Here is a 138,126-nt window from a genome sequence, read left to right as displayed (position 1 = left end):
ATGGAAGTCTATGAGGTAACCCATGATCCTCCCAGGATGCTTGTGTTTCTACTTTAGCATTTCTGCAGATGCTGACAAATATAAAGCCTAATGGATAAATACAGAGAACGCCAAAATGTGGGAAAATTTCAGTGATGAAATTATTTGAACATTCAGCATTTACATGACAGAATATTAAAAAGATATCATGGACTGTCTGTTTTAAGTAGTTCTTTTTCTATCCACATTTTTACATTTTCTATGGTAGATTATTGCATAGTTAGAAACTACGGTTCTTTTAACACAAAAACAAACCAAGCGTTTGCACTAGTAGCTTTACTGCTAGTGATGAAAAGTAATATTGAAAAATGTGGATAAGTGAAAATATATATGTGCATCTGTAAAACATTTAATCAAAGCCACAGAACGCCTTCCTTGTGTGAGTCTTCATGGTATAATTAAACCAAAGCTGTGTGTTCATATAATTCGCCAGAAATCTCCCCTAGTCTCTCCTTCACAGTTTATCTCTCAGTGTTTAGAACAACACACACTTTATAATTACTGCAGTTACGCCAAATCACCCAAGAACCACAAACTGGTGAAAAAGCAGAGGTGGGAGGATTAGTGACACCTCCTTTCCCTTCCTCATTTAAAAGGAATTACAAGAGATCAGAGGCAAGGAGATCAGTAATACTGTTCCTGGAGTGACATTTTACCACACACAAACATGAAATTTATGGATGTTACTGAACCCAAATGAGAGTTTGACAAATATCCACAAGTCAAGCTGCTAATTTTAGCTGAGAGGGTATTGGTTATGGCGGACCCCTTGCAACAGGGTCACGGTGTTAAAACTCAACACTGAAACTGAGCTCTCATCAGCAGCTCAAGTGATCCACCTCAGTCCTCACAGATGACACTGTGGGATCACACTCGATCACTGCTAACTACATACAAGTGGAGTTGGGGCTAGTTTATAGATATTATGTCCTGTCAACCTGCTAATTAATGCATAATACTTAATAAAAAATCCCAAATAGGAAAAAATGTGGAGTAAGATATATAAGTAAATAATCAACTAAAAATAGCAACAATTAACATAACTTTACATGACTCATTTGAGTCAAATTTCAAACAAAAATGGCTACAATTTTCCGGTTCCAGCATTTCAAATGTAAAGATTATCTCCACGCTTTTGTTTGTCTTGAAAGATAGAGACCCCAATATCTGTGTATTTTGGACTGATAGACCCAAAAAAAAAGATATTTTAAATACATGACTTTTGACTTTGGGATATTGTGATTTGTTAAATGCATTTTTCAAAATTCAGACATTTTACGCACAAAATGATTAATCAAGAAAACAATTGGTAGCTTAATCGTTAGTAAAAAGTAACTTGTCCTCATACCAAAATGACACATTAGGTCTATTTCCAATGGCTCCCAAAACAACGTATAACGTAAGTGTTTTCAGTGTCCACCATAGGACTAATGGGGACCAGACCATATATATGCCACTTTCCAAAGCCATGGCAAATCATTGTTAAAAAATAATGATGTTTTATGGTGTGACAATGCTGTGGTTGAGGTCTGGTAGGCACAAAAACCACTTGGTTAGGGTTAGGGAAAGATCATGGTTTGGGTTAAAATGCGGTTTATACTTCCCTACAGTTACACAGCCTTCGTTGTCTTGGCAACAGTAAACACTATTACTATAACACATTACGGTTTTTAAAAAAATGTCGCGGTTGGAAACATGACACTCACGGTTGGAAACGGGAAGCCAACAGTGGTCTACTGCAGCAAAGTCCACTTATTGCCATCTGACTAACCCGCCTCCTCCTAACAAGGCAAAAATCATCTTATCACGTCACCTTATATTGACGTCAACTGAACTTCGTCACTTCCCCTGGTCATATTTACTACAGCCACTAGATGGCATAAAGATAGCTATAGGTTGGTTTAGCTGGCCTGAAATTTAGGCCTATGCTGTTGTTTTTTCTTGTTAATAATAATTGATTGCAGACCTAAAGAAAAGTTAATTACATTTTGAATTTAAAAAGAAAATAAAACACACACATTATACATAGGTCTCAACATGTATGGTAGCGTGTTGTGCCATTATTTTAGTCTTGCTGTCAGCAGCTCGTATGTTGGTACAAATTAAAACTAGAAGCTTTGAAGGCACAAAGAGCCACTGGCATCAAACTGTGTAACCTTTAAGTACACATTTCTGTCTAAGCCTCAAGTACAGCATATGCCATTTGTGTGGTCTGGTGTGTGGTGTGGTCAGGCAGCCCAAAGTATTTCATTAATGAATGCACAGGTGCTGTGGGGCAACAGCTTCAGTAAAGCCAGGGCAATAATCAAAGACTGGTGGCATAGTGAAGGAGGGAGGGAGGGAGGGGCGGCCACTCTATTGTTTATCTCCAATTATAGCAGAGAAAACACTGCAACCCTCCTCCGCACTGCGAGCTGTGAAGAGCAACAAAACGCTGCTCAGTGTAAAGTGCCGATCTGACGACCTCGATGGAGCTCTGAGAGCTCCCAACAGTGTGTTCAAGTGAGGTGCTGCGAAAGAGAGGCTCTTCACCGAGAGAGGGGCCTGAATTCCAGACATGTCCTTATTAAGAAAGGGCTGCGAGTGCTCACTGTTTCTCCTCCTGCCTCCCTTGTGTCAACCCAACGCCCTCCCTCTCCCCCTCTCCCCCTCTGCCTCCCCCACTCCACCCAGCGCTCAGAACGTCTCTACCCAAATAAGGACAGGAGACCAGGGGATGCGTGTATGGGAGGAGTGGGTGGTGGTTGGGTTGGTTGGTTGGTTGGAGAGCTGAGGGGGAAAGGGGGTGTGTATGGTGTAGGAAGGGAAGGGGGTATTTGGGGGTTGGGGGGGGGGGGGGGGGGGGTGTTGTCCAATTTAGGCGTCCACTTTGGGGTCTGGAAAACAGTGGGATTGTTCCAGCTGGAATGCAACATCAGCACTGAACACGCTCTCGCTTCATGACGCTCAGGGCACTGACTAGAGGGAGGGCATTGTCAGCAGAGCCATTTTTCAATACATCCTCTAGTGGAGTCAGAGGATTTAAACCAGGACAATAGTCATGACTTCATGATGAAAGTGAGTGATATATAAAGTGACAGAGACAGTTTTACAGTCGTAGAAAGTTCCACTAAGAGGATTCAGATGGAGATCTTTGGGATTCTGTTTTCTAACATGATCTACTGCCAGCTCGTCATTTGAAATATAAATCTGTTGTGATGAACATATTGATTATATTAGAACAGCTGTTACCAACACACTGTAACATCACTTTGAGCCAAGTTTGGGTGAGAAACTGCACAACAGTAATGATTCGCACAACTAAATAAACTTCTAACACTGACCTCGCTAAGATGAACACATACAACACAATACTGAGCATAAAACAAGTTACAGATAACTTAAAACAGTCTCAAGCACTAACCTGTGTGTTTGTCTGTGTGAGACTCCCTCAGGCAGTTGCCAGATTGTAGTGTTTATTAGAGAAGAGATCTTGATTGAATGACACACTGCGCTCACATTTTAACACAAAAATCATGAACACACCTCCCCTCCCACTTTCTGGGAGTCAGGCCATGGGACTCTGAGACCAACATGCTACAGAATTCCAATGTGCAGCAGGAATGTAAATAACGCTGCTAAGCTATGCGCCTCGCACGTTCATTCAAACGGCACCATTCATGCACCAGAATCCTTTTTCCCATTTTCTCAGCCCTGAACGGAGCGATCACATTGCAGTCTGTTTTCAGCAATCGGCTTATCTCTGCTCCGGCTCCGGCTCCATCTACGAACCAACGAGAGTTTATTGGCACTGCACTGTGTTTCCTTTCTTCTTTCTAGACTGGATTGTGTGCGGTGAAATGTCCCAATGAATTCCAGTAATTCTACTGAGTCACTCTCAGGCTGCTGGGTCACACGGAGGAAAGCTGTCGGCACAGCCTAAATTAGGCAAAGGGATTCCATCACAGACGTTTTGTTTAAGTGTGCCACAGAATGTAAGAAATAACTTACAAACACCCACAGCCAGGAAAACAAACAGAGCTTGTGTGTTTCAGTGATAACAAATGGACGGCCTGACATTTAGGAGTCGACATAATAACACTTATTCAATCAGAGAAAGCAAAGCTAACTGATTTTTTTTTTTTTCTATTGCCGGTTTTTATCCCTCAATTTTATCTTCCACTGAACATGAGATCATCTTGATGGTCTCAGATGTACCAACCAGATGGATTTCTACTTACGCGGTGGAATTCAAAGTCGACACTGAGACAAGACCTTGAGTCAAAATTATTCTGTCATGTCTCCAATTTTTATGGCCTGTTGGCAACATCTCTTCTTCTGACCGCTGGTGGGAAAAGAACATTTGTCTGACTCTTAACACCAAATAGGACGGATCACAGAAATACATTTTAACAGAGACTAAACATCCCGCCATGAGAGCTATGCAGTCACAATGAACTAGGACTGTAGTGTATTTACTGTAGTGTATGTAATGTATTAAAAAGCATCTGCTGTTAATTTCAAATACACACATTACTTATTTGATCCTGAAGTTCTGCTAAAAAGCTCACCCACTTCAACTGAAGTTCAACAGAAACTCCCAAAAACATACAGCCAGTGAAACGTTATTTTTATGATGCCAAGGTCGCCTGAGTTAGATGTATAAAGACATGATTTTTTTGATATTACTCATTAAAAGTTAATACTGTAAATACCAGAAGGCTTTTGCACTTTCTGTAGGGATGCACTAATCTAATACTGATATCAGAAATCAATCCGATACTGAGTCAAATAGCTGGATTGATCTTCCTAGAAAGGAACAAGCACCGGTGGGGCATGTGGTCCTGTTAGAGGCTGTTGTTTAAGCATTGTGGAGCACAATACTTACTACATTGTGTACGCAACTTAACACTAATACCACCCAATATGAAATTGTTTTGGATGCTATATTTAATAAAGACCAGCTATCTTTAATATCAGCTAAGTATTTTTACATTGTGATATTGATACTTTTACTTTATGTTTACTTTAAAGGATCTGAGTACCTTTTCCAATACTACATGTCACAGAATCTGTTGGGTCACCAAATACAGTGTAACACTGGTAAAATCATATAAGGCCTGGCATTACTGTCAGTTTGCCTTAGAATGGTAGATTTGTTCAGACTGAGAACCTGCTGCTGCCCGGCAACACCACCTCTCAACAGGTTAACTTGTCTCAACCCAGAAAATCCCATTTGTTTATGTTTTTGTTTAGTACAGATTAGCATCGACACAAACACACACACTCTCTGCTTAGTGAGTCTATGTAGCTGTTCTCTTTTCAAAACAGCAACACCGAGTGTCCTCGTGTGTGCATGCACGTACACATATGGCACCGCACGCACTTTAAATGTTAGCCTATGCATATAAAATAAATCTTGATAATGTCATATATCTGAATTGCTGTAAAAGATCAATGTAGTAATGTAGCTAAATGTTAGCAACCCGAATTAGCTGTGTATTTGCTTTCCAACCCATTCCTCCTGTGAAGAATGAGTGAGTGTATGACTGTGAGCAAATGACTTAAATCACTTATTCATGATTATATTATATAATTTCTGACTAATAAATACATAGATATTATCTATGTGGTGGCGCTGCCTTTTCACCCACCGCAGCAGGCTTCTACTGTTGTTTCAGCATTGTAGAGCACGAGGCTTAGACAGTAATGGTATCAGGATTCAAAAAGTCCAATCGGTACATCCCTTCTTTGGTGTGGCACTAGATACTCTGAATGTTAACCGTTAAGGAGGTCAACATCTATACACACCTGGTCCATCGGACTGAAGAGACAAAAAGATACTTTGAGCTCGGTCATGAACCATAAACTGAAGTGAAACAGGTGTGCACATCCACAAAATCTCAGTGGGATACTTGCTGGATACACAAAACATAGGAGACAACCTGTAGGTGGTCGACACATTGCAAATCAAAGTAAAGGGAGCTCTGATTCAGTGTGCTGGTGCTCTTTGTATTGTAGTACAAACTTTAGAAGTCAAAGACCAAATTGTTGTGTCAGCACAATAAATGTGTCAGTATAATAAAATCACAATTATCTTTTTTAAGCCTAAAAACATTGTTTGACTTAAGATAAAAAGTGTGAAGTAATAAAATAAAAAGGTTTTACGTTGTGATTGAGGTATATGCATATTTTTATATTATTTATTCTTATCAGAGTAAGATCATATCGCAACAAAAACCCAAATTCAGCCTCCTACTCCTGTCGGTAAGTGCGTACACCCCCATCACCATGACTCAATTCTACTGACTCACGTCCTGAAGCAGATTGTTAACAGATTTCCTTAAAATCTGTCTCTTCCACTTTCGATCCATCAAGCCAGTTCTGTTTAAGTCCTTCCATATATACCTCCATCTGCTGAGTAACTAATACACTACAAGATTTGTTCATGTCTTCAAAAAATGCAGCCTTTGTTAAGTTGCTGCTAGAGCTGGGACACTTATTGGCAAAGAACAGCCCCCCGCTGGCAGTGAAAAAGCCCCCCTGCTTGGCTGAGAGTTACGTGCACCTCCACCAAACTTGCATTTAAACACAACAAATCCACAGCCTCAAACCTCCTCCACATGAAACCCACAAGTCTTGTTAAGTTTGAAGGGTGCTCACAGATGCAGAGTGTGCGTTTCTCTGTCGCAGTGAGACACCCCCCCCCCCCCCCCCCCCCCCCCCCTCCACACACACCAACAGCCACACAAACACACACTTGACAGGGGAAACAACAGGACTTGGCGGCAGAAGGAGCAGCTGCTCTCTAAGGTCAGATTACAGATAAAGAAAACATTTTAGGTTCCAGGCCAGGAAAGCTGCTCTGACAAGAACTGGAAATGCTGCCTTTATTCCTCCTGACACACAGATGCACGCACGACAAATGCACATGTTGAAGTGTGTTACTTATTTCTCTGCTTAGGGATAAATCGAAGGCAAAGCTTAAGTGTCAGCCTGTCTGCTCCACATTCACCACCGACACTGCTGCCTTCCTCAGTCTCATGAAAGCACAATCCCCATCTCTAAAAAATCAGAGTCACCACCCTCCCCTTGCCCTCCTCTACTGTGTCTGTGTTTGGCCCTAATAAATTCTCTCCAGCTCCTCCAATAACTTCCTCCTACTTCCTATCTGGCACGGGGCTCAGGAAACAATCAGAGCTGAGAGTGAGAGGAGGGCAGGACAGCCAACAGCTCACACGGCAAGAGGCAGAAAGAGAGGCAGAGGGAAAAGTTGAGACAAATACACACACACACACACACACACACACACATACACACACACACACACCACCACATGCACCCTTTGTCAAGTCAAACATTTGCAGTTTGATACCAGCTGCATGCCCAAGAAAAACAGTTATGTCCACAGCAACGTCTTGCACGCAAGAATGAATAACCGCGTTTTCAGTGTGAAAATGATCCGAGCCGGAGGAGTCAGACATACATTTTTTAAAACATTTACACCGTAAAAATTCACCGCAACTGATTCTTATTTGTTGTGTTCTTGTAAACAAATCACACAACATGGAAACAGACTAACTCACTCTGAGGTAAGAAGAGGTTATTGGTTTCCTGAATGAGTCACAGAGAGACTCAGGCGGATAAATGAGTATCACACGTTGGGGCCAAGAGCATGAACACAAGATAAGGCCTGATTCATTCATTCATTGTTCTATTTTAACACTGGATGCTGCCGGCTATGTGGTCTACCTTGAATTGTCACACTTTCAGAGAATTAAGCCTTAATCCAGTTGAAGAAGGAAAGACTGACAAAGTGGGGCGAGTGCGCCAGAGTGTTTTTTTTTTCTTTTATAGCCTGAATCAGCATTTTAATCGGAAATTTTCCAGAGAACGTAGCGGAGAAGCCATTCTAGCCTGAATTGGTCATTTTGTGGTGAGGGGAGCGGTTTGAAGCCATAATCTGTGAAACCTTTAAGACATGCATAACTTTGCAGCAGAATGCACCAGCCAATAACTCATCTAAACCATATAAATTGTGGAATAAGGCATTAAAAGCAGCCATGGCTTTGATCAGGGCCATATAGAGGGGATTTTCACAAGGAAAAACTATGATTAGACATAAATAACTCAACCGAAGATGAAGCTTGTTGCACTGGCGCACACGTAATGTATGCATATAAAGACCTGATCAGGCTCAAACTGAACTGGACACCTGTGTACTGTTATAATAAGAGCAACAAAAAATAATAATAATAACAATAATAACTGTGCTGTATAAGGAGATCATCCCCCAACCCAAAACACCCTGAGCACAGGGATTAAAGGGGTTTCACATGAGTGCCCTTGGGTCACTAGAGCTTCAGTGCTGCACACAGGCCACACACACACACACACATCTATGTAACACCAGACGGGCCCAGTGTGAGCGAGACACTCCTGTTATCTATAATGGAGGCTGGAGTAGCCGCAGACACTGGCCCACATACCCTCACAGTCATTTCTTCCCCCCCTGAGCTCTTCCCTTTGGAGTACATTTATGTGGAACATCACTCGTAACAGTTGGTTGCCGGAGAAAGAACAACTAAAACGTTAAGCAACTTGGGGACAACTGACACAAAGACTATACTGTTCTAGGCCACTCCCCGGCTCCTCCCCTGAGTGGTCCGAACAGGAGGCCAGAAAGCTTATCTGTTAAAACCTCATGGTTTGGAGGATATGTAAACATGAGCAGTGCATTAACAGGAATACAATCATGATAAATTGTATAACTGGGGGAGTTTGAGAGTGTAGGAGCTGGTATATATTTTTGTTGTATATTTTTAAGATATATTTGGTTAGCGGTAGATAGGAGCATGCAGTTTGAAATTGTATTTATTTTTCTCTCTGTGGCTGTAATAGATAGCTCATACTGTAGCACAATATGCTCTTCATCAACACACTCTTTAACCCAACCACTGCAAGTGAGCATCAGACTGCATATTGTATTACAGATTGTCATTAATGCCCTTCTGCTGAGAGCTGCAAGCTTTTCTCTGAGGCCCTCTGTGTGCTCACCACGCAGACATAAGTGGTATTTGTTCCAATCTGGGTTGACAGAGGGGTAAGTGTCCACCATTTGGACGACTACTTCTGGGGATGGTGCTAAAAAAGCGGCCAACGTCTGCACAAATGGGCAAAAGCTCATTAGCCGCTCTGCTGTGGGTTTAACACAAACGGGTGAAGCCGCTGCTGACCAACGGTCAACAGACCTGCATCCAATGTAAACACTCTGCAGCACAAAGAAAAGGATGCACTTCAACACTGGAGTCAGCAGCACAAAACTCATTATTTGAAATATGTACAGTGTTTTAACAATGTCTGATTAAACATATGCTTTAAAAAAAATCAAAAACATCAGAGGATTACAGTTGGTTTTTTTTTCGCCCTCATGAAGAGAACACATGCTCATTAACTCTTCCCTCTGATAATCGGCCTAAAGGAACACAGCTGGGGAGTAAAAGGAAAGAAAACGGCCACTTTAAGGGGATATTACTCCAAGTAATCTAATTGACCTCCATGACATGGGTGAAGTTGTAAAACTTTCCCCTCACATTTAAACGCTCACACAAGTACATGCTAAATCCACAACGGCTGAGAAATATAAAGTACATTCAAGGCAAAAAATACCACATTGTACGTTTGAAAGCCTGATGCATTCATGCTGCTTAAAAACAATGAAGGGAATCTGTCGGAACAGCAGAATGCTTAATCCTTTCCAGATTTACCCATCAGCATTGAAATCTATTATTAGGCATCTTGGCGTGTCTCATTTACCAAGGACACATTGTTTGGTCGTACTGGTTGGTCGTTTTATTTCAGAACATCATTCCCACATGTTAATAGAAAATGGTAGAAAGTAACTCGTAGGAAGGGCTCAACCTGTAGATTTAAGCTCTCAGCCATGACCTGACATACACACAGTGAACCTGATCATCCTCTATGTCAGTGCTGCATCAAAAGATTGTAGCTCACACAGACACTGCCTGGCTTCAAGGATCTCACCAAAAGCCTGTCGTATTTTTTAAAATAACAGCCATATGGATTAAAGACGGAGCAGTAAACGCCAAGCACAGATTTCGTGCTTCACAAGTTTGGTGAAAACATTTAAAATGAAAATTTAAATTAACAACACATTATATTTTATGTTTAAGGATTCTTGGAGGGGTAAAAACAGTAAAAGACAGATAGTAGCTAACAGGTTATTCTGCTCGCTGTGACTAACCAGACAAACTGCATTCTGTTGTTTAGTCAAACCTGTTGACTGGCAGTGATTTAACGCTGCGCCACAGCTCCTATGACTGCACTAATTTAGGATGAAGGAGGTGCTAACAAGCCATTTTTAAATTTTCTAATCAGCTTAAACATTTGGCTGAGCGGAGAAAAAAAAAATCCTGTTTACCCAGTTTGAACTAACAGCACAGACTGAGAGCAGGTGTAGCCTGAGGTGGCACTCATATAATTATACAATTAGCTAGCATACATATCCATGCATCTCAAATCCTCACCTATGAATTATGTACTTAGTAGGGACTTTGCAGAGTATCATCAACACATACCAGGTTTGTTGGCAAGATAGAGACACGTGAAAAGAAAAATAAAGTTCAATTGTATCTTAAAAAGATAAGATAGATCGATTCAAATAAAGATAGGATAATATGAAGTAATTAAAGGTCAAGTGAAAGTTTATAAAGTACTAGATATTTGAAAAAGAAGCTTATTCTCAACACATTACGCATCCTTTGTGCTTTAATTTTGAGAGGAACACTCACAAAGCTTCACTTCTGTTTACATACATTATGTTTAATATCAATAACAGGCATTTATTTAATGTGAGATTTCTTCTGAATTCACCAAAGTAGGAATTTTAAAAAAATGTTTACATGTAGTTTTTTTTGTGAGCACCTAACAAAGGAATCTTGGTATTTATAAAAATGTAAATGATGCAATAGAAAATATTTTTGGAATGCAGACAGTAGTCCCAGATTTTTTTAATAAAAAGAAGAAAATCATTTAAAATGTTAAAATTAAGATTTTAGTGTGTCTTTATAAACATACTTTAGATACTTGAACCAAAAAAATGCCATGAAAATGGCTACCTAAAGTGTTATTATGACCGGCAAACAGAAACTAAAATAGAAAGTATGTGCAGCCAATCAATCTTTTGTGAAAGAAGGATTATTATTTCACAAATGTGTAGGCTTACATATATCTTGGTGTTAACATGTCTACATTGTCTGACAAAAGCAGAACTTGTCTTACCTTTGGGATGCAGAGGTCCACAGCAGACTTAAGTAGTGTATTCCTCCAAATGGTTTTTGTTTGTCTGTCTGTGCCTGTAGGTATAACTGTTGAATTCCTCTGAGGAACAAGGCTGGAAGTGTTGGATCCAGGTATGAACTGTGCGAGAAAGGAAACAAACATATTGGCCCCACTTCTCTGCTGTCAAAAGAGACGTTTTTTTCCCCCTTTTGTGTAATAGTATGTGTCAATGAGCGGGCTCCCGGTGGAAATATTATTGTTTCAGAGTCTGTCAAAGATATCCCTGCACACTGGCAAACTCAAACACTATAGACTATCAATCTGCAAATGTTTCCTTCCCTCCCAACGCAGGGAGCTCCGCGGAAAAATGTAAAAAATGACAATGATCTGAAAACTTCACCGAGACAAGCGGCATGAAAAAACTCCCCAGAAAAAAGCGCTCTTAACAGAAAGAGGGAACATTTGTGGAGAACTTACCTTTTTTTTTTTAAATTCTTGCAGTCACCTTCTTCTCCTCAATGAGAACAGCTGCTCAATTTAGTAAGTTTGTTGTAATTTGGCGCCTTGTTGTTTTCCGTAATATTTCTCAGAGGTTTGACAGTATAAGTGGAATGTTAAGTATGACTTTGGTATGAAATCAACGCACTACACTGGAAAACGAAGGGGGAGGGAAGAAAAGACTTTCAAGGAGGAGCCATTGGTGAGCGTCAATCAACAAGCTTGGGGGGGCAGTGACTTCACTAAAAGCTCCGCCCCCTCCCCCCTATCACCAGTCCCCCTGCACACTGGTGCTGCTTCCTGCCCCCAAAACCAGTCTGACACCACTGTTATAACATGTTATAAGTTACAGATTTGTAGTTACATTAGTTATTATATTTTAAACAGGGTAACTACTTCATTTACATGAAGCTAAAGTAGTTTATTACTATTTGATTATTTTTTTGACAAATGTTTTAAACTGGACAACAAAGCTGAAAAATCCTATGTATATATATTTACATATATAAATGTAAACCAGGCAGTGTGAACCTCAAACATACGGATTACTATCAAACTTTTATTTAAAAAAATGTATCAAATATAATCCAAATTGAGAATGTTTTGATTTTAAGGCACAACCAACACAAATCATATGACTGTATGCAAATCACAAACAACAACCTCTGACTGCAGTAAAAGGAAAACAGGTTTAACCTTAACCTCAAAACCACTGCGTCCTCATTAGGTTGACTCCAAGCTGAATGAACAGAACTAACAACAGGGCTGGGTACTGTTCACGATTTTTTGACAGTTCCTGAATAACTCTTTAAAAACCTCTTTTTATATATACAGAAAATCCTGACGTCATGTAAACTACAATCTTTACATATTTTCTAAATACTGATTTTAACAAAAAAGAAAATCACAAGAAAAGAACCAAAGCAAAAGAATGAATGTTATATTCTACATGTAAGCTTTTTGCCAAAAAGGATATATTCAGATGTAACCCCTTTGTACTGTAATTGAATTACATATTTCTTCTCAGTAACTAACAGATGACAGTTACATTCATTTTGTAATGTAATAACATAATGCTGTTACATGTAAGTAGTTACTTGCTAACACTGTCTTACATTCAACATTCAGAGTTAGGATAAAACAAAATGCCTTTAATACAGCAGATTTGAAATACTGATACTTTACTCCTTATTTTCTTTTTAAACTATTTCTATTGAAGGGCTAAGATGATAAAAAATGTGTTTACTGTAAAGAAAAGTGTAAATTCCTTTTTAAAGAAAGCAGTGAGAGAGGACATAGCAAAAAATGTTAAGAACAGAAATTAGAAAAAGTTAAAAAAAAAAAAAAAAAAAAAAAAAAAAGTGCATTTAGTTGTGCTGTGTTGCAAAATACAAAGCAAACCACCCAAATAATACTGTATCTAGTTAAATAAGGTGATACGGTGTGTACCTGGGAAGGTGCACAAATGCAGACAAACACAAAAAAAACCAATAAATAGATAAAACTGAATAAAGATTATTATATCTATCTCTATGCGGCCTCTCTAACTGTCAACCCAAGATTTGTCCAAATGCTAAAACCAAACGTCAAACTCTAAAATCCCACGTCATAAAAAAATGCACTGCGCTGATCTGCAGCCGCATCCTCATGTTAGGTGACTCTTTACTCTCCCACATAGCAAACACTTTTTGGCAGATCAAGGCCATGTCATGGATTGGGCTAACATGATCTGGAGTCTCTGACATATTAACTTCTAAATAACATCTTATATGCTATAAAGATACTAGACTCAATTTTAGAGCAAAGCAGGTAACTATGAATAACGGTGGCCTCTTCTGCCTTATCTGAGATGTTGTGGGAAAAATATTTTGCAGGGAAGATTTGGAAAAATGCAATCTATAATTAATTTTAAATCTTATAAGGCTATGTCTATAGCATAAACTAAACTTGTGTATTTGCTGAAGATTTAGGTTCCACTAATCCTCAGTCAGTAAATTTAAATCTTATCCCCAGCAGATCTCATGAGGGGAATGTCAGGCCCCTAGAAATATGCTACATTTCTACTTTTTTCCCCTTTGAGACTTCTTCACTTTTATTACACTGTGCAGCCGATCATTGTTCAAGAGTCCCCAAAGTTTTCCAAGCGTACCAAACAGGCATTATGTCTGTTACTGTGGTGAAAATTTGTATAAAATACTGCAAAAGACATCTAGAATATTTACATTTGATGAAATGTGCAGCCACAAAAAAACAAGCCACCAAGCCATTTCATTCAGCGTTAACATCAAGCTTCAATGAGTGGGGACACGCTGATACAGAATACATGTAGCAGTGTCAGTCAGAGTGAAATAACTTATGACTTTTCCAGTCTTAAAGCTACTCAAGGGGAATTACAGGAATCAAGACTTGATGTTGAGTTATAGTTTAGTTTGCAGATTAAGATTGTTCTTGTTAAATGGAATAAAACATTTGTGATTTAAAAAAAGTTGGTGCATTGCTGCAGCTCGAACTCAGAGCTGGTTAAGAAGTCAAATACAACAAACAACTGTATTAATAATTTAGCCCTCTAACAGACAGAATACTTACATTTACATATCTTCTAATTATAAGTACTATACTTAAATCAGTGCAGTAATTTCACTTGTAAAGGAGTATTGTGTTATTACAGCAATAATACCTTTAAGTAATTTGTAAACTTCACTATGTTACAACTATGTACATACAGTTTAACTCCATGCTGAGTTTACATAGACTTGTAATAGTGTTAGTGCCATTTTTACTGTAGGACATTATACTGTATTTAGTTTATGGTTTGCTGTGGAATTTTTATAATCTCTCTGTAAAATGTAGATAAAGCCAGATATAATTATACACTATGTTTGTTTTTGAGGGGGGAAAAGCAACAGGCAGTTATTTGCCAGCTAAGGTCACAAAGGTGACAACCAATCAGATAGTTTTGCTCTTATATTGTCGCTACTACACTTTAATACACCATATGTGCAAAGTTAATAGTTCAAAAGGACAAATATAGAGGCAAATTCTGCTTTTGCATTCTTTTAAACTTAATTTACTGAAATAAAGCTTTAATCCATAGAAATAGGAATATCACTGAAAAGTAAATGTACACCCAGAACACATTTCCATCTAGCAACAGCTCCTCCTGTTGGTCAACAACATAGTTGCAACTTTTTTTTTTATTAGTAGGTATTTATCCATCCCTGGGACACAAAAGCAGAGCTACTTGATGTACACAAGATATGAATTTACTTATAGCTACATTATTTGTAGCTTAGAATGATAACAGCAAGTTTAGCAGTTATTTAGCTGGAAGTCACGTAACAATAGAAGAAGACCTCACCTAAGAGCATCTGTCCAGAGGAGTTGGCAGCTTCAGGCCTCATTTAATCTGCAAGTTTGCCTGCCTGAGCAGGTTCAGGCAGAATACACACCTCTCACTTACTCTCAAGGCTGCCGGCTTCAAACAGGTTTTTCATCCTGAGTGAAGCTCCTCTCAACATGTCAAGCAACTACTGGAAAACGGCGTGGGTGTCTCACAAACCTTGCAACTGGAAGGAAACTTTTTGATTATCTGCCAGCTACCTGCTCACAGCAGAAGATATAGTCGCAGAACATATTTTATGACAGATTACAAAAACATACATTACATGGCTTTAAACAAGAAGTGGACTTACTCTTAGTATATAAGTCTGTCATCTGTTAAATCCAAGAAACGTTATTATATCTTTAGTGGTATTGTAGCATATTGTAACTGAGAAACAAGGAAAGATTGATAGATGCATGTTATACAATAAATGTCGACTTTGACAAAATTCAATTGACATGCTTTATTAAATAACATTATTATAATAAGCCTAGAAATGAAACAAAGGCAGTGTTCAGAAAAAATAAACACATTTTACAAAATGCAGGACCCAGAAAACACATTAATAGAAAAATCTACAGGAGCTCATATGAGACCCACTCACCAGAGAAATCTGCAGAGTGATAAAACTTAAACAGATTGAATACTTTGTTGAAACACTACAGGTTAAATATAGAAACCGAGAACTAAAGACACTCCTATTCCAAAATGCTATGTAATTTGACAGTAATAATCCCTGATACCTGGAACTGATGCTCCGTAGTCACTAAAACACAGGCAGTCCATTGTGTAAGACAGCTGTTAAAATAAACGTAATAATAAAATTAATTGTATTGTTTTAAAGCTTGTTTTAAATCAGTTTTTGTCAGAGTAACAGTGTGTCACTTGTTCAGATTGTTGATATGTCAACAAATTGTCTTCTAATTAAATGTTGCCTTGAAGTAAATAAACATTCTCGTCATGACCTGATTTTTTGGTGTTGTCAGTCACATCTGACACAAGACACTGGTGACATTTTGATATTTGAAATACAGCCCAATCCAGCAGTACAATACAATACAGCACAAGATAATCAAAACACAACACAGTTCAACATCCTTTAATGATGTAAGTAACAATTCAACACCTTCATCCTTGAGGTGTACCATCATGTCTCTAAAAAGCCTCCAGTGAATGGAGTCTATCAAAGTTTTATGTGTCTTTCTGTGATTCACAGAAAATGTGTACGTTTCCACTGAATATAAAGACAAAAGCACAACTCTCCTGTTGCAATGCCATGCAAGATCAGATGATAATGTGAGACCAATTTTGTGTCTCACTCCTGGAATGAAATCACACACCCATAAAGGTGACAGCGCGTCATCAGGTTTTTTCATCAAGCGTTATCAATACCTATCGCAGGAAGCGTTGTAGGCGAGTTCAAAGAAGTAGGATGGTCTGATGTGGGTGTGTTGCACACTGGTTTCAGTGTAAGAAGACGACAGGGGATGCTTCTGTTATTCACAGGCAATTTTGCCGTCGAAACTGGAAAGTGCGATGGCAAAGGCCTGCACAGCACACATCGGGTAGTTGAAGTCCAGTGTGAAAATGTCATCGGCTATTCGTCCAAACTGCATCACAATGTAGTCCACTGCAAAAGACAAGACTTAGTTTATAATAGATAGATAGATGGATAGATAGATAGATAGATAGATAGATAGATAGATAGATAGATAGATAGATAGATAGATAGATAGATAGATAGATAGATAGATAGATAGATAGATAGATAGATAGATAGATAGACTCACAGTCTTTGTTATGGACTATCTGGAAGTTCTTGATGGAGGCCTGGGTGACCCTGCCGTTAAAGTTGAGCACATGAGACGCTGATTCTTCGTTCCACACAGGCGTCTTGTTGTGAAGCTCGATCAGATTTTCCATCCTCCTATTCTGGTGCCTTATCAACAAGCCGTCACAATCCTGCCAAGAATTGGCAAAACATAAGTCAGGAAAACACCAATAAAGACTAATACGATTCTGCACATCTGCCATGTTTTGCTCTCATTATAAACAGACATATAATAAATCAGGCTGTCGGCAGTGTAGATGTAATTTGTTGACACTGTGCAGAGCAGGGGGATTCTGGGATGCCTGATTTTGCTAATTAGTCATCTGACGGTTTTAAACACATGAATCAACAAGTCAAAATGTCCATGGTTTGAGGTGCCAGCCTGATAACCATAATTACATACACTTTCTCCAGCCATCATAGTTTTAAATTAGAATCCTTAAAACCCATTTTTTATATTGTTTATGGTCTGCCTTTTTTCTGCAGCATCTCTGTACAGTAGCTCTTATTGGTAGTGGAGTCTGGCTGGATTCAGAATCCCTGCCAAAAAACGAGGGACTAACAAAACGATGCATTTGTGTAATTCAGCTCAATTTGATCTCAAAGATCAGCAAGGTTTGGTGTCCTGTTGTGTGGAAAACTAGTCACACTATGTGCAGCATGAAATCAGGTCATGGTTACAATTACTTTTTATTAACTTCTTTATCAAAACAATAGGAGTTTGTTTGGCTGCACTGTAAACAGATACAGCAACTGCTCTCCTGTTGTATTTAATGACTATTACTATGACTGAGTGGCATTTTTTTGTCATTTGGGTGAACTGACCCTTTAACAGGAACGGCAATTCAGTAGTAAGAATTGTGTACAACTGAAGTTTTAAACACCGCGCTTACATTTCGTGGTCGGAGGGGGACTCGATCATTGTCTTTGTCCATTCCCGGGATGATGACCGACATCCTTCGGGGCCCTTTCATCCCCAACACATTTGTTTCCTGCAATGAGAAAGATAAGGATTTGTTTTTACAGCAAACGTCCCTTGACACAGTATTTATAAAATGCAAAGTTGATCATTCATGTGATTCATTAAGTTTTCTAATGACTTACATAGATGATACCTGCTAGCTCCTGCCGTGCATTCGACAGGTCTGGAAGAGCTCTTTCTGGATTCAGAGCATTGTCAAATACGGTGAACTTAGTCCCCATTAAATTTGACCTAGACAACATGTAAAAGGTTTTAAATTAAAAACTCACAGCAGATGAATTCTTGGCTGATTTTACACATGCTGTGTGCTGCTTTTGAATGAATGGATTCATTTTGAAGTGCGATATACCTCAGCTTCCCAACAAAATTCTCTCCTCCTCTCGATAAATCTGTGGCATCTATTGAGATGAGATAATTTGAAGTTGCACTTTTCTTTCTTTTCCTCCCAGCCAACAGGAATGTCTAAAAAGGAAAAAAAGATTACAATTATAGTAATTAATAAACAAAAAAATTACATTTAGCACTAATTCAACTGATTAAATTAAAGAATTCACTGACAGGAGCACTGTTTTACTCATCTTGTTAAACATTTAGTCAGTTTTTGCTTTGGTGCTCCGAATGTTGCTGACTTTTTAACATGTTGATGCTCTTATTGTGAGTGATTTGAATAAAAACACCTGCTAATTCCCAGTTTAAACTGTCAAACTTCAGTAATGATGAATCTCTGACCTTTTTGTCATTGTCAAGATGAAGATAATAAAGAGGATAAAGGCTCTTGTCCATCCCCCGCTGGTCTCGAGTCACTCTGCATTTGACTGTCACGCCCTGCGGAGCCGGATCCATCACAAATTTCTCCAAGTTGTCAAACTCAATCTCAGGTGATGGAGCTCTCTCCTGATCACAACGCATAAATACATATTATCTGATTAAAATAATGTTTGCTGTATGCATAAAATCTCTTGCACTGATATAAAATCTTCAAGGGGCTTTTTTTAGATTAATTTCGGTTGGATTATTGTTATTTGAATTACCTTTTTCTTCTTCCCTTTGCCCTTTTTCTTCTTGGATTTTTCCTCTTTTTCCGAGTCAGAATCATCACTCTCTTCTGCCTTTCCTGATAGAAACGATAGGTTTATTAAAAACCTTCCAGAGACTCAAAGAGAGAGGACAAAGAGAAAACTTGGTAAACTTGCCTTTCTTCTTTGTCTTCTTGTCTTTGTCTTTGTCCTTGTCCTTGTCCTTGTTCTTGTCTTTGTCCTTGTCCTTGTCTCCAGATGCTTGAAACATGGATGATGCGCCGGCAGTGGATTTCTTCTTTGACTTGCTTGACTTTGTCTCCTCTTCACTGTCATCACTGTCTGATTTGGCAGCTGTTCAAGAAACAGGTGTAAAGGTTTCCAAGGTTTCATTTCATAAACTTGTAAGAGGATACTTGAGTCTTGCTTTTCATTAATAATAACACAATGTATCGTCTAAAATAAAGTCTAAATTTTATTATTCAAGTAACTATTTTAGTATCATGATGCATGCTGAACCATGAAGTCACCTATCATCTTTTGCAGGTTCAGTGGTTTACAAAAAAGTAAAGGTTTGAGAATATAATCACCTTTCTTCTTGCTTTTAGAGTCTTTATCTCCATTTATCTGGAACATTGAGGATGGTTCCTTCTTCTTATCCTTCTCTTTCTCTTTATCCTTTGACTTGGACTTTTTTTCTTTTCCATCAGAATCTTTCTCATCTGCAAATGAGAAACACGTAAAAAGTCAATTGAATGTGATACCAAACTGGAGAATGTCAGTGAGCGCACACTGAGGAATTTAATCTTTTTTTCCCTTCTTTTTTTAAAGGGAAAATAATGTAAATCTCACTGTTTTATGAGTTATAAGCAATAGCAGACTAGTAGAAAATGATTGAGAAATTGCAAAACCAACCAAAACTGTCATTTGGGTTTGTTTTGTAATTGGTTTCTAATAACTCTTGAAGGAAATATCTGCCTCTTAAGCTACTAAATGCAGCATGTTAACTGTGTCTGTTGTGTGGTGCTGGATAGGTCGTGTACACTGGGTATTTTAGCTGAAAGTTAAAAGAAGTGGAAAAGCTATCAGAGTGGTGAGAGTGAACCTAACAGTAAAGTCTCAGACTGTAAAACCAAAACAATGAGCTAAAATATCACATAAAATTCTGCAGAAGTGAGGGGGAGCTGCAAATTCTCTGGCATCACATGAGTTTAAAATATTGATTATAACCACTTTAACACAAGTTGTTTTGGTTAATCATATTCATGTCTAATGCATCACTTGTGAAAAATGATTTCTTATAGTAAATATAATAAGTGCACATGAGTTAATTCATGGACACTGTAACTGACTTTTGATGGTTGTGATTCCGAAACAGCTGTAATATAAAATATTCAAATAGCCAGGACAGTGTAAAAAGTATAGCATATTGTGTTAAATATATAAATATTATTTTCACTGCTGATAGTAATCCCCTTGGAAATCAAATGTTGTTTGATTGTTGTTTGTCACACACAAAAATATCTGTCTGACTACTAAATGTTTAGGATGAAGCATATGCAGACCTATATAGGTTTGGAGAAAACTTCAATCTTCATTGAACAATATCATACTACATGATTGACTACTACTGAAATGTACTGAAATAAATTAAAATAATGAAACTACAATATGAAAATGTAGATATTATACAACATAATAAGATAGCTACAGTGGTATATTGCGAGCAAAAAGTAGGTTACTGATATAAAGGAGTTAATTTCTATAGTTACAACAAAAAGAGCACTTGGTATTCCCATATTAAACAGAAGGAGGCAGGGAGCCAAAAACACAAGTTAGTGCAGGTATTCCTGAAATTACTTACGGCTGACCTGAAGTGAAGGACGGTTAAGCTAATCTCAGTGGCAAGAGTTATGGAAACGGTCCAAGAAAAGGGCAGCAACACGCAGTAAATCAACACTGTAGTGTTAAATAGATACATTCTATTCCTGCACTGATGGTCACTTGACTCTAGCTCATGTAAAAGGAATAATGAGTTACACACAAGAAAAGTTGTAACTCTGCACAAATGTGTCAGACACCTATTTTTTGTCCCAAAGATAAAATGAGTAACATAAGTGCTAACACATGCTTAAAGCTACTGCAACTGTTTGACTGCTGAAGCCCTGTAGAGGAAAATACAGCAAAGTGTAAACCTCCAGGAACAAGACTGGCAGTTTGTGAGGCTATACTATTTATGTTGTGTTCACGTCGTACTGGAGTTATCTTAATTACACGATTCTGACTCATATATAGCATTCACACCAACTTACAAGACATAATTACAAACTGGGAAATTCAGACTTTTCTGAATATTTCTGCTGATGTATCCAACTCGGTGCTTCATAATGTGGAATTACTTGAAAATGTTGCAAATAGGGACACCTCACATCAGCCATTTGTCATTCATCATGATAAAACCCAAATTTCAAGAACATAGTGTTATGTTGTAAGTACACAGTGTTTTTTTTAACCAACTGTGTAATCATGCAATCATCCTGAGTTGTCTGATGACAACATGGGAATCTTTCTCATCTTAAGGCAAAAGTCAGAGAAAGCTCTGCTCTCCCAGTAAACTTTATTTAAAAGAGCTACTTTTCAAACTGAGCTCTTCATCAGGCATTGTCAAAAACACACAAAGTGTCAACACCTGAAATGCACTGATAATAAGTAATATAAAATCATGCATTCTGTCTTTTGATCCAGCACCTGTACAAGTGTTCTGGATGTGCCCCGCACTCCATTAATCATTCTCATCAATGCCATACGATTTGAACGCAACATAAGGCAGACCGGTGTTTTAAATGAAATACTAACATGTTAATATTTAGTAGCTGTGATGTTTACCATGTTCATTGTCTTAATTGTCTAGCGTATTAGCATGCTAGCATTAGCTTTGGCTAAAACACGAAACGAAGTACTGGACAAATTGAAATTTTGACATGATGATGGAGCTGGATGAAATTTATCTTGAGGGAAACATGAATGTCTGTACCAGACTTCATGTAAATCAATCCAACAGTTGCTAAGGGATTTCACTCAAAACCAAAACCTCATGGTGGTGCTAGAGAAAAAAAGAAAAGAAAAAAAAAATCACTCATCTTTAGATATGACTAACAAAAAGTGTCAAAAATGCCTCAGAGACCTGAGAAACAACAATGCTCTGTACACATATGTGCAATTTATTACAAAATAGATACTAAGTAGTGCTAAAGTGGACAAACTCTTAGGAACTATATGATATATATATCAAGCTGGAAAAAGACTTGTTTAAAAAACATTTTTTTACAGTGCTTAGTGAGTTAGCCAGCTAGTTGGCTAATCAGTGTTTTCCAAGTAGGATTACACACATTCAGGATTCATTTGACAGTTTGGAAAAAAGTGTCTCATCATTTTCTCCAGACTTCTTCTAAAGTAGAAGTGCTTCACAAAGCTTCAGAGGAGTCTGGCTAAACAGCTAAATGACACCATTTTTAACCAAAAATGTTAAGTACAATTTACAAAGAAAACTGCCAGGATTTGGCTGTTACTATATTTTAATGACATTTTCCACATCTGATTACTTAAAGGCAAGCAACAATGTAATTGCTGTGTTTTGTGTTACGAAGTCAGTGTTTCCACTCACTCACCATTACACAATAAAATCATCTAATCCTCTTAGTCTGGTCTTAAACTGTTGTTTTGAGGACACAGTTAATGCCTTTGGAAAACAGTTTGCCAGTGTGTTATATTTACCTTTACCTTTAGATTTAGATTTCTTCTCTTTGCCAGAACTTGCAGATGGAGAGCTGTCCTTTGTTGTTTTTTTCTTTGTTTTTTTTTTGGGGGTATCCTCATCATCGTCGTCATCATTGTCGTCATCTGAGCCTGAATCTGCAGACATGAAGCAGTAAACATCCTCACCAAAATAATTGCGGATTTACACAGTTGATTTTACAAATACTTTAAGTTCTTCACACTGCCCATAAAAGTCATCAGCGACTTACCTTTCTTCTTTTTTGGAGCACTTTTGGTTTTCTTTTTCGGCTCTTTCTCTTTGTCTTTCTCCTTTTCTTTTACTGGTTCGTCGTTACTCTTTTCTGGTTTCTTTTTCTTTACCTTCTTTCCATCTGTAATATATGAGCAGGAAACAGCAGTATGGTTACATTACAGATTGAGAAACACTCAAAACATCAGTTTGTCATTTGCTTTCTTTGATGGAAAAGCTTAAAATATCAAAGCTTCTTTGTTCAAAGTTACTCACTTTGAATGGCAGGGCTTTCCTCTTCTGATGCATCTTCACTCTTCTTGGTCTTTGTTTTTTTGGGTTTGGCCTCAGATCCATTCAACTTGGCTTCTGTGGTGCCATTGGCCTCCTCTTTCTTCTTTTTTGGCTTCTGGGGATTTTCTTTAAAGATGTAAAAAAAAAAAATGAGGGATGAAACTCATGGAAGAAAGAGAGGGAAAAAAACTGAAAACTAAAACGTATATGAAGACTGAAAATAGCAGCGTCTTTATTCGTAATAACTCACCATTATAAAGTCAGAAGTGTGGGAAGCAAAGAGCAGGAAGGCATAAAAACAAGTTAATAATGATATTGTTACTACTTCCATTATAAAATACAACTTATTAATATCATGTTCAAAGATTCACATTTTATGAGGAACATCCTCACACAAGTGCAGTATGACAGTCATACTGTAATAGCAGATACAAAGGCAGTAATAAATACATAGAGCTTCTTCAAACTGCATATTAAGTTGCTGCTAATACCTTGTATTTATGATTTAAGATCTCAGATTAAGTTACAGGAAGTGAATGAAGCAACAGGGCATGATGCAATAACAGTGATACTATGCACGTAAATGAAAGAAAACACGTTGCTCAGGTCTCCTCTTGAGTACTAGGAAACCTAAAAGCCCAATGATTGCGGTAAATCACAAGCACACTTTACATCACATGTATTAGAGGACACAACATAACAAGTCAATTACTTCACTAAACCCACAAAAATGACTAAACAGCAAGTTGAGCCTGCTGAGATGCCACATAGGCTGATTTAACCACTGAAGACAGAATAATGAGAGACAGGAAATGTAGCAGATTATGGGAAAGTATTTGAAAGTCAGTTAAGTATATATCATTGACATCTCCTAGGTTGTTGCTGAAATTTAATATATACTACATTTCGTGCATATTCATATTATTCACAACTCTCCAATTGAAGAAAAAACAGCACGTTTTTCTTCATTGCCTATCATAACAGTTGTAAAATTGTCGAGACACGAGCTGACATTCAGTCCTCACACATTACATCCATGTGTTTTTACATGTATTTGTCTATTTGATAATCTTATACAATATTCAAATAAAATAGTCCAATATATCCATGAACTCTGTGCTGTGTTGTTAATAAACCTTTCATAACTAAGGACTAAACCTTTGCACAGTGACAGGAACAGCATGTCACTGTCCCATGTCACAGAGGAGGTCAGTGTGATTGTGACCAGCGGAGACACTAAAGGTAATCCTATTAGATGTAGATCCTGCATCGATGGAGGCCTATTTGTGTCCTCTGACAATCCACAACTCAGAGTAATGGCAGACAGAGTCAGAGTTGACATTTGTCATGTTGTGATGAAGTGTACAAGACAGACGTCATCATCACACTTTAGCCAAATACTCATACCTGTCTATTATATTTAAATACATTGAAGTAGCATTTTAACTGTTGAAAAAGGCCAAATTAAAACATTCTTTTGGTAAAGTTTCACTGCTTTACCTTCAATCTGTGTGTTAACGTTGTTCATTTCTGTCCTCTGAACTCAAAACTGTTAAATAACTATTTAAAAAAGAACCTCATTTTACCTTGCTACTGCCACACAATATTTTAAAATGCTTGTTTGGTTAATATAATAAAAGGCTATGGTTTAAATAAATGTATTTGAAATCCTGCTTGTAACCTTTTTATGCATTTCTTTGTAAATATTGGACAACTGAGACATATATTAGTTTATTATTGCAATTCACTGAGAGGTTTGGCACTCCTGCACAGGAAGAGGATGACATTTAGAACAACAATGCTTTTTCCCCCTCCTTTTCTTTGATGTAATAAAAACATGATTGACTTGAAACTATGATCCAATAATCACCCTCAATATTGTGTAAACATAAACACAGATTTGGCCTAGATTTTGCAACTGATCCTGCATCACAGCTAGACAAACAAATGGTGACTAATTATTAAAATATGAGGTATTAATATTTAAAGTTGTTTTAAGGCACATGGGCCTTTAAAGGCATAAAGAAGGATTACTGGATCCCTCAATCCATTTTGTGTATTTTTGCAGATGCATTGCTTGGCAGATGAGCTCTATAAATTTGAACATCCATCAAGATGCAAGTTATGACCAAGTATAAAGGCCATCCATGTTTTAGCTGCCAACAGGAAAAACTTCCAGCTCTGAAGTCATGTCTGAATACTGCCTCTGTTGGATAACCTGTTTTACTTTAATTGAATACTTCCCATGCTGGCATTAAAGAACAGTTACCTCATATATGGGTCACAGATTACTTTCTATTTAAACATTCCTCTAAATTTCTTTCATCTAAATACATATAACTACATCTCAAACTGAAACTTGAGGCACATAAAGATTTAAAACTGTCACATAAATTAATTGCACACAAACTCTGAACTTTGTATGAGCAGGCCATCTGTAAATATTGTTGTATTGCAACACCAAACATGTTATTTTTATCTTGTTAAAATCATTTCTGTGGTCCCGTTAGTCTTCGTTGTCCAAACACCATTATGTGTCATCGCTAAGCAGCTGGATGAACACTGAGAAGTAATCTAATTTGAAAGTAAATTTTAAAAAATCCACAAAACCACAACCCCACCCTGTTACCTTCTCTGCAGACATGGCGTGGCCTCTGACTTCAGCTCTCCCACTGCTTCGTTTTAGAGGTTAGAAAATAAAAAAAACTAGCTTCTCAGTGGAGATAATGAAAGAGTGAGAAAGCCCTGTACTCACTGCGTCTCCATCAGCAGAAAGTTGTTAATAGGATTTATGTGTAAAGCCATCTGCTCTGTAGAAACACGTCAACGGGAGAAACCAACAAAGGCTCGGGTGAAGGGAGAGGGATGATTTGTCATATGTGTCCACTATCCAGCCTCCAACTCACTAAGAGTTTTTACGTCTGTAATATTCATGCAGCTATCAAAAGATGTTTGTCCTCTTCTTTTACTTGAAACCTTTTGTACTTCATAGGACAGACTGTCAGCTTCATCTGTGACTAAAAATGTTTTCCTTCTTTTTTTTGCTGCTTCTAGTGACAGATAAGTGAAAATTGATTTTTGTTTCTGAAAGTTACGTTTACCTGAACTCGCAGCTGCGGGGGCGAAGCAGAATCCTCATCCTCTTGATTCCTGGGCAAAGATAATGAGTAACAGGTTATTAACATAATATGATACTACTAACTCTCTTTTTTATTTATTATCATTATTAATTCTATAAATTCTTATGATGAAATTAATCATGATGTTTGTCTGTGTGTTTAAAAAAAAAATTGTTATGTAATTATCTGAATGATTATTTTCATCATTGATTATTCTGGTGATTTTTTTTATCACTTAATTAAGTGTTTGGTCCATAAATTGTAAGAAAAAAACAAAAAAATCTATCTTAATTTCCCCAATCACAAGTTGACAGTCACATTTTTTGTTTTGTTCAAACAATGGTACAAAACCTAAAAGATATTAAATTTCAGTTTATTAATCTAATTGATTATTCCAATTTCCAATGATTTGTTCAGCTCTAAACTGAACACTGGCCTGGTTAAGAAAAATAAGGTTCAAATGACACTTTAAATAACACTATATGTATACTAACTAGTTAAGTATAGTAGCCACTTCTGGCAGCAGAGAGACATGACAAAAGCTCCTCATCTATAGCCAGTGAGCTCTGTGGCAGTCTCATTCTTAAATTAACAGGTCACAAAGGGTATGGGAGTTGGGCCCAAAAAGGGTTGCCTAACAGCAACAAGTAAAGCTTACTGTTGACACTTATTGGTTTAGCACAACTTTGCTAGTACCTGTGGAAAGTGGGTGTGGTAAAGCAGTAATAACCATAGAGAAAACCATAATGTTTCAGGTATAACTAATGAAAGGCACGAGGAGGATGTCGTGAAAAATGCTTAAAAATACAAAACATGTTCTCTATTGTTGTGTGGTGTTGCTCACATACCTGTTCTGTGTCCAGGCCTCTTTCACAATGTGATTATGGAGAGGCATGGTTGAGGTGGAAAGATGCTACATCCAGATTTGATAAACTTAGTTCACTGACAGCATGACATCCAATGGAAATCACTCAATTTTAGCCTGTATGTAAAGGCCTATCAGTATGAATATGTAGAAAATATGCACACAGTCTCTCACCAGGTAGTGGTTTAGTTAGGCAGCACAGTGCTTACTAGTCTCCATCCAGCTTGTGAATGCCCACAAGTCACCATACACATCCTGTAACCCACACAGGGGTCACATGACCCGACCTCTAAGAGGATTGTAAACAAAGCAACAGGTCCCCCCCATCGAATACCACACAACCAGGATGCCCTGACCCTTCAACTGAGATTACTATAATCAGCTACTCACCATCTGTGAGCATTTCTAGGGTTTTCATGGAAAAGTAAGGAGATTACAAAGGACAAAGAAATCTTACTTGTGTGTAAATTCATTTTACTTGGGGGAAGTGAAATAGATAGGTGTCTTTGTAGTTAAGGTGTGTATAACTGCACCAGGATGGAATTGAGGAATTGAGCATGCAAGCAAGAGCCTAGAAATTGGGGAAGGTGGTTATGACCAGAGAGACTCTAGTTTGAAATCCAGACAAGCTGTGCAGGCAAGAGAAAGTCAAATAGAAATGTTCTCTCTACTTCAACAAATACAGGGAATCTGTCTTTGATAATGTAATCTCCTTTTGTGTCAATGGAACAGCTGTATTTGGCTAAGAGGGCTACAGGAGCTGGTTTGTGAAGCAGTATGGTCTTGACAGTCTCCTGTTCTCCTTTCTTAAAGCAATAAACAATGAAAAAGAAGTGTCAGTTTATTAAAAACAAAGTGTGATTTCCTCAGTCAACCACCAGATGCTGCTGTACCCCAAGAGACAAAAAAAAACAATGGAAGAAGCAGCTTCGAGGCACCAGGGGGCACATGGAGGTACTGTAATTTAATTTGTGAAAAAAAAGGGGGAAAAAAGAAAATGAAGGTTAAATAAAATAATTCATCATTCAATCATTAAAAGTTTTCCATAACATCAAATCCCATCTGAGTGCGATCTGGCTGCTGTCTCAGAGTTCAGAGGAGGAGATGGGAGGAGAGCATTTACAGCTCAAGTAAACAATAACAGACAGGAAAGTTTTGTATTTTTATAACGCCAGACCCTTTGTCTCTCTGCATCACCGTACTGCTCACACTGTCCAGTCTGCTGACTGTTGAAAAGGGTCTAGACTAATGGTTTTGCTGGCATTTCTGCAAACGCTTGACAGTAACATGGCAGTTGGCAGGCGGCCTAAGGAAGGCCAGCGACCTCAGGGGAGCAGCGGAGAGCCATCAAGATCTTAAAGAGACAGAGACTACAGTGTGTTTCTGACTATATACTGTGTTTCGAATCCCTGTTCATGTCATTTGTGTTTTATTACTGTGAACAAGATGGTAAACAGTGTTATGGCAATGTGAAGCAGCACAAGTGAGTAGACCAGAGAGCCTGTAAAACCAGCTCTTACTATACCAACAACTGTGACAACAAGCCTGAATGAAATGAAAACACATGAATCAAAGTTATGGTGAAATGGGGACCATTCAGAGCAGTTGTGCAAACACTAAGTCAGGAAGAATTGTGTTAAATACATAAAGGTAGAGCTTCCAGTGGCAGTGACCTGTGTTTGAGGAGAGGGGGTATGATGATGATATTTTAGTTCACCCATGGGTTTAGTGCTGAAACAGCACGTTGGTGAGGACGTGAACCTGGTGGCACTGTAAAGCCTGGTGAATCATCAACTCAGAGAGGGCTCGTATCTCAGGAAGGACAAACAATAAAGATGAAACAGGAAAATCTGGGTTATATGAATCTATTCCCAAAAGGGGGATTGTTCAAGGTAGGTGGAGGGTTTAGAAAATAAGACAATGGTAGGAGGTCTCTTCCATGCTATTCAGGAGGAAAAAATAGTCTCTTGGGTTGTAGATAGAATGAAACTCTCAAACTCACACTGTTGAGTCAACAAGGTCACATCCTGTTTCATAGCCAAACTTGGAACACTACCTGAGTGAGGTTATACAAGGTTAAATAAAGTATGGTTAATCAACACGAGTGGCCCTGTGAGACTGAAATGCTCATTTACAAACCAGAAAAACAAAATCTCTGCATGGATACAATTTAGTTTTCCTTTCTTCAAGCACTTTACGCAGTAATTTGCCAGGTGTGCAATGGCAGACATCCCAACCTGAAAAATGTCATTTCAGGGAGGTCCGTTCCGGGCCAGGGGTTACATTTGGTGTCAGTTTGGGGGGGGGGGGGGGGGGGGGGGGGGGGGTGATCTGATCAGCTGCAACAAATATAAAGCTTTGCTATCACACGCGCTGCATTTATAGTCACACAAACATACACACACATGCGCAGTCACTCTCTACAGGAGGTCAGACAACAACTCTTTTCAAATACACCCCAGCTTTAGACTTTGCTTGTTAGGCTTGGCTTTAAAGTTACATTGTTAGACTCAGCAGAGTTAGCATTAACTGCATTGTAGCCTACTTGGCAGCCTCAGCTATAACTAGGCTCAGTTGTGCATTCAATAATCTAAACAATTCCTCACATTTTTAAACATGCTAATTAGCCCCATTATGTAGGGTCATTAACATAAAAATATTAGCATAGTAACGTTAGCATGTTAGAACATTGTATTGGCAGTTTTCTGTTTTCCAAAATATGTCACTACTAAATTAAAGCAGCTGTAGTGTATATTTTTATAATTACATGTAAGATGTGAGAGATGTCCTTATAGTGATTTTCAGCTTATTATTAAATGCTAGCTGTCCACAACTTTACCATTTCAGTTCACTCTCACCGCTCTCATTGCATTGTTTTGGGATGCAGTGGGCAGCTCTTTACAGCAAAAAGCGTATTTCAATCAGGAGAGACAAGTGAATATAAAGATATTTATTGTGAATATATGATGAACAAAATCTTAGTAAATTACAAAGTCTTTGGCGCTTGAACTCCATGAGGAATCATCCCTGAACGGCTGCATATATATATATATATATATATATATAGGACACGTGAACATCACAGATGACACTGTTACCATGATGGATTTGCGGTGATTTTTTAAAGGTTTAAAAAGAGTGGCGTTTTGCTATTGGTTGTCGAGATTGACAGGTGACTGGCAACAATTAAGATCACGCCCTTAAACATAGAAAACTAGGTAATAGAGGAGCATGCTTGAAGAAGGCAGGAAAGTTACCAATGGATGCCTGTATGTTTTAGAGTCTTCCTGACTGAACTTTCGCTAAGCTTCATAAAACCTGCTGTACACTCCCAACTCAGCATCAAACAGTGAACATAGTGGATGATTAGAATAAGAAACTGTTAGCTAACAAGTTCAACATATCAACTTAAAAAAGGTGATATGTCAGTGGTGTGTTTACAACTTGTTTCTGCTGCCCCCAAGTGACAGAAAAAACACTTCTTGCAGACTTAAAGTCAAAGCAATGGGCTTGACTTGCAGTAAAACTCAAGTTTACTGCATTTACTTTATGTCATTTAAAAGGCTTAAGAAAAAAATAAAAGTTATCTCTGGAATCCCCTTCTAGTATCAATAGTGTCATCAGTGACATTGCTAAAAAAAAAGACTGATACTAGGACAGGGATATTTTTTCCTCCTCATTTACACAGAAAAGGCCACAGAACTCCATTTGATGAGTGTTAGTTTGCTTAGGTGAGAGGTTAAGTATGTAACGAGAACTTTTGAACTGTCTCAGAAGCTGAGGTATCATTTTTCTATTTCTCTTAACACTAAATGATCTCATTATTTGTACTCATGAGGTCTTCATTGGATCATCAGTGTTGGCTTGGCAAGACAATAAGAGACAATACTGAAACAAAAGTTTTCCCATGAAGGCTGAGGAAGCAATGTGCCAAATCTAATAAAGTCAACAAATTGAGAACACCCCTTCACTTACAAGCCTCCCTTACATCTCTTCCTTGTTAATAAAATCCCAGCAGATACAGTAATAGCAGATCATATTATGGCTATTCAACACAGAGTGCATTACTTGCCCTTATTGACCCATAAGAGAAAAAAGATGGGAGGGGAGGCCATGTAAATACAATTCACGGTCAAGTGGGTGATGACATTACTGCTATTGCTGTGTTGAAAGCCGATTCTCAAATGGATGGTCCCAGTGGAGCGAGAGCCTCCTCAGACACTGGCGCCATAAAGAGCATTAACACAAACTAAATCCTGAAATATAAACAAACATGAAGGCAGATGCACACATTTACAGGTGAATGTACTGCACATGCACACTCTCACACATGCAATGAAGTTTAGCTGACTGTAAATAATAATGTAATGCATGGACTGTTTTTCATATTAGTTGAGACAAAGTTGGTTGTATAAAACAACTGGAAGAGCATGTTTTTGCATGACACTTAATGTTTCTTAGGCAGTCGCCTGGAGGTACTGTCGGCTGCTTACTGTAAATTCCAAAGACAACTGTGTTTTTATAACCTCAGGAGAGAGGCAGTTGTTTCAACACAATTTTTACAGCTTGCATTAGGTTATATGATCTTTAACACCCTCCCCATTGCACAGATAGCTGTGTTAATAGGTCATTGTGTTTCTGCAGGAAAGGCAACAGAAGTTTACTATTTTGCGAGGAGACTAAAAATACTCTTTTTTCAGAATGTTTCAATCCTTTTTAAAACATTATTTCTGGTTTGTGTATGGCAAAATGTCCAACTATGAGTCCTGTTATGGTTTAAGTTTTGTGCTAAGAAGAGTAAGAAAAAAAATACAAAGTGTTGCCAAACACTTCTTTACTAAGGTCCTCTCCCTGCATGCCCCTGGCAGTATGAATATCAATATGACACCTGCATGGAAAGGCTTTACAATAAAGCAAGAGAGCTCCCCCTTTGGCAAATAAAAATAACACAAAGGATATAACTTGTTTTTCTCATCTTCAGCATAAACCTACTTCTGTGCACTCTCTTTCTCTTAGTGTGCTATTCTTCACAATTATTTAAAGTAAAAGTTGTAGCGAAAATATGACAAAAGAGAAAAATCAGAGTTGCTATAAAGTGTCAAGAAGGAAGCAACGTGGAAGTTTTGATGAGAAACTCTGAGCCACTCAGAGCAGAAATAAAAAGGCCAAGCAGCCAGAACCTTGTGTGAACTGTAACACAACCAGCACTGAGCCTCGTGAGAGCTTGACACACATCTGAAATGGAGGACAAAGTATCCAGGAAATAGTGCTGTAGCTTGCATTTCCTATTCTCTGGGTGTCTGTGATAGAGACCAGCCTCTCCAGAGCGATTCAGACTACCGTGGATCCCTTAACAGATGCCTTAATATCTGAGCTGGTACGCTTTGCAATACGCAGAGAGCAGAGGGAAGAAGTCCTGAGAGTGGTCACTGCCCTGAGTCCCCGACAGAGAGAGAGAGAAAGAGAGACAGAGAGAGGGTGGTGGTGGTGGTGGGAGAGAGTGCAAAGAGCCAGCGCTCCCTTCGCAGACTTGTCCCCACCGTTTTTCTGAAACAAGCAGTGTGCTTTTGAAACGGTGCCAATGGAGGCTGGCCCAAGCCCTCGCAGCTGAACTTTTACAAGCTCAGTGTTCTCGAGCAGGAAGAGAAAGACACAGAGTAAAGGGATTTTGCAGCTCCTCTACTCTTCTCTCCTCTTCTTCGACCTGCCTGATATGTCAGCTAATTGATTCATGCTTGCATCTCTTTGTTCATTTAAACTGCAAATTCGTCAAGAATGTGCACAAAAAATATTCTGAAAGGAAGACTGCATGGGGAGAGGAAGGATTTATAAGTAAGGAGGTAATTGCTTTTAAAAAATGAACAGTCAGTGACGTCACACAGGAAGCCGTCTTGGATATTGCCTGAGGAAAGACACTGATCAGTGTCTGTGGTGTGGACACACTTAAAATGAAAGCGCCTATTCAAGACTCATTGGATTATCTCAGTGATTTTCATTCTTGGGGATGATCCACACGAAACAATATCTTTGGATGTGTTTGTTCCCAGATATTGACCCTTCCCTCTGCCCTTATTTTCCTTTCAGAGCTCCATGACAAGATTTTGTTACTTGAGGATGTATTGTGGTAAACATCCCAAACCACTCGTTCGGGCTGTTATGTTGACTGTAAACATTAGTTTCCATTCATTGTTATAATCAAATTAAATCAGAAATCTCAGTGGTTACCCTTCTCCTCTGTCGACTCTGCAACGAATCCAAATAAAAACACAGGCAGGTGCAGAACAACTAAAGACGTCCGGAGTGACTACCGAAAATGGGATCTGTGAGGCATGTATGTACTACCTGGGAATGATGCCAAGTGCTGACAAAAGACTTTACTGCACGGCTGTGAGAGAAGGCTTTAACTCATTTTGCTCTGAAACGCTTCAGGAATATCTGGCACTGATTTGTTTGGCCAACTGTAGATAAATCTGTCAAACCTTTTGCCTTTGTTACAAGACAGCGTGTAAGTACTCACTTCTGATTCCTTTACCCGAGCTTATTTCTCTGTCTGTCTCTTTCTGTCTGTCTTTCTCCCCTCCCAGCCCCTAATCCTACAGTTAAGTGAGATGTCTATTTGATGACCCATAATCTACAGTTCGTGTGACTGCTCCCCTTTAATGTGGTGAATTTACTCTGTGAACTCTGTGACTTAACCATGAAGGCAAAACCCAAGCCTACTGTACGCATATTCTGCACAAATTGCGTACCTTTAGTGGGAGCAACATTTTGTGACTTCATGATTTCTTTTCTGCCTCCCTTTCTCCTTGCTGTCTCTCCCTCTTGGCAGCGGGGCAAAAGTGGGCAGGGAGAGAGGAGGGCATGGCCCAGAAACTGCTCTCAAGCCCCAGCCCCTGTTCGAGTGGGGTTGCTTGCTGGTACACTACTCAGCCTTTCCCTCGTCTTGCAGGCGAAAGAGAGGGATGTGGAAATGCATTCTTGTCTCTTTTCTAACCCGCCTTTTTTTTTTTATTTCGCCGCCACCATGGCCTAATTCTTTGCGGGTGAACAGTAGCCTGACCTGTACAAAAAACTCACCTCCAGGTATTTCTGATTTTTGATTCTGCTTCTGTTAGGGCCTTGATATATTCGTCTTTGTAGATAAGACTCCCTTTATTCATTTCTGTTGCACTTTTACACGTCTTTTACTATCACCTTCCACACTGTACACGTGACTGCTTTGCTTGCACCGAACACAATGTCTGAATCTCCACCATTTCTGTTCGACTGAGACACACTTTGTTTTAAATAATGTTGTTTTTCGGGTTAGATGCATTTAGAAATACTGACCAAAGCATTTGTATATAGTTACTGTAATGAGCAGTCTGTTTACGATGCGATGTTCGATGAAAACACATGCCCCCTTAAGTTAAAAAATATTTTAGTGGTTGTGTTACTGCCTCCTAAAATACAAGACTGTAGTAAAAAGCAACATTTAGGTATAATTTACAGCACGTCGGAGCCGGAAGACACTACAACTCTATTGGCTAGAACAAGCAAATTTCACCCCATCGAAAAGTGATAATTACCTCTAAGTTTCAAACAGGAAACTCTGTTAGATAAAATTTTTGCCTCTTTTATTAAACATTTTGGTTTCTGTGTTGCAGGATTTCTATGTAAGGGTGCGAGAAATCTGCAAACCGTGGCTACTGTTCGTCATGTATTTTACCTCAAAATTTAAAAGTATCCCAAACGATGGAATAAGCATCTTGAAAATTATGTCATTATCGTATCATACAGGCAAAATGAATCATTGCTGAAGTGTTCTCTGAATGCTGCTGTTTGATAGACCTCGTCACAAACCAGTATGAACCAGATCCCTTTGATGAAAGCATTGTTCTATACATGAAGGGGCTTGTATTGTAAGATTGCATGGTCTTGGTTTCAGATGAACCTCTTTCACTTTGTTTAGGATGTCTGACATAGAAAAACACAAATGCTATGAATTTAGTTATATCTACAAACCTCTGTTTTACTTTCCGGATTAAACTAATTTATGAAGCAGATTTATTGCGACTGTGTAAACATTTGTGTGTGGTTTTGTTTGCATACAGTCGAGTCAGCTTTTAGGTTTGTGTTTGAGTGTGATAAAGACTGATTATAGCATACTGTACTGTACGGAAAGGGTGAATGAAGAAAAAAAGGGGGAGGGCCCAGGGAGGATGGGCAGAGAGAGAGAAAATGAACTAATTTCCTCCTCCCCCCAGCTCTCCTCAGATGAACTTGCTCTGCTGCTTGATGATATGTTGTTTGGAAAGCCATATCCTCCGCTATTTGCGTTTCTCTCCTCCCCGTGGTTAGAGTGACTGTGTGGTTACCAGGATCAAAGTCTCATTTTTATGGCTGTTGCTTTTATCAGGACATACTGCATACACATATTCAGCTCTTCCTGTTTGTTAGCACAACCGATTCACAGCCTATAAACGGCAAACAGCACTAACTCTTTTGACTACGGCCATTTCACGCAGCCAAAACTGCTTCAGAAGTGAGCAACTAATTAACAGATGTCAAATAATGTGCTCTCTGTAAAAGCCATGATAAGTCCATCTTGGAAATAACATCTGGAGCATCCATGTTCTTCTAGTGTCTCAACATTTGTCTTAACCTGCGTGGAATATAAGACAGACAGGTTTACTGTAACAGGATAGAGCCACGTAGGACAATAGTTGAGTGGACAAACCTTCAAACAGTTTTTTGAGCATCTAAACTTTCAGGCACTCACTAGATCATCATACATCTAGCAACTAACTTAAACTAAAACAAACCATAAAAATAAGACCTTTTTTTCAGCAATGTCTCTTGAGAAATTCAGTGTGTCTAAAGAGCCATCTGTCATAGTTCACTGGTATTACAACAGAATTTGGATATGATTCACAACAAACTTCCTCAGCCCAAAACAAAAAATATGTCTATCCAAACAACAGTCTTCTAGGCTCATCCCTTTAATAAAACAACAAGGAATTAACGGACCAATAATAGAGCACTTAAAGACGCAAGTATAAGTCTTCAGCCCCAGTTTTCACATACAAGGATTTTTGTCCGTACCTTCAATGGTTTCTTGAAGCCACATTCATGTTAACACGTCTGACACATAAGTAATGCAAACATTTTTGATAATAAATTTGAAGACCAGTTTTTGTCAGTTGTTTCATCGTCATACATGACATTTGTTAGCAGTAATACACTGTGACAAAACTTTTTTGCACAGGGAAGTTTTATTTTGATGGTCCATTTTAGCTGTAAATTACCATTTATTCAACAAGCATTGAGTACAATTGGACCACACAGCAGTACTTCACCTGGTCTCTAACACCGGAGTTTTGATCTAAAACTTGCTGTTGCAATTCAGGTGTACATAAATGTAATTTTGAAGACACAGTATTGATGTAAGGCATTAAAACCAAAGCCAGTCCAACCAATCACACCCTGACATACTGTAGGGTTTGAGTCCACCCCACATTTTAAAGGTGTGTAGGATTTAGTGCCTTTTAAGCGTGTAGGATGACCTACAGTGGCTGCAAGACGAACAATGCAATAGGCCCTCTCTAGGGACAATGTTTGGTTTGTCCATTCTGGGCTACTGTAGAAACATGACAGTGCAACATGGCGCCCTCTGAGTAAGGGGACCCATAAGGGGTCTTATTCTAAAGTAATGAAAACACAATTCTTTTATTAGGTGAATATTCACAATTGAAAACATATAAATATTATATTCAATTTCTTCCACACTGCACCTTTAAGACACAATACTGAATTGTCCAGACCAATGATTCACAAATCGGTTGCGAGGTGATCACTGGGATATATAAATAAGGAAAAACTAAATTCAGCATCACAAAACGTTTTTCTTCTTTAACCTTTCTTCTAAAGGAATATTATTTTACCTCATCAGGCCCTTCATTGTTTCCTATCAAACAATTTGATCAGGGAAAATCACTCTGAGTGAACTGCTCACAGCTCAAGAATTTATATTTCTTTGTATTAAAAGGGTTAGGGTTAGGGTTGGGGTTAGAAGGGGAAAAGATGTTGCTAGCCAGACCTTTAAAAAATAGAGATATAATATTTATAATACTTTCCATGAATAACAAATAGGTTTTAATGTTTATTATTTAATATAACCCCAAACTCTTGTTGTTTGTATGTTGGGTATGTTGGGTTTTTTAACGTGCTGATCTGATACTTAAAGGGAGTAGTTTGGTAGTTTCAGAAAGAAATGCAGAAAAAAGAGAACAGAGAGTAAGAACGGGAACGGGGACATAGCAAAAGAAAAGAAGGAACTTAAAACTGAAGATATGGTTTTGTTGGGAGGAGTGTGATACAATAGTAAACTTCCCACAATACCATATATCTCAAAAAAATTAAAACTGAAATTTTCAATCATCAACCAATTCTACAGTTGAAACACCTGAATCCATAAGCTACGATGCATGAGAAAAACATTGTTACAGTCAGTTATGGCTCCAGAATATTAATCTTTCCTCTCTAATTTAAAGTTTGTGCAACTATGCTGATTGGCGTATGTGCTCTATGGCAGTCATTGTGTAAACATACTGTACAGGCAGACTGTACACATTTACTCTTCTGGATTCAAATGGCAAGTCATTTTTGTAAGGGGAAAAGATAATAGCTCGGTTATTTGATGCACCATTAAAATTACAATGAATTTGGAACTTATGTTCTAAATTAAGCCATCAAGACAGATACAGCAAGTGAAGAGTATGGCCTGCCAGATGGATGTAAACTCCTGCTGGCTTCAGTTTATTAAACAGGATGCATCACAGATTATGACATTTACTGAAACCTCAGATTCATACAAAACATACAAAATGACTTGTCCAACATATGGACAAAGTCTGTTTATGGAACAATGGACCTTTCTCTTGATGTATGAACACCTAGCTCATATAGCACAGACAATACATTGAGCATCTGGCAGCGAGCTATGCCATCATACCTTATGTGTGTGCTTTCATACCCCCTTTCTGACATGGCATCCTCTCATTGCTTGGCTGTCGATACTCTCCTCCCCCCTCGGTGGTGGGCTCTGCCATACTGCATCCACGACATCACCCCCTTTTTGTCTCATTGAGATTCGGCTTGGCACGCAGACAATGCCCATTTCTTGGCACCAAATATTGGAGGGAGCCGCATAAGAGAACCAACCTCAGTCTTTTCCCTCACAAGTCGTCCCCCATATTCCGGCGATCATCATGGACCAACGTCAACTTGTTAAGGGTATTTTTTGTGCGTTTATCTACTAAATACTCAGTTTGTTTGGCACCTGAGTAATTCGACAGCATGGATTGAAGTTGAATATTTACCACTATGAGACGAGGAGGGCTGCTGTGGGCTGCATCTCCATCTGAAGCAACACTGAATGACCGTGTTATCGATATATGTTGATTGCAATATGGATTGTTCTGATTCGCTTAGATTTGGCAAAGGTTATGCATTCATAACAGTTTTCCTTCATTATACTCTACAAAGGGGCAGCCATTTTCCTGTCATCAATAGCTTGGGGATACGCTGTGAAAGTCAAACCATCACTTCTGGGTGCAAAAAAAGGAAAGTGAGAGAAACATTTGGTTTAGTCTTGGCTACACTTTAACACCCACCCATATGGACTCTTATTGGAACTGCCAATTGCTGTGTTAAAAGGGTTGTTGCACTGTCACAAATATGACGATTGGAAACCATAAAGGGGCATTTAAAATAATGTCACAAGGTAAGAAGAACTAAAAAATGTAAGTGTTAAGAAGTTTGCATGCCTCACTGGCCTGTGGTAGATGTATTATCCTCATAAATCACAACTTTTGTCGAAGGTTATGATGGCAGTTTAGTAATCTTCAAATCAACTGAGGTACAGTAGAACAGATGTTAGAAATCAGATTGGCTGCTGATAATTTAATTAAACTGAAAACAATTCATTTTAAGATGAGATTATTTATGAGAAATAGAGATGAGTCGTATCATGTTAGATGAAGCAATGTGATGGTGACTTTTACTTATAATATCTAGCTTTTACAGTAAGATACTAAAAAAGCAACATTTGAGTTGTATTGCTTATGTTCATATTGTAGTTTAAGCTTCAAGTAGGTTTAATTATAAGCAGGTGTCAATCCAAGTGATAATTTATATACATTATTGATTTTTCATGTTGTAATAACCCATCACCACAACAAATGTTTGTAGCCCACACAACTTTTCTTGTATGAAAAGTTTAATCCATTCCTGCTTTCACTCCTCCCTCTCTATATTGGCCAGCCATTTAGAAGAGTTTAATACCATTTACCTTCTAATTAATTCAACATCTCAATTAAGGCCTCCCACTCCCTGATGTCCTTGTGCCTTTTTATTCTGCCCCAATGAGCATGCCCTGGCACCACAGTCACACAGCCTGCCAAAACATTTCAATCACTGTCGGCATTAATTAGGCCAAAGAGGAATTCAGAATGTTAATGAACTGCCCAGCCGCTTTTCAGCGATCATGCTTCACATGCTAATTTATGCAAAGAGTCCCAGCCTTTGCATGGGTTGACCATCGTCTACCATAACAGTGTCTGCTCAGTCAGCTCTGCCAAAGTATGGCTCTGTCGGGGCCCAGACAGCTCTGCCCAGCTTGTGTCCCAGACTCTAGCTGCACAGTAAACAGACTCCTTTTTCAATGGACTTGAAGTGGCTTTCACACTGAGTGAAAAGGGCAATTTTCTGAAGTCAAACCTTCAGCTTCTCCATTAAAACATCTTCAACAGGAATCTTTATGCAGGATTGGGTTTTTTTGCATTCTTTCATAGCATGCATCTGCAAATCAGTAAAAAACAAACTCTCAGAAATAATTTATGAGCAAGCAACTCCTCAAATCAATCTTTGTATTCCCTACGCCCTTATTTGGGGAAAAATAACCAGTTTATCTTATGCATAGGGATTTAAGGGAGGAGGCAGAAGTTAACAGGTTGCACCACAGATGTTTGGTACGGGTGCCAAACAACTCCCTAAAATGGCCGAGGTACTGCCATTTTCCATTTCTCTTCCTTTGCTTTGCATTGCTTTCTGGTTGCAGGGATTGAACTGGGGGAAGATGTGCTTAAACTGAGCGATGGAAGAAGAAACAAGCCAAGTTTTAAAGTAAAATAGGCACTAATTATTGGCACAGCTGGCCTTCATTTAATGCCAGTCAGTGTTTTTTGTACAATTTAATTTAAACACTTGACACTGACAGAATAAAAACACAATCTGAAAAAAGAAGGGATTTTTACCTTTCAGGGTTTAATACACTAGTAAACCATCAATGGTTAGTGTATTTCATTTGTAATGTGCAGGTCTTAAAGAAATCAGCATTTCTTGCACATGTTTGAGTGTATACTGTACAGACTGTGTCACCTGTTTTTCAGGCCATTGTTCATACATTTGTGCTTATAAATGCAAAGGTCAGATACTGTATATGACTTACTGTACATAAGTAGTAGTACTGATTGTAAACCTGGTGAACCAAGTCTTGATTTTCAACAACACAGCCTACTATGTGGCAAGAGGAAACTGTTCCTAGAAAGTAGATCCAGATAAAACTGTTAACAAACTACCTCATTCAGTGACAGAGGGCATCATTTGAATAATGTTGTGTGTAGGTGTGCTTACACTAAATGTGAAACTGTATTAGAAATTCCGATGAATGTCAAAATGTTTAACGAATCACAGGAAATTATTTAAAAGTCTGTTTGGTATATGTTTTTGATGATTTGCAACAAAATACAATCTGAAATGACCAGATGTGGTAAAACCCACACATCTGGAATTTCTAAACAGGTTCAAAACTATTGCAAACAGCCTGTAACTTATTTTCCTCTTAATTTTTGTCTCACAGATCGACAGACAGATTTCATCTGCTCTCTGCAAAGGTATCTGTCCTTGAGGCTGAGGTAGTAGATTGAATAGTTGTGGGGTGTGTGTCCTCCCTCTGAGATAACTATACAATCTACTGTCTTTCCTAAGGAGACAGGTTGATCTGCTGTGATGCCGACAAGATGAAGGGAAGCTTCATGGATAAAATAACTCATGGATTGAATACATTTCAAGAGATAACCCATCCTTCACCTCTAAGGAAGAAACTGCAAGCACAAGAAAAACGATATATATTTACCAGATGTAGCAGTGAAACCGGCTTATTTAAACATTTCTAAAGGAGACTTTTTTTTAGGAATTTGTATGTATTTGTGCTTGAAGTTGAGCCTAGCAAGGTGAGGTAGTAGGTTGTATAGTTTGTGGGATGGAGTGAATCCTACTCAGGTGATAACTATACAGTCTATTACCTTTCTTGAGAGGTACAATGAGTGCTTGGATTGAGCTCACTCACACAGACTGAGTGGTGAAGGAGCCACTTTGATGCCATCTTGTGGCCAAAGACTAACATCACTGGAACATTTTCTGGGCCTCTGAACCTGTATTGTGTGTATCTGGTGATTTGAATTGTGAAAAAAATGGTCATAAATGAGGTATATGTGATAATAATTTGTGATCTAAGAGTTGGCTACACAGCATTATATTAAAAGGGATGCTTCATGCACATTTCATGGTCTGTATTTATATTCTGGGCCTCTACTGGAATATCTGATCATGATGAATATGAATGTGAATATCATGATTTGTAGATCCACAAGGCCATAAATGTAAGAATTCACTCGTGTTTCGGTGTAAAGTCCTGTTGACAATAAAATGTCAAAAGTCTTCTCCCTGGCAGATGTGTTCATCTGGCATTACGGCTGCAAGCTTTTTCAGTTCTGTGTAGAGCCTCCTTTCAACCTAGTCAATGAATACATAACATAGTAAGATAAAACACAACATATGAATCATAAAGCATATATGTGGTTAATATGCTCTCCTGAAAACAAACTGGAGTTAATTTAGGTTGTTATTCCATGTCCTCACATTGTTCTGTAGTTACAGAGTAAATTACATATGCGTTCCTTCCTTGTTAGATGTAGTTAAAGGGTAAGTACAGGGTATGCAGACTGTAATCTAAAGCATTTAGCTCTCCACTTGTAACATGTAGTAACAGGGTAACTACAGGATATGCCAGCTGTAATCTTAAGTGTACATTGTACACCTTGTATCATATTAAAAACTTAACTTAAAACCTTTATTTTACATACTTATTTCAAAATAAACAGATTGCATTCAATTTCCTTGTTTTGTTCTTCTTTTTCATCTTCCTTCCACTTTTGATGAAGATAACAGGGTTGCTGGTTCGCTGTGGCCATATGTTGACCCTATAGAAAAACACTGTTAGTGTCAGTGTCTTGACTTAATTTATAGTCTGAGATGTCTGGATTTTTGACAGCTATGACGTCTCCCACTTAGTGAGCAGCCACTAGAATCGAACTGTTGGCCACACTGCTGTGACGCCATCATCGCTGTCATTGTATATTTGAATAAATAAAACACTATTGTCCTTCATAAGGCTATACAAGAAATATAGCTAACTAAAATCAGAGTCTTGAGAATAAACATTACAAATATGAGGCACAATAATAATGAAAAAGTTGAAGCTAATTTCCATTTATCTGGTGGGACAAGCTTGCAATCAATAAGGTACTACATCACAGGCATGGGTGAATTTCCCTTATATTTGATTTTACTGACAAAGCCCAAATGCAGCATAGGGCTCATTGCCAGCAAAGACATCACAAGTTAATATAAGTAAGTGCAATGAGGGTGTGTTGAAAGTTTAGCCACTGCAGTAGCAGATTAGCTTAGTGTAGGTTGCTATGTGAATAAAATCACCTTAACATGTTTCAGCAGAGACAGAAACCCACAAGTGTTATACTGTATGACATTTAATGTTATGATATTAGTATTACAGCAATCATTATTGTAAGTTCACATCTTGCTTCCCTGTACCTACATATACTGTATGTGTTAGTATGTTCTGTCCTGGTACACCATTACAAAAGATACAGACTGTAAAAAAGATTACACCATATCTATGGAGTTATTACACTGTATATTACATGTTGTAATCTAAAGCATTACCCTTTTTCTGGTTCTTTACTTGAATAGAAACTTTTCAAATGCATCCCAACCTTAGCAACAAAGGTTGACCGACAGCTGTGTGTGGGCTAGTACGAACAACACAAGGAGGAAGTAGAGGTAACAAAAAAAAAATTGAAAAAATGAGAATCTGTAGAAAGCTGCATGGAGAGTGGCTTGGAAGTGCTCGTAAATATTCACACATTTTTTTTATTTATTTATGGCAGATAGAAGGTAAATACAGTTTTGATAAACATGGTCATTCTAATTTATCTTCAAAGTCACAACATACTGTTTGTACAGAAGAAGATAGAGCTGCTACTAGATTGTGAAATTGAGGAAATTAAACAAAATGGTCAACTACCTAACAGCTAACCACAAACCTTCACACATCTGACAACAAATGTAATACATATCTACAAAAATAAGGAACATCAACGGAATTTCTTAAACAAAAACTTAAGAAAAACATTAACATCAAAAAACACGACAGCAAAATAAAACAAATACTAAATAGAGCCCAACGGATATATCAGTCTGCCGATATTATTGGCTGCTATTGGCCTATCACAGATATATCAGTATTGTTACTTGATAACCACATTTAAGAGATCATTACATAAAATGTGTATATTCTAGATATATAAGATTATTAGCCAATATTTACTGTCCCTAAAACTCCAGCATTGGTTGAGCTCTAATAATAAGTCAATGAAAAAGTGTCAGTGCATGTCCTGTGATGTATTTCAATATTATCCCAAAAAGCTGATGGTCTCTTTGTTTTATATACAAATATATCATTGTGATACTGTACAGGACTTTATAAGACAATTACAATAATAAAACAATAGTGCTCATTTACATGTTGAACAGCCAAGCATGTACTGTTGTAAGTAGGTTAAACATAAAGAACAAAATACAAACAAGAGTGATAACCAGTGGAAAAGGTGGTATAGTGGATTGTAAATGTTGTTTCATTAAGGCTGTCTCTACCAGGCCGCGATTTGGGATCAGTATAAACAACTGTACAATATAATACAATTCAACAGAGCTGGCCTGCAATTTGTGAAACTTGAAAGGTTCAAGGTTTGTTGAGACTGTTTCACACACAACTTGACGCAACTTGACTTCTCGTCATTTTTGAGGCTGAATTTTGTGGTGTTTTACTGGACTGGACTGTTTTGAAATGTTTGTATTTTTATCCTTTTCTGTTTACATGCAGGAACTGAATGTTGTAAACAACCACAACCCAATACAACATAATCAGATACGGCTTAGCATCCTGGTTTGGCCTCCTCACTACTCAAAGCAAATCTGAGATAGAAAAAATAATAAAAGCTGCGATGAAAGTGATCGGACCAAAAAACGATCTGTCCCTTCAAAAAACCTTCGAGGAAATGGTAATCAAACAATCTTATCGTATCTTGAACGATACCTCACACATTCGGTTTCCAGAATATGTACTCCTACCCTCAGGAAAGAGATATAGAGCCTGCAGGTACAAATCTAACCGTTACAGGTTATTCTTCCTTCCAACATCAATTGCTATTCTTAATAAACAACCTGCCAAATTTCAATCTTAATCTAATTATCTATTTATTAATTTGAAACTCTTGCACTTTATCTTTTTTTAAAACTTGGTCCCTGCCCTGTGGTTTATTGTATTATTGTACTTTTTCTCTTACTTAAGCCACTGGTTCTTAAGGGTAAGCTACCTTGTGCACAGTAGTCTCAACTTTTTTTTTATTCAACTTTTTTCTTTTTTCTTTTTGTATAAATCGCTTCCAGCACAAGTCACTTTAATCTATGTGCAATATTGCTTATTATGTAAGTGCAATATCTGATTGAAAATCCAGAAAACCACAGTAATGTGTAGACTGTCGATGTTCACACAATGTGATTATAGCCACTATACACTGTTGTCCAAGACAAATTTCCTACAATAAAGTTTTTTTATGATTGATTGATTTGAATAGCACAGACTACAGATTGAAATATTGCCATACAGCCTAATTAACTCATACCTGATGCAACTGCAACAAAAAGGACATAATTTAAGTTTTACAAAGTATGTTCTGTAAGTTCTTTTTTTAATCAAGGGCATATGGAACCTGCACACAATGCATTTCCCCAAAATAATGATGGCCACTCTGAAATCAAGCTTGACATGTTTGAATTCATCAGTAAACATGGACTGACCTGGTTTACATACATCTCATGTAAATGTTGTATTCTTAAGGGAATGTAATTCAACACAGAGGGTGCTTTTCCTTGGAATGAACATAAAGAACCATAACTTGAACAGAAAACAGAAACTGAAAAGCTATAGCGATGTGAAACTTTGTAAAGCAAAGGCTTTTTAAGACAAGCGGAAGTTGGTAGTTTCTCCTCTGCAAGACTATTTTCGCAATACACACAGAGACACAATCATGCATACCCACATATACAGAACATAGACACACAGACTCCTGAACGTCACAGATTACAAATCTTTCAGTTCACATGGCTAGATATGGTTATTGTATCAATACAATCCAACGTAATATTCCTCAATTGGTGGTATATTTTGGATCTCAATACACTTCACATCTGACTTTGTCTTTAGACATACTAAAAATAAAATTAAACACCCTTAACAGTAATTTTGATAATTGAACATGGCGCAGAAGAGTTGTTGCTGAGATTGTTGTCTGATGTCTGGCTCATCTGACAGCCTTGATTTTCTGCTCTACATACAATACACTGTTGCCAGATCTGCAGGTATGCTGTCCTGATCTTATTTATTTTGAACGCATACACAACTGGGTTTACAGCCGAGTTAGCATGAGAAAGCACAATGCCAACATAGAAGGCTGGTATTGGTACAATATTCTCCCCACCAAGGTAAGCAATGCAGTTCATGATGTGGAGCGGGAGCCAGGACATGGCAAACAAGACCAAGACCAGAGACAGAGATCCTGCTAGCTGCCTCTCTTTCTTCAGGTAGTTGTAAGACTGTGTTTGGACACCGTTGCCTGGTTTCACTCGAAGGTTTCCTCGAATGGTAATGAAGATGTAGCCGTACAACACAGCCATAATCAACAGAGGTATCAGTGTGCAGATGAAAAAGTTAAAGTAGACGAGATATGACATGGGGATCACATCTATAAACCGGCAGACATTTGTAGAGTTGGCTGACTCAGGCAAGGGGTTTTGTTTGTACCATCCAAGCATAGGTGCAAAACTCAGTGGTATTGCAACAAGCCAACATGCTGCTACCACAAACCAAGAATGTCTCTGTGTGACTGTCTTTTTGTACCTACAAAGACAATCAATAACAAATAATTATTGATATCATCAGTTGTGCATTGTTGTGCTGACAAAAAATGCCAACAGCAGAATTACAGTATGTATAGAAAATGATGAAGTGATAGTAGTAATGTACACTAAATTAATGCTATTTTGTAATGCAAGCAAAAAAACTACGATGGTAATCGATTCGTTTCTGTCACTTTTCAGGCAAAACTACCAAAAATTATCTTTCAGCTTCTGAAATTTGAATCTTTATCTTTGACACATAACAATCAATTGAATATTTTAAGATTAAAGATGAAACAAGTAATTGATAAATGGATTAGCCAATTAGATTAGATCAGATTAGCCAATAGACAGAAAATATATCGCTGACAGTTGATAATCAATTAATCACTTTGAGTCATTTGAAATAAATGGAAAGAAATTCTCTATTTCCATCTTTTTAAATATGAATAGTTTCTTCAGTCTTACATGATAGTAAATCATTTATTTGGGTTGTGCACTGTTGGTCAGACAAAACAAAACATTTGAGGACATCACCTTGGCCTGTGGGAAATGATTATCGATTATTATCGATTAATCAAGAAAATAATCAACACATTCATTGATCATGGAAATATTTGTTAGTTGCAGCCCGACATAAGATTCTGGACTGTTGGTTGGACAAACTAAAGAAATTGAAGGAATCACTGTAGACTCTAAGAAATGGCATTTTTTAAACAATCCACAGACCAAACAATTAATCGTTTAATTGAGTTAATAAACTACAGATTGATAATGAAAATAATCATTGATTGCTGCCCTAAAACTTCTGATTAAATACCAAACCTATCATAGCTATTTTACCCTAACACATTGAAAGAAGAAATATTACCTGAGAGGAACAAACACCCGGAGGAAACGGTCCACTGCAATAGCCGCAAGACACAAAACTGAGACTAGAGTCAACAGGATCACCACACAGCTGATGAAGAGGCAGCCGTGGAATGAAATGTTCACTTTTCCATCCACCAACACAGCCAATGGTATGGCTACGAAGCCAACCATTAAGTCCGCCACAGCCAGAGAGACGATGAGGCAGTAGGTGGGCTGTTTAATGCTCTTACTGATCCACAGGGCCAAAATAACCAGTATATTACCCAGACAGCAGCTGAGAGCAATGAGCACCTCCACCACCGCATAGATCAGTTCACACACATCCATTGTGCGTCCTGTCCAGTTAGCGTTTTAATGGTAACTGGTGCAGCGTGTCTGAATGTGAGTCTGAGTCTCAATGTGCTGTGCCATTTATCATTCATCTCGGTCTTATGAAACTTTTGAGGAAGTAGCCTACTCAGCCACTCAGCTTCTTTCTTCCTCTTCTTCTTCTTTTGTGATGACACAGTTTCAATGCACAGTTTGCATCTGGATGTTTTGCAGGATTTGCACAATTGAGGAAATATGGTTTTGTTGTTGGTTTGTTTCTATAAATGTAGCATATATTTTTTAATGCTAAGCCAGTTTTCACAGAAAAAAGTGTTGTGAGTTGTTGCAACAGATCATGTAGGTCACCACAAAAAGTTTACGATAAGAGCGCTTGTGTTTACTTTGTCAGAAGGAAATGATTTACAGATAAACAACTTGCCAATCCTTTTGAGAAGATGATGCACACTAAGCACACACGTGCTGCATCTAATTGATACAAGGCAGATAAAGACATGAAGATGACTGTTATCACTTACAGGAATTTCTCCCCATCTGAGGAGGACATCACACCAGATCATGAACCGTAAATAGTCACTATAGAGCCATCAATTTCCTATACAGCTCATCAGGACTTTTACCTGACTCTGTGTCATTGAGGTAACTTTAACTCCAATGTGTTTTGGACTTCAGACAGATTGTAAGCATGCTCATATTTTATGCTCTATTTCAGTCTAGCTTTTCATTTTCTTTCTCTCTTTCTATTTTTCAGTACTTTGTTTTTTATGATAATTGGGTTCTTTTTTTAAATTATGTTCTAATGTTTCCAATTTTGGTTTTATTTATGTATATATTTTAATTGTATGTTTATGTTTCCATTTCTTAATGCTAAATGTTTGTTTTTGTGTAAAGCACATTGAGTTGCCCCTGTGTATGAAATGTGCTATATAAATAAAGCTGCCTTGCCTAGCAGCCTAATGTTGATTTCTTAGAAATAATGTGTGCCTCTTTCACACTGATGTTAATCTAAAATCTCAGAATACTTTGGAGGGGTTTTTTTTCGCCCCCCCCCCCCCGGATGTTTTCTTCCTTGTGTACTTCTGGTGGTGAAAATTTCTGTGTTAGCTCATGACTCTGTGTCTCTGTATGTATTAAGATAAAAAAAAAAAAATTAAAAAAAAAAAGCGAGACTTGGTAATATAAAATAATTGCACTCATCCCAGTTGTCTCACTCAACAATAATATCTTCTATTTTCTACTAAATATCATTTTAGTATAATAGTGTTTTTTATAGGATTGTTTTTAAATTGTTATTTTCATAGTTTTACTTAAGTAAATGATCTGAGTTCACCAATGAATGCTGCTATTCACTTGTTAGGTATACAGAAACTTTTACACAGAACAACAAAATGAAAAGGCCATCACAGTCAACAATAACTTTGTCAGAAGTAATCTTGTGCAATTCTTGGCTTGACCAAAACTGAAGTAACACTGAAGAAATTTTAACAAAACAACTGGTGTGCTCAACTCACAGTCTTTAGAGAGTAATGAGTGCTGACCCAAAAACAAAAATCACAGAAATTAAGTGTGTATCACTTCTTTAATGATGCACAGCAGCAAAAGAACAGATGTGTTTCAGCCCAAGGCTTTCCTCAGCGTTACTGAAAGAATTGTGGTTTGACCATATTAAACAGCAAACAGAAACCTGCTGCTGATTAAAATCAGCTAATATAAATAATCTCAACAGGCATCATGGGAAAACTAATACAGAAAAAAAATCCAAAACAATTCAAGCCACCCGAGGAGAGGTACAATATTATGTGGTTGTGATGGATTTACACATCAACAATAAAAAATTACATGACTGTGGGTCTACAGTTATGACCTCATCATTCATCAGTAAGATAAACAGTGATCAAATAGGAAGAAATATATCACGTACTGTAATTACAACAGCTTGACTACCATCTGCTCATGTGATTGCACCAGAAAACATACATGAACGACAGATTTACCGAATATATCATATGAAAGTAAGTCAGATAAGTGGCTGATAGATTTACCCACTGCAATTGAAAATACATGTCAAGAGGCCAATACACTAATAATAAAATATGCATGTGTGTAATTATGAGGTCCAATCATGAGGAAAGCTTCCATAAAAATGCAAATACATAAGAAAATTAGAAACAAGAAAAAAAAATCTCTTAATAAAAGGAGGACAAATGTCATGTACAGCGATTGCAACAGCCATAAAGTGCCAACAGGTATACACACTATAAGATGCATGTGTTTGAATATGAGGAACAATCGCATGAAAAGCCTCCACAACCCAAACCAATTAATTTCATTCATACATGAATTCATAAAAAACAAGAGAGCAGCAATTCTTTATTTAAGGACGTTCAGTTTGTAAGTAGTATATCCAATATGCCTCTCTTTAGAGAAGCTTCCTCTCTCTAACACCTCCGTACAACAGTGGCCTAACAATCTCAATACCTTTGAAGCGTATGCTACAAACACCATGGCCTCTCATCCCCATTTCTGATATTGCCCTTACTGTATGTTCATTAAATCCCAATTCAATTCTCTTTTTGTAATGCCCACATAACAAAACCCACGGACATTTTAATAGGTAGACAACATCAGTCGAGAGAGAGCTTTTCCTGATTTTATTGGAGATTTAATTTTCCTTGAATTGCTTGATATCTCCTTTAAATATGGTTTGTCTATTCTTGCTTTTTTCCTAAATGGTTTTTACTCATCAAATTGTTTTATCTGTTCTCTTTTATAACGCAATCATCTTATGATTTGTGTATTTTTCTGTCTTCTGGTCCCCTCTAATCATGACGTTAAAATTCACACAGCTGGAACAAAAATGTGCAGCCCTAACATAAAGGCCTTTCTTAACAAGTTTGCCCCTAAAATTATATCACTTGTTAGTGAATATAGGAGGTTTGACAAACTCTCAGCCCACAATGGAGGGCACTGGACAGTAGATGTTTATGTTTTCTGGCATTCTTTTTGTCTGACTGAGAAATTGAGATGGTCATAGATAAGACTATGCACTGTTATTAAGAGTTTCTTTGAAACTAGCACAAAGGTCACAGGCCTGTCTCTCAAACTCTTTCTCAGAGCTACACATTCTTCTTATTCTTAATAGTTGACTATAAACCAGCTCTTTTTCAAGCTGTTGGGATGATAACTTGGGTAATTTAAGTTAACATATGAGGGGATGAGTGGGTGGTGACAGCAGCTCACAATTTAGTGATTAAAATGAATATGATCAATATCTCAAGTGGAGCTGCTATGATGTCGATTAATAAATTGGTCAATCTACTGAGCTATTCTTATTATTGTTTCGTCGAAAAATGTCCAAATTCACTGATTCTGGCTTCTCAAAAGTGAATATGTTCTGGTTTCTTCTGTCTTTGACTGTGGCTTATTAGGAGTAACATAAGTGGACAGTTGAGGACATCACCTTGGGCTTTGAGAAACAATTATAGAGTTGTTTCATAATTTTCTGACATTTTATAGACCAAACAACTAATCAATTAATTTAGCTAATAATTGACAGCTTATTCGATAATGGAAATGATCAGTGGTTGCTGCCCTAATAACAAGCAGCACAGTCAAGCCAATTCTGAGTAGCCACTAAATTGTGAAACATATATTAACATATATTAATGTAATAACATATATTATGAATAAAGCAGTTGTTTCACAAGAGAACTAAATGAAAAGTATATGTTCAGTTCTCTGTGACATTTCCACTTATCTAGAGCTGTGACTAAGATGAAGACAGGAACTGTTTCTAAGTAGTAAAATACACTTCCTTGTCACTGCTATAGCTATAGAAAAGGCCAGGCAGTGACTGATATGCTGTTTACAAAAGGCATGTTTATCAGTTGGGCTGTTAAGATTTATTTCTGTAAAATAATTACTGAGAGGTAGAGGTTAACACGGACACATAGACTGTTTATAAGTACATGAGTTTTGGCCTGAGTCATACAATTCATATCAGTCATATGACTCATACCAAGTAATTACAAAATGTGATTACTGTTTACAAGCTAAAAAGGTTCACAGAGTGGTCACCAATTCCACTTCCTACATCAGCCTAAATGGAGCCTCAGTGTTACTGAGCATAACAGTGGAAAAAACATGTGCAAGCAAAGAAAAGTGAACAATTAAAAAAAAAAAAATGATGACAGGTGCAGTAGGAATTTAGAGATTCCGGCAAAAAAAATGCTTTAATCAAACTATTTTCTGCATACCAACACACCACAAAAAAAGGAACCACAAAATCCCACCATCCACACACTTTGCTGTCTTAAGACCTCATACTGACACTTTAGAGATCAATCCAGCCTGTGTAAAACGATGAGAAGTGGTTTGCCATCTAGCCTACAGTATGTGCAATTAATTAAAGGCTAATTTAAGATGCCATATATGCTATATATGATTCATTTAATCTAGTAGTAATAATGACTGCAGAAAGTCAAGAGGAACTTAAAAAAAAAAAAAGCATTACCCTTTACACTTTATTATATTTAAGTCAACTAAATCTACTATAGATTTAGAAAAAGAAAGAAGGAAACTGCTTCCTGACAAATGTCTTGTCTTGGCCACACAGGTTCTTCTGACCAGTGCAGAACTTAATAAGGTAGTGGACGAACTAAAACTGAAAAAGGAGCTTTACGAACTGCGTTGTGAGATGGACCAAAAAGTGAAGGAAAAGGAGGAGGACGTCTGCTCCATACAGTAACACTCCAGAAGCAAGAAATCCTGGATAAAATGAAAGACTGGCAAAAGGAGTAGGATGAAATGAAGAGGGAAAATGTGAAAGTCTTCAATACCTGTTAGAACAGCAGAGCTGAAAATGGCCTACGACCAGAAGGTTATTAACTTAAATTCAGAAAAGGCAAAGCCGGCTTCTTGGGAAGGAGAAGGTCATCGCTGACCTGGAAGACGAGGTACAACAAGTCACTGTCGAAAACACCAAGAGAAAGTGGCCAAACTCGCTGAAAAGAAGAAGCCCATGGAGAAGAATGAAACCAAGTAAAGAAAAAAATATAAAGAAGTGCAGGAACAGCTCAAAGAGGAGATGGAAGGAAAAAGAGTATACTTGCAGGTATCACACCAGCTGCAGAAAGATCACCAAAGACTATAGGAGAAGTGGCACCTTAAAGTAAAGCAAACGGAGGAGGAGATGAAGCTCCTAACAATAGGAAAATGCTGAACTGCAGGTATGTTACATCAGCTGAACATTTTGACTTCAATAATAACCTGTTTGTTTGTTTGACATTTAACTTTTGGACATAGAAAATAATGAATTGTATGCTTTTGTTCTTTTCATTAACTATTCAAGAAAAAACAAGACGAGGCAAAAAACAAGAGGGGAAGGAGGAGGAGGAAAGGAGGGAGCTAATTTAACTAAATGGCTAGGTTGCAAATTTAAGCCACTGCATAAAACACAACACATTAGCTAAATCCTCTTGAGCACCTTGATTATTTGTCTCGATTTGGTTAAACAAAGCATTTCCTTACCTTGACAGCCACATTATGTTCATGTTACATAAATGATAATTCACTCTGAGGTGTCTACAGGAAAATAATAGAATGCTTGCAGGGAACAATTTTGCATTATGTAAATCAATATACTTTGCCTATTATTTGCTTATCGGAATCCCTTGTCGTGTGTTACCACAAGTTTGATGAGAAAATTATCTTTGCACCTGTCCTGTCATAAACTCTTCCCGATGGCTTTTTCCAGCACACACGCTGACAATTTGTACTATTTCCACGAGTCAGTAAGTGGTGAAGAATCTCAAGAATCAAGCATACTTTGAGGAGTCCAAACCTGAGCTAAAAAACAAGTATGGGACTTACATCACAGGAACACAGCTCTAAAGTGGGGCACATGCTGCTCTGTGTCTACTAAAACTGTAAGTAGGCTCTTTTTTCCAACATTTCAGTGACATACCTGATAGTATCAATGCTGTTACTTTGAATTTGCTGTGGAGTCGTTCTGTTGCCTATTGAATGCAAACGTAAAGACACACAGGTGGTGTTTGCTCTTTTGCATCAAATTGACAGATATCTGTCTCAGCTTTAACAGGAAAATTGATCAATTAAAACCAGTCAAAACTAATTATTTAATTTAAATCCAGCTCCTGTTTGACATGAAACAACAAAAGAACAAATAGAGAGGCTTAAAACAGACATCAAACACTCTCTGGCTTTTGCCAAGGATCTCATGAGCTGCAGTCATTGCTGTAGAGGGAGTTGTTTTGCCCATTTCATATTCAGAGCCACTCCTTATTTTTCACTGCACCTCATTTAGTTTATTAATTTAAACACTCAAATCCTTCCAGAAAACAGCTGAGCTTGACCAGTTAATATGGACACAAACAGCAGCTGCAGCATAGCAGTGGAGCAAATAAATTTTACCTTAAACAGGAATGCTTGGTGAGGATGTTGAGAATAATTTTGCTAAATGGAACCGGTAATAGAAGCTTTACTGTCATGTAATCCTTGTCGCACATGTGCAAGCGGATCCCTGCAAGGCCATAATCCAATTCATTACTTCTGTTTATAATTAATGATGTGTCGTGTGGAGTCTTCTGCAGAGGAATATTAGTAGAAAAATTATTATGCATATGTTTATTTGGTTTTAAATTTAGATGATGTGTTTTGCAGTTCAAACTGAATTAAAAAAAATATTAAATGTATACTACAAGTCTACAAAATGGTTTAACCTGTAGCAATGTGATGGGGTTGGATACTGACGGTTAATAACTGATGTTTCAAAAGAATAAAATTTAGTCATGTTTTATTAATTGTTCATATAACCACGCAACCACAAAGGATAATCTTACATTACAGGATAAAATCAAGACGATAATAAAAAAAGAAGAAAAAAGTTAACTGCAACAAAGCTTTTCACGGAAATGGGGGACCAATAAAAGAGTAACAAAAACAGTTTGAGATGATTAATGCTGTCCTCAACTGATACTTGATATAGACTGCAGCATTGTATTTTTGTCATTTCTGACATTTACAGTCACTGCGTCTCCAGAAGTGCTAATGCATGTAGACTACAAGCCTAATAAAACTGATTCAGTGTCTGCTCGAGAACATTCTAATGCATAGACCAGAGCCTGAGATCAGAGGCAATATCCCTAAGAAACATCCTGAGTCATCGCCTCCTTTAAAAAAGAAGAATAAAAAAGGGAGGGAGAGACTAAATGTATTTACAGGCAGACATTAAATCTGCTTTCTTAAGCAACTGAAGACCATCTCAATGATTGCTTGCTCAGTAATACTTGCTGCCAAAGTCTCGTCATCCTCGGTTGGACAATTAAATTAAGTTTTTGGGAGTAATTGAACTTTTGGATATATTTCCTACTTGCAGTTTACCTGCAGAGCTCTACTTATAGAGAGGATAGACTTAAGGTGCTTGGAGGACAACATAAAGAATAGGAGATATAATGTAAAAAATGTGCTAATGAAATTTAATGCAAACCTGTGACAATGAAAGTTAGATCTATACTTACAATTAAAGTTAGATCGTTACTTACTTACTGTTACTATTATTACTTTCATTGATTCTCAAATATGCCAAAATATGTTTTTTTGCAGCAGATGTGTGTAATTAACATCAAAAGCAAAATATATAAAATATGTATTTCTAATCTTAGTGGATGAAAATGGTGAAAAATTGAACATATTTCACATAAATCTGTCATCACATAACTCCAATTAGCCCCATATCTTTCAGGTACTGATGCAGTGATTGAAGTGCAACGTGAGTATGCGTACTTGAAGTCAGGATGAGACTTCAATCATACTAAGGATGATATAGTCTAATGATCATTGACCCGCATGACATGACACAGGCTAAAGGTGCAGCAGAGCTGGATTCAACATTCATTACAGCAATAAATCTGTGAAGAATTGTCATGCATTAATACTGTCAATTTGTGTAAGACATGGATTTCTGGCTCACTACTGGATGAGGTCAAATTAGCAATTAAGTATTTTTCAAATGAACAGAAGGAGCACATTACTGAAATGGCTCCTTTTGCAATCCAGTTGAATCCGAAGTAAATTAAGAACTCTGCATCTAAATTTTAGGTTTACTTATTCACATTAAAGCTTAACTGATACAGGATTTTTGAAGAGTTATTCCCTAGGAGTTACATCAAATGATACAGACACAGCCAGTGGAATTTTTTTAGCCATAAACACACATTGCATAACATTTTTTACAGTTGAAAAATAAAGTTGTGAGTGCTCCTTCATGAACACACACTGCTCCTCAAACATATCCTCTACATTGCACTTTCCTCTACTTACACATTAAGATAAAATCAGCCCTAAAGCATCCATCTTCAGCTGAGAGCTTGCTTATCAAAATGCATCCTGCATGAAGACTACAGTTTCTCTCAAAAACTGCACACACTCAGGGTGAGCACAACTATTACTGCAGGGTGCTGCAGAAAGTCCCTCCCACTTGATTTTATGACTCGTTATTTTACAGACTTGTGAGAGAGTGGGTGAGCGAGAGGACGGATGTAGAAGAGTGGTGGTGCACTGGTACCCACTTGTGTATAGAGACTGTACAACATCATTCAACATCCAGCCATCACTAGAAGGGACACTCAGGGTGTCAATTTGGCAAAGAGAAAAAGTACTCTTCCTTCATCAAGAGAACGCACACAATGAAGGATGGTTCTATGCTGAAGCAAAGCAGAGGCAAGAAGTTTCAACAATCAATTTATATTTTTTTTACAATCTTAGAAAAGGTAAGCAACATCTGTGTGTGGTGAAAATGTCTTCCTCTCCTGGTATCAAGCCTCGGGAGCATGTGGACATGATGTACATCTCCATTGAGACAGCTATCGCTCTGGCCTCAGTACTGGGTAATGTGCTGGTGGTGCTGGTGGTGTGTGTGAACCGGGCTCTCCGCAACACCACCTTCTGCTTCATCGTGTCTTTGGCGGTGGCTGACATTGCTGTTGGAGTTTTGGTCATCCCTTTGGCTATTATCATCAGTCTGGGATTTAATACTCAGTTCTACACTTGCCTCTTCCTGTCCTGCTTGCTGCTGATTATAACCCAGAGCTCCATCCTTTCCCTGCTTGCTATCGCCATCGACCGTTATCTGCGAGTCAAGATTCCCACCAGGTGAGGAATGGTTGGAAAACCAGTTGGTTGCATGATGCACTGAAATATGTTTCTTAGGCCATAAACATAAGCTTTTTAAAATAAAGTAGAGATTTGTTTGGTAGGTCTTTGTGGTTTATGTTGTTGTGATGACTCTCTTGTATTACAGTATCAACACTGCAGAGTAATTGACATGCCAGTTCTTACAGTAAGAGCAATAAAATATTCATAACTGGGAGCAGTAGGAAGTGGATGTCAACATCATCCCTGAATGGTTGTGATTGCATAATCCAGTTCAGTCCAGTTTGTTGATATAAACAAACTTTTATTCAATCTATTCTTTCGCTGAAATATGTTTTATATGTTCATCCATCAGGCTGAGTTAACTGGAACAACACACTTCACCCTACTTATCTCTCTGATGTTAACAATGCACTTCCAACACAAATCAAATTAGACCAAGCAACATTTATCTTTTAATGCCCAACATGACAGAAGTGTCCTAGATTGTTATCAGAAACAACACCAACATAACAGACTGAACTCTTTCCCCAACAGCCAAACCCCCTTAGTTTTATGATAAACCTCATTACTAAGTTTGTATAAATAGTTATAGTAGTATGACCAGTAGTGTCTGATATCTGATATATAATTTTTGTTTTGTTTGTTTTACTGCTTTTAGCATTAGAGAGCTAAATGTGTGCTTTTAGCCTCAGATAGTCAATCAAGAGGAGGTGGTTCCTTGTGTTTATGTCTGACATGGTACCATATATCGTTGCCTGGTTGAATGCAAATCAATGGGCTGGACATCAAAAGCTTTTAAGCAAATTAAAATGTCTGTCTAAATAACTGACATAGGCATAGTTTGTTATGGGATTTTGGCAGTCACCCATACTACTTTTTTATCAGTTGGGTCCTGATCTGAAAAGCTGGCACTTTAGACAAATGTCTCTGAATAATAAACAATCTGTTGACTGACAGTTATTTAAATAAATAATAGCACAGTAGTTTGTAAGTGTGCATTTAGGTGATTGAAAAATCTGTTTCAATTTCTTTTCCAATAACCCTGCTCAGGTACAGCACCATAGTGACCCAGAGGAGGGCATATGTGGCAGTTTGTCTGTGCTGGATCCTCTCCTTCCTCACTGGATTGGTTCCAATGATTGGCTGGAATAACAGTGATGCTCAACGAAACCTCAGCAGTTCCAGCGACATTATCTGCAGATTTACTACCGTGATGAGGATGGACTACATGGTGTACTTCAATTTTTTCGGCTGGGTGGTGGTACCGCTGACCATAATGATCGCCCTGTATGGGGAGATCTTTCGGGTGATCCGGCGACGGCTTAACCAGCGTGCTGAAGCCACTTGTGATGCAGAAAGGTACTATCGGAAAGAGCTGAGGTTGGCAAAATCGCTGGCCTTGGTGGTTTTCCTCTTTGTTGTGTGTTGGCTGCCAATACACATCATGAACTGTATCACTTTCTTCTGCCAAGACTGTGTCATACCCAAGTTTGCCATGTATGTAGGCATTTTCATGTCCCATGTGAACTCAGCACTAAATCCAATGGTTTATGCATTCAGGATAAAGCGGTTCCGTGTCACACTGATCCAGATCACTCGTCGTTGCATGTTATGTAAGCCCACAGAGCCCACCCTGTACCCCACCAGCACACCTTGCGTGACTGAGAAAGTGGATGTAAACCTGACACACGGAGTGGAAAATTCCCCTGTACATGGCGTACAGTGAAATGATGCAACAATGACACTTATGGGATTAAAACATGTCAACACATTTACAGACACAACAAAGCACTTCATTGAGTCATGGGACCAGTTCATTTTTGACCCATTTACCTTCTTTTTACCCAGTCAGATCTTACGAAAATGTGCCTGCAATCAGGGAAATAATATTATTCCCACCAGTCTGCATTATTTTTAAAAAGTCATTGCTTCTTCAATTGATTCATATTGAATTGTATTATAATATATATATAATGTACAACAAACAGTTTGTGTTTAAGAAGCTTGTTCTCCAGAATAAAAATTCATAGCATCACTATTACTACGTCTTATTACTATTCTTATTTCACATCTACAAATTATGATTTCAGTTAATGGTTCAAAATGAGTTTCAAATTATCACGTTAAATTAATTTGCAACTGTTCCCCTTTGGTCTTTGAATAATGATGTGAGAGAAAAAGCAGTAGACTTAGAATGACAAGATTTACTGAGATCAATAGAGAGCACAGTGTGTTCTTAAATGCTTCACAGAAAACCATTAAATTAATAAAAAGAACTGCCTGGAATGCAAATTAACAATGAAGTCACTAAATGAAACACAACTCTGGCAACACCAAAGCAATCCAGCCATTAGTCTTTATCACAGGATGCAGGCACCTTTTCAGCTAATTCAGCTAGTTTCAGCTAAGCCATATTTCAATAGCTGTGGCAGCATGTTGAAAAGGCTCTGAAGCATTTGAGTAAATTGCCCACAGAGCATTATGTTGAAGTGATTTATTCCGACTCTGCTAAAGCTTCTGCTAAAGCTACGTTGTTTCTGCTTTGTCATCAGCTTGACTTCTGCCTGATTTCAGACACGTGTTTTCATTTACAAAGGGGGAAAAAAAATCTGGTTTAGAATATTCAAGTTTTTTTGTCATTTGACATGTTTTGACAAATTTAAATATTAACTTGCGTAAATATTAGAGCAAACTCCTGAGCTGATCCCCTGAAACTTGCAACGTTGAAACAGTTTGACATGAGCATGCTGTCATCTGAATCCTCCACCCTTTATTTCTCTGTGTCTGTCTGCCTCCCTCTGACAAAGACAGCAAGACTTTACCATCTGTCACATTCATCCTTGGAGAGGGATTTTAAACTGCTTAGTTGTGTTCTAATTACCAGCCCGTGTCTTAGTGAGGTAGGTGCCGCATTATCAGCTCGGAATTTACTACCTTCGCACCTCTCTCCTGAGGTCAGTGGCCTACCGAAACCGGAGGCTCACAAGCATGATAGGCGAGGAGACAAAAAGCCACAGGTCTCAATTTTGTTTGTGAATCATCTCATCTTTAAGACTTGTCTACTTTGAGGTAAGACCTTTACTATTCATTGTAAGACAGCTTCATAAGAAACGCCATCTGTAATACACCAATCGTTCTAATAGTTTTTCGTTTTAATATCCTTAGACGCATTTGCAGCATTAAAATGGCAGACACAGATGTAGCAGAGGGTGACCAGAATGAGGAGGTTCCTGAAGATGACCTGGATGACGCAGAGAAGGCTATGCTACACTTTGGCAAATACTACGAGGCCCGGCGGGCACTACCTTGGGACCAGTGGACCTCCAGAGAAAAGACAGTCTATTATATGGACCGCGCCTTTATTGGGCTCATGGTTGTTTTTCTGGTCGTAGTATTTTTTGATATATGTTATAAAATTTGGTATGTCACAAACTTGAAGAAGATTGCAGAATTTGTGACAGATATAGTTAGTTTTCTACTCGACTGGCTCTCCACTCAGGAGAAACACGAGGAGCTGATGGAATTGTAGTCTGATGAGAAAGCAAATGTTAATACATCCCCTCTGCTTGTATTGTCCCTTTTTTTGAGTTTTCTACAATGTTTGAAGCACATGTGGTTTTACAGATCTCCAGCAAAGGATCAGTTTAGAGCCACGTCATAACTACAGATGATGTAATAATGATTTTGTGAACTTTATCTCTGATTGTGATTTGATGGAAATAAATTATGTATGCAAGAAACTGGGTGATTGTACTTTCTGTAGCACGTGACACACTGCTGGTATTGCATTTTTTTTTTAAAAACTTGTAGCATCTCCACCTCATTGTCCATTTGTGTATTTTATAGCATAGTTATCATGTGCTGTTCAGACTGATGACATTACAAATGTTATAAAAATATGATTTAATTTTAATTCAGCATCGTATTAGATACATAATTATGTGATATTGGCAAATAGTTCCAACAACAACAAAAAGTAGAGCATAGTGTGTACTTGAATGGTTTTATTATACAATATCACTTCTACAAAACCAAATTTAAGAGAGAAATATTACACTATTACTTTATATTATATATATGTGTACATATATATTATATATTATACTATATTACAAAATATTATACTAAATATATTTGACTACTGCATCTATCTATCTATCTATCTATCTATCTATCTATCTATCTATCTATCTATCTATCTATCTATCTATCTATCTATCTATCTATCTATCTATCTATCTATCTATCTATCTATCTATCTATCTATCTATCTATCTATCTATCTATCTATCTATCTATCTATCTATCTATCTATCTATCTATCTATCTATACACATATAGGATATCTAATATGATAATACTTTATAACAATACTACATTTTATTTATACAGTGCTTTTCAAGGTACTCAAAGACACTTTATTAAAAAATGTCCATATAAAACAGATTAAAAGTACATGTAATAACAGGGGACAATCTTCTTATACTGAGGTAATGGTAGGTAAGGTAAGTAATTATGAATACAGCATCTACTTGTAACTGTGGTATTGTTAGTTTTAGAAAAAGACCTACTTCTGCACACAGAGTAAAGTAACCCATGAAATACACCAGAACTCACACTTTTTAAAGATAAATAATCAGCCCCAACAGACTGTATTATAAATAATCACAAATGTTTTTAAGATAACCTGTAGACATATGTTTACAACATTTTACAAGCTGTCAGTTTGTCAGATTAAATGAAGGCTTGCAACAAGAAAATTCAGGCAGATTACTGTGGAGAATAAGTGCAAAAGGGATTTTCAGTTTACATTTATTTATTCTATCACTTTATTTCTAACAACAGCTATGATGAGCATGGCTGGATCTACTATATGGGCAATTTGGGCAAGTGTCCATGCAGGGGCCCTTAAGAGGGAAAATAAAGTGTCGGAAACCTAGTATGTACAAAACTATAAATGGAGTAATAAGGTTTGCACCTGACAGCAACATTATCCCATCTGAACAAATTAATACTTGTTTCCGAGAAAGTTTAGTCTCATGATTGACTTTTTTTTTATTAACCAATCATCACAAGTGGGCAAGTGATGATTTGTTAGCTGGCCACAATGCACTTTGGAAAATGGACCGCACTGGTGTTAACCTAAAGCTCAGCAAAGTAATGGCCTTTATGAGAAGGTAAACAATGAAGATGACGGTAAATTGGAACTAAATGAATTGTGGTGGCGCGGGTTGGGTGCATGAATTCAGTGCCCAGAGACCCCTGCTGATACTAATTCACCACTGATGTTGAGAAAAGCTATAATTTAAAAAAAAAAGCTGTTGTTTATTTGTATCATTTAAAACAGGTTAAAAAATATATACTTTTTTCAAAAATGTATATAAAAGTGACCATAAAGGTTTTTTTGTTTGTTTTTTTTAAACAAACTTTATTTCAGAAAACAGCATGTACAAAAACAAGCAGACAAGTGCTGAACAAGTAATTCAATCATATATAAAGTGCATTGAAAACAAAAATTCAGCATTGCAAAAGGAAAAGGTTTACATTATTCTTCTTCAAAGAGTTCTCTCTCTCTCTCTCTCTCTCTATATATATATATATATATATATATATATATATATATTGACAGTTTTGGTACTTTTTATTGTATTAATAAAATCTAGCATGTTAATATATTCAACAAATTCCAATCAATATCTGATGAAATTAGTGGTTACTTTAAAGAATGTGACCATAAAGGTTTAATTATAAGAAGACATCATGAGGATGTACAGTCACGTCTTTCATCCAAATGGACCAATCACATCGACGCATTCCACACATCAACAACTTCCGGTTACGCCCCTCTCTCTCTTCCGGATTTCCTAGCGTGACCGACGTTTCGTGTCTGTTTAGACTTAAAGTAAGTCACATTTACGAGGATATACACGGTGTATGTGTCGATTAATGAACATTTAAGTGTTTAGAAGACGACATTCAGTCCGCGGTGGCTTTTAATTACTTATACTGATGTGTGTTTTCTGGAGCAAAGCGAGGCTCGTTGATTTGTCTGTAATGGAGGACAGACAGAAACGTGCCATGCTGCTGCTTCACTTCCGCTAAAAATAATGAAATACGAACTGGTTTTATACGATGATTGTCTCTGTCCGTGTGTAATTAAGCTAAAGGTAAGCGGGGCTCCTCCCAATATATATTAAAAAATAAAATAAAATATATATATACACACACACACACACATATATATATATATATATATATATATATATATATATATATATATATATACACACACACACACAGATATATACTCAGTGTTAGATAAATAAGGATAATCAGTCCGTATAAGGCCATCTAAGGTAATAACCAGTGTTGGGGTCGTAACTAAAAAATGCAATGAATTACACATTACTCGTTTTAAAAATAGTAATGCATTACTGTAATTACTCCCTTTGAAAGGTAATCAATTTCACTACTAGTTATATTACTCTGGAGTCACTCTTTAGCAACGCATGGGATAATAATAATAATAGCTTATATGTCATATACTCATATAGCTGACTCATATTGCACCTTTCAAAACAAAGTCACAATGTGCTTTACAGTAAAAACAGAATGACATTAAAATATCCAGAAAAAAACAAAGACTATGCAATAATAAAAACATTACAAATATCAACAGTTAAGTAAAGGCCTTACGATAAAAGTGAGATGATGTGTAGAAATAATATATCAACAAATAAAATAATGTGAGTCTTGGCCATCATAACACCATGTACAAATAACAATTGCCTAAAAATAATATATAAAATAAGAGACTGGCCTTCCTAACACTATTAGATTGCATATGAACTGCATTTCACAGGCCAAACACATTCAAACAAACAAGTTTTTTTGTTATTATTGTGGCAAAGAAATTGCAAGCAAAGGAAATAAATGACCAATAAAGAAACAGATGTAATCACTTCACCCAATAAAAAGCATAGTGCAGAAACGATTGTATTTCAGTGTTACATTTTTTAAACATGAGAATATTGGGCTCAGTTATTTAAGAAAAAGTTGTACTTGAGTTCCATTAATAATCCTTGTTTAAATAAAATTTGTCACCTTCTTACATTAGCACAAAATAAAATCAGTCATAAATGCCATTAAAATAAATCCATTGACTGAACAAGTTACCACAACACAAAATTGGTCAAAATCAACCATTTTATCTGGGAAAGTTGCAATATTAAGCAAAATTGCAAGCTCTTGTTAATATTGCTTTGATTTCTTGAATTTGCATTGAATATTGCAGCTGCAAAATCACAACATCCTGGAGAGACTGATTTAAAAACACCACACAGTTGTTATGTGATATGTACAGTTATAAATAAACCTTCTAACTGGGGAAAGCTCATATTTCATCCTGTTAGTGGTGACTAAAAGCACTGAAGAGAGAAAGAAGAGTAGGATGTTTATGAAAGACAGAGCTGCAATGATTAATACATTAGTTGCCAACTATTACATTAATGATGATGAACATCTGAGTCACCCTTATGAAAAAAAGACAAAGCTCTGTTTCCAGCTTCTCAAATGCAAAAACTTTTTTCATAGTAAACTAAACATCTTTTTGTTGTGGACAAAAAAAGACATTTGACAAGACATCAACTTAGGCTTTGGACATGTTTTACTATTTTCTAACATTTTATGGACCAAACAATTAATCAATTAATCAATAAAATAATGGATATTTAAAAGTTAAATCTGTCTTTTTTTTGTAGAAAGGAAAGATAATGCTAACTCCTATAATACTACTCCTATAGTATTGTGTCTAACATAGAGCTGAACTAGCTGAATAGATTTGTCAATTGACAGAATATTCAGGTGCAACATATATTAATAATGAATTGTGAAAGAAATTGTTTAAAAGAATAAAGCTAAAATATCAGAGCTTTGGTGGTGTTCTTAGTCTTGTATGAAATAAACTTGAAATATTTTGGATTGTCTTAGGAAATTGTGGTGGACATTTTTATAGACCAAAACATGAATTGTGAAATTAATTGGCTGATCAGTAAATAATAACAATTAGGGCTGCAACAACGAATCGATAAAAATCGATTAATAAAAGTGTTGGCAATGAATTTCATTATCGATTCATTGTGTCGCGCAATTACTGCATTACTTGCCAAGTCGCGGAGCAGTTCAGACGCAGCTGAGCAGATCCGGTATCGGCAGAAGCGGAGAAAACGGTCTGCCCGAAATCTTCTCAAGTGTAGGAGCAGTTCACACTACATAAAACTAGAAAGTGTGTGCTGCATCCTGCCGAGGTAGGCACGACGCGCGCGTGTGCACGTGCACAAAAAACGATCGGTTTTCTATTGCTTTTGCGCGTCATATCAATGATATAATGTCACCATGTGGATCATTAACCTTGTTGCAGTGTGCTCCCTGGTTATAGTTAGTGAACTATCAGCTTCTACTGCTCCGATTACAGAGTCATCAGTAGGAGAGGAGGAGAGCAGCAGGGGAATCTAGCGCACATAGTTTGCATTGTAGCCTAATGATGGAAAAAGTAAAACTAGTAACTACAAAAATAAACCACAATTTATACTGTAAATATATAGTTTCACAGACAAATTGTTGTATTTTTTCTGGGTTGTGTGTGAAATCATTAAGAATAATATAAAACCAGTCTGTACACCAACAAGATGAACTGGTTTAGACTTTATTCTTGGTTGACACTGCTGGAGTAATTTAGATTTATAAGTGTGCTCTATTTGTTTGACATAGGTTTTTTATTACCAATTTGTTATAGTTTGCGATAAATAATATAACTGAACCGCCACTGAATGTTGAAACAAATCCTGTTAACAGTTTTATAATTTATTTTTCTTTATTATTTATCTTTTATTTATTGTTCCAACAGCTCAGGTTGATTGAACAACAGAAAATACCTCTTTTTGTGTAGCATACATGTGTATGTTATTTTGTTAAAGCTATCAGACATTAACATTTAGTTGTTTTGTTTAAATTATTATTTATAATTTAATATTACTTTAACAACTCAGGGACGTCCAAGCAGCATCCCATCAGGGACAATAAAGTATATATCTGTCGATAAAAAGCAGACATTGTATGTATTCACTTTTGTGTGTTTTTTAGTATTTTGTCACTTTATTTAGTCCCCGGACAGGCAAATGGTTGAAAGCATAAATGTTAGAAAATAAAACCACAGATACAAGCGGAGCCTCCACTACAGAGACAAGACGGAAAGCTTTACAACACAGTGTTAGGCCTGCTGAAGTGTGGATATTATGTACAGAGCCTATGATGAGGAGCAGCTCTTTACACTAAGCATGATTATGACAAATAAAACAAACAGAATGAAAACGCCTCGCTATTCTAGTTTTAACAAGTTTGATTACTAATGAAACAGCCTGTTAATGTGGTGGAGGATGAGTGGTTGTTGGCACAGTTTTCTTATGTGTTGCAGCAAGTTATTACAATCCTGCGAGCATCTGAAAGAAAAAGAAAAATTTTGTCTTCTAGCAGTAAGACAATCTCCTCTAGTTGTTGCTCTCGGAGTTGGGCTTGTTTTTAATTGTTGTTGATGTTTGTTTTTGTGACTCAAGCACTGAGTGGTGCAGGAGCTATATTGTGTAATACCTTGAAAACAAGACGCAGTGTACTGTATTTAATTGTTTTCCCATCTTAATAAATTGTGCTTTTTTTTTTAATCGTCAGTGATGAATCCTATTGGCTTCTTGTCTTGTGTTGTTGTTGTTTGTGTGAGCGATTCTGTTCGCTGTAGTGTGATTTGATTGGCATGTCCCCAACTTGTCAGACAGTTCGTGACGTGTGGGAGGATCATTGTACTCATGAACATTTTAGCTGCATTAGTGGTCATGTTGTTCCTGGTGAGTTTGACATTGGCCTGATTTAATTAGTGATCCTTTTACGAGTGACGTGAAAGACAGATTTGACTCAACAGTGTTTACAGGGTATTTCAATTGTGACATGATCTGTGGTTTTTTTCCAGAGTGGCATAACTGGATCTAGTGTTGAGGATCCATGTATGTCAAAAGAGTATGAAAATACTAACACAAGCAGTCCAAGACAAAATAAGTTATGAAAGTAGAAATGTAAGACATTTGTAAAAATTAACCTTTAAAAAAAAATAAAGACAAGTAGCGTCTTTAGTTATCTCTGGTGTAGTTTGGTTTACTAAAATAAAGGTAGTGTGCCAATTGTCTGTGGTTTGTATAACTTGAAAACTATCAAGTGTCATTCTCCGGTTTTACTCTTCAAGACTTGAGGTGAATATTGGATTTGAACATGCAGGGTCACTCAAAAGTCGCTCACCTGTTTGTTCTTTTATCTACAGAATGCGTTACGTGGCCGCTTACCTCCTGGCAACGCTCAGTGGAAACACCAGCCCCTCTGCAAAGGACATCAAAGCCATCTTGGGCAGCGTGGGAATTGAGGCCGATGACGAACGCTTAAACAAGGTATGTTATTCAACCACTGTATGAAAAGCAGTTACAAAAAGTCTTGTGTCCACTGATGTTGTGCTTTGTGGCTGAAGTTAAATATTTGTATTTCTCTGTAGGTCATTAGTGAGCTGAATGGGAAAGACATCAATGAAGTCATGAACTCAGGTAAAGGCCTCTTAACCAACACAACTGAAGATTTCGATGTGTTGCTCATTGAAAATGGTTAAAAATGTTTGTTTTTGTCCCCCACAGGCCTCTCTAAGTTAGCCTCCGTACCAGCAGGTGGGGCTGTAGCTGCTCCTGCCGCTAGTGCTGGTGGGGCTGCTGCAGCTGGGGCTGCACCTGCTGCTGGTATGTATGCACCGTTTCATTTTAAGCTTTAACTGATAAATGGATGTTTTGGGGTTATTTGTGGTTGTAGGATTGCTAGGTAACGTATATTAGTACATAATAAAATATATTAAATACTGTGATGCTCTTCTGAACATTTTTAGCAGTCGCAAAACAAAGTTTAAGTTATTGTCGATATAGATGATCACAAATATGAGTTCCTGACATATTTATGTAGCACTGACTGTTGTCTTCACTCTTCTCTTTCCAGTGGAAGAGAAAAAGGAAGAGAAGAAAGAGGAATCGGAAGAGTCAGACGAAGACATGGGCTTTGGGCTCTTTGATTAATCTACCTTCTCCATGCTTAAAAAGCAATAAAAATGTAAAAGGTTTACACAAAACATGTCTTTTTGTCCTTTTTAATTGCTTTGAAACAGCCTTTATAAATAACGACTGTACAAAGGTAATTATTCCCAGACATCCCAAAGACATTACAGCACCATATACAAAACCAGAAATATATTGTCTGGCTTTCTGGACTTGATGTTGAAAGCTATTTCATTTCCTGCTAAAAATAGGCTAGACTGGGCCACTCGTCATCATTAGGCAATCCAGACCCTGCATGTGGTCAGTGTTTCCTGCTGTTGGTCAGATAACTGAAACCACCACATAATGGCACAGGTTTAAAGGGACAAGCCATGATCGAACACAAAGGGATCCTTTGCACTTTTAACAGGACTGGAGTCAGGTCATTAAATATACAAGGTGACAACAAAATCACTAAGTTTCTGTGTTTTTAATGGTTAAAGGTATGTTTAATATTGTTTGTGAATGTGTCATTAAAAAAGTACCTTCACTTACGGTTGGTAGAGAAACAATGCTGCTTTTCCATCTGTAACTCAAATTGGTTGCAAACAGTTAACAGATTAACTTTGCTATAGCCCAGCTGTCAAACACAGACTTAAATTGAAATGCTTTTTGTGAGTTTTGTGGACAAAGTTGTGAATAAAACGTATTCACAGATAAAAATGAGTAGTGATAGATGGTAATGTTAGTCATGAAGCAAGATTTTATGTATACTTTAGCGTTCACTATTGATTTTTCTCTTGAAAAACATTTACTTTGCCAAACACTTGTAACATGTAAATTCTGGCTGCAGGGCCTAGTTGACGTGAGGACGCCTCATTTTAACAGAAGCCTGTAATTACATCCCTGCTTTCCCTGATATGAGTCAAAGTGTTATGCCATAGAAGAAGGTCTACGTTACTGCAACCATGCTCATCTATCAGAGTTGTATCTCCCTCGTGCATAAATGAGATGAGTCATCAATCACTTCAGTTAATCTTTTGTTATTTTATATTTAGAAAACTGATTGCATGACACCTCATTCAGTCACTGAATGTCAAAACTGTGGCCTTAATTTTTCCACTACTTGCTTTCTGAGTCTGACACGTCCTGTTTTTCTCTTATCTCACAGTCACCTGTTGTTGTGTTGTTCCAGGAAAGAAACTGAAATTAAAACAAACAAGTATTTATATATTTAGTTTCAGTATTCACAATATTATCAGATTTCTGTGTTGCATGGTAGTGAGTCAGGACACTGCTTCCCTCTTTTCTCTGGTGTATGTGAGTGCATGTGTTGCATAGCATCGTACTGGATGCACAAAACTCCCAAGTGAGTCCATTAGCTCTGGCAGAATATTAAGGCGGTCCTGTGTTTTGTTGGAAAGGTCTCCTTGCCTGCAGGTGAACCTGTTCCACAGGTGAGACTCATCACGGCACGCTTCAGCCAAACAACTGACACGCTGTCACATTCCATCTCTTATCACCTGCCAGCTGGTACGCTCACAACCAATTATAGATGTTGTCAACCATGTCTTCTCATGTCTACAACATTGTTATGTAAGACTATATTTTTTGGTTCATACTGCTTTATTTATTTATTTTTACAGTTATTTCTTTAGTGAGTATACCCACATATGGATGCATAATAGCATGTATCACATACACCTATTTAAGGACTGGATTACATGCTGTACCACAACTGCAGACTGTTTGTCTTGCTTACTGCCCATCCCCAAGCTCCATAACCCTCACAACCTTCCCACCTTCCCACCCCCCCACCCCTACTGACGGGACAAAATAGTACTAAATAGGTAAAATCACACTAAGAAAAAAAAAGAACAAGAAATACATGCAGAAAAAAATATAAATATATACAGAACCAGTCAAAATTTTGGACACTTTTCCCAAATGGGAAAAAGTATGTAGAAACTTTTGACTAGTACTCTATATAACAGACATATACTGTATCTATCAGATTCACATATGACATGAACCAGAGCACATAGTAGTCATCACATGCACTCTTACACATCTGTGTATCTACATTATCTGTGGAAGAAAATTAAAAATGAAAGAGAAAGAAAAATAGTAGAAGTAGTAACCCTTTCTGTGTGGGCATATACATACACAACTACATTTGCATATCCTTGTACTGCATTTGTGCATAGCAAGCTAGTTGTGGCAAGTTGGGGGAATAACCAAGATTGTGGTTCTGCCACACCTGTTATCTTCATACAGATGATAGCCTGCAGCATGTGATCTTCAAGCAATAAAAGCAATGAAAGCCCAAATGATAGTGGAAATAAGATCACTGCTTTTACCTTGTAACTGTGTGGCTTGGATAGGGTTAGGTGATGTTCTTCTGTCTTTAGAAGACCATCGATTTCTTCGTTATTCTGACTCAAGGTTTTGGGATGAGCAGTTTAAAGTAACGTGTCAAGAGTCACATATGGCCTGGGGCCCTTAGGTTTCTGTGTCTTGGGAAAGTATAGCTCTTGTGTAACATATGTGTATGCAGATGTATGTCTCGTGGTTATTTGCCATTGGCGGTAATCATACACTTATATGTTTGACCATGTTTGATCATTTCTTTATTCCTTCAGAAACTATATTTGGTTTGTTCTTTGTTTGTTGAGACAAACTGACGCCAATCTCTTGTGTTCATTCTGTCTCCTTATTGCACAATAATAATAATTTAATCTTCAACCCTACAGCTTCCAGATAAACCGATGAACTTACTGTTGTAAACCTCATCAGGGCCAGTAAAAGAGATGCACCCATCCAAACATTTTTGCCCTCTTCCCAAGCAACCACAATATTAGTCTCAGAGAATAAGTAATTCAGCTTGATGATTATAATCCTGTCATCAGTGGAGCCCATCATAGTAAACCTTGATTTTACATACAGTACCAGTCAAAAGTTTGACTGGTGGTGATGGTGATGTTTGATGAAAAAAAAATACAAAGTTGTGCATTAAATTAAATACATTTTATTTCATGATCTTATATGAATGCCAGCATTCATAAACAAACAAAACAGTCATGTCACATTTCAGATTACATTCTATTAAATGAGGCTTGCTCATTTTGATATCCTAAAAAACATTTAAAAAGTATTGCACTGTCTAGCTTATATACATACATGGTAAACACAATGCTCTTTTGAATTATTATAAATCACTAGAATGTGTCACATTTGTTGGTGGATCTGTCATAAGAGCATTTCACATTTTAGTGTCACTGATAGCACCAGCTATATTACTGGTATTGCTACATATTTTAAGACTTAGCTTACTTAGATCAATGTTTTCCAGTTGACCCTTAATGTGAAGGACCGTCGTCAACACAAGGAACTCAAACCTACCAAAGGTAATCAAACTGGTTTTACAGCAAACACCCTGTTGAAGCATGATTACAAGTATTCTCTCACAAAAGAGTTAACATGAGATGAAAATGGAAACAATTAGCACTTTTTTTTTTTTTACACTTATAAGACTTGTTAGGGTTCCCTTTGTGTTCTTTCAAAGGGGTTATTGTAAAGAGGAACTTGTTGCAAACAGTTCCTTAACCGCATTTGTGATGCTGAAAAAAGTTTGTGAGTAAAGTGTTTGTGTTTGTATTGTATTGCAGGGTTGTCTTTCAGTCATCGCTGTCGGACCATGGATGATCTGTACATGCCTGTAAAAGAAAAACAAAAAGCGTTAAACCAAACATACTTGTATTACAATTTTGCCTTGTGAATGTTCATATCATTACATTGAGAACATTAGGAGAGATTCATTAAATAAAAAATGGTTTAAATATCCAAAAAGAAAAGAATACAGCTGTCTACTTATAATATCTGAGTTCTCTTCTCCATAAGGCAAATATTTACCTGGTTGTATTCAAATCGGTCCTGTAGATAACGGTTGCCAAGGCCAGTAATATGACATATATTCTGTCTGGAAAGTCCGGCTATCCTGGCCGTAAAGTCCAGTGTAAAGGCCAGCTTGACCAGCTCAGGGGCTGTTGGGAGGACAGTGGGAGGGTTGTTGGTCGGCGTGGTCTCTTTCGCTAAGTAGGCGTCAGCCAACTTCTGGAAGCAAGAGTACGACATCCCCTGGAAAAAGTTACTCAGGGTGGGATTGTCTTTCAGCTGGAGGAGATAAAGAGAGAGGGGATGTCAATAACTTTGACCCACTAGTGATCTCACTGCTTCAAAACATCCCTAGTAAGAGGAAAAATATAGCTTAAAATAGCTTTATTCCAGCAGGAAACTGGCCAAACCCAGATGATGTCATATCACATGCTGTCCTGTCAGCATACTGTCAGTGCTTTTGAAAAGTCCATTGTATAAGTACCAGCAGTTTCAAGTCACATAACATGCTGTATTTTCCCAAAACTATTTCCTCTAGCCGTTGTTACCCTTTGGCTACTGTAATCAATATTAGACAGTTTCTGTGACTTGTCGAAAAGCTTAGTGGCAAACATACTTTAGAAAACAATAAACCCCTACAGGGGTTAATGAGGCAGGTGAAGGAAAATATGTTGGACCATAGAAATACTAAATCAATCAGTAAAATTCACTGACTGATGACACTGTAGTAACTGAATAATAGAGTCATGTTTTCCTGCATGAAGCAGACCTATAATTGAATGTGCACTTTGAACATCTTGACTTTATAGCCCCTTTAATGATCCAGTGATGTGTTCCTGCTTTCGGTTTCTGTCAAGCTAGCTTGATCTGACTGTCGTTAACTGCTTAATAATTAACTGAATGTCTGATCTTGTAAACAACCTGTCAATGGCAGAAACATTTCAACTTGTGTGTAACTAAGAGTTTCGCAGATTGATGTCTTTCTCAAATTAATGTGAAAATGTGAATATGAATGAATACTAACCTTGTACTCTATGGCGTCACCCTCTTCCTTTGTCAAAGCGATAATCCGGTTGATTACTTCCTCTGAGAAGCAAAAACACAAGCAAAGGGAAAACTGTAAAATGTGTAATTTCTCATGATACAAGAACATGTTTTACCGATGCAGTTATTTAATTAAATATGACTCTATATTAATTTAATTTGAGTGAAAAAATGCACAATACAAATGTAAAGCCAAGAGAAATGACAGGAAGGTGATACAATACATAACTTATTACATTTAGCAGAGAAATGCAAAATATGTATTTATTTTACCAAATTTGCTGCCAATATTTAAAAATGCACTTTTACAATTTAAAAAAGAGCATAGAAACAGTTTCTTACCATCTGTGAGCGTTTCGACTTCCTCTTTTACTTTGACCTCGTGGACGATTTTTTCCAGTTCCTCTGACACCTTCTCGTAGTAAGAGTATGTTGGTTGCACACTTACAGCTGCAAAGCAACAATTTGTACATGAATATTTGTCCAGTAACATCACTTTTGATATTAAACAAATAACTTACTCCTGTCATGATCAAACCTGAAACTTACTTTCAACCATGGTGATGTCCTCTGGGTTGAGATCTTTAACAGTTTCTTGCTTTGATTTATTGGATAGTCGCCTTCTGGAGAACCTTCTTTTTAAGGATCTTTTTCTTGTGGACTTCTTTTTTTGAACAGTGACTGGAGTTGTGGACAGGCAGGTGCCCGAGGGCTCTGATGGCGAGGCCTCGGGCATCTCTGACGAACTCTCCGGCTCCTCATCACCCTTCCGAGAGAACAAACCCAAAAAACTTTTCCAAAATGTCCTAGGTTTCTTGATCTTTTTTGATTTTTTGGTCGGCTTCTCCGGTTCCTCTGGGTATGTATCAGGCTGTGTCTCAGCCTGTACCTCAGGCTGTGCTTCAGGCTGTGCTTCAGGCTGGGTTGTGGGAGATTCAGATGCAGCAAATGTACCAATTCTCTCGTCATTTAATCCATCGGCCAAGTGAAGAGAAGGGTCACTGGAGTGTCGTCTTTGCCTTCTTGGTATTGTTACCCACTTTTCTTTAGACTTAGTCCTCCTTTCTCTCAATGCCCCTTCATTTAGGCTGAGGCTCCTCTTGACATACACCTCCAAAAGACGGATTGTATCCTTGTGAGGCACTGAGATCAACTGGCCATAATTGGGCCTTTGCTTTTCTGTCTGTGTTTCCATGGTGAGATGACTACAGGAGGAAGAAAACACATTCAAAAGGTCAGTCAGGAATCACGTCTACAAGCAGGTGCAGAAAGTGTTGAACTTTTTTTGGAAGAAAGGCTTTAATCAGCAGCTATTTAGTTAAAAGATTTTATTATAATTACTAGACATTTTCACTTTTCATGGACATTTTATAAATCCACCGCTGGAGTGAATAATCAAAAAGATAATCAGCAAATTAAGATATTAAAAATGCCCACAACAATTCTCTAAAGCCATCATTGACTTTATCAAATAGTGTGCATCAACTTATCTCTAGAAGTTGATGCTTTTTGAATGAGAGTACTGGAGCCAGTGGCTGTTGGTGGTTTAGCACTTTAAGGAGCTTCAGCTGAATCCAAACATTCCCCCTCCGGACTTGTGGACTGAGCCCTTGCAGATTTCAGTCGCACATACCGTGACATGTTCAATGTCATCATGCCAAGCCTGAAAGAGTTCTGAGCTGCAAGTGGATAAAATTATGCTCTGAGGATGGACTAAAGACCTCAAGTACTTCCACAGAGATGCATTTAAATTCCTGACTTTGTAACTCATTTGTAAGTGTTTTGTTTCTGATTTAGTGGACTCTTGCGGTGAGGCTACAGATTGCATCCCACTGAATAGCCCTCCATTCACCCTCTTCTTTAAAGCATGAAGGAGAATCTATGGTGGCCATGAAACTCGTTAACAATGTGAAAGGCCCTCTCTAAAGCCAGTGCAGAGGCAGTGAACCATTGAAGGCTCCTTGGAACGGGACCTGCTCTCTCTGTAGAGTAAAGGGCTCATTGTAAGGTAACAAAAAGACCATTTTTATTTTCATCGGATTACACATTAATTAAAACATACTCATGATTGTTATGTTTCATTTCTGCCAAGTCTGTTACACCAGATGCCATTAAATTGCACACACTGTACCTGACCTTCACACTGTAGATGGACAAAAGCCAAACTTTGCCTGTCTAGTTGAGCTGACTATAATAAAGCAATCCAAGTTATTACACCCATAGGCCTGTTTTTCAGTGTACATTATAAGCAACTACTGCACACTGAGCAGATTCTCTAGAAGTCTGGAGAAAGTCTGCTTGAGGGCCCTTGTGGACTTGATGATTTGAGGATCCGGACAGTCCTCAGCACTAGAATACTTTGTTAAATTTTTTCAGCAAAATTAGTACTTTTACTTTAATACTTTATGTAAATGTATCTACTAATATATGTAAACTTTTACTGTAGCAGAATTTGAAATGAAAGATGTTTTTTAAATTAAGTATTTTTACATTGTGGTATTGATACTTTTACTCAAGGATCTGAGTAGTTCCTCTTCCTGTACTGCAGGTCACACAATCTGATGGGTCACCAGATTCGGTGTAACCGGGGACGCGCACGCAAAGTCCGTGACTGAGAAGTGAAGACATTCAGACTTCCTCCTGCAGAAGCTTCAATTTCAAGCTGTGGTTGTTTCCGCATACCGAAGACTAAGAAATCGGCAAATATTCACACTTGAGAATGGCTTATTATATTAACATTGTTGCTGATTGTCTTTTGTTGACTGACTAATCGATTTCATCTCTAAAACTACTTGTTAACTTTTGACCAGAAAAAGTCCTGCGTTAACGTTTTAATTCTTTCCAGTGTTAAGTCTATAGCTGCAGTTATATTTTCCCTCAAGGAAAACTAGAAGAAGTCAAAAGAAAAGGAGGAAACGTTTATAAAAGTCCATGCAGACTCACCTGGTCTCTCTTGAGTAGCGTGGTGACTTGAGTGGTGTCTGTGCACAGTTCTGTTATTAACTTGTGTCTGCCGCTTGCGTGCGTCTATACCTGCTCACGTACTCCACCCAATGTTTGGACACGTCTGCCCCCTCCTTCTCACCTGTAACCATTTACAGTCATTCTTCACTGTCTGTGGGCGGAGGACGGGAATAGGAGCAAAATCACCTGCTCTCCTATCAGGGAGTCAGGTTATTAGCTTGTTTACGGTTTCGCCGTCTCGACTTCTGCTGTGATACTGTTTCCAGGGTGGTTTTTCTCACGTAGACTACAGGAAGTAAATGCTGTACTGTTCATTTCCTATCAGTCTGTCTCTTTAGAAGAAATGGAGAAACTGAATCTGCATGTCTTTGTGCTGAAAATAAAACGTTATGAATGAATGTAGGAACTAAATGTGCTGCGAATTAACATGAGATTACTGTAAAATGACAGATGTAGGTTATAATGCTACAGCAGCCCAAACACATTAATAAAGACATATGGGTGACCAATAATATAAAAGATATAAATAAAGATAACTATAATAGACACGATCAAATCCATTAACCCATACACACTGTTCATTTGACCCAATTTTACATTTCTTTTAGCAGGACCTCTCCCTATATGTGACCCACAGTGTCCAAAATGGAAATAAAATGCATCTTTTAAAAATGTTGTGCAGCCGATACACATTTTTATATATAAAAAATGTACAAATGTGAAAAAAAAAAAATCACCATTCAAATATGTTGTATTCATCATATTCTATACATTATGCTCCTGGACTATAAACTAATTGTGGCTGTCTTTTTTTTTTCCATAGTTAAATAAAATACACAGTGTTTGCTCTCTGACAGCTTCATTAAGGATTAATCAAACATTTAATGATGACCGATAGGGAATTCATGAATGTGAGTTTGTGTAGAGACTAATTATGAGTCAGAATATAAACAGTAAGGGTTAATAACTACTACTACTACTACAAATAACAAATAACTAAAACAAGCAAAAAGTTGAACTCTTTCTTTGTTTTTTCAAATAATTTATAGGACTAGAGGGAACTCATAATAGAAAAATCTATTCATTTTATTATCATTTATCAGATCTGAAGCTATCAGTAAATTAATTCTTAATTCAAACTATTCTTATTCTAACTGTTTAATTTATTTTTTGAAAGCAAAAACTGCAAACAATCACTGGTTCCAGCTTCTCAAATGTGATGATTTGCTGCTATTCTCAGTTTCTATCATTGCAAATTAATATCTTTTGAGTTACTTTGGTCTATTTGTCCCACAGAAGAGGTCAATTGAAGATGACCTCCTAGGCTCTGGGAACTTTTTTAAATGGATATTTGTTTAGATCCATCAATATTGCTGTTGTTTTGTATTGTGTGTTGTTTTATGTCTTATTATATATGTCTTGGCAGATGTAACAATGTCTATCTACCTCTGTAATAATATAAATGTAAGAAAATGTAACAATATTTTATTCATAATATACTGGTTATTTTCTTGAGGGCATGGTGGCATTTTCAATTCCAAACCCACAGACACTCATTTGCAATGATTTAAACAGTGTTCGCTTTTGAGTTTGTTTTGCTTTAAAGGATAACTAGAAATAGTGGCGAACTAATTTTCTGTTAATTGACTGCATCTGATCTAAATAATGATAATAATCAGTCATCTTTTATATTAAAAAAAGACATTAAATGTTCTCTTTCATGGTTGTACTGACCTGTTTCATCCATTTTGATGACCCAGGACCATTTAATCATCATTTTCACTTTGGTAATATTCTCATATATCGTGCAACATGCCAATAAACAGGCTGAGCTTGAATGACCTCACTTCAAGTCAGTTTCCCCAGATTTTGTTATAATTTTTGCTTCCAGTACATGTATGAGCTGGGATTGGCCACTCGCAGGATTGTACAGTGCTTTCAAAGATTTCCAGGAAGTTAAACTGTTTTCATTGAGAGGGGAAACGTTCATATTCCTCTGCCAATATCGAGCAAACAGTGTCGGTTTTTATGACCCAAGTATTTGACTATATGAATCATCTCATCTGGCTTGTTTAAGAGAAACCTGATATGTTTTCTCTAAGCTAAAGCCACATCCATGGGAAGTTTCCCTGATTGTGGTCCAACTGGTTTCGACTGGGTATAATAATTAACAAAGCCAGTTATTTGTATTGGTCCTACATTGTCAGGAGAGATTACAGACGGCATACGCCTCCTGTGGCCTACTGTTATATTTCATTATCATTATTAATGTGTATTAATTTTTCTTATGTTATTACGGAGACTCAAATACAAAGAGTATATCATTTACTCATAATTATGTTTATGTACAATTTTACAATATAAACTGAGGAGACTTATATGAATCTCAATTACAAATTGCAGATTTACCACATTTATTCCAATATTATAGATAAGAATTAGATTTATTAAGGCGTTTTGTCCTGCTTAGGTTGAGAGAGACCTCCTTTGAATGTTGGCAGAAGCATAATACATCTATAAATGCCCTAAATAAAAAAAGATCTAAGTTTTGTATGTCCAGCAAGTATGTGAGCCAATAAATCTACACAGCAGCTGACAAATGAGTAAACATCTTTTAGTCAGCTTTCTGTGTAGTACATGAAAGAAGCCACATGGTGTCATCCTAAACATTGTGAAACAGTTTCTCTGTGCTTCCCCTGCAGTGATACAGTAATTCAAACCAATCCAGTCCCGTGCTCATAAATGATCAAACACTGTCCCTTTTGTTCTCTGTAGGAAGAGGTGGAATATAAGTACATTTACTCTCCTAGTTACACCTGCGATACTACTTGCACTTTCCTCAACTATATACTGTTGACTTTAAACTACTTCAATACTACAATCATGAGAGAAATAGGGTTTTTTTTGGGGGGGTTTTTAACTCTGCTTCATTAATTGTCCAGCTTTAGTTACTGGTTACAGATTTGACATATAAGACATAACACAAGTTTATAAAATATGATGCACGATTAAAGATTAAACCACCCATATAATAAACTCCACATCAATCAGCTTCAACATAAGATGTTACTTACACATTAATGCATCAATATAATACAATAATAGATTAAATATATGATAGTATAACACTCACATGGGCTATTTTTCTTCTATAATGAGTACTTTTGCTGATACTACTTACATACTTGTACTTCCTGAGTAACATTTCCAATGCAGGACTTAAGGTTGCTGTTTAAACATCTGGACAGGGACAACAGATAAGAATTTTTGGCTAACTCTGACTCATTTACAGTTCAGCTTTTTCCTGTTGGTTAAAGAGCATTATCCCTGTAAGATGAATAAATAAATTAAATTAGAATAATGCAGTGTTCACTTTTACTGAAGTACATGATCTGAACACTTACTGTCTGCAGGTTAAGTACTTTGCTCAATGGCATGTCAGCAATCTTTCACTTTGTCTACTCACGTCTGCCAGTCAATCTGAGCTTTCTAAACAGCAATCATTACAGGAACTGCACCGTACATTTATGAGTTAGTAGAGTGCAAACTGTTTAGAAGCTTAGAATAAAATGCTTGTCTTTTTTAAGTACAACATAAATCAAATCCTAAAGTCTAAATTAATGCATTTTTCTTTAATCTGACAGCTTTGCTTCCGGCTAATGTACAGTAAACCATCCATTCAATCAAAAGAGTAATCAGGGTAATCATCTGTTAGTGTTATCCACATTCATCTTTGTACTTGAATACAGTTGGATGATTCATAATCTTTGCACAATCATTCATCGCCTCTCTCTCTCTCTCTCTCTCTCTCTCTCTCTCTCTCTCTCTCTCTCTCTCTCTCTCTCTGTAAAGGTTTCTGGCTGTCCCAGATGTTACGAGCAGCCTCTGGTCATCTGAAGGTAACACACCGTCTACTGTCTGATCTCAGGTGATACTTTCGGTCACCTTCTTTATTTTTCATGGGCATTAAGCAGGACAAATTTGAGAGTCACGTTTCGTCCCACAAGGTCTGGCCGTTGACCTCCAGGGCTGACGCACTGCAGCAGAGCAGTCGCCGTGCAGTTACCTGTCATAAATCTTTATATCTTTGAATTATTGCTCGCCCCCTCCATCTTGGGACTCTGCTTTCTAATCTCAAAATGATAGATAATAATTAGCGCAACCAGGCGGAACATAACTGAGCTAGTAAAGCACATTCAGACAGATATTGGAGAATACAATGGCTCCACTAATATCAACATCCACAACTGCTACATGAATGCTATGATACTAATTCTTATGGCTTATTTGTAAATTGATGGCTGGTCAACACAAATATTTCTTTAGGACACTATGTCATTGGAATATGTGAAGAGTTTTAGGAACAAAGTCCTTGTGCCATAAACTCTAAATCAGGATCACATGATGAACATAAAGTCACTAAAAATAAACATAGGAGATAATCTGTTAATGTGTAACATAGTTTTATATTTTCCAGAAACATCTGCAACAATTAGAGCTACATTCATAAACAGACATTAAAACCTGAGGAAATAACATTCTTAAACTCAACAGAAATCTCAGATATTCAACCCTACATACAGGCAACAAATCTCCTGAAAAGACCAAAACACAGTCTGTCTTGCAATGCTTTCTGACTTTCCTAAAGAAAATACATCAATTAAATCATTCCCTTTATTTTAAAATGACTCAGTGATTTCCTAAAATAGCTGGGAACTGTACTTTTAGCAACTATTACACAAACCGGAATATACAGTGTATTTTGGGAAACTGTTTTTAGTTGCAGATTTGATGCTCAGTGAGTATTTCTGGCATCAGGGCAGCGTATGTGGGATCAAATCAAAATAAACTGCAGTGTCATGTGTTCATGGTAAATAAAGAACATGTCACCCAGTGTGATAGTGTTACACTTACAGTACAGCTTTTGGACAATAATAGGGCTCTATGGTACATATAAATTAACTTCATCACAAGGATCAGTTCATTGTTGGCTCTAGTCTTTTTAATGGGATTTGTTGACTGTAAGAAAATTTCTATTTATATAAAATATATAGATAAACTTAAAAAAAACCCCTTCTAACTTAATATCAGACTTATCCATTAAAGGAACAGTTGAGGAAAAAGACACATTTCCTTTTACCCAGATTACAATATTATATGTTATTTTCAAGCTGATTCATGTGCTATATGAGACAGTTTGTCATGAGAGATTTTCAGCACAGGCGAAGCAAATTAAACTAAAACTGTTATCCGAATATCTTCCCAAACACGCCCCTTCTGAGAACCAGTGTGTCATCACACTTTGCCAGGATGCCCGAGCCTCCATCACTCCCAGTAAGAAGCAGGGCACATCCGCCTGTCCTCACCAGTGCTGAGAGAGCAGATGGAGCACCTTGCGTGATTAGTTTACCCCTGTGCCAAGAATATGTTGCTAATGTGTTAAAATGCATCGTTCACTTTTCTGAAGATATTACGTTTTTTTGGTTTCATCATATCAGCACTGTAGTCAATAAAGAAACTATAACAGTAATGCAAAAGTCATGTCTGAACATTCTTGGTCAGCAAAGTCAGGGCACAGAATCAATGGCTAAAGTATTACTGTTGGTGAGCTTGGCTGAACTTTAATCAATATTAAACGCATGAGGATTGCTTTGCCACTCAATATTACACCTGCTGTGCTCCGAAGCAGCACTACGCTTTGATCAGAAACGTGACAGCAAGGTCACAGCAGTGGTGATCCAACTTGATGGTGCTGTTTGCTCTGTGCTGTATCCTGAAGAGTTACTGTCACTGGAAGAAACTGGAGACTGGAAACTGGAGAGATTTAATACAAGCACAAGTTGCCCAGATCCAAGTGACTTTGCCCTCTGGAGGGCGTGAACAACAGTACACAGGCTGCTGTCTGTGCAGCTCTGGAGTTGGCTTATAACGTGTCTGCTGACAAAACAGTAACCCAATCTACTGATATGAGACTGGCTGTCTGAGCTTTCATGTGAGACTCGTCCATTGTTTCCCTTGAAGCAGTGGGATGCAGCTTGTCACCAACTTGCAGAGTAAAAAGGAAGAACAGAGTCATGCAGCGGTGATATTTTTAGATCCATTAAGGGTTTGCAGCACAGACTGCTGTGTCACACTGATTGGACCATCTGCTGGTCTTTGAATGGATTTCTTTGGGTGAATCTTTATCAAAGGCAGGATGGATGTGATCTGTTTGTGGAACACCCCATGAATTATAAATGACAGCCTCACATTCGCTTTGACCTTGCAACAGCCTTCAGTCTGTTAAATGCTAAAATGCTATCAGGCTTCGTCTTACAGATATCACTGTTCAATCAGTGATCAGCGGGGCAGAAGGGCAGCCTGCTGACCTGACTGTTAACTATTGAGAAGACTAACAGGCCTCCAAACAGCCTGCAAACACACAGTATGTTTTAGCAGGAAACAACTTAACAGCTTCATCTTACTGAGGCGGCTCAGGAAAGCTAAAATCACATGACACACACAAAATGTGCACATATCAAACTTATATAACGCTTAAACAAATCGACAGAGATTATGTCATTGATGTGAATTGTATGGGACAGTAAAGCATCAAGTGAAACAGCCAGCTTCTAGCCTTGGAGGCCACGATAGATAATCTTATAAATGATTCATTTGGTCTGCATATTTAATTTGGTGCTTTTGCTATTGAAGCTATCACAGTCATTGTCAGGCACGCAGCACTAGTATTTTTTTTATGTCTAGTGAAGAATTGAAAGATGTTTCTGTTCTGCAGTTTTGACCGATATCCCACAAAACTAAACAAAAACTCTTCAATATGACTTGACCAATATGAGTTTTTCCATCTGTTGCATTTTCACACAATTTGATTACCCTTTCTGATCTTCCCATCTATTTTTAGCCTGGCTGTATCATTTTCTTCACTAGATAACACTGCAGAAATGTCTGCTCCTCCAGGCTGCCATCTCCACCATGACACCAGATATTTAAAAAAACAAAGAAGAAGTGAATCCAACTCTTTTTTCATGTTGTGAAGTAACACATTCTTATAGGCACTGGGGACAATTTTTGGATGAAGCGATATGCAGAGAGACAGAGATGGAGAGGGAGGGATGCCATCATGATATCAGTACTGAGAACCAGCAGGGAGAAGGCGTTAATAGCAGCTAACATAAGGTGTTAATGAGTATTCAGCCCGAAGCCATTCACTGACACTCACACCTCCATTCATCAGTATTACTGTTAAAAAAAAAGTTTCAAAACTTTAAAAATCCCCCTTCAGACATATTTTAGGACCTATAAAATAACTCTGCACCAAATGATAATTTGTCTCTGATGTGGCTTTTCCCATGTGAAAGTTCAATTACCTCATTAAAATGTATTGATGTCTTCTCCCTCATTGAAAATAACAGAATCTACGAATATGCAGATTTTGAGTTTTAACGTTTTAGCTGCTCGATACAAGATGTCTCTTACCTCACTGAAAAGTCAAGTTTTAGTGTATGTGCAATAGAGGCTTCACATTTCCACATCACATGTGTATAAGTTGCATACTGGATCACAATATGCTTCCAAACTAGCTGCGATGTCATAAATCAAGTTTGTAAGTACACAAACACACTTTCAACACTTTCAACAGATAAATGTGAAAACAGCCCTTAAGTGTCAAACTCTGGACATACATCATTCTGCATAGTGAAACTCAAACACCCAACTGAAGTAACAAGAGGAAAAACACATTTACTTTAAACTTCCTTTAAATTTCCACAATGTAATGATATCATGGCTGCAGTTTGTCCCAGGAATTCATCAGTGAGAGACTTCACACAGTTAAGATACATGTTTAATGAAAGGCACTCTTTACAGAATAGGTCAAATATAGCAAATTATGACACCATATACTGTACAATGCTGACAGATACAGTAACAGTGCTCAAACATTAAGTGCTTCATAACATAGTAAAGTGCTGAGTACCCACGTGACTAACTGATGTCACCTTTGCATCTTATTGCATTTCATTAATTACAAGTATTGCTCTTTCCACAGGTGAAAAACACAACAAGTTTGTTTTCTGTTTTCCACCCACACATCATTGTTATTGCATATTGTAGGATTATTAGAAAGGCATTGATCGAGCTACAACTACACCCACTGCCATTTCTATACAAGCTGTATTTATATGTATAATAAACTCATATACAGTACATTCTCAAGTTTGAAATGTGGCATGCATATACAGTATAGTACCAAGTCATGTTTTCCTGGTGAGACGCCTACTTTTGTCATTTGTTGTCATATTTCTTTTAAATCCAATTGAAGTATTGGCTTTTCCCTATGACACGGAATACAATAATTATTACTAGATGATTAAAATGCTATATTATATTAAGCTACAATAAATATGTCAAACTTTCAGTTACTGAGAATAAGAGTTAAACCTCATTTAGGCACACTATGCCATGCCATGCAATACAAATGACAGAAGAAATATAAATAGAGAAATGTTCAAATACAAGAGTGCAAAGTTGGTTTCATTCTTTCTCTCTCCTCGTTTATGTCAGTCTAATCACAACTATATATCTCATCTCAAATTTCAGAGCACTCTAATAAATATGTTTTCCCTGCCAACAGCTGATGGTGAAAAGCTCAAAAAGTGCTTGAGAGATATGTGGGAAAAAAAAACTTTCAGTGCAATGACTTGATATGCTTTTAAAGGGTAAATCAGCATAATCTGGTGCAAAATGCTACATAATAAAAATAACGGGGTGGATTTAATAACAGAAACTGCTGCATGCAACTACTGCATGTACTATAATAAGTTACACAGTCAATGTGAAGCAGTTTGATGGTTTGATTTATATTATTTTCTTATTTTATAGAAGAGACGTGCAAATGTGCCAACTATTTATCAGACAGATATTGTTACGCTACGTCTTGGAGATTCGCTGATAAGACAATGTGTGCGCTGCGGTCCTCTTGCCTTACATTGGACACATACGCCTGCCCTTGAAAGTCATGCCAAGTTCTATCTCGATTCTGCTGAATATGACAAAGTGTAGACTAACATGGAACTGTGATGGAATATGAGCTCTGAGTGTACTTCCAGTTTAAATGTTACGATTATGAAATCCTGTTATTGGTTTCTTTTTCTTATGTAGGATAAAGTCACAGACCACAAGGACAGTTTGGTCAAATGTACAATTTGCTTTGCAAAATGTCTATATTTACTCTAACGATCAATATTTTCAAGGTGAGATGTTTGTCTATGCTACAAATAAGCAATCACATTTTTCTTCAAATTGCACTAGATGAAAGATAATTTAATTATACCTTTCAGTTCTTCTCATCAAAGTTAACTGAGACAATAGTTACTGAGTTGTGTTAATTGCACTTTGACACATCCACAAGCAGACAGACAGCTCGTGTAAAGGCTGTCTCGCCACACAGTGCCTCTTAATACTGTAATAATATGCACAAATGCTGCCATGTTTGGAGTAAAAAACAGTGATAAAAGATATCAACCACTGCCTCTCACTACAGGATATGTTTAATTTGTCTGTGTGTTTTTTCATGCCCTTGATATAAATACTGTTGTTTCTCTATCAATGCATGCCGTTTTTCTCATTCTGCCAGGTGCCGTTACTTTTGTTTAGTGAAGGTGTGCTTTCATACTTGTTTGCAGCTGACATTTTCAGGGCAGCCTCTGCCGCTGCATCCATCACCTGTTTCTCCTCCTGCTCAGTCTCACGGTGGTAAAAATAGTTAAAGTTGGAGACGATGACAGGGACCGGCAAGGCAATGGTCAGGACACCAGCAATGGCACAGAGAGTGCCAACCATTTTGCCTCCCATTGTGATGGGGCACATGTCTCCGTATCCCACAGTGGTCATCGTCACAACAGCCCACCAGAAGCCGTCAGGGATGCTTACAAATTGTGTCTGGGGCTCATCCACTTCTGCAAAGTAGATGGCACTTGAGAATAGGATGACTCCTATGAAAAGGAAAAAGATGAGCAGCCCAAGTTCCCGCATACTGGCTTTCAAGGTCTGCCCCAAGATCTGGAGCCCTTTCGAGTGTCTGGAGAGCTTGAAAATTCGGAAAACTCTCACAAGTCGGATGATTCTTAGGATTGCCAGGGACATGTTCTGACCAGAGTTCATATCATCATCAGGGGTCGTAGCCAGCTCTGTTCCCAGGGTTACAAAGTACGGAATTATAGACACAATGTCAATAATATTCATAATGTTATTGAAGAAGTCACTTTTGCTGGGGCAGACCACAAAACGGACACCGACTTCAAAACAGAACCAAATGATGCAAATAGTCTCCACAATGAAAAATGGGTCTGTGAGGTACGCTATCACGTCTTTCGCAGCGGGATGAGAACTGTCTTGGGTCCCGTTGATGGTTTGGGCTACACCTGGGATAAAGTCACTGTCCTCCCTGAACTCTGGTAGAGTCTCTAGGCAGAAGATGAAGATGGAAATGACGATGACTAACACCGAAACCAAAGCTACAGATTTGGCTGCACTGGAGCTCTCTGGGTATTCAAACAGGAGCCAGAATTGTCGTTTGAGTTCATTGGTGGGCAAAAGGACCTCTGGCTCTTTGATAAACCCTTCATCTTCACGGAACTGCTCCATCGCTTCATGACCCAACTCATAGAAAACCATTTCATTTGCAAAAACATCTAAAGGAACATTGGCTGGTCTGCGGATTCTCCCTCCTGACTGATAGTAGTACAGAATACCATCAAAGGACGGGCGGTTTCTGTCAAAAAAGTACTCATTTTTCATTGGGTCGAAGTAGCTTATCCTCTTCATGGGGTCACCGAGCAGCGTCTCGGGAAACCTATTCAGGGTGCTGAGCTGGGTCTCGAACATCAGGCCTGAAATGTTGATAACAACCTTCTCATCTTTCTCTTCCATGCATTGCTTTTCAAACAAATCTTCATTCTCGTAGCAATCCTTCACCATCTTACTGAAGACGCTGTCGGTGGGAGACTCACTGTTGATCAGGAGCTTCAGGTTAGAGATCAAACTGCCACTGCTAGAATTTGCTTTGGTGGTCAGAGTCGGGGGAGTGGATGGAGACAACCCCTCTTGACCAGAGTGATGCCTACGTCGTCCTCTGTAAGGCGACTGATGAGGAGATGTCAGACGGCGGGTTAAAAGATTCTGATCCGGTGCCTCTGAGGTGGGTGAGGTCGGGTACCCAGAGTCACTTGGGTCACCCAGGTTAATACCAACATCATCCATGTTTTCAAAATTAACCAGGGGCACCTCCATCACAGTCCTTTTTGCTAGCCACAGTGCTGTCTATCAGCCTGGTTTGGGTGCAGGAGACAGAGGGGACACCACAACCAGTGCCACACTGAATCCTGGCGGGGCCTCCCTCTTCCTGGTTATCATTCAGGCAGCTGTATGCTACTTCTTGATTCAGTCGTCTGTGTAATCTGTAAACGAGGGAGTAAAAAAAAAAAAAAAATGTTGTTATACTTTCTTAAATTGTGCAATATAGTTGTGTTGTTAAAGAGACTTTTTTGTCAGCTCCTGTTTGCATCAGCAGAGAACCTGCCATCCGATACTGAGCTTGTGCGGTTATTTTTTCCCTTTCGATTCTCTCTCATGACCTAAACGAAAGCACAGACTCGGCAGGTTCGGCTGCGAAAGTGCTTACATGAGGTATGGATAGTGTTATTGCTGATCATATGCTACCAAACTGAACATGTTTCAGTTCCTCATGGAAAATCTCTCAGCCTTTACTTATAACCGAAAGCTGATACTCATCAAAACTAAAATACATTTTCTTCTTCTTAATATTTAAAAGCTTCAACAAACATCAGACTCTTACTACAGACTTGTTTAATCCAGCCCGACCTCCAGTTTATCTACCTGTTTACTTTATCTCTCTAAATAGCTGTTCATCATTCCATTTGTCTGGTTCGGACAGGTAACCAAATCCTGACACACACTTTTAAGCTGCAACCTTTGTGTCCACTTGACACCGAGGGCCCTGCACACTCATCTGGCTCTGCTTGCGTTGTGGCAGATAATAAACAGTCCAGGATATAGAATTGAATCTTCTTATGTAAGAACATCATGATAAACCCCATGCAAAATATAAATGTCAGCAAAGAGAGGTTATTACGTCCAAGAGAAAGGACAAATAAAGATGCAAAGAAAAAAGTGTGATTAAGTCCACATCCTTGCATTTTAGGAACTTTGAATTATTCCTGTCAGTTAATTCTTCTTATTTAATAATTACTTTTTGCTGCTTAAATGTTAAATCTGAATTAACTTCTCCCATTGAGCTGACATTGAAAGCCACAACATATCCAGTGACATCATTCCCCCTAATCAGACTGTAAATATCAAAGCGCTCACAAACATATTCCGATATGCGGTGAATTAAAAAAGTTTAAATCCAGTGGTGTGCAGATGTCCGCACCACTCACCCGTGTCCTCAGCTCTGCAGAAGTGGTTGAAACCCTCTCTACCCTGCCTGGCAGCTCCGCTCTGCTCCCCCTTCCTCCCTTCACCTTCTCCCTCATTCAGACTCACAATCAAGAGTGTCTCTAGCTCTATTAAAGCTCCCATTGGGTAATTTAACACCCTATACGAAACCAGAGATGCCAGAGGTACCCACACACACACACACACACACACACACACACACACACACACACACACACACACACACAAACAAACACATGCAGGGAACTCACTGTATTTTGAATGTGGGGGTCACCTGCCTTTGTTCTCCCTGCTCCCTCCTCCGTCACTGGGATAAGTGAGGACGTCTAGGTAGCTCTCTGATAGGAGATTTACTCTGCAGGAGCCAATCGCTATTTGACGTGGCTAAGGGAGAGTGGGACCCATTCTTTCCCCCCTTTTCCTGCAGAGTAAGCATCCACATGCAGGATCATCCAATCCACCCTCACCTTGGGGATTACTGTATTCTTCACCCGTTACCATACTCATCATAGCTCTCAATACCTGCAGCAGCACACATCTGCTCAGGGGGCTTCAGCTCTCTGTTGTTTACATCCTTGGTGATACATGCTGTCATTTCATCTCATTTCAAATCATACTGATTTGTAACTGTCACAAATGCTTCCTGAAATCTCCACCCGAATTCTCTTTTTAATTAATGGTCCTGTGTGTGCTAATGCAAAGTCATGACACACGTCAGTTCCAATAATTAGGCAGCACAGTACAATCAATGTTATTGATACAGTAGATACTTAAATTGTCATTATTTTGGGCACATTTCCCCTTGAGGTGTTCGGTATTGATTTGTAATAGGTTTATTAGGCTGAGAAAGAATAAAAACAGTCCTTTTCCTTTTCAAAAAGAATCCTTTGTATATTTTTCATTCTTCTGTTGTCCCTGCCAGCTCAAGCACCTTTGTGTCTGCCAGCAGTAGAGCATTTGTCAGCTTCATAAAATAGCTCTGTGGCTTTGAAGAAATGTGACAAACCTAATTAAAAGGCAAAATTTCCTATTACAGACAGGCAACACTTCCTTTTTTAAGAGCTGCAGAATTCTCTCAGGGAGTAAGAACTTTAATCAAAGTTAATCTTGTACTTTTTCACAAGGGCAGCCAATTTGGCAACATAGGTTCAATATTATGTTACCTAGAACCAGTTGCCTACAGTCAGAAATCATTCCCTCATCGCACTCTAGTTTTGCTGCAGCCAGGAATTGGCTGTGTGTTGGTCCCCTGTAACATTGCAGTGTGAGCAGCACCACTGCAGGCTGAGGCACACAGCTTCAAGGTCATAGAAAAACTGTTTTAAGACTTTACAGCTGATGCTTTGCTATACATCATCGCATACAGTCACCTCTAGGAATCCTCATTATGTGTGCTCTTTAGGAACATTATGCACATTTTCATCTATAAATATAAACTTCATATATCCGTACACATGTAGTACACAGTAAAGGGACGCAAGGAAAGAGCATGTGCATGTCCACACATCACTGAGCTGACTCTACATCCTCGATATACAGGGATCTTTCTCTTGTGTGATCCTGCAATGTCCTGCACGTCATTGAGAGTGCAGTAAGCTGAGGCATGACCTGTCACTTAAACACTTCATAATAGACTTTGCTACAGGCAAAGAGAGACAGGAAGATGGACAGTGAGGAGGCGGCCATAGACTGGACTGAGAGGGTAAATAATCGATTCATTCCCCTGCAAAACGATTTGCGTCAGTAAAAGTGAGGAAGGGGAGGTAAACGGGTGAGATATGAGCCTCATGAGATGGACTGCAGCCACTGCAGTGTCACTCGTCTCCGGAGTCCTAACAGGGTACCAGAGGGATAATGCCCCTCCCTCTGTCCTTCCACGCAGCTCTCAATCCATCATCCATCCCTCCTCCCTTCCCTGATGACACTGTCACCTTACCCGTTAACAGACTGTGTTGACAAAGCAATTTCTCCATCAGCATGCTTGTGTGTGAACTATACTGACGCTGCACAGGTATAAACACCTACTGCACCTTTATAGAGCTCGACTTTGAGCCAGATAGGAATAGCGACTGTTGCTGAGAAAACTAAATGGATGCACATAGATATTAATTTTAAACCATGTTGTCAGATGCCAGCCCGGGTTGGAAATGACAAAGTAACAGAAGCTGTGGGCTACTCATCTGGTGCACATGATCTAAGTAATTCTATCTGAAAAGCCCATATGCTCATCCATTAAGGGTGACAGGATTTCAAAGTGCATGTCAGGTACTGTAGCAAGGATTAGGTATTTCAGCCTAGTAATCTTATAGCAGTTGTAAAAGCAGCTGGTTATTCCAGTCTGGTAATCCTATATATTGCTGCAGAGGTTCTTCGCATTGCAAATAACATACAAGGTTGGGTCAGGAGTGTACACTACAAGGGCATCGAGCGCTACAGTATATCAGTCTACAAACAGCTCATAATGTAGTGTTGGCTAAGATAAAGTGGCATCCAAAACCCCACAGAGAGCCACGAGTGCATACGGATTTAGTGTCAGTGGCCTTCAGCAGGGATGAGTTTCTCAACCTCAGGTTAGGGAACCCTTGTGGGTTCACTTCATATTTTGTCAGGGACACACGAGAATTCAATGATTTGAATGTTTTTTAATCGAACAATATACTAGATGGTTATCAACACATTTTTTTTATGCTATTAACCAAGAAGGATTTACTATTTTTATTATATATTTTTATTTATTAATAATACTATTTTATTTCACCCACAGCAATAATTATTTATTTACTATTCATTTTATTTTATTTTTTCAAAACTTTTTACTTGTTTCTGCTTATGTGTTTATTTTTTGCATGCCTTTTTTATGTGTACTTTTCATCTTTTGTGAAGCACACTGTATTTATACTACTACTTCTTGTCATGACCATCCCTCCTCTTCACAACTGAGCGTTAGAAGATCCTTTCATAATGAGCTTACAGTGTGATGGGGGACGACAAAACTGAGGCTTCAGCTGTCTACGTTAGCCCAAGAAACTGGATATCTTCTTCTTTTTAGTATAAAATTATCGCTTTGTGTCTCAATAGACAGTGTTTTCCTCCTCAGCTGCACAGGAAAGATTATAACAAAAACAGGGAATTAACTCGTACTAGTTTCGATTTATATAAAATATATTTTTACACTTACATTCAAAGTGCATTATGGAGGAATCTTCAAATGGTCAGTATGAACAGGAGGAATTATTATGGCAATAAAACATGTGTCAATATTCATTTGAGTACCTGACTGTTGTTGTGGCACACACTTGAAAAATTGTGAACCTATCCTTTAAAAATCCCCTGAAGACACGTTTTATGACATAAATACTTGGTTTTAAAATAATAATTTGTGTCTTTATTCTTTAAAATTACATCTACTCCTTCTCTGTCATTGAAAAGGGCTGGTTGCAAATTTGCAGTATGTCTTCTACGTCCAGTGCAGTGAATGTTTTATGTTTACACAAGTTGCATATTGCACCACAACTGGCTTCCACACGAGTTGTGATATAACAGATTCATCTTGTGCATTCATACATGTGTTAAACTCAGATTAAGGTGAGCGCAGACAAACTTTCCCCCTTCAGCAGATGAATGAAAACAGCCTTCTGGTGTTGAACTCATACTGTACATATGTCACATACATCATTCTGCACAATGACGATCAAATTAGAGAAAACACATTTTTGACTGGGAGGGGGCATTTTTGATGGAATAACAGCTATCAAGATAGATTTCCTGTCCTCTGCGGATGCACACTTCCTTTTGTTTGGACTGAGGATTTGGTGTAGCTGATAGCTGATAGAGATGCTGTGAGGGCTGCTACTCCAGTAAGGAGATTATGCAACACAGGAGATGAGCCTGGAGAATCACCCTCATAGATGAACAATTTGGACTAAATACTACATACTTAATTGAAATGTCTGGATTTTATCCAGCATCACTAATCAAAAGACAAGTGCTAATCTTGGATGACTCTTTGCACCCGTCACGGTATGGGAGGAGGCAAGTGTTCACGGCAAACCAATCACAGTCAGCCACAACATTTAACACCACAATCCTCAGTGGTTTAAACTCACTGATTAAATTACACTTTCTTTTGCAAACAGCCACAGACCAGTTACAGTATACATGTTTCACTGCCCTTCTACTGCAGTTTGAGCCCTAAACATACCTTTACTAACAACTGATGATTGCTATAGTTCGTAACACTCTGTAGATTCCTTCAAAGCATTATCTCTCGCACACACACACACACACACACACACACACACACACACACACACACACACACACACACACACACACACACACACACACACGACACACACACACACACACACACACACACACACAGGAGGAATTAATATCTTCCAACAACAAAAACAACAACACAGGGAGGCTGAATGCCATACATGGACATGGCTCACCGTTGGACAGGGAGGTTCCATGGCTGCAGGTGCTCTGAACTCATCCAAAGCCTCCTGTGTTACACGTAGCCTCCTCCTCGTGTCCCCATATGGCCCGTTGTAGTGTACAAAACATTATGATGAGGAGAAATTAGCTGTGAGATTCATGCATTTGAAAGATGGCTGCATTTTAAACATTATTCTATGATGATAAGACAAAAAAAATGACATAAAAACAACTCTAGAAACATAAACTATGACTGCTAGCAATGAAAACCACTATCACTGTGAATACAAAATATAAACAATCAAAATAATCATCAGCAGCATTTTATTTGTTTTAATAGTTTTAATAATTTAATTTAACAGTATCTTTTCAAAAACAGTCTTATTTGACTTTCAGCATTGTCTTACTAAATAACACTACATTTTACTCGTAAAGTTATATACATTAAATTGAATTTACCTTGTTATCCAGTGGTGAAAGAAGCTTGTCTAAAATCACTCACGCATCCTCTGAGATTAAGCATCCGGCCAGACACTGGGTCTTAAGGAGCAGCTGTAAATCTCTTTAAAACGTGAGGTTTTGACAGAAGGCAGGGCAGTTACCGTTAAATACTCCGTAAACAAGACAGATGTGTCGAAAAACAACCAAGTTTTAATTGATTCAGTCAGTCAGAGTAACACGCAAATTAACAAATTCTCTTGGTGTGTGATTTTATTCTATTTCTTTTGTTGTTACTATTCTTAGGGCTTATCTGATATAGAAACATACAGTAAAGCTTTTACACAACAGATGTCATGTGAATCCTCTAAATTCATTGTTATTTGTGAATAGAAGCTTGTTCCTTTCACCTGTTTGTTTGTCTGCCGTCAGTGTGACGGGCCAACTTAACTTTTGTTTGTGCAGCACGGGGCTCATTTTTCTCATTGCTAGTAAAGTCCTGAACCTGTCTGCCTGCCTGCCAGGTGCTCTTACTTGACTCTCGATCATATTTCACACTCGTGAGTAGGATTCACTGGTCACATGCCAGTTTTTCCTCTGTGTGTTCACCTCTCTGCCCTCTTGTTCATCTAGTCTTTGTTGAAGGTTAGTGGAAGTTGATAGATTGAATACATCATTTAATAAACAATTGTCTGATATGAATTTTTGAACGCCAACATAAACATGATTTATAAAATATGATATATCAAGACAGTTCAGGTCAATAACAAAACTTTATCATCTAGAAATGAGTTGAGAAAACCAGCTGAGAGTGCTGATGTGGGGCTTTCACACAGTATCTCATCTGTCTGTGAATAATTCATATTTTCTGAGTTGGGATAAAATCACTTCACATGTAAATAGACTGTATTTATAAATATATTTCTTGCATTTGTTTGCTGTATTGGTGTGTATGAGTAGTGAAGCAATATTTTGAACAACCTTTGTTTAAATTGTTTTCCACTATCAGTGTCTACATTACTTTTGATAATCTACATTTCATTGGAGCTGCTTTTCATCAAAAAATAGTTAGACTTCTTTGGATTATTAGGACAGAGAAAAATATTTCTGTAACACAAAATTATTTTATTTTATTTTTTACTAGTAATTGACTTTTAGCCTTTCTCTTGTGAAATGCTGACTGAATAATGTAACCTCTTCAGGCCTCTAAAAACCTTCAAATTAAACAATCTGAGTAGGAAAATTCACTCTTTAGTTGCATTGCTCACATTTCAGACTCAGATGTTTGCCATAATAACTTTATAATATATCATTGTTGTGTTTCCTGGAAGCAGGTTGGTCACAATCTGAAAAATGAAGCGATGCAGATGTGCTTTAAACCTGCATTCATTGTAATGGCCAGCAGGGAGCGACTCGACTGGTTGTACAAGACTGTGTCTGAGTCTGACTGAGTCTGTGAGAAAATAACTTGATTTATTACCCCAGTAAACATTTTCCTTATGAGTTTATGCTTTCAATCGCTAATTTAAAGTCTTCCTCAATGCAGCATGATGTCCATTTTGTAAATAATGGTCCCATTTAGAGTAAAATAGATGATAAAGCATGGTAAGATTTAGGATATGGCAATCTTGACAAGTTGCTACCACAGCAACAATGTTGATTACATAATATAATCATGGCATTACTCCAGATTCACAAAGGTGTAGCTGCTACTATTTCACAGTGTGTTTTCGGTTCATTAAAATTAATTGTAACATTTTGATCTCCTGAAAAACAAAAGTTGATTCTGACAGATCCTCTAAGGAGTGGGATATTCAGTTTTTTCAGTAACGTTTTAATGGTTTTAGGCCTGTTTTTCACTAGCCAAAATTAGCATTAGCATTATCCCAGTCAGTCATAGACTGTAAATGCATTGTGCTAAGCGAGCTCACAGCTAGTGCTAGGGTCAGCACCCCCTTCTTGTCCAAATATGGTCACTTCTGGCTCCAAAAATGCAAGATGGTGACAGTCAAATCGCTAAAGTCAAGGCATCAAAACGTCCGTCCACATACCAATGGGTGAGGTCACGTGACTACATTCATATCTTTTTGTCTGTGGTTTTTAACTTGTTGCACTGCCCACAAACTCCCCTTAAAAATCAGTTAACAGAGCTTTAAAATGTATGAAATTTTCTTTTTTTTCTACTCAGGTAAGTGACCAGTGTATAAGTGTAATATTGTACTCTTATTCACCGCTTGTTATTATTTTTAAAGTTGCACAACATCTCCACTACAAGCACTACAGTGCAAAAAACATTACAGAGCAATCAAAGGAAGAAATTAAAATGTGCAAAGTAGGGCTACTATAATGTAAGAATAGTTCAGGAGTAACTGATTATATAACTATTATACTGATGATATTTGCTTAAATATGAACACAGTAAACTACTAATCATTGTATCCCAAATAAAGATAACTAACACTCAGGGTATATATATACATATATATTCCACATAATGCAGTCTCTTAGTCTCTTTTAGGCCAATATAGGGTTTATCACAGGATTACAGATTTAAAAACCTTCACAATACCCATCTTGGGATTCCCCACAGCTAAAATACTCTCCTGGAAAACCATTTCTTGCTGGCTTATAAAATATTTCTGCACCAAACCCATGTGCTGACTCCCTGTGAGGTCTCTGGTTCCCTTGTTAAGCCTCCATGTGTTCGCTATGTACAGGGATCAGATACCCCGGGCGTCTGTGTCTCAAAGGTGCTGAAAAGCCCCGGTTACTGCCATGTTACTGGGGACAGACAGACAGGTATTCAACTCTAAACACTGGGTGTCCTCTAGTTGGCCATTGTTGCTGCAGTGTCGCTGCATGGGTTACTGCTATGGTAGAATAGACAGGCTATAAATCTTTAAGACTGCATAAGTGATTGTAGCTATTTTCTCACACTTTAGCATGGATCCAATAAAGAACAAATGTGCTAATGGTATTTTATTGATAAAGCCACTGTGTTCCTGTTCCTATATAAATCAAAGAACAACATGTGTCCTCTATTCTGTATTTGAAATCTTATTTATTAGTGGAAAGTTTGTAGAAGCAGGAATAGCATACATGATATAACACATATATATATTCTTCCACTGTATTAAGGCATTTTTCACCTCCAAGAGGTTTCTACTGGATCACTACCTTTGATCAAACATGAATAATAAATAAAGGCAAGCTGCTAAACCACCCTCACTGTCTCTGCTCCTGCACCTGACATGAATGCTGCACCTAGAAACCCCATTATGTCAGCTGGCAACCAGCTCCCGTTTCATGTATGATAAAATACACATTCACTTTTTCCTGTTTTATTTTTGGGTCAGCCAATACAGAGAATACTTGACTGCACTACAGTTAAAGGATAATTCTGGTTTATCATCACAACTTGGGGCAGTAGGTACCCACATGTTTTTAGGGGGATCTGGGATTATTCCTGCTGGGGTCATAATAACAGCATAATATCACATTGTATGGAATTGCTGACATTTGGAAACTCGAAGCCAGAAACCATCAGACAGCTTGTTAACAAACCATAACCATAAAATAACTAAACAACTTAATTGGAGGTAAAAACTGAACTGATGAAATGTCTTCATTGCACAGGAACACTACAGCAAGCAGACAGATTACATTTTAAATGGAAGGTCAGTCTGTAAACTGTGGGGGTAACAATTGTACTCCTCAACTTTGTTTTCGCTTTCAAATGCACTTTGCTAACCTGGTGGATGTTTAAAACCTGCATCACTGTCTGACTGATCATGATTCTTGGCCAGTCTGATTTTTTTTAGCTACGTACCTAAATCTAAACAATTTACACGCAAGTACAATATTATTATTACCAATAGGAATGATGGACAAAACTAGAAAAACAAGCCCAAGTTGTAATTAATCAGACTTTTCCTTTAAGGTATGTGCCTCTACATGGCTACTAATGCAGTATTTCCTCTTATCCCTCACTGAATTAAACACATATAACATAGATATTCAACTTTAGTGTATTTGGGGAAAGGAACACAAGTGTTGTCATCCACTAAGTGATGACCATGCTTTGTTCGAGGCAAGAGGACGTTTCTTCATCAAGGGATCATGGCATACATAATGAATAAGCTCTGTGAATGCAGTGGGACACGTTCACCATAAACCCCCCACTCACATTGAGACGCTGCCTTCCATCTGCTGCTGCTGAGCTGATTCTCTGTTTGTCACTCTAAATTGGACTGCTTATCAAGCACATTTGAACGCCCTTGTTAAATCAAGATCCAATTTCCTCCAAATGATTCCTCGTTGTTCTAATTGCTTTGATAGGATGGTCTTTCATATCTGCTGTGATAAGAGCATTGATGTTTCCAATAAGACAAACATGCATTACTGGCTTTTTTTGTTGCCGCAATAAACAGAAAGGGGGTTTGTGGGGGAGGGAGGTTAAAAAGAAAACAAAATGCTCTACAGTGCAGTAGAGGCATTATAGATTGGCTGTTACTTCTCTGTGCACAATCTCAGGGTTGGAAGTGGGATGTAAAAGGGGGGAAGAGACCTTGGGACTGAGATGTTGATAAAATATTAACTCACACAGGATATTTAAAGCCTCTGACATTCTTTCCTTTGGTTGGCATGTTGGAAAAGGTCTCCATGAGATGTAGCCAGCAGCAGGGATGCAGTTTTCACCTGAAGTCAAGTGATCAAGATAAGACAAATGAACTGGTTTTGACTTGTTGTAACAAATTTTGGGTGATATGGTCAGTGTGATAGTGTGAAGAATAAAGTTATTTTAACCTGCATGTATCATCACATCATCACATTGGAAATAGAAACAATGAAGAGCTGAAGGCCGTAAAGTGTTTTCTGAAATGATTTCAGGGACTATTGCTTCTTTTTCCAGTTTTCACATTCACTGAATTTCCCTTTCACTATTAATGAATGGTTAATGTTCATGTTATGTGGCGTTTTCATACCATATTTTGAGATGCTGTATTCTTGTCCAGAGCTCACTGACTTCCCCAGATATTTACAAGGTAAATAAAATGAAAATGTGTCTAAGTCATTTTCAATGAGACTTTTGGTATTCCTTTCTAACAATAGTAAGTAAATTATGGCTTAATGGATCACTGATGTTTAATAATTCTTTACAGCCATCTTTAAGCCACCGATATAACCACCTTATAGGTTGCCCAAAAAAATTTAAGGCAAACAAAGAATGCACAAAAGTGTAAAAATGTCACATTGTGATTATGTGCCAAACTAGTCTGGTCATCACTGTGACAAGCAGAGACTTCACTAAACTAGTTGTTTCCCCCGCTCAAACTCTGCGTGATAAATAATAAATGTATTACCTCAAAATGTAAAACTGTTCCTTTGATAAGTTGGTAATAAATGGATTTTTGGTCCAGATGCATTTGACATTATTTCCAGATGTAAGCTATCTACTTACTGGTACTGTATGTTAATGAAGTGTTAACTTGATGAATAAAAGAATTGTCTACAAAAGAAAAATCTAGGGAATAAACAGCAATGAGAATTATTTTTCATAACCCTGCAAACCAAAAGTTACTCTGTCTTATATCTGCTGTATAGAGCATCAGTAAATGTGTTATTAACCATGAAATAATCCAATTTACAAAGTCTATATGGTATTAGAAAGGAGTCCCAGACTTTTTAACAGCAGTCTGTGCCATATTAACACATTTCCAACATACTCAGCTCTCTAGATTTTGTGTTGTTGTCCTTTCATTCATAAATCTTGCCACTCTTCAGACTAACCCTCTAACCTTAAGGCACAAACAGCTCGGGGCTCCTAAAACATGAACTTGCTTCCTTTGGATCCCATATGTCGTCTCCATAGGTGACACAGGATTGCCAACCGGCTTCCATTACTCAGATTAAATCCCACAAGGATGGCGCTCTGTGTTTGTCAGCCTCTCCATGTCTCAGGTCAGAGGGACGGTGCACTGCACAAACACCACCCTGACACCTGGTAGTGAAGCTTATCGAATCCCGCAGCCTGATAATCACTGTTTTCTCTGTGACCTCTCCCCCATTTGTTTATTCAGCCCACATTGTTATTATGTAAAAGAGGATTTCTGTAGTGGTCGGCTCTTGCATATTACTTCATGTCTCCTGGTTTTGTGTGTGCTTATGAGCTGCTGGAGCATCTGTCCGTTGGTTGTGCTGTGTGCTCTGACAGGTTCACCGTCCCCTGTGAGATGGGATGCATGGTTGGCTGACCTTAACCCGACCCATTTGTCACCCCTAGAGGGGCGGAGGAGAATATCTGTGTGTGCTCTCATACCCACTGAATGGGGCCATCGCACAATATGAGAATATTGATCTTCCATATAACTGTGGAGAAAGCAGGGGTGCAAACATGTGTCATATTGTGTCTGAAAACTGTTACTTATCTCACTGCTAGACGAGAAGAGATTAGATAAGATTAGATTAAACAATGAGAACCTGCTGAGCATTAATGCTAATATCTCTACAATTTATGTCAAAAAAAAAACTTTCTTAGTCTGACTCAGTGTCACTAAATAGACTGAGGCACAAGCATGGTGTCATTTCTGCAACAATACCCCTAGAGGGCAGCGCCGCTTTCTTCTTCTTTGTCCTCGTCACTGAACAAACAAGGTTCCAAGTAAAACTGAACATCTATCCACACTCGGGGACAGCTGCTCTTCTAAAACAACCATCTAAACTCCACCTTTAGTGAAGCATCTGAAACATCACTGAGGTGCTTTTCAGGTGAGGACAGAAAATGCTCACTGACTGTTATCAGGGCGAGGAGTTAATGAGTGTTAAGCTGAATACCTCCTAATAATGGGGTGTGGTCTGCTGCCAGGGCAGCCTTGTTAGATTAGCAGCAAGTCCCACAGCACTCGTCTCCTAATTACAAGCTGGTAAGCACAGTGCAAGTTGGTGTGACTGCTCGCCCGTGCTCCTGTGGGCATGCTACCATCCCTGACAAAGTAGTTAGTTAAAACCACAAGCAGACTAAAGATAGCATATAGCACAGGACAAGATGGCAGCTATAAACTGCTCTCAGGTATGGATGTGACAGGTGGGGAGGATCACTGCGATGAAAAGAGGAACATTCAAGCAAATAAACATCGGTTTAAAAGGTTTAGGTAGACATTTAAAAACTGCTTGTATCATGTCAAATTGCAGGAGCCGAGTATGGAGCTGAAATGAAAAAGTCCCTCAATATTTCTCAAACAGACATAATTCACAGGTAATTTAAGGAATAGGTGCCATTATTTTCTATTGCTACACATGATGGTCATAATGTTGCTATGGAAAGTTAACTGTGAAGGATTTCTATGAGGATTTTGCCTTCTCCATCTCCTTTCCACCCTTCTCTCTGTCTCCTCCTCAGCTCACGTTCTCCTAATCCTCCTCCTCCTCCTATCTTTTTCTCCAACAAAAAGGCTATTAATAGAACACCCTGCTCTCTCTTTCAAACTGCAAGGAGCATATACCGTGCACTTAAAGGAGGGAGGAGGGAGCTGAGTATACCAGGAGGCGTTTGAAAATGTCCTCCACACTGCCCGTGGCTACAAAGACGCAGAATGTCCTAAGAATAACAACAAAGAGTCTTTTGATCGATTCATGGCATTTTGTACTGGCGCAGACGCCTGTTGGGCTAAAATTAGCCCTCAAATAATATCCAGACAAAATGTCTTGTGAACAATGTGATTTGAGGAGGAAACAGCGTTATAAATATTTTTTAAAAACGCACATATTTCATTTTCATGATGTACTTCTCCCATACTTGAAAAAAGTGTCACACAATAAACACACTCAACACAATTCCAGTTGAATTATTATTGGCTTCATTATTGATATTACTTCGTCGGGGTTATGATCATTTGGATTATATGCATTTTAATTTCACATGTTTTCTTGTCCATAGATTGTCCTTTTTGTCTTGTAAAGTGCAGATAATACTACTTTTTAAAATCCAGACTTCACACACAGTATATAGTACATGGTTTTTTCTCCATCATACATTAGTTATTATTTACATTATTCTCACACATTTCATTTCATAGAAAGAAAATCCATAATCCACTGTACCCATGTTGATGGATGTGTTCAGGCCTCTATGATATGGAGGGAAGGGCAAAGGGGGTGAACAACTGTACAAATTGTTTCAGTGGATGCCACACTATCAGGCTCTGGGGTCGAACGAAAAAGAGACAATCTTTCTCCAACAAACACACACGCACACAGATTGCATATTGATCATCTTGTTTCCCGTATGTTTGAGTTTGTCTCGGTTTCCTTTTATGCAGGAGCCTCGTCTCAAAAAGCTGACATCGCAGGTCAAACAAACCCAAAAGGTCAGAAAGCTCATATTCACTTTCAGCATAACGTGTGAGTGTTTGACGTACAGCAGCAGAATATTGCAAAGTGTATCACTTTTGCTTGTAGGTTTGTTTCAAATGCAATGGCAGCTTTCTGGATTAACATTTAATTGGTGCCAGATAAAACCCAATATTTAATATCTTCCTTTTACCCCTCAAAAACTACCAGCTTATAATCATTCTCTGCATAGATTTCTCAGTTTATTCACTGTTGGGCACCTTTCTCATGGAGTGGATTTGCTGGTGGGTCCTTAAGAGGGTGAGAGATGATATTTTGTTGAGGCTGTGGTGCCCCTCATTAAGCAAGACAAGATCATTTTAATTGACTTTGTGTCCACTGAATAAAAATATTTTACAGATTAAATCTGCAGGCAGAGAGATGTGGATGATTCTGCTCATCTTTGTGCTTTAAGCAGAAATAATTGTCAACTAAAACATTGTGTATTCCAGTATATGAGTTGCTACAGTGAATTTTGCTGAGGTACAGTAATGTGCCCAATTTCAAACACAACAGATAAATGTTACACACATCTGTAACATTTATCACAAATATCTGTCCAAATAAATGGAATGAAGACACAAGATACAATGCATTTTCATGCAAAGACACATATTTTTGGTCAGACTGTGAGTGTGTTTTTTTCCACATATGCAAATGACTGTTGCATACATTAAATGCAGCTGTACAACCAGGCTAAGACACTGACATTCAGTGGTTCTATCTCTTTCTCTTTCTCTCTCTCTCTCTCGCTCTCTCTCTCTCACACACACACACACACACACACACATATACACAACTCCTACATAGCTGTGCATCAACACTCCTGCATCAATATTCAACTTATGATCAATAAGATATTGGACTGCGGAGGTCTAGTGTTTATCGGTTAATTGGCTTAAAAACAAAAACCAACAAAAAACATATATCTACACTTACGTGCTCCACACAGACCCCTCCACCAAAGGATTATGGGAATATTGCTAAACAACTAGTTAACCTGGTCCTACCTCAAGTTTCTGAGCATTTTAACATCTTAATCCAACTATCTGCTACTCTTGAGTGAGCAACAAATATACCTGCTCCAGCTTATTTACTAAAATTCTCGAAAGATACATGAAAGCAAACAAGGATTTGGACAGAGATATGACTTCAGAAACCTCATGACAGGCAGCTGGATGAGGCATCCTGAGCATATATTGGCAGCGATGGCGTAAAAACATTTTGCTACAGCAGGTTGAAGACCATGGTTAGCAGAATTAAACCCTAAGAATAAATATGTGTATCCTGGCATGACAGAATTCATTTTGACAATTCTTGCTACAGACCTTCTCCTAATGCATCACCTTTCTTATTACCTCAGACATCTGAAAAATGATGGAGAAAGGCAAGAGACTCAGGAGTAAAGTCAGAGGACCCCAGGTTAGCCAATATCTGCTACACTGCTGCTAATTATCACTTCCCATATTGACATTACTGCCTTTGACTGTTACCTTGGCAGTGTTGAGCAAATGGTGGAAAATTTCAGCTGGACACGATCCTAGAATTAGAACCTAATTCACATTTAATGCCAACTATTTAAAGACAGATTGAGCTCCTGGCATCAAAGACTTCTCAGAGGACAGCCAGACTCTCTTTCTATTCTTACCAATTCAATGCCAGGAAAAAAAGCTTTCTGACACAAGAGTCGGGTTAGGGATTATACAGTGTTGAACAACGCCCTGCCTCTCAACAACTACTTCCCAGAAGGCAGTTTTAAACTACGTGAAGCAAACTTTAATCCAGGACGTGCATCAGATTTGCTTGAAAACTCACCAGTAAAGAATATGCTTCTCAAATGGCTAGTAAGAGTGTGTCTTTGGCACTCTAAACTCTGAAACAGGAGAATATACAAACAGTGCTCAGAACAAATATTATTACCATCAAAAACAAAAACATGGCAATGATCCGCGCATTGTGGAAAGGCTCTCGCTTTCTCTTTAACATTGCTATTATTTTAAGATTTTTAATTCTCTGATGAAAAGTATACGTGTACTGTATATGTTTTCTGTCTGTATACATATATTTTATATATATATAAGAAATAAATATATCTATTGTAATAATTATAATTTTTTTGTCTCAGAGGCTTCTTCTTTGACCTTAAATGCATGCTTCTAGGAATGTTTTTGAGGTCATGCAACACTAGGAAAGTAGCGTAAACCCAGATAAAGGCAGTTCAGGGGAAGCATTATTCTATACACAAGTCTTTAAAAGTTGCTATTTTGATCATGAGGACGTGATCATGTGACAAACCTGTGAAAAGACAGCACTGCAGGTCTGTCACATCTGCAACTGGGATTAATGTCCAAAACTAGAGTGTGGGTTTACGCCTTAAAAATCACAGCTCAGCTGCGACATGTTTACAGCAACCTGGCAAAAGTTGACGGCAGATGACTTCTACATGGAATGGTAATATCGTTGAGGACACCGCATCCTGTTAAGTGTAGGATTAGGTCGTGTGATTATTTCCTTAAGATATCCTCTAACATACAGCTTTAAGTTCTTGTTACAGCTACCTGCAGGCATCCTTTTAAAAGTGTGTATTCGTATAGAAGGCAGTGTACAGACAAATATACAGTGATGTGATGAAGCAAGTGGCAGTTGAGAAACACGTGGAAATTCTCATTCAGATATAAATGTCATGCAATAATCTACTGACTACATTTACTACCAACAGTACCTACCTACCTGCTATCAGTTAAGTCACAGTTAGTCTACCTATCTATATGAATAAGTACTGTATGTGCAAAACCGTGAAAAACAAACAAAACAAGAAGAAACATTCAAGTTGTCCTCAAAGCTCTGCAGTAAGACCAGTTTGGGTGAATGGAAGGGGGAAAGCTTGCATTGCAATACATACAGTACATGTAAGACCAAAGCAGTGAAAAGTCAAGGCCATTCTCAGTCATTCATCAGATACTGATGTCTACTGGTAAAAAAGGTGTCGAACCATAAGCTTAGCACTGATGGCTGTCATTCATCCTTGGTGTACTTAACCACCAAACCTCGTCACATGTCACCCACAGGCCGTATTAGCTCTGGAGTGGGCTCGCTTTATGCTCACACATCCTTTTATCTCTAAATGGTGAGGCATAAGACAGTTTTGTTTCATTGGCTCCAGGAAGCAGCATATGTAGCGCGCGAATAGGGCTCTTCAGAAAGCGCATGGCAGAGCAGTGTGCCTTGGGAAATGAAGGACCAAGGGACAGGGGGGGACTAAAGCAGGGCTTGTGTTGTGTTGTGTTTTTTTTTTAATTCTTTGAAGGCAAAAGTTAATTTTTTCATTGCTGTGTTTCTCCCTTTTTATTTTATTTTTGTGCACTACTGTTGGCTAATGTTGTTAACTTTTTTTTTTTAAACAGCCACACAGATAAAGCCACCTCCATGCAAAAAATGGTTAATTTGAAATTTCGCCCTGTTTGACAGGTATTAGAAGTTTTAAGGGCAAGTTGTGAGGACTGAAGACAGGATGAGCGTGGAGTGAGCAATGGTTTGTGTAATATATTTTTTCACTATCTATCATCATTAACATCCTGAAATCTATTGCCTTGATTTTTACAGCAAACATGAGATGGGAGGCTCTACACCTGTCCCATCCAGTTGCTCAACTCCACATGTCCCACTGTGATGCGGACAAAATAGCAGATGACTACACATCTGTGAGCATTTTGGTGATGTTTACATAGTTTGTGTTGGCCAGCGTGCAGTTGGCTGTCTTAAGGTTCTCCTCCTGAAAGTCCTCGTTGCTGTTGTTCACAGCCTCCTGGATCTCCATATAGTCTGATTTACTGATGGTGGAGCCACTCCGGCTCTTCTTCAGCTCCTCAGCTGAATCGGTTTTGGCCACGTTCACCTGTAGGTATTGGGCTTGCTCTTCACCTTCAGTCTCACGGTGATAGAAGTAGTTGAAGTTGGACACAATGACAGGCACGGGCAAGGCAATGGTCAGCACACCTGCAATGGCACAGAGGGAACCCACAATCTTGCCACCAATCGTAGTTGGGACCATGTCACCATAGCCGACTGTCGTCATGGACACCACAGCCCACCAAAAGGCATCTGGGATGCTCTCGAACTGTGACTCTGGCTCATCTGCTTCAGCAAAGTAGACGGCACTGGAGAAAAGGATGACCCCTATGAACAGGAAGAAAATGAGGAGGCCGAGCTCTCTCATACTGGCTTTCAGGGTCTGGCCCAGGATCTGAAGCCCCTTGGAGTGACGAGACAGCTTGAAAATTCTGAAGACACGTACTAATCGGATAACCCTGAGAATGGCTAAAGACATGGCTTGCTGACCTGCTTGACCATCCTCTGGCGTGTCAGCTAGCTCTGTGCCAAGAGTGATGAAGTAAGGGATGATAGCAACAATATCAATAATGTTCATTATATTACCAAAAAATCCTGCTTTGCTGGGGCAGGCAAAGAAGCGCACTAGAAACTCAAAGGAGAACCATATAATGCAAAGAGTCTCCAGGATAAAGAAAGGGTCAGTGAAGTAGGTGTTTGTGTAACTGATGATTGTGGTGTTGGTCTCAGGTGAAAAGACTGCTGCATGAGACTTGTGCATATCATCCTCATCATTGCGGAAAATGGGGAGGGTCTCCAAGCAGAAACTGACTATAGATATCAGGATGACCATGACAGAGATTATGGCAATAATCCTAGCAGGACCTGAGCTCTCTGGGTACTCAAACAACAGCCACACCTGTCTCTGAAACTCATTGTCAGGAAGAGGACGCTCCTCCTCCTTGATAAAACCCTCGTCTTCTCTGAAAATCTCGATGGCCTCATCGCCCAGCTCATAGAAGCGAATCTCCTCTGAGAAAATATCAAGGGTGACATTGACCGGCCTTCTTAGCCGGCCCCCTGATTGGTAATAATACAATATGGCGTCAAAGCTGGGTCTGTTCCTGTCGAAAAAGTACTCGTTCCTCAGTGGGTCAAAGTACCGCATCCTCTTTTTGGGGTCCCCCAGAAGAGTTTCTGGGAACTGTGAGAGGGTTTTGAGTTGAGTCTCAAAGCGCAGCCCTGAGATGTTGATGACCACCCTCTCACAACACTCATGGTCGGCCTCAGGGTCGTAGTCCTGCGGGTTCCCCGGGTGTGCAGCTGCTTCGTCAGAGGGGTCGCCTGTGGCAACAGTCATTCTGCGGGGGGAGGAGGCCTGCACTTTTCAGTGAGTCTGGGTCCTGCAGCCTGGAGAACTGCAGGCAGGGGCCAGGAGAGGGAGGGGGCTCAACACCGTAAAGACCTGACGGCCACAGGATGTCACCTAGGATCTGACTGCATGTAGGACAGACAAAGCAAAGACAGACAACAAGGTCAGGTTAACCTGAGACATAATGCAACACTCAATATTTCTTCCATTTAGTCCAAAGATGTCGGGAATATGCTTTAACTTCAAGAGCAAACAACTCAAAATAGACGAAAATGAAACCACCCTCTGGAACAATGTCATGAGATTCGATCTGATAGGTAAAGTCAGAAAGCTGTCGATATCAAAATAAATCACCTCATGGAAACCTGAGGTGACACTCCTGCTCCTGACATGGGCAAATTAATATGCAAATAAGCAATCTACCTTGCATATAAATTGCTTCAATGCAGGTAAACTCAGGGGCTAACTGGCATCTTAAAGAACAGAAGCTCATAAATTAGGACACTGGTCTGCTGCAATGGACAGTATCACTGAGATGAATGGGACTACCTTTTGCAGTGAAGCCATGCATGAATATTGCAATGCAGCAGGCACCCAATTCATACAGACAGCATCCTGTCTAGAATATCATAGAAAACCACTGCAGTCAAAAACACAAAAAAATGTGGGAGATGCTTTTAAGATTTACTGCTGCACCAAGCAAACACCCAAATGCCTCACATTAATTGATACCAGTTTTGTTTTGTTGGGAGCATTTTAGCCTTGAAATGGTGCCTGTCTCTGAAATATTCAAAAACACCTATAAATTATTTATCCATAGAAGGAAATAGGTTCCAAAAGAAAAACTCTATCTCTTGTCTGCATCATCTCCACTAACAGAGTGGGAGGACAGTTTTAGGGAATAAAATCCTAATGAAACATACAGCACATATAGAACTGCAGGCTTATTTTCTCTAATCACGTTTTTCTGGTGAAGTGCAAACCAGTGGATCAACTAAGAAATGCCACGACTTTGAAAAAAAAACAAAAACAAAAAAACAACAACAACAACAACACATTTTCAGAGATGATAGGTAAAACGTATTCTTGATTTCACACATACCTGCAGACATCTTTTTCATATCTGGATGTGAGTTGATGCTCCTGCTGGACACTGGTGGGAGGAAGGTGAATAACCAGCTGCGACAATCAGGTCTTCTGTCTTCAGCGAGGGTGGAGAAAAAAAACACACCCCAGAATCTCCAATTTGGGACAGTCGATGATATTCACCTCATGTTGTCTGCAGCATCCTCGCCTTGTACACCGGGTACAGTAGCTATGTGCGGGTGTGTCCTCGCTTTCCCCTCCCCGACTCCTTTCCTCCGGGGTAGGCTGTCGCGGGATGGCGATGGGCAAAAAAGGGAGGAGGGAGCCGATCAAGGAGGTGCTGGTGCTTCCCTTAATAACCAAAGGTGCTGGGATCAGCAGAATGATCGGCCTCCACTGTTCCCCTCCACGCCACAGTGACTGTGTGACGAGCTCTGGCTGCAGACAGCCGCAAAGGTAAATAGTCCTGATAAGGTGCTTCACAGAGGCAACATCTGCAAAGGGGAGTGAAAAAGCAAACGCAAAGAGGAGGAGGAGGAGGGAAGGAGCTTAAACAAAAGATAATCTTGTTAACTATATTTAATAATTAGACGCTTTCTGGGACATGTGCTTCAATATCATTTCTGTATAAATCTGCTGCTTGAGAAATCTTAATGTTTTCACGCGTCACTACAGTCAATTTGCATTTCTATTTCTCATGTAGGCATGCACCCGCCACATAAAACACATCTAGACAGGGATCCAGCGTCTGAGCTGTAGAGATGCTCTCTGGCAGAGTCCCAGCGTGTAGTGCAGAGGCAGATCTGTGAGTCCTGTAGTCTCCTAATAGCCTACATGGTGAGCAGAAAAGCGTCTGCAGACACTGACTTGAAACGACATGCATGAAAGAATCGCCCTACGTAGGGGGCTAGAAGATTATGCAATTTCACTGATCCAGAACCCCCCTCACTCACACACACTCATATAACACATATAAAGTGGTCTTTATTGGGTCCTGCATGGTTTAAGTTCGGCAGGAGGGGAGAGGGTTTCTTTCTTTTTCTTCTTAGATTAAAGGAACATTTAGGATGAAATATTTCTGCAGTCAGCACTGGCCGCTGGGCTGGTATAGAAAGCTTAGTCAAACCTGCAGTCGGGCATTGCTATGCATACCAAGAGACGTGCTGGTGATGGAGAAGGCAAGGGCGAAGCGCGCTCTCCATCCGCACTGTAGCTACCACTCCTTACCTTATCTGCAGTGTGGACAATTTAAAGCGGTACACATCTTCAGCATTGTTCAGCTGCACTACTGTCTGTTAAACATCTTCAGTTTTACGACTGCAATGCCAAATTTATTGCAACCTGTTTGGTCTTGGCATGATGACTTTAATTATAAAGTTTAGTGACATGAAACCAATCGTGAAAAGACAAAGTGTGGAAAGTATAATGTCATTAATGTGGCTGCAATGTCTCATAAACTACCTGAAATGCATGCTTAATTTTTCTAATTCAGGTGGATGTTCTGAGCTTTATTGTTAATTTGTGGGAATTATTATCAAATACAGAAGCAACAATAATTATTGACTCACTTTGTGACATGTAATTCTTGTTATTTCTTCTCCCCACCCTACCACCCCCCCACAGCAGTTATATTTGTAACCTTTCCTGGCAACAAGCTTTATTAATAATAGATAAGAGGGTGACTAAAATAGAGCAAAACCTCCCATCATTGTGCCCCTCTGTCTTCAGAGCAAACTGTGATTAACTGTAAATCCTTTCTTCAATATCAATACTGGAGCTGGGAAATGGAAGCATCATGGCCAAAAGTGATGGCCAGGAGAAGCCAAAGGTCAGCGGGAATCCCTCAGTCATGAAGGACCAGAAACTGGGAGGATGGGGGGAGGACCAGCCGGGTGATTTGTGTGAGACTCGGCTTTGCCAAGGTTACTCCTGGCGGACCCGAGACCATCAAGGCTCCCAGCCTAGTCCCTTCTGTCTGCTTGCCTGCCTGCCTGCCTGCTGCCACACATGCGGATACCTCTCACTATCCCTTAATGGCTTTCCCAGGTTTCTCATGACAGTGCAGCCATTATTTATGAGTCAGGGGACCGTTACAAAGACTGTTAATGCAGGCTCTGAAGCTCAGTTCACTTTGCATTAGCCGGCTTGCTTTAATTAAAAGCGAAGGGTCCCCGCACTCCAAATGGTGCGTGAGTTTTAATCATATTGGGACGTGAAAACGGGAAGTTGTGCAAGTTGGCAGATGAGGGTGTCAACAATGAGGTATCGACTTCAGATGTTTTGGTACGGGAACAGGGAGGAGTGAAAATGAACTTGGGAACTGACAAAACTCATTATTATAACTTCTTTATTGCTCAGACCTGAGTTGAATGATAGGTCGTTCCTTCGCTTGCTGCTGAGGCAGACATTTTCTGCTGCTGTTTTATTCATAGTAGGAATAAGAACATTTGGGTTTATTGTCATTAAATGCAATGAGGTGGATGCAAATTTCCAATATTACCCAAACACATTACTGAACTTTACATATACCTCCTCATTTTGACCAGTGAATTACAGTACATATAAAAAAACAAAATGAACTGAACCAGACATCTGTTGCTTACTTTCAGTACTTGACAGTCTAATAAAGTGCTGAGTGAAAAAAGGCACATTTCCCTCAGCACTAAAAATGTTTGTTGGCCATTTCCCAATGTGAGAGAGTATTATTTACATCCGGTGTATTGTCTGGATAGAGTACAAGGTGTAATCAATCTGTTTTTGAGCCAATATACCCCGACTCCTCCTCCTCTAGGCTTTTAATATACTGGCTCCTTTTCTCATTAATCTGCCTAAAGGTGCCTGAAGAACATTTTCTTTCCCGTACCAGCGCTACAGAGCTTGACCAGTAGCTACAAAATTACTGGAAAATTAGCCAAGCTCCCATGTGACATGTTCACCAGTTGTGAATGTCAGTGTTTGTTTAGCCCCGTCCCTGGAGTGCAGTGCTCGTTTTACAGTCATTGGTGGTCTATTGCACCTCCTTCCTCCTTGATGCTGCATTGCAGCAGCCACAGGTCAAGCACACAGACACACACACACACACACACACACACACACACACACACACACACACACACACACACACACACACACACACACACACACACACACATGCATACTGCATGGAAAAGGCTACAGGCAAAAGGTCCAAATCCCACCATGATCCCACCGTCCACTGCCCAGCTGTGCCTTTAACCAGCTCACTGTACAACATAATGCAATAAGACAGAAAAGATTAGCTCTGCATATCATGTTCACACTTATTGTGGCTGCATTAAAACAGGTTTCTTCTTCTATATACGATGATGAAATACTCTACTATGTATAATCTCACGTATAATCATCAATATATTTAATGATAATATAATGCTATGATCTGATCCTATACATTATGATAATTTACCTTTTTACCATGTTTTTTTCACTCCTCAAGGTATCTAACAATCCCACAACCTCACTGCTAAACACTTTTTCCCCTCCGATGCATCTTTACTGAGACTCAATTTATTTAACCCTCTGGGAGATGAGTCATTCCAGCATCACTGCTCAGGAGAGAGAAACTGAGGAGTCCCAGCTAAAGAGACCAGCTTCATACACACATCTACAAAAAGTTGGGCCAATAAATAACAAGAGAGGGCTTAGGTGCTCAAATATATATCAGTGCAGCTCCATGTGTCCTTCTCTGTGTCCCCTGGAACTAGCAGTACTTCTGAGGCAGAAGATATGGAGAAAAAGAAGGGAGGGATAGGGGCAGAGGAACAGACACAGAGAGAGAGAGAGAGAGAGAGAGAGGGAGAGAGAGGCGAGAGAGAGAGCATAAAAAGTGAGGGAGGAGAGGAAAAAGGGAGAGTCGTGCTCATCAGATTGAGGCCCAGCAGGACGAGGGCAGAAATTGGAAAAGAGCCAGACACCGGGAGAGACACAAGGACACTCGTCCACTGCAGTATACTGCCAAGCTGCATCTCAGTTAGCCAGATAACCTCGCAGAAATCTGCACAAGCGTTTATCTAAAGATGTAGGTTTGTAGAATAAATGTCACTTCCAGTATACGTTTGTGTCTACATCCACACGTGCTGCACTTCTTGCAAGTCAAAAGTTACCACATGCAACACTTGACTGACACACATGTATGCTTTACATTTGTACTGACAGCAACAATATGACCAAAAAAAGAAAAGAAAAATGATCTTGGCCGTTTTCAATTCAATGAGCGATCCCGATGCTTGAAGGGAAGGACTATGAGTCAGTCTGTGAGTGAGTCAGTGTCACTGTTGCAGGGATACCCTTATGCTGCATTACTCAGTGTGTCTGTATGGGTGAGTGAAATTCCAGTCAAGGTAAGCATTTGCTTCAGGAACACTGGGTTACATTACACCAAGGTCATACTAGAAATAAGATTCCTTTTGTACAAGGGTGAGGAAACAAAAATATCACTGTGGCAATAAGGTACAGTGAGGCTCTGTAAGAGGAGACGGTTTACTTGATACATTGCATGCAGCAGTGACCTATTGCAGTGTGTTGCTTCACCCCTGAATATTTCAGCAAAGCAAGGTTTTGCTCCACTTTCACTTGATAGAAAGTGTGTGAAATAATTTTGGCGTAAAGACGTGAGCAGCACACAGATTCAGGTCTGCCACAGACAGAAAAGGCTGCAGTGTTTGCTTGCCGCAGCACAGATGCACATTATGGGACTTACAGTGACAGCTACTGTGTCACTGTGGTGATGCAATCCTCGGCTTTTTGTTTGCCTGTGACTCAAGGAGCCAAAATATTTTCCTCAGCCTCATACACTCTGATCTGCAGTCGACACTGCTGCTGCTGCTGCTGCTGGACCTGCTGCAGCCTCTGTGAATCACTGTACACACCTGAGGGATGAGCCGGGGTTGTACAGAGTACAGGGTCAGACCTTTTTAACATATCTGACCTTCCCTCCTAACGATATTGTGTCCATTGAGTTCAAGAAAAGCAGACTCCTTGAAGGTGCCTCAAAGAAAATTGTCCACAGTCAGCATTGTCACTGTAGGCAAATCTTTTGTTCAGCCTCATTCGGTTGCCAAGGAGACCATCTCTAGGGGCAGTCGAGCCAGCAGTAGGAGGAGGCTGGGCGGTGACATCACGCCTACAGCATCTCTGGTGCCGCCAGGACATTTCAGGTAAAGTTACAGCATGATGACAAAGTACTTTTTGTGTCCTTGCAGCCAGCTGCGTTAGATAAACTGGTGGTTACAAAAAATGTAAAACATGTGGACTCTTATTTTCCTTGTTTCACAGTTTTACACCTGGGAAAAGTTTTCGAGCATGTGGTTCAGGTGCCTATAGGAGACTCTTCAGTGGTTTCACTGTTCAGCTTTAATATTTCTAGCTTCTGGGGGGCGAGGGATATATGTTCTCTCTGACATGTCTTTCCTTTGTCTCACTGAAAGCCCTGAACCCTGAGCCCTGTCTTAATGCAGGAGAGTGAACTTTATGAATAGCCCCCAGACTGCCATTACATGTTCTCCAAAGAGCAGATGGATGAATGGCACCCAGAAAAATAATGGCAATATGTCTCATGGTTTCTATTTTTGGCAGCACTGAGTTACAGTTTTAGGGCAGAAACTGTACCACATAAAATATCATCAGCGCAGGAAGAAAAATGTGCAAAGCTATGAATAACTATGCCGGATACAGCCGCGGCCTTCCCTTCCACGATCTGTCACGAACAAGCTTTGGTAAAGTTCAAGGATGACAATCGGCACCTCTCCTGGCAGACACTCCCCATGTTGGCGTGCCGGGTATCATTAGAGGAAGCATGCTGCTGCGAGGCATCATTCCTCTCGTGGTGAAAGTTGGCATGATGAGGACAGCAAGTAGACGGAAGGAGAGGGGAAGCCCGAGGTATCCTTTACCCCCCCCCCCCCCCCCACACACACACACACACACTCCTCCAACCCAGACTGAGCACGATCCTGGGCTCAGATTCTCATGTCTGCCTGGAGCGGCAGTGTTGGAGAGGACCAGCTGTGGAGCCGACTACACATCTGTGTCTGTCTGTGTGTGTGTGTGTTTGTGTATCATACATGCAGGTTCGTATGTGAGTGTCTTCCCTCTGACTCAGTGCAGGGCGAACGTGTTCTCCCTTTAGTCATTTCTTTTTTCTAATGACCAGGATCCCACAGTCGAGTGCATTCAGGCGTACCAGCTGTGACCGTCTTACAGCTGTGCGGCACTCAAGCATGCTCATTCACACGCACACACACACACACACATACACACAAGAACACTCAGATGTTCACAGAGGGACAGTGAGACGATTAGGCATGTCATCACATTTTAAAACTAACAGACAAATATTAAAATCAAGTGTGCATCCTTTTGTTAATGCTGCATTCTCCATGTTCAATCATGTTTAGTAGTTTAGGCTCATGTTACGTGGGCTGTGTAATATTTCATAATTTTTAGTATGAATTCAATACCCGAGTTTCAGTGCAAATACCAAAACAATAATACTCTTAGGTACCTTACATGTTTTTTATAAACTCTTTTTCTTAATTAACAAAACAGTCCACTTATGGCAAAATGTACATTTATATTAGAAACTGTCTGATCAAATACGGAGTGGACCAGATTACAAATACTATGACCAGACATTTAAAGCTGCATGAACTGATTTTTTTGGCTACATGGCAGCAGTGTCAGATACCATCAGCTTGTACCATTGTTGTGGCAAAGTATTGTCAATTTTTGGTCAACTAGAAGTCTTGTTTCTTCAACTTCTGTGGGGAAATATCAGTTTCCTCAGCTGCTAAAGCTGTTCTTTCATCAGCTACTCGTCTCTGTCTGTCTGCAGTTTGATGCAGGGCGGGTAGCGCCTGTTTATCAGAGATTTTCCACTGGAACACATTTGCCTACTGAAGCTGGAATACAGGATGATGAGAGCAGCGCTTGCAAGCCACAAAACCAAAACAAAGATCTGAAAGATGCCAGAGAAAAGTCTGTCAAGCTGAAACTGCAGAGTTGGGATAAGTCTCTTTGGTTTTGTCACTGTGAGTGACACATTTAACATACACATCGTCATTTTACCATTGTTAAAACAGAAATATTCATTAGTGCAGATTTATTGCCAGCTTTCTGTATGTAAACACTTGATACTGTTTGGGTCTATACTACTGTTTTACATCCAGCCCTGTATGGGACAAAAGGACTATTAAAGGAAAGAAATGTTGTTTATTAATTATTCAACAAATGTATAAGGAAGTGTTTCCCCCCTGCTATAAATATTACAAGGTCCTAAATTTTGAATACACTTGAAAAATATCTTGGTAATTCATCTTGTGTAATTAAGCTTCTTTCATTCTTGGTGAGGAAATACAGAAGCAGCTCGTACCTCTTCATAAACCAGAATGAGACAGGTTGAGCTGCAGGTGGCCCTTGCTGGCACTGCCGCCGAGCTCTGTGGGAGATGATTAATGACACTGGGTAACTCGCACACACGTTTTAATTTCCCCGTGGTTAAAAATATATTGAAGAAGGACTTTAATTCCAGTAGGGCAGACATGAGGGAACAAATCCACTCAGCAGTTGTGAGACTGAAGCACTTGCAGGTGTAGGACACATTTATCTGGCCTGTGGCAGCTCTGCCTATAAAACTGAACCATCAGCAAAGCGAGGTCTCCGCAGTGGACAAAGGGTTACAATCTGTGGACCTCAAAGCTGAACTGCTTCACTTTAAAATGATCCTGTGTGGACATTTATATTATTAGTCTGAGTCACCTTGACTGTTCTGTTACACCCTGTTCTGTAAATGTTTTGTTTTTGTGTGTGGAGTCTGTTCTTACAGCAGATTTGCAGACGTGCAGAAATGAGCTCCTTTTTATACAAATCAAATGTGGAGCACAAGCTGCTGCAGGAACTATTCAGCGAGAATTTGGGTGTTTGCTTATTCTTAACTGATTAATTCACAGATTTTGTTTAACATTTGTAGCTTTAATGTGGTGCTACAAATGTGGATTGCTTGGAAACAGGCACGCATATTGCAAAGTCAATTTCAAGACACCTTCATGCCCATTTCTGTGTTGAATTAAAGTCACACAAAGTGTAAGTAAGGGTAGGTGGGAGTTTTTTTTGCACTGGCTCACAAACTGTAAGTCCTATTTTTTCCTGTTGTTTCTTCCTATTAAAGCCTTTCCTTGCTGCTGTCACCAAATACTTGCTCATGGTGTAATGTTGGGTCTTTGTCAATGAAAGAGTACAGTCTAGACTTGCTCAATGTAAAAAGTGCCCTGAGATAAATTCTGATTTGATTGGCGCAATGTTAATAAAATTGATTTGACTTGAACCCTGTGGAACAAAATAATTATGGATCAGACTAAAAGCCTCCTACGGTTGTTTCCTGACCTGCCAGACAAATGTGAGACGGTCACATGACCAATCCTGGAACAAAACACAATTAAAAAGCCTCTTAATCGATTGTAATACAAGTTCATCTGAAGAAAGACGAGGAGCACATACAATTAAAAGAAACTATTAGGAGTCCTGTTATACACCTGTCAGGACAACACATTGAATAAATAATATTTGAATTGTATTCTGCTGCCATGATTATAAATACACAATCATATATTCAGTCTTTAAGATTTTAACTCTATTAGGAAGGAGCTAAATATGATCAATATCAGCACCAGCTCAATGTTAAAATCCTAGTAAACAGCATTAGCTCAGTTGATCCACTAGAGGGCAGTATCGAGCTATTTTCAGAGTGATGAAGCCTCTGTTGGCTCACAGCTCAGCATGAAGTAAACATGCAAGTTCAGCAGCATTACAAACAATATATTAACTGCTTAATGAGAAAACAAGTGGTTTATAATAACTTTGTTGTCTGTCGGATTGTGTACAAATGAAATAAAAATCTATGAACAAAAAAGATGGTGATCAGAAAGTGCGTGCTCAATCATCACTCCAGATTATAAAATAAAATAATGAAACTAATTATTATCATATTGCTAGATAAGTTGATACTAATTTTGAAAATGAAAAATGTCAAACATATTCCAACGTGAAGGTTTGCATTTTTTCTCTTCTCTATATCATTATAAACTGAATTTCTTTGGGCTATCCGCTATCCACAAAATGAGACATTTATAGGTGCAATTTTGGTCTCTGGGAAATCATACATTCCTGTTAGTATTCATAACTTATTTCACTGTGGTGTTTTTACTGCTTCTACTTTGTTATTGTTATATTTGTCTACCTTTTTCTTTGATTGAACCGTGTCAAAGAGGAATTTCTGTTACCATGTGACAGAAAGTTTCTTGACTCTAAGCCTATTTCACAATTATGTGACATTTTACACAAATTGATTAATTGATTAATGGGGAGGATACTCAACAGATGAAATGGTAACATAAACTAATCGTCAGTTGCAGCACTAAAACTACTGTAATGACACACTCCTTACATGTAACATAATTAAGTATTTCAACATGGCACTGGAAGAGGATGTGCAGCCCTGCAGTGGATGAGGAGTCCTTTGATTTTTTTCTGTTTGTTTGTGTCACTTTAGTGCTCATCCACTTTATACTTATAGCACACGTGCGATTATCTGCTGGTGGGGATGAAAGGTAGATGACGTCAGACTTCGTTGGCATGCCAACTCAGAGAATGGAGCTCACATCTGAAAAACAGCAGCTCAGGGGAAACAAAAGGCCAGGCTGCACTGATTAAATAGCTTTTCATCATATTCTGTATATTTCTGCATATCTGCCAACACATTGCCAGGGCTACAAGCTATTAACTTTGCCTCAAGGACAAACAGGGCTAATTTATTGATATTGAATTAATTATCATCAAGGAAACCATTTAATTATTAACGTTTAACGTGATATATATATATATATATATATATATATATATATATATATATATATATATATATATATATATATATATATATATATATATATATATTTTTTTTTTTTTTTTTTTTTTTTTTTTTTTAAACATCTGGTTGCCCCCATCTTTTCCCCCATCCAAAGAATAAAAGGTGATAATGAACCACTGTTGGAAAGACTTGTGATAAGGCAACACAAAGCCATGGTAACAATAGAGAGGGGTTACCCAGGAAACCACCGTCGTCATGGAGACTGCATCACAGGGCGGGTTCGGCAGGCAGGAGGCGGGACTTAGCGCACGTTGTCCCGTCTTTCATGCATGCTGTTTTCATCCTGTCATCACCGCGGGAGTGACATCAAACACGAAATAAACATACTTCCTATTTCCCTGCTGCTCGCACTGCACGGACTTTAGCAACGTTTTCTGTAGCTTATAATGATATTTAGAGTCTGGATCACTTCTTTGTTCGGTTTATTTAATATAGGCTATATAGGCAACTCTGAATAAAAATACAATTTTACGAAAGGCTCGACTTTGATTTTCATGATACGCGTTTTCCATCTACACCACCCTGCGTTGTATTACCTGAATAATAATCTGAACAAGACTCAGAGTCCAACATCTCGACAGGTTATGATATTAAATATAACCTAAAACAGGCATTTGGCTATATAGATTACCATAGTCTATTCATTACATTACTGGACAATGAAACTTTTTTTTCTTTCCACAAACCACAAGACGTCTTTTTTTCCACTAGTGGGTAGATGCAATATAGTAGTCTATGCTACACGTGAATCCCAGTCATGAACACCAACAACTTTCGCATTAACATCAAGATATAGGCATCGTGTGGCACAAGACACTGCAAAAATATTTGTTTAACAAGCCACTTATTCTTAAAAAAAAAAAAAAAAAAAAAAAAAAAGTCTGTCAACAGCTTGGAAATTAATACTTTTCCAATGCAAATGTTTTGGAGTATTAATGTTAATACTTTTTTAAACAATGTAAGTTATGTAAATAAATGGACAAATCATTTCTTACTCACTTAAATCAAGAAAAAAGTGACAAATGACTTGTTAAAAGGGCATTTGTGCAGCGTTCACCCACAGATATGGACTGACACATTACGATTGGCTATATAAAAAAATAATATTATCGCTACTATTCATGCTTCATAAATGATCTGTGTTTCTTTGTGTGTGGTTCATTTACACGTCTGTGAAAATCTTTTTGATGTTCACGCAGTTCTGGTTGTTCTCGGTGGTGAAGTTGGGCTGCTTGAACGCACTGTTGATGCCCTCCTCTATCACCATATACTCTGACTTGCTCAGGGATGAGGAGCTGGACGACCTCCTCAGCTCCTCAGAGGGGAGGTGCTCACAGCTGACTATGTGTGCGTAATGTGGCTGATCCTCTCCGTCAGTCTCCCTGTGGTAAAAATAGTTAAAATTGGACACAATCACTGGCACTGGTAAGGCAATGGTCAGCACGCCAGCTATTGCGCATAGAGACCCCACTATTTTCCCACCGATGGTCACCGGGTGCATGTCTCCGTATCCAACTGTGGTCATGGTGACCACTGCCCACCAAAACGCGTCCGGGATGCTGGTGAAGCTGGAAGTGGGGTCGTCTGCTTCTGCAAAGTAAACCGCGCTGGAGAAGAGAATAACTCCGATGAAAAGAAAAAATATGAGCAAGCCCAGCTCCCTCATGCTGGCCTTAAGGGTCTGTCCCAAAATCTGAAGTCCCTTTGAGTGTCGTGAGAGCTTAAAAATGCGAAAGACCCTCACCAGTCTGATCACCCTCAGGATGGCGAGGGACATCGCCTGCTGGCCACTGTTGTTTTCCTTCTGGGCCAGCTCTGTCCCCAAAGTGATAAAGTAGGGGATTATGGCGACAATGTCAATGATATTCATGATGTTTTTGGAGAAGGTTGTTTTGCTGGGGCAGGCGAAAAACCTGACCAGCAACTCGAAAGAGAACCATATGATACAGAGGGTCTCTATCACAAAGAATGGGTCTGTGAAGGGGTTTGGCACAAAAGGCGCCGTGCCATTGACCGTGGGTGCCACTGTGGCTGGGTCTCTGTCATCCCGAAATTCCGGCAGAGTCTCCATGCAAAAAATGACAATTGAAATCAAAATGACAAGCACTGAAACGATGGCTATCCCCCTCGCTGGTCCGGAGCTTTCAGGATACTCAAACAAAAGCCAAACCTGCTTTTGGAAGTCATGTTTGGGCAGTACGCGCTCCTCTTCTTTTATAAAGCCTTCATCATCACGGAATTTCTCCATTGCTTCCTCCCCGAGTTGATAAAACCTAATTTCCTCGGAGAAAATATCAATGGGGACGTTAACAGGTCTCCGTAAGCGACCCCCTGACTGGTAGTAGTACAGGATGGCATCAAAGCTGGGTCTGTTCCTGTCGAAGAAGTACTCGTTCCTCAGTGGGTCAAAGTAGCGCATTCTTTTCCTGGGGTCCCCCAGCAGCGTGTCTGGGAACTGGTTGAAAGTTTTAAGTTGCGTCTCGAAGCGTAAACCTGAAATGTTGATAACGACCCTCTCGCAGCATCCTTGGCGACCGCGCTCAAATCTATCCACGGACAGGTGAGGCGCCGAGAGCACGGCGGATTCCTCCAGCATGTTTTCCACAGTCATGATGCCCTTCTCCACCACGGCATAACCCCGGCGGTCAGTCTCGTTGCTGCCCCTGTGCCTGGAGGACGAAGGCGACGGGATCACGCTGCGGGTCTGGTCATCCATACAGGTGGTTTTCGGTCCGGAGGGGCAAATCGCGCCACGCCTCTCCCAGCCAAAGCCTACAGCTTTGGAGAGCTGCGGCCGACGCCACTCACATCTCTTCTAACCATCACCTATCTCTGCGTATCCACACACTGAAGAGCCCCCCCCACCCCCCCATCTCTTTCCCCCCTTTACAAACACGTCGACACCCGCCCACGGCGTGCATATGTCTGACATACGTCCACAGCCCGCCCAATCGGAAATTAACTTGACACTTAATGCCGAGCACACACACACCTTCCGTTCATGTGAGATGAAAGAAAACACTTGATGAAATCACACTCACACCTGTTTGATCAAAGTTATTTATCATTTCCCGGTGAGCTCATGCAGGGCTAATATACATTTTGAAATCGCCTTATATGAATGCAAAAATGAAAACCATCCATAGTTTCTTTTTCTCCACAATCACTATATAGCTGTGGGACTTAAAGCACAACCTGAACCAAAAGAAAGGAGAATATTTATGACAGAAATGCCACCCAGGAGCATTTCCCCTCTGTTTTCTGTGACCTTTGTGTCCAATATCTTTCACACACATCCGTCATTGCTCCACTTTAACTACTGATGTTAAAAGTTTATGTAACTGGGTGTTTGTGGCAAAAGAGGGCAGCACTGTGGATGCCAAGATATTCACTGTCCAAAACCTGATGAAACAGAACAGACTAATTGTTTATTCTTCTACCGTGTGCCTTGTCATTATTGGGAGGGGGCCCTGTTGCTCTCCATGGTGCTGAAAACAAGCATGCACCAGCTTGTTAATGCATGTGTGCTCTCTTCAACAGTTTTTAGTTATCAGGACACAGAAGCCTCAAGATCAATCACCTCATTTCCACTCGAAGAAGAGAAAAAAAGAAAAGGAAAAAAAAACATTTCCACCATGTGGTGCCAGACTCGCCTCAAAGAAGCGTCTGGAGTGTCAGCTTTTGTTACAGCTGTGATTGATGACGAAAATGCAAAATCAGTGTTGTCTATAATGCAAACTGATGGCTTCATCAAAGGCATCTGTCACTGTCTGTGGTTTTAGGAGCACGTGCAGGGTTAATGAGTTCATATGAGATTCAAGCCTGACACACAATGTGCTCTTTTTATATATATGTGTATAATTGTCAAACCCAAAGGAAAAAGCTGACCCTCTCTTCTCTCCAAATATGGCGACATCAAGTACTCAACTATGAACATACTCAGAAAATCCTCTTAAAGCGGATGACACTGATCTAAAAAACCTATTGACCTCTTTTGCACTGCCTGTAAAAATTAGTTCAAGAGCATGGGAAAACCTCTCACTAGTAGGAATGTTACACATAAAAATACAACCAGACGCTGGTAGCAAATAAAACAGGGGTTATAAATTTTAGTCTGTGTTATGGGAATCTTTAAAAATCTTATTTTGATTTGATTTATTTTGTCATTTGAAAAGGCGCAGCACTCCGATTTGGTTAAGTCCATCCTTAACATCAAAGGCCTGCAAGAATCCCAGCAAGACATTCACATTTTTATGGTGTTTTATAGAAACATTTTCTTGAAAAGTATTAAAACTATATCAAAAAAGAATACTAAAAACTGTGCTAACACAAAAGCTTCATCTCTTCAGCGTTGATTGCTCGAGTTTAATTTTGTGATGATGATGAGAAACGCTGATGCTCTGTACAAAACATGCAACACAAAAAAGTTGGCTTTTATCAAACGTCAGTGTCACATTGTTGCACTTATTCATGTTTCAACTCACAGATTCATTAATATTTTTATAAAACACGGCTGTGTGAGCCAACAGGTGACTGATTCCTCACTCCACCACCTGGTTCAGAGATGGTTCAGTCTCTTTCTGCAGAGTCCAGTCTCTATTAATGCAGATATCATCTTAATTTCCACACAGGCTACAAATCAAGTCCATCACTGGACAATAATACATATGTAGAGGATGCAAACACCCAGTCCTGGCTTACAATTAAAATGATCAAGGATAAAAACACAATTAAGCTAAAAGTTTAAAGTGTGGTGCTCATTAGAAATGGGAACAAGGAAGACTACAGATCTTCCATCTCAGAGAGAGGAAACCCTTTGACTGCTGAGCTGGACCAGGTTTTGCACTAGAACTGGAATGATTTGTCAATAATCAATGGGCACAAAAGTAATGATCAGTTAATTGTTTAAGTAATTCATTAGGCACAAATTCAGTTATTTTCTCCTTCCAGCTTCTCCAAAGTGAAGATTTAGCTGCTTTCTCTGCTTTAATGTATTGAATACTTGTCAGGCTTTTGAATGATTATCAGACAAACAGTAAATATAAAGATGTCAGCTGGGAAACTGTGATGGACCATTCTGAAAATGTACAGACCAAATGATTAACTGATTAATTGAAAACAAATACTGCACCCAAATCAGTAATGAATATATTTAGAACTGAAACAATAAGTTAGTTAAATTAGCTGCAGTGAAAATAAATAAATCATGCTTCTATGAACAACATCCTTGAAGTTGTGTGTCAGTTTTCATGGGATGTTTTGTCTGGGGGTCATCTCCATGGCAACAAAACCTCAAGTGTTTTGAGAGCAAAAAAGGATTCTTGCAGGACGAGTATAGAACGCAGACTATTTTTCCACATGTTACATATCGGGATTCAGAGGGGACCAGACTGTTTGTTTGTGTGTGTATGTGTGTGTGTGTGTGCGTGCACGTGTCAACTGCAGGGCCACTTATCAAACACAGAAGAATCGGCTCAACAAAAGGGGGGCGGATATAAAGCTTAGACCCTGGGCCAGAGAGACACTTTCATTTTACAACAACACTTGATATTGAACAGCCTTTGGTTAAAAAGCCGTCTCATCCCCTCTTTGTGTCTGTTTCTTTCTCTTTTTCATTTATCCAATTCACTGTCCAGTTAAACAAAATTGCTGAAAATAGACTACATTTAAATCCCTCATGGCCCTGTAGGCAGTCTTTCTTTGTGTGCTTGTAAACACAGACTGATAGAGTGTATCAGTTCAGGGTCTGACTGCAGATTCAGAGACAATTTTCTGTTTTGATTTGCTCTGCAGCTTAGATGAACCTTTCACTGATACAAAGGACAGGGATAACAATAATTGATGGCTGGAGCAGCAGAGAGAGTCTTTTACATGCAGTGAAAGTGCCTTGATGATTACACTGTCATGAGTCTGAATGCATGTGTGCCTTAGAGGGTTTAAAATGGAGGAATAAACCCTACCAACCCTCTTTGTTATCACCTTATTCCCATGCAGAAGCCATCAATGTAAGGTGTCAAGACTATTTTTTTCTGAACTGTCACTTCACTACAGGTGATTTATTGTCTTTGTAGACACAAGCAACAAAAATTTCCCTGTATTCTGACCTTTTTGTACATATATGTTCAATCTCACGTGCATTCATAAATACTTAATAGTGTTTTTTCTCCACAAGGTCATTCAGCTTCTCCTTCATCTTCTATCCCATTTTGTTGGCTGCCTGCTGATGATGAAACAGACCTATTATGTATCCAAACCTCTGCAGCTGAAGGCAGCTAAAGATAGACTTTTTTTTATCAGTCTGGGAAGTTAAAAAATGAGTTATTAACTCTGGCAGAAGCTGGAATTTTAAGTGACGTTACAAATGATATTGTGCGTCTCGTCTGGAGGGGGATGAGGATGAGGGCATTTGATATAATAATCCCCTCCAAAAGATCTTAACTGCATTTTTCATTCCTCAACACTGTAGACAGCTTGAGGGGAAAAGAGTGCTGGTTTCCATCAAAAGTGACAATGCTTGGACTGCTCTTTGAGTAATGAGGAGCAAAGCTTTTTTATTCTCTGTCCGTTCAGTGGCTCGCAGGCACACACTGGCTGATCAATAAGGGCAGAGAGTGAGAGACTAGTGTCTATCGATCAGTCATACATTGGCTGTGCAGAATCATTACGCGTCCACGCTGTCCGCTTTCACAGCCATCATGAGTCTAGGTGAAGGCCAAGGTCACAGATAATGCAACAACACTTTTGGTTAAATGAAAAAAAATTTTACTACTGATTTCTCTTTCAGTCAATATCTTGGAAAACCCTAAATTTTATCAAAATCAGCTGTAGGTTTAATCAAAATGTGTTGATCAAACTGTTGTTATCAGAAAGACAAAACCTCTAAAAATTATATTTATATATTATATTTGAGTGAAAACGGCAAATATATTCACTGGCAATGTATTCCTGAGTAAAGGGATTGCTACACAAGGTACATGGAGGTGTTTGGGAAGGACGGTGAGGATACAAAGCTCTAAACTTTGATATGTTCACATTCAGTCTCACATCTAGTCAGACCTTTGGTTAAGGTTAGGAAGAGATTGTAGTCTGGATTAAACGTACACACAGGAAACATCTTCTAGAGATTTTTGACTTTTTCAATATTTAACCAGGATTGAGTTGCACCACTCAAAATCCATTGCTAAGTTTGCATGTATGGGTCACATTTAGTGCGTGTATGTTAAGAATTTGCATTTGACAAGCAATATGCTTCAGTAAGTCTGTCTCACCACCAAGGAAATGCGAACAGCTGCTGCCACGGCGATGCATAAAACAAATGTGACACACATGGAGCACGGCGAGGGAATTAAACTCAGCATCTCATCAACTTCTGAGCCTTAATGCTATGTTTGCACTTCAAAAACAAACACACAGAACGCAGACAACACAGGCACGCCACTCACCAGTGCATGCTTATATATAGTGTATAATTATGTTTACATGTGTGTCAGTCACACATTCACAACACAGACTTTCCAAGATAAAAAAAATCTCTTTCAAATGTGCACTGAGAACAAATAATGAAATGGTTGCACTGACACACAAATCCCATAACTGAATGATGAATACTTCTGATTAGCATTACCTGACCTTTAACAACACAGGCAGGACCAAATCTGAATTTTCATTTGGGGGGCTCAAGTCAAGGCAGGTCCAATTTGGACCAATTATCCTCAGGGATGTGACAGGATTTGTAGAAAGTATCAAGAATTACAGCGCCAGATATGGCATGTGACGCACTACATGTGTCGTTGCTATTCCAAACGGCGTCCCTGCAGTGAAATGTGAAGGTCGTGGGCAAGGAGGAGGCGTATTTTGGGGAAAAGATCCAGCCTCCTGGATTAGAGATCCCTGGGGAGAACGAGCTCTCTAGCCCCTACATGACATGCTGTCACAGTAATGGATTGGTAGGGCTACACAGAAAGACCCCCCTGAGCATTGGACCATTGCTTTATCTGACCTGAGAGGAGTTAGTTTTCTGTAGCAGAGACCACAGGCATGGACGTGGATGCTAATAAAGTCTTTGAAATTGATTGTGGATTGAGCTTGCTCATATATCTTGTCAGAGGTTGATTAGAATTGGGAGATAGGGCTGTGCACATAATGAAATCATATTTAACACTTTTAAAGACCTTTTTAAGACCTCCACAAAGAAAATTTAAAACCTTATCCGCAGCAATATCTCCATATAACAATTATATAAAATCACAAAAAAAAGCTTTTTAATTTAAAATTTAAACTTTAATTACAGTTTGCTTGAAGCTGTTCATTTTGACAACACTGTGTAAAACAATAAGGCAGTATATCTACCTTTCATTCACTTAATAGTCCATTAAATCTTGTAAACTCCAGCTAAGCAGTCACCAAATTGAAAGTCCAGTCCTCTCCTTCATGTTGGCCACTAGAAATATTATTATCCAGATTGAAGCACCTAAATAATAGAGGGTTTTGTTTCTCCTCTGAGCTCACCGACTATCCATCTTTAGCTGTTGAGTATCATCTGTACTGTTTTGTATACTTCTTTAATCCTGTTACCTTTGTGAGAGCAGGTGGCGGCCTGCGGAAAAACCAATCGAAACATTACCATGAAAACAAAAGAGCTGGACTGAGTCACCACTGAAGACCAAACCATATTTAAATAAGTGAATCCTGTGGAGAGATATTTCTCATGCAACTAGGCATCATCTCAAAATGTAATGCTTACCATAATTAAACATTTTAAAGACATTTTATGACCTTAAAGGTGACCTATTATGCTAATTTACAGCTCTATATGTTTATTCTTGGACTCCACTAGAGTACCTTAGCATGATTCACAGTTCAAAAACCCTTTATGCAGCCCCTCAGTTCAGCGTCCTGTCTCTTTGAGGGAGCCTGATCTGTTCTGACTGGTCAGCTTTTTGGAAGCCTGCTGAGGGGTACCGCCAATGCAAACCCAACATTTACTGCCTCATATTTAAAGCTTTTAAATGACTACATAACAGGAGACATTTACAGGAAATTAAATGCCTTCCTCACCAAGTTAGCGGAGCTTCTTTAGTGGCGCTAAAAAACAGTCGACACAACAAAATATGGAGATGTTTGGAACACTTTGTTTAGTGGATCCAATAATGCAGAGACAAATAGTACAAGCAGAAACAGCCACAGTGATGAAGACATTTCACACATCCAACAGTTCAACTACTTATTTTATTTGCTGTGTGATGGAATAACACTCACAGTGTGCCAGCTGGACTGGAGTCATGGCTTGACGTGACTACCCCCAAAGCGATGGAGAAAGTGCTGTAATGTTAGCAGGGCGGAGCAGTGAACTGGTGTGCTGTGTCTGGAGCACATGAAAATATAAAGTGTTCAGAGCAGTCTGAAGCTAGTGCTTTTTACTCACATATGTATTTCTACATATGTTTAGCCTAACTGATGATTTGATACTTTGGCCATGTTTAAAATAAACATCGAACATTGTAACATAATATATTTGACTGAAAATGAGGAGAAGCATTACAGGTCCTCTTTAAATTCTGAAAGTTAGTGCAGGAATTCTGGGTCGAGAGGCACTCTGGGATTCACTTCCATCCAGGTCTCGTAAGTAATTGTTGTTTTTTTTTTTAAACTAAAACAGAATCAAAATTTGTCAAAATTAGAGTCAAAAGCTGAATAACAATACATTTTAGCATATTAAATTCCACTTAAAATGTACAGGAATTTAAAGCTGCAGCTATCAATCATTTTCATTCTAGATTTACCTGAAAACTATTTTCTTTAAGTGACTGTTTCATCTAGAAAATGTCAGAAAATATTGAAAAAAAAACAATTCCAATATCGAACAGGCTCAAGATGACATCTTTAAATGTTTTGTTCAACCAACAGTACACAACCCCAAGAGATTTAGTTTACCATCACATACGACATCGGCAAATCCTCCCAACTAGGAATCTTGGGAGGATTATTGGACTTTGAAGGGAAGTTGTGCATTTTTGCTAGAAAAATGACGATAAGAATAATTTTCTTTTGATCAATTAAATGATTTAAAGATTCATTGTTTCAGCTCTACACCAATTATTCTCTTACATATGGTACAGGATCTAATGGGGGCAATATTGAAGAATACATGATCTTCATTTACGCATTCAACTGGGAAATTTCAGTAATCATTAGCCTTTGGTCAACATGGTTAAACAGTATCAATCTATCTGGGAAAGTAAAAGTAAAATGAATGTTACTCCTTCAACTCTTTTTTCCAATATGTCTTAGAAACAGCACCCTGCTGGATTATTTCTGCAAATTATCAGGCTTGCACTTCTCGGCAGTAGCCAGCGTGAGAGACATTTTTGAAGTGCGAACCACAGTTTGAAAGGAGCAGATGGGCTGATTAATGTAACTCCTGACTAGTGCTGAGTGTGTCTCACTGCCAAATCACAGTGAGAGATGGCAGAATGGCTCATTTGGGAATGCAGTGGGCTGCGGCAGGAACCGCCAGGATGGAAAGGAGCAAGGACTCAATTAAAATGGTTCTCACAATAAACAATACCAGACATATGCTTATAAAATTTTGGTCTTCAGCTGCTTATTCACTTGTTTATCTGGCAATTTGACGTTGTTACTGATTCACTGGAAGCCTCCAGATGTAGGAGTCTCCAAGTATCTCAGCACAAGAATACAAAATATGTTTCAGTCATTATGAGAAGATATTAAAACGTAGGAGTGGTTACATGATGAGCAAAACGTAGAGAGTCTGACCAACATGTTAGTTACTGTTACTGTGGTATTATATTTACTATGCTGACAAACATGGCCAAGCTGCCATTTAGTCAGAAATGATGTATTCCAGACTAAAGTACCCCAGAGGCACACCGACCTTTACAGAAAAATTCAGGAGGATACACAAATGTGTGTCTGCTCTGAGAGATGTAGACACAGATTAAAATGTCCAAAAATAATGTTTAAACCCATAAATTATGTAAGCGTTGTCAATTTTTTTTTCTTTCAAGATCTTGAAATCTGTCTTCAATAGTGACTTTTGATTTTGTGTTGACAATGATACCGTTTTCAAGCACTAAACAGAGAGTTATGCACATATGTAGTACAACTACTACTAATATATTCTGTCCCTTTAGTCAATACTGACTATAAATATATTTTAAAACTATCTTGACAATATAGATACACTTTTTAAACTTTGTCTTTATGTTATAATAGTTATGGCACACCAAACATACAAGTAAGATGTCATTTTTTGAGTTTGTTTTTTGTAAGGATTAAACAAACAATACATAAGACATAATGCGTTATTGATGAACTTTAGAGGTGCTGGTTGGTGGATTTTGTTATCTTTGGATCGAGCCCGGCTAGTTCCCCTCTGTTTCCACTCTCTACAATAAGCAAAGCTAACCAGCTGTTGGCTGTAGCTTCATATTTACCCCACAGACATGAGAGTTGCATTGACATTTCCTCTAACCCTCAGCACCCCAGCAAGAAAGCAAATTAAGCATATTACCCAAAATATTGAACAATTCCTTTAAATGAACAGTATCAAATGTTAAGGTGAAATCTCTGCAAATATGGTATGGTATCAACAGCATATATCATCATATCACCCAACCATTGTCCATTTAGTAGACCTGTATTTTAGTAAAGGTCGAGCACATCTGGCTTATTTTTTCATTAAAAATGTAGATGTATGTAGATGGTTATAGTCCAACGATTCAACATGTTTTTTAGTTTTTTTTAGTTGTGTGTGTTCATTTGAGGATAATAAGGACCAGAAAAAAATTGCTGAAAAAGATGAAGACATAAGAATGCGGGGAAAGAGAGCAATAAAAAAGACAGCAGCAGAAGCTATACGTTAGCAGTCTCAGGGTGCAGCTACCTAATAATATATAAGGCCAAGTCAAAATAATATCAGTGTGCAAACAAATGGTGCCATGGCTTTGATGGCATTTTAGCTTGCAGGTGGTAACCATGGTAAAAAAAAAAAAGGGGGATCCCAGTGCTTCGGTGATGCAATGGGAATTTTCCTGCCCAGTATTCCAGGCTGTGAAATTAACACTTTGAGATCAAATTTCACAGCCTGCTGCCCCCTAAACACTACACTCCTGGCTGCTGACCCCCCCCCCCCCCCCCCCCCCCCCCCCACCACCACCACCACCACCACCACCAATGTATACATACACACACGCACACACACACACACACACCCACACACAAACATGCATATATACACGCACAAGTAAGATATGCAAAGCTGGATTAGAGTTACCCTACTTATTTGGCTTTCATTTTCTGCAATAGGAAGGGAAATCTGAACAGTGTTTGCACAGCGAACATGTACAGTACGGCACACGTGCATGTTCACGTGCATAAATGTAAATCGACTTCACCCACATACTTTCATGCATGGATGGACACACGCAAACATGCAGCTCCGAAACCATGCCAAAGTTTCACACAAACAGCAAGCACACAACTGCTGTTATTGATGTCTGTCTGACTGTCAGAGATGTTTTCCAATCAAACGCTTGTCTGCAGCCTCAGGTACAGTACAGTCTTATTATGTTCCTGCCACTTGTAATTCAGTGTTTCAATATCAGCACAATGATGGGAGCATCCTTAATACTCCAACTATTTCAGTCTGACACCTGAGATTATGCAAAGGGTGGATTGTTGAGTTTACAATTTATTATAACTTGGTGTTTTATGTTTGTAGTAACTTCTGCAAGTAACATCACCATTGTGTGAGTTAATTGCTGAAATCTGGAAATAATGCAACAAAAAGCAGCCAGATGAGGCAAGAAATATGTGAAGTAAGACAAGTTTGGGAAGAGAAAATGGTAAAACTAAATTGCCTGTTCATCAACATCGACTTCCTGGCTCATTACTGACCAACCGTAGCAGCTGACAGACTACCTCAGACTCTTCAGTCTGGTAGTGGTTTAGGTTGTTGGTTTATTTACACGCTGTCTAAACATCTGATTGCTTGTGTTTCTTACCAAAGCCAAACACAAATCTGACTACAAATTCCAAATGTCACTTAAGTGATTTTTAGTGGTCTTATATCAAGTTGGAGCTGTGCCCAAAATCACTCGCTCAGTCACTCTCTCATTACTCCATGTATAATAGATTCTCAATAGTAGTTAATAGTTTACTCAAGAGCAGTAAATAAAGATTAGGGACACTAAGCACCATCAGTTTTTAATCACTGTCAGCTGTAGAGTCGCAGGCCATAGCATTGTGGGATTTTTAGCAGAAAGTAGTGTACTTGCTACTGATGCTACTTTTTGTTGGTTCTACTGTGGAAATATTTACGCATTCATAATGTAGACACTCAAATAAAATAGCAGAGTAAATATAATGCATTATTTTGGAAATGTGGAATAATGTATGATACTCAATGTGATCAAATACTTTGATTTGCCAGGTATTTTGTTTGCTGGATTTCCATCAGAAAACATATTGTGCAATATACTGTGATAAAATATTTGTATCCATATTACCTGCTTCTGTATCATATTGCATAACCCTGTTGGGAAATATCAAAACAGCACTGTCTACAAAGATGGATAAACTGATCAGAGATTAAGTTATAAATTGCAAATCTGTAAATTATTTATTATCCTGTCTAAACTGATGCAACACAAAAATGTGATAATAAATATAAACTAAAGCTCAGTTTTCCAGGGCTATACATTCTGCACAAGACAGAGCCTTCGCCTTTTGTGAATAGAGTTTTCTTGTCACCATCACAATCCACCGCATTCATGTCCAATAATATTCAACTATTATGACTGATTCCAAAAGCCTGTAACTGCTGCCTACTGCCAACAGCCCCACATGGGTCGACAGCTATGAAAACTGCGTCCACATATTGGTGATGATAGGAACAGCATCCTTACATGACTCTTTTTAACAGGAGCAATTTACCCTCCCCAGCATCAGTTTGCATTGAAATATTTACGAATAGCGCTGCTGTGACGAGCTGACTGAAGTAATGATCCAGGTCAGTGGAGATGACGAGAGAGTACAGCTGTGGGAAAAAAGACCCAGTGTAAAACCAATCCTGTGTTAGCTCACAGGCACAATGTACTATAGAGGAGAGAGTGTCGTAGTAAAAATTCAATTAGCATAATAATGAGTATTTATTTCTGCTTAATGTATGATGCAATATTAAAACTATTTCTCAGGCAGTTTCCAGAAGAAGTGCAAAACAGAGGACGTGTCATGTCATGTATGTGCTTTTTTTTAGTGCTTCATCTTATTTTGTTGCATAACGAGCACATTGGGCAGACAGCAAAGGGGACTGCCATACTCCATGAGCCACACTACATAATTTTAAGGGGTTATTACAACTAACAAGCCGTAACAATCAAATCCAATCTATGAACAATGATGTAACGTTCCTTTTTTAATGTTAATCGCGGCGCAATTCATGTTTTTCTCAAAATCCAAATAAAAGCAAACAAAGCGGAAAGCTCTATGAGAGCAGACTTCAAAGCACAAGTCCTCATTAGACATACTTCGCCTTTGAAGAGACATCAGAAATCCTCAGCGCAATACCACAGATGGATCTCTCTAAAAGCTCTGTTTTTCTCCCACTGGGTTTCCTATAATTATGAACACATTAACCAAATGTATTGTTTTGGGCTTTAAATGTCTAGTATTCAGAGCCTGTGACAAGCAAAGTGTGTGTGAATGTGTTTGTGTGTATCACTGACCAGTGTAATCAATCCCACTGCTGGCACTTTGCTGCTGACAGCCACAGCACTGCCAGAGTGCACCCATAAATACAGGGGAAGTGTTTGTTATTGGCTCTATTAAAGATGCAGTGTGTAGAATTTAGAGGCAACTAACTGACATGGCAGACTATAATATTAACAAGTGTGTTTTAATTAGTGTATAATCCCATGAGAGGTTTGGTGTGTTTTCTGATTCTGGCTTCAGTCTAAAGTAAGTAAAATGTGACAGAAAAGGTAAATTATCAACCATTACTTGGCCTGTTTGTGGGTTTAGAACATGTAGACATTCATGGTTCATAGAAAACATTAGATTGTAACTCAATATCAAGTACTAACACCTTAACACCTAGTTTCCCCTTTTATTTCCCCTTGAGGCAACAGTTCAAAATTGTGGTAGAATATACTTATTTGCTTCTTTGCTGAGTTAGATCAGAGGATTGATATCACCTTTCATGTCTGTACAGTAAACATACAGCCAGTAAACAGTTATTTTAGCTTAGCATAAAGACTGGGATTAGGGGGAAACAGCTAGCCAGGCTCTGTCCAAAGGTAACAAAATACTGTTCATCAGCATCTCAACGGCTCACTAATTAACTTATATCAACCTAATTTGATATGTACAAAAACTGAAGTGTAACATTTGAGAAGTTGGGTTATGTAGTGGGCAGGAGCAGTTAACATCCTGAAGTCTCAGCAGGTTGCCTGGCAACTTCACAGTGATGTCAAGACTCCAGGAAGTCACTGCCCCCGGTGGATTTTGTTACCTTTGTACAGAAGCTGGCTAGCTGTTTCCACCCGTTTCCAGTCTTTATGCTATGCTAGGCTAACTGGCTGCTGGCTTGTAGACAGGACAGTGATATCAATCTAACTCTCAGCAAGAAAAGCAGATAAGCCAAAATATTTGTTTAAGCAGCATCATGGTTGAAAGAAGTAATCTTATAAATACCCTCATAGTATTATATATATTATTTAGTAGTGTCTGTTTATTTTTATCATGCACTTAAAACTGCCCAGCCTGCATGTAAAGATGCCAAAAATACTAAAAGCAATGATGAAACACTGTCAGTACACAACTTTTTACATCACAAACAGTTTGTCTCATCTCCCAAACTCTATAAATAGAATATGCCACATAAAAGGCTCCCTTCACGACTCCCTTCACAAATCACAACACACTTTAATCATTTGCCAGAAGAAATCAGAAGAGACATTTATATTTTTTTTAAAGTATTTGTCCTATATCATCATATAACCAATATTAAACATGTAGTTTTCTTTTAATCTCGTCCAAAAAAAAAAAAAAAACATGACAATCAAAACATATCTTCTTTAGTGAGACTATAAATATTTACTTGTTTCTATAGCAAATGGTGGCACACCTGTACGTTACTGTTGCATACAACAATCTTTGACCTTAAATTCAATATCAGCTTGTTTCAACTACTGCAACATTCAATCAAAAGGAAATATTCTGGACGTCTTGTGGATCATTTTATATACGCTTCTCCAAAATTCATCCTGATGTGTTTGGTATCTTAGGAAACTTTGGGATCCTTTTAATAAAGTTCAGTGGATGTGAACAATGATTGACTGAACAACATGAGTTTGGAAAAATTTAAACTCTTGAATTTTCAGGGAAAATGTAATCTACAATTCCAAATTTAATATGATGATTAAATAATCTAATCAGGTCTAGACCATTCCTGATGTTTCCAAGATAATGTGATTGCAGACATAACACATTTCTGACCAAAAAATCTGTGATCAAAGCATAAAAGTATATTTTACGACTGCAGCTGAACACACACTCAGACACAGAACACTTTCTAAAGCCCTCAACGCCATTTGTTATCTTGAGTGAACATATCTGTGCAAATGTGATAAAATATGAGGCGTGCCGGACTCATTTACTGGAGCGAGAAAAGCTTTCAAGACACACACACACACACACACACACACACACACACACACACACACACACACACACACACACACACACACACACACACACACACACACACACACACACACACACACACACACACACACACACACACACACACACACACACACAGAGAGACACAAAGATACAGTAATTCATGCAAGCAATGAAGACAGCAGAAAGTGACACATTTATTTCAAAAACATCCGCTTAGACTTCAAATATGTCACATTTGATTCCGCTCACATTTGTTCTCTTAGCACATCTCACTAAACAAACAAGTAAGAGATATTGGACACAGTGGCTGCTCCTGTGACACAAAGGGGAGGATCGCACTCCTTCCTGCCTGTGCAATTGCCTTAGCTCAATGATTTATGAAAAGAAGAACAATCTGTGCACAGATGGGACACACATACAAATATTCTGACCCGTCACACAGAGGCCAGACTACTCTGCTTCTTTCTGGTTTCAGGTGATCTATGACAAGGTACACAGAGGATCAGAGCTTTGCTGGAATGAGCTACCGAAGCACCTCTAATAAAAGGGCAGAGTGAGAAAATAAATAAATAAATCCTAAAACAAATGGGTAGTTGTGTTTGTAGTCTCACTCAAAACCATCTATTCTACTCAAACAACTTACAACAAAGCTGTTTTTATAATGAATGGCAAATTCAGCCTCAGGAATCAACCATGTGTAGGTGTGTGTATGTGTGTGTGTGTGTGTGTGTGTGTGTGTGTGTGTGTGTGTGTGTGTGTGTGTGTGTGTGTGTGTGTGTGTGTGTGTGTGTGTGTGTGTGTGTGTGTGTGTGTGTGTGTTTGTATGTGTGTGTGTGTGTGTGTGTGATAAACTCAGGGCAGCCACAGTTTTTACAACCTACACCTGATCCAACCGGCAGATTGCCAAACCAACACATCAGTACATGTTTATTTCTCTCTTGTGAAAGTTCCCGGGAGAAACAAATGCAATTTTCTGTGATAGAAAATCTCCTCCTCGAGGAAAATCTAATTTCACAATTTTAATGATTTTGTAAGATAACGTTTTTATTGAATGGTTTCATCAGTAGAGTCTAACTAATACAGCAGATGGTTGAAATAATTGGGTGACTTCAGATGAATCTTAATCAGACTTATCAGGTGTCTCTTTGTAGAGATAATCAACAAAGTGACACCTGACCAGACATTCATTTCATTTACTCTTTTGGTTTGTGAAATGTGCCCATATCCCTTTAAAGTTTTGCTACCATTGTGTTTAAGGAACCAAACATTATTCACTGTTCAATAAAGCAGCTCCTGATACTAAGTTGAGGTGACGTTACTACAAACAACAAGTGCTCCAAATGAAACACCGATTGACAGTGACTTCAAAACCTTGTGTGACTGTGATAGCATTGTTTTCTGATTTGCCACCTTTTAAATGGGATACAAAAACTGTGAAAACTTTATCCCTTTTTTGTGGAAGATAATGCTGCTTCCACGTTTTACTTTTATTGAAAAGGTTGGAATCATCACACCAAGAGTTTATTGCTATAATGTGACATTAATAATTTGACTAAGTGTGTTTACCAAAAAAAAGTCTGAAATGAAAACATAATCATCATTTTATGTATAATTCACCTTTAAATGATTTCAATCTACAGTACTTGTTGCTTATCTAAACTCAACATACCTAATTTCTTCAAGCTACAGTTCCAATACAGGATTTTAAGCATCAGTGTTTTATGATGCCTTTCACACATCACTGTCAAAATATTTAGATTATCAGAGAAAGATGCTCATGAGTGAACTGACAGAATGCAGTGTGATCCATCAGTGTTTATGTTTACAATGCTGCATCCTACATACATCCTACACTACATAACACTCCTCTAAGGCTCTGAGCTACTTGAAGTGCATGTTTCTGTCTATATATAGTCGTCATTATTATGCAGGAATACCTTATGGATGAACATGCACAAAGCATCGTTTCTAAAGAGCTTCTGTCTATTCAGAACAATCAGTCACTATGCATCATCTGAAAAAATCCTATACCATGTCTACATCCAGTCAGACCATAATGCATTCCAGTCCTGGACTGTCACAAAGATGAAGTCACTCTTGCCTCAGGGGCCTTATTCTGTATGCCATACTGGCGCTGCTGCTGCTGCTGCTGTTGACATTTTGTCTACTTCCATGAGTCCTCTCGATATGATCTGGGCAAAACCTTCGCTCACAAAGAAAGCTTAATTAACCAATAATTTGAAGTTTTCCAGGTACCACTCTGTTGTTGTTGGTCTTGCGTGGTGAAAAGATCCCTGAGAGGATTCATTTGCTCTTTCTTCTAATGAGCAGTTGGACAGACGTACCTGCCCTGTCACTGCTCCTCTGAGGATATAGGCATCAAAACAGGATGTGTTATTCTATACATCAACTGGCAATGTACAGAGGAGAGAAACACATGAGAAAATAAAGTATTGCCATGGACACAAAATGTTTATTGAAATGTTTTATGTGTATATAAAAACTACTTTAAAATGACAATTGGTTTTAATCAACACTGGCATGTAAATATTATTGTAAAAAGGTTCAATGTGTAATTCAAAAATAACTAAACTTATATATTAAGATGTTTCAGGTCAGTAATACAAAAATAAATAACTGATACATAAATTAGCTGAGCTATGTGAACGTAGGATAATTCAATTAAGCCATGTTTACATATCAACAATCAATAATCATGACAGCTACATCGTGTTTTTTTTGTGATCAACATTTTTTTATTTTCAAAAGACACACAAAACAAACAACAACAGTAGCACATTAACAATTAAAATAAGGGAAAACAAGACAGAGTCACGAAAGGAATTTTACAGAATGATAAAAAATATGAATCCTGTCAATTATAAATTAAAAATTAAACATACATTCACCAACCAAATAAAAGCAGTAGTGGACTGGAAGGAAAATGACATTATTAAAGGACATTATTACATATAAATGTATTACATATCTGTCAGTTTCTTTAAACTATTAAATCTGGAACCTCCGAGGTCTTACGTTATTGTGTGGAAAGGTGTGGGAGGGGTGTAGCTCTTCTTTTGAGGTAGTCTCTTATGGATACAGCTATGTCTGACCATGCCTGTACAGTAGTGGGTCTGGCTCTATTGAGCCGTGCCGTTGTACACTCAAGAGAAAGCTACATCGTTTTTTAATGTGCTACAAAATCCTAACAAACATGTTCACCATGCGTCCACAGGAGGACAGCAGAGAGATTTAGCTAATTCAAGGCTGCTCACTGCCCTGACAGACTGTGGGGTGTTTTAGCCATCTTGTTTCAATTGTGTGGACATTCAGCAGCAGCACAGCTGGACTGAAACAGACACCAGACAGATTAA

General features: G+C 38.5%; 8 protein-coding genes across 8 annotated transcripts; 2 read left to right on the top strand and 6 right to left on the bottom strand.

Annotated features, from left to right (window-relative positions):
* Positions 1–16,695: 16,695 nt before the first annotated feature.
* On the bottom strand, positions 16,696–25,972 carry LOC133977896 (tubby-related protein 1-like). Its single transcript, XM_062416194.1, has 13 exons — positions 25,958–25,972; positions 23,311–23,443; positions 23,054–23,176; positions 22,809–22,940; positions 19,619–19,750; positions 19,206–19,382; positions 19,044–19,126; positions 18,742–18,906; positions 18,362–18,474; positions 18,135–18,243; positions 17,924–18,022; positions 16,990–17,161; positions 16,696–16,829 (listed from the first exon to the last, which is right to left on the bottom strand). Exons 1-13 carry the CDS (start codon positions 25,970–25,972, stop codon positions 16,696–16,698), a joined length of 1,587 nt encoding a protein of 528 aa, XP_062272178.1.
* Positions 25,973–45,996: 20,024 nt separating this feature from the next.
* On the bottom strand, positions 45,997–47,890 carry LOC134006425 (adenosine receptor A1-like). Its single transcript, XM_062445453.1, has 2 exons — positions 47,543–47,890; positions 45,997–46,672 (listed from the first exon to the last, which is right to left on the bottom strand). The coding sequence occupies exons 1-2, from the start codon at positions 47,869–47,871 to the stop codon at positions 45,997–45,999; spliced, it is 1,005 nt and encodes a 334-aa protein (XP_062301437.1). The 5' UTR covers positions 47,872–47,890.
* An 8,796-nt stretch (positions 47,891–56,686) lies between these two features.
* Positions 56,687–58,771, top strand: LOC133977777 (adenosine receptor A1). Its single transcript, XM_062416054.1, has 2 exons — positions 56,687–57,042; positions 58,096–58,771. Exons 1-2 carry the CDS (start codon positions 56,687–56,689, stop codon positions 58,769–58,771), a joined length of 1,032 nt encoding a protein of 343 aa, XP_062272038.1.
* A 4,098-nt stretch (positions 58,772–62,869) lies between these two features.
* Positions 62,870–68,248, top strand: rplp2 (ribosomal protein, large P2). Its single transcript, XM_062415556.1, has 5 exons — positions 62,870–62,947; positions 67,409–67,532; positions 67,634–67,682; positions 67,770–67,868; positions 68,119–68,248. The coding sequence occupies exons 2-5, from the start codon at positions 67,410–67,412 to the stop codon at positions 68,193–68,195; spliced, it is 348 nt and encodes a 115-aa protein (XP_062271540.1). The 5' UTR covers positions 62,870–62,947; position 67,409; the 3' UTR covers positions 68,196–68,248.
* Positions 68,249–71,229: 2,981 nt separating this feature from the next.
* LOC133977998 (titin) lies at positions 71,230–76,258 on the bottom strand. The gene is made up of 6 exons (XM_062416315.1): positions 76,035–76,258; positions 73,641–74,296; positions 73,434–73,541; positions 73,072–73,133; positions 72,066–72,326; positions 71,230–71,869 (listed from the first exon to the last, which is right to left on the bottom strand). Exons 2-6 carry the CDS (start codon positions 74,284–74,286, stop codon positions 71,831–71,833), a joined length of 1,116 nt encoding a protein of 371 aa, XP_062272299.1. The 5' UTR covers positions 74,287–74,296; positions 76,035–76,258; the 3' UTR covers positions 71,230–71,830.
* Positions 76,259–85,658: 9,400 nt separating this feature from the next.
* LOC133977425 (potassium voltage-gated channel subfamily A member 10) lies at positions 85,659–87,344 on the bottom strand. Its single transcript, XM_062415587.1, has one exon. It carries the CDS (start codon positions 87,342–87,344, stop codon positions 85,659–85,661), a length of 1,686 nt encoding a protein of 561 aa, XP_062271571.1.
* Positions 87,345–105,492: 18,148 nt separating this feature from the next.
* Positions 105,493–106,989, bottom strand: LOC133977416 (potassium voltage-gated channel subfamily A member 2). The gene has a single exon (XM_062415574.1). The coding sequence runs from the start codon at positions 106,987–106,989 to the stop codon at positions 105,493–105,495; it is 1,497 nt and encodes a 498-aa protein (XP_062271558.1).
* Positions 106,990–119,207: 12,218 nt separating this feature from the next.
* kcna3a (potassium voltage-gated channel, shaker-related subfamily, member 3a) lies at positions 119,208–120,761 on the bottom strand. The gene has a single exon (XM_062415585.1). It carries the CDS (start codon positions 120,759–120,761, stop codon positions 119,208–119,210), a length of 1,554 nt encoding a protein of 517 aa, XP_062271569.1.
* Positions 120,762–138,126: the final 17,365 nt, after the last annotated feature.

Source organism: Scomber scombrus, chromosome 3 (genome assembly GCF_963691925.1).
Source record: "Scomber scombrus chromosome 3, fScoSco1.1, whole genome shotgun sequence".
Taxonomy (NCBI): domain Eukaryota; kingdom Metazoa; phylum Chordata; class Actinopteri; order Scombriformes; family Scombridae; genus Scomber; species Scomber scombrus.
Note: the sequence above shows the minus strand (reverse complement) of the source record. Positions and strands in the feature narration are given on the sequence as shown.

What these genes read in the sequence shown, in the direction of transcription:
- rplp2 (XM_062415556.1), top strand. Translation starts at nt 67,410, where the DNA reads ATGCGTTACGTGGCCGCTTACCTCCTGGCAACGCTCAGTGGAAACACC. An exon ending in CAATGAAGTCATGAACTCAG is followed by an intron (nt 67,683 to 67,769) that starts GTAAAGGCCTCT and finishes TGTCCCCCACAG; the next exon opens with GCCTCTCTAAGTTAGCCTCC. An exon ending in TGGGGCTGCACCTGCTGCTG is followed by an intron (nt 67,869 to 68,118) that starts GTATGTATGCAC and finishes TTCTCTTTCCAG; the next exon opens with TGGAAGAGAAAAAGGAAGAG.
- LOC133977416 (XM_062415574.1), bottom strand. Translation starts at nt 106,989, where the DNA reads ATGACTGTTGCCACAGGCGACCCCTCTGACGAAGCAGCTGCACACCCG.
- kcna3a (XM_062415585.1), bottom strand. Translation starts at nt 120,761, where the DNA reads ATGGATGACCAGACCCGCAGCGTGATCCCGTCGCCTTCGTCCTCCAGG.
- LOC133977896 (XM_062416194.1), bottom strand. An exon ending in GGAAAGCCCTGCCATTCAAA is followed by an intron (nt 23,177 to 23,310) that starts GTGAGTAACTTT and finishes CATATATTACAG; the next exon opens with ATGGAAAGAAGGTAAAGAAA. An exon ending in CTCTAAAAGCAAGAAGAAAG is followed by an intron (nt 19,383 to 19,618) that starts GTGATTATATTC and finishes TTTCTTGAACAG; the next exon opens with CTGCCAAATCAGACAGTGAT.
- LOC134006425 (XM_062445453.1), bottom strand. Translation starts at nt 47,871, where the DNA reads ATGGATGTGTGTGAACTGATCTATGCGGTGGTGGAGGTGCTCATTGCT. An exon ending in CGGGTGTTTGTTCCTCTCAG is followed by an intron (nt 46,673 to 47,542) that starts GTAATATTTCTT and finishes TTGTCTTTGTAG; the next exon opens with GTACAAAAAGACAGTCACAC.
- LOC133977777 (XM_062416054.1), top strand. Translation starts at nt 56,687, where the DNA reads ATGTCTTCCTCTCCTGGTATCAAGCCTCGGGAGCATGTGGACATGATG. An exon ending in CGAGTCAAGATTCCCACCAG is followed by an intron (nt 57,043 to 58,095) that starts GTGAGGAATGGT and finishes AACCCTGCTCAG; the next exon opens with GTACAGCACCATAGTGACCC.
- LOC133977998 (XM_062416315.1), bottom strand. Translation starts at nt 74,286, where the DNA reads ATGGAAACACAGACAGAAAAGCAAAGGCCCAATTATGGCCAGTTGATC. An exon ending in GTGACGCCATAGAGTACAAG is followed by an intron (nt 72,327 to 73,071) that starts GTTAGTATTCAT and finishes TATCTCCTCCAG; the next exon opens with CTGAAAGACAATCCCACCCT. An exon ending in ACCGATTTGAATACAACCAG is followed by an intron (nt 71,870 to 72,065) that starts GTAAATATTTGC and finishes TTTCTTTTACAG; the next exon opens with GCATGTACAGATCATCCATG.
- LOC133977425 (XM_062415587.1), bottom strand. Translation starts at nt 87,344, where the DNA reads ATGGAGGTGCCCCTGGTTAATTTTGAAAACATGGATGATGTTGGTATT.